The sequence below is a fragment of the Camelus ferus genome, chromosome 1, assembly GCF_009834535.1.
Source record: "Camelus ferus isolate YT-003-E chromosome 1, BCGSAC_Cfer_1.0, whole genome shotgun sequence".
NCBI classification, from domain to species: domain Eukaryota; kingdom Metazoa; phylum Chordata; class Mammalia; order Artiodactyla; family Camelidae; genus Camelus; species Camelus ferus.
This window is the reverse complement of record NC_045696.1, coordinates 56,492,781-56,630,093: the sequence shown is the minus strand read 5'-3', so window position 1 is coordinate 56,630,093 and position 137,313 is coordinate 56,492,781. Positions and strand designations below refer to the sequence as shown.

The following is a 137,313-nucleotide window of genomic DNA, read 5'->3' as shown; positions in this document are numbered from 1 at the left end:
GCCATTATCTTATATCCCAAGTCCTTACTTTCCCAGATTTGGTGGAGAAGGAGAAGGATTCCAAGACTGTTGTAAGCAGGACCACTCCCAATAAATGAAACCATCTCATACCTAGGGACTGACTCAGTTGAGCTCCATTGGCCAGAAGAATCTGAGTTCCAGCCAAAGGTGGTTTTGGTCTCTTCCCTTGTAGCTACCAATGACTCCACCATGAGAAGACTCTGAGGGTGATAGGGTATCAGAGACAGCAGGCAGCCTGGGGTTACATATTCATCCAACACCCTCACCGACAGATGAGTATGGTGATGATGTAAGTGTCCAAAGCCACCCAGCAGTTTGTGAAAGAATCTGGACTAGAACCCGAAAGTGCTGACCCAGCACCATGCTAGCTCTCCTCCTACCTTACCCGAGCCTGGTCCTTTCAGATGCCGAAAGTCTCCACCCAGGGGCAACTCTGAGCAACCAAGCAAGGAAGGTCTGAATTTGCAAAACTTCTTTGTGGAAGCAACTGCTCTTTAGGAGACCTCTTTATGTTATAGCCAGTGCGGGAACTCTGCCGCCCCCCAAATTGTGGTTCTAAAAGCTTTTCTGGCTGCCAAGCCTGTCCCCTGTGGCCAGACACAGTGCCTGACCGCATCCTAGTGCTCTCATCCACTAATCAGACAACCTGGTGCCTCCTGGTGACACCCTCATCCTGGTCTCATCCTAGTGGTCTCATCCACTAATCAGACAGCCTTGGTACCTCCCGGTTGGGAGTTGGGGGGGTGGTGACACCCTGTCAGGTGCAAGGTGGAAGCAGAGTGCCTTGCACAGACACTTCATAATGTTCTACAAGTAAATGACAAGTTTCTAACTCTTATGCACTCCCTTAACTCACCACTTCGAAAAGCAACCAGCAAACTTGCATTCAACCTGCAGAGCAAATCAACTCAAATAAACAGATTTTTATTGAGCTACAGTTGGAAAGGCAGTGTACCAGATGCTGAGCTCTATACAAAAACCGGCCCAAGTGCCTGCTTTCAGAGGACTCACAGTCCAACTGGGGGAGAACAGGTGAAATTATACTTGAATTATGTCACAAGGCAGCCATACAAGAAGTGCCATGAAGCAACAAATGACCATTTGCAAAATTATTGGAATAGATCATTTGTGTATTGGTGCACAGAAGAAGAGAACACTGTGAACTAAACAGTCTGGGGAAGTTTGTGGAAAAGGGAAAATCTGATCAGGACTTTAAAGGACGGGAAGAATTTAGAATGGAGAGAAGTTCCAGAAATTGGTAACTGTGAGAAAAGCTACAAAAATAGAAAAATGCAAGCGTGCTGAGGGTAGTGAGTAATAATAGTCATAATAGTAGATGGTGCTTATCATGTATCAGACCCTAATTTAAGCAGCTAACATTTATTAATTCTCTTGATTCTCATGCAATTTAAATTATTTCTATTATTATGCCACTTTTACAGTTGAAGAAACTGAGCCATAGAGAGGTTTCAGTAATTCACCTGAGGACACAAACTAACAGTGCCTGAGCTGGGGTTTGAGCCCAGAGGCTATACATCCAGCCACTGCTTTATACCGCTGCTCTCACCATGGCTAGAGGAGTTGATTTGTTGAAAAGGTGTATTGAGGGCAAATCACGGAGGATCTCGACTTGATTTTGTGGACACTAGGGAACCATTAAATGTTTCTGAGCAGGAAAGTAGATCTAGGACTTAGGTTTTCACGTTGAGATACACACAGGAAGAAAAGCCTGAGGACACATTCATACAAAAAAAGCCCAGAGAAATACATCAGCACATACATACAGATGTCCTTCCTTTTCACAGAGTTACTTCTGGTGGCCTCTCAGATCTTAAACTACCAGATGATCAAATCCTTGGTCAGTGGCACTGAGGGAACAACAAAAAGTTAAGCAGCCCTCAAATCTACCTAGGCACATGCTCAAAGGCTAGGGACAGAGATGGGCGTGGAGGAAATAGGAGGCTCAGGGGAGAGTGGGAAAGAGTGGAGGGACACAAGATGTCAGAGAGCAAGAGAGAGGTCAGCAAAATAAGTTGGGACCTCAGGTGTGTAATTCAGCAATATCTTCAGCATGATTGAATCAAGGCTTTTGGAAGAAGAAAGCATATTGTCAGCTATCTCCTTGAATATTTTATAACGGCAGATAATTTCTTTAGTCTCTTCCCTCATATTTACAGGCTGAAATGGAAAATATTTTCATGCACAGAATGTTTTTATTTCTCTCTCTCTTTTTAAGACTCAGTTTTGCTAATACATTCCATCAAGGATTATAAAGCTGAACTTGTTCTCATGACCATCTACTATAATGCACGTGGGACAGATGAAGTAATAGGACCTCTGTAAGGGTGGTAATTGAAATAAGAGCATCTTTTTTCTTTTTTTCTAGGAACAGTATGCACAAAGGAGCCTGCTCAATCCAATGAAGTCAAAACATGAGGTAATTTGAGTCCTGAGCAGAGATTAGATAATTGTCTTGGGTCGGACTTTGGGAACAGTCACAGGAGATGAGGCATCATCCTGTCGAGTTGGTCTTTGGGGGAATATCTGGTTTGTGTGAGTGTTGTTCGGCTCCTGAGTCACAAAGCACGGGTTGTAGGGCTGGCCTTAGTCTGGGCTCCAGGCAAAATTATGTACTCACCCTTGTAAATTGTGGTATTCAGTACAAGCATTGTAGCGGTTTATGGCCAGGCCTTCGTGACCCCACTTTTGGAAACAGAGTGCAAATCTGAGTTCCAAGCAGCTGTTTTATATCCACCCACAGGAAAGCAGCAGATAGATGATGTGGGGGTGGGGTGAGGAATGGTGTGTGAATGTCCAAATCTTGTTCTCTTAAACATGTATTTTTGTTTGAAGAATGAGTTGATTCATTTGTACTTAAATGAAAGCAAAAAAATATATAAGAAAGTCAAACGTTGTGCAGACTTACCCTCCTCAGTCCCGTGTGGCATTGGTAAACAGGGGCTGTTCTCTCCTCCTGCCTTTGCTTTCTTCTCAGCTGCAGCTATTTGAGAAGACTTAAGCCCACGCCTGATGTTAGGTCATTTCTGGTGAGGGCTGTGTGTAAGGGGTTTGGAAATGTCACATTCCCAGACCCTCATTCTAGGAACCGAGTCACTACTTTCAGGCTCCTGAGTTGACCTAAATTCTTCCCTTTCAGCCAGATCTGGGACATCTGGCTCCAAGAACAAACCTGGGTGGCCCCAGAGCCACAGTTCTTCCTATGTTGGCCCTTCCTGGTTTGATGGCCCAAGTCCCAGAGGTGAACTGTTACCCTGGTTTCACCTCCTAAGTTCTGACTTATTGTCTTGCCTGGTACTAGGTACTCGCTAGCACTAGGTACTCTCCCCAGCTCTCATCCATCCTTGTCCCTTCTTTCTACCAGCTGGGGTTTTCTATGATGTCAGGTCATGGAATGACTGTCCCATGGGACCCTCACATTAGTTTCTGTTCACTTAGGTGAGTGTCTCTCAACAGGAGTGGTATTGGAAACTCCAATAGGGCATTTTTGACTGTCACAGTTCTTAGTAGGGGTACTAGTGGCCTTTAGTGAGAGGGAACCAAGGATGCTAGCTATCTGATCGTACGCAGCACAGGCGCCACACCAAGAGGTGCCGTGTGTCCTTTGTAAACTTCAAAAGTCACACTGGACATATGTGTGGGAAAATCTGCTTATAATTATCTGGCTGTGGAACTCCATCCCATTTTACTTGGAAATACAAGTTAATTTTGCATATTTTAATATACACTGATTCTCCTGTAAATACCCCTTAAACATTTTTAAAGGAAGAGAAGATTGTACTGCGTTTGTTCAGAACTTTACCAACAGTAGTCACAATTTCAGAAAAGTACTTCACTGCCAGTAACTTCGCTGTCATTAGTTGAATTGTCAGCACGTGTGTCTCCATCTACATTTGTCTCTGTCACGTTCACTCTGATCTCAAAGCAACTGTTCATTCTACCTTCTAGTTAGTCACCCCTAAACATTAATATACTCCAATACGTATGATTTAGTTATAAATTATTCCTCTACTACCAGTAATTTTTCTTTATTTTTTAAGTTAGGACACTATATTGACTTTTAGAAATATTTATGTAGGAGGTTTATTATTTGTGAATTTCTTTTCAGAATAGTGAATGAGACCTAACAAAACATTCATTTAAGAATAGATCATTGAGTCAAAACATTATCTAACATAAATCACAGCAATGTTTTCCTAGGTCAGTCTACCAAGGCAATAGAAATAAAGGCAAAAAATAAATGGGACCTAATTTAACTTATAAGCTGTTGCACAGAAAAGAAAACCATAAACAAAACGAAAAGACAATATACAGAATGGGAGAAAATATTTGCAAATGACACAAGGGACAAGCGCTTAATTTCCAGACTATACAAACAGCTCATACAACTCAATAACAAAAAACAACCCAATCAAAAATGGGCAGAAGACATAAATACACATTTCTCTAATGAAGAGATACAGACGGCCAAGAGACATGAAAAAATGCTCAATGTCACTAATTATCAGAGAAATGCAAATCAAAGCTACAATGAAGTGTTACCTCATACTGATCAGAATGGCCATCATTACAAAGCCCACAAATGATAAATATGGAGAAGGTGTGGAGAAAAGGGAACCCTTCTACACTGTTGGTGGGAATGTAATTTGGTGCAGCTACTATGGAAAACAGTACAGAGGTGCCTTAAAAAACTAAAATAGAGTTATCATATGATACAGTAATCTCAGTCCTGGGCGTATATCCAGAGAAAACTCTAATTTGAGAAGATACACTTACATGTGGAATCTAAAAAAAAAAAATGACACAAATGAACTTATTTGCAAAACATAAGCAGACTCACAGACACAGAAAACAAACTTATGGTTACCGGGGAGGGAAGGAGGAGGAGGGATAAATTAGGAGTTTGGGATTTGCAGATACAAACTACTCTGTATAAAATAGATAAACAGCAAGGTCCTTCTGTAGCACAGGGAACTATATTCAGTATCTTGTAATAGGACCTATAATGAAAAAGAATGTGTGTGTGTGTGTGTGTGTGTGTACAACTGAATCACTATGCTATATTCCAGAAACTAATACAACATTGTAAATCAACAATACTTCAGTTTTAAAAAATACATAAAGAAGCAACAACAACAACAAAAAGAATAGGTCACTGGATCTGATGGGGCTAAGAATCCTTGACCTAAATGGATATTGTGGTACTGCCTATGGAAGGCAGAAAAGGACTGAAGATGAGGTTGGTACATTCCTTGGAGAAGGTAGTAGCTGCCTACCAGGAGGTCTCATGGGTGGTATCTCCTTGAGCAACTGACTGCTTTCCAAATTCCAGTATTTATCCTCATCAGGTTCTCAGAAGTTTTCAGAATCCAGGGTCACGTGAATCACTCAGATCCATGAGGCTACTCATGGTCAATGTACAAATTTACAGTGAGAGGCATTTCTCCCCAGGGACCACAAAGCTTATGTCCACTGTCCAAAGCAGCCATTCCCAGGATCAGAATGAACACAGATGCTGAGCAAAGGCACACATGGTGCTGAAGAGACATCAGAAGGGGCACTCCTGCCCCACAGCAATTGCAAAAGGCAGGGTCCGTCCTCTGCACAGGGCTTGGGTATGTACTGCCAGGTTAAGATGCCTTCGGTTTCCTGTAGCCCAAGGTGACCACTTCCCCTTCTGCCCAGACCCTCACTCACCTTCACACAGTCTACCCCCAGGCAATATTCATTTCAAATCAATTGAGTAAATATCTTCTGCAAAATGACATTCACATTCTGGGCCTGCCTTCCTCTGATTACACCCGAATTGCTTGCCTTGATTTGAGTTTTGCGAGGTCCGCACATTTCAGGCAGTCTCTTGCTTTACTCCCACAGGTGACTAATCACATCCATTGTCTGTGAATTTTACTAGTTCAACTTAGAATGTGACCTTATGTCCCTGATCTTCAAATTCATAGAGAGGGAGACTTCCCACTGTTGCTTCCATATCCTGCCAAAACTTATGTCAAAAATGAAGACTAAGACTGTCTCAGCCTCTTTCCCTGCTCTGCCCTAGTCCCTATAGCTAGAACAATTTGCCTGATTCTTATCTTAATTTGATAAAGAATATTCCTGCCTCACTCCAGCTCCCCATTGACTCCCCTCCACCCACCCTGGGTGGCAAAAGTTTCAGCACAGATCAAGCTAGAGATTACCTAAATTGTGACAATAACTGATTATGGTTCAGAAGAGATAACAGGGGCATCAGGGTATTTGGTTTTTGGGGGTTTTGTTTGTTGTTTATTATTTTTGAATATACAGTGACTTCCACTCACATAGATTGGTTAGAGATGGAGTGATTAACTGATAATCTAGTTAATTAAGAGAGAGTATATATAACATAAGTGGACAATGATTTTTCAAAGAATTATTCATGAAATACAGTAAATTCAAAATGTATATTAATTATAGTTGAGTTGTTTTTTTCATGGTTCAGAAGAGAAGAGTTCAGGGAAGTATGCTTGACCCCTGGCACCTTTCATTATTACATTATAGGCTGAAATAATGTTTCCTCAAGCTTTTCATCTCAATCACTCAAAGCCTCTCAGTCCTCATCAGTGTTCACTGTGCTCTTTGACTTCCCAGAATTGAAACTTTCACTATTATTTCTGCATCAGTAAGAAGCAGTCACTTTAACCTCCTTGTAGCTTCAGCTCACTCTTGTATCACTTCCATTAGCTTTTCTGATTGAGTATGAAGAAGCTTCCCTCACCAAATTAAGAAATCATGTTAGTATATTTCTGTAAGACTTTATTTTGTGTGCTGGGGGTAGGGGTGGGATTAGGTTGATTTATATATTTATTTAATGCAGATACTGGGAATTAAACCCAGAACCTCATGCATGCTAAGCACTCACTCCACCACTGAGCTATAACCTTCCCCTGTAATGCTTTAATTTAATGCCATCCATTCTTCTTCATTAGAAGAAGATATAGTAAATATAGCACAAGTTCATAGCTTTCTCCAAGAACATTTAAATATTGAATGAACACTAAAGTGAAATTTAAGTGTGATATTTTAAATTGTACATCATTTACTCATTTATTTAATTATTCAGTACATGAACATTTATTAAACATCCATCATGTGGCAGACACTGGCTTTGGAGATACTAAGATAGCAAGTCATGGTCCCAGTTCTCAAGGAGCTCATAGTTTAAAAGAGGAGAGACATATATAAAAATACAACTTCACCTCAGTGTAATGGGTACTACTGTGGAGGTTTGCTGATGCTCACTTGTGGCACAAAGGAACTAAATGATCAACTCTGCCTAAAGAAGAGGGCTACCGATGGTTCACAGAGGAAGATGCTTATAATGAATTTTGAAGGAGAGGTAGAAATTTCCCCACCAGATACAACAAACAGGGACATTTCAGAGAGATGGAAGAGGATGTGCTAATGTAAAGGGGCAAGTAACAGTAATTGCTACTTTTTCCCAATAGCTGGGAACTAGAAGCAGTTTGATGGTACTGATGCCTAAGATAAGACCTTACAGGAGATGGGGCTGGAAGGGCTAAATCCGAAATGGTACTGAATTCCTTGATAAAGGGTTTGGATTTCATTCAGTTGGAAGTGGGCAATAATTGGGTGCTAAATGGGGAAGTGACATGATCATATCTGTAGGAAAGACCATGATAGATTCCATGTGGATGAATATTTGGTAAGACCAGAGGTAACGAGTGAAGTAGAAATAGTTGGCTGACCACTGAAGATTCCTGATGCTGGAAAGCATTTGCTCCATGAGGGTCAACATTTCCTAGATCTCTCCAAGTGGAGCCATGTGACTAGTTCTGACTAAACCAATGTGAGTAAAAGTGTGTTGGGCATTCTGAGCTTAGGTGGTTAAGTAGACCTACCTCATGCTGCCTTCCCTTCCATAGCAGCTCTGGAGGCCTCATGTTGAAGATGGTTGTGTCACAAGATGGAAGGAACCTGGATTCCTGAGTCAGAGAATAGGTTCCCAGGAGAGCCAAGAACACCTATATTGAATTTTGCATAAGTAAAATAATAATTTGTGTGTGTGTTAGGCCTTAGAGATCTAAATATTGTTAAAACTGTTAGATTACCCTGACAAATGCAGGAGGAGTGTTAGGAGATGTTTACAATATTTGAGATAAGACAGAGGCTTTCTATATTACATCCTGAGATATAGGAACCCTCGAAGAAGATAAGTGTAAGATGGAAGAAAGAGGGATAATTATTTATGGATAGTATTGAGAAGTCAGAAGGAGATGGGATCCAGAGCATAGGAAACATTAGCTCCCTCAACAGAAGGAGGAAAGAAGGGATGTCTCTTTATTTAAAACAGAAGGGAAGACACATCTATAGGTGTGTAGTAAGAAGCTACCTAGTAGCTACATTTTCTCTTAGACATAGGAGGTGAAGACATCTGCTGAGTGAGAGGACAGCAGTAAAGGTCCAAGTCAAATGTTTATTAATATTCATTTCTGTGAAGAACAGGAGAGAACTATGCAGAGATATTTAACAAGTGAAAGGCTGCCAGCACATGATAGCATATAGTTGGATGAGTTTTCTCCAGCCCAGCTCATCATTCTGGGAATAGATAGCGGAAAGATGGATTTTAGGATTGATCTAAGATTAAAGGATTGAAGAGTAGGTGCAGTGGAAGAACAAAAGAATGGTGGAATTGGCTCAATAAGTTACAATAGGCTTAACTACTGTAATCAGGGACCCAACAATAATTCAGTGGCTCTGACAAGACAGAATTTTTTCAATTCTGGTACTGTGGAGTATTCCACACATTCTACAATGAATGCAGCTAAAAACCTGGACAGAATGTCTGGAGCAGCTTTTTGAGGACTCTGAAAGTTAAATAGTAGTTGGTGATTGGTGAAGAGTACTAAAATTTGAAGTACCATCAAACTTGTGGTGAGTTTGTCATCTTTTTCCTCCAATAAGGAGCACAAAACCTGAATGTGGGCATCTGCACAGAGGGAGCTCCAGAAGAAGTCCTATAGCTCTGGCTCAAAGAGCAGGAAGGATCTCCCAATGCTGAAAGAGTAGAGGAACACTCCCCATTTTTTTTTCTTTTCTCCATTCTCTCACACCCTAACTCCTAAGAAATCCCATGATGGCAGTGGGATGGGCATCAACTGTAGTGACAGTTGGGGCTGCAGGATGCTAAAATGCCAAGGAAGAGGAACTTTTCTCTCTGATCAGAGGAGCTGTGTTTAGCTGTGTGGGACAGACTCTTGTTGCTTTTTGTCTTCTCTCTGTCTTCCCGCTGGTTGGTCCTGGACATCAATATAATTGCAAAATGTACACAACATAGTGAATAAACATAGCTCCAACATTCTGGTTGTAACCAGAAAGTACTGAAGAGATTACCACAGAAAGGAGATTGGGAAAGCAGCCCTGTAAACTTGCTTATGAATTCCTGGGCCCACTTCCAAGTGTCCATGCCCATGCCCATGCCCATGCCCATGCTGACCCTAAACAGCATGCAAGTTTAAGAACTGAACTACAGGATAGATCACTGCCAAGGTTCCAAACTAAGCACTGGTTGGTGCACATGCAAGACAGATCTGAATAGCACTGAGAGGGTTTTGAAATCAGCCATCACACTGAAACCACAGAAAACTGGCTTGGAATTTGTACCTGAACCTAACTGGGTCAATTATATGTTAATATACAACAAATACCCAGAATCCCATAATATCATATTCAAAGTGCCCAGGATAAAATATAAAAGTAATCAGTATGTGAAGAACCAGGAAAATCTCAACTTTGCATGGTAAAAAGACAATTAATAGGTGGCAATGCCAAGATGACATGCATGTGAGGAATTATCTGGTAAAGATTGCAAGTAGCTATTATAGAAGTGCTCAAAAAAGTAAGGGCATGCACTCTTGAAATATAAAAAGCTAGAAAGTCTCAGCAAAGAAATTGAAGATATAAAGAATAAACAAAAGGAAATTTTAGAATTAATAAAACACAAAACTGAAAGAAAAAACTTATTGAATTGGCTCAACAGCAGAATAGAGATGGCAGAGGACAGTGTAAGTGAACTTGAAGACAAATCAAAAGGATTTACCCAAAGTGAACAACAGAGAGAAGAAATATTTTTTAAAATTATTTATTCATTTATTACTTTTTAATAATAGAGTTTCAGAGACCTGTGGAATGATACCAAAAGATGTAGCATTGATGTCATCAGAGTCCCAGAGAGGATAAAAATGCATTGTAGAAAACGTATTTGAAGAAATGATGACTAAAAAATTCCTAAATTTTGTGAGACATAAATCTACAGACTCAAGAAGCTCAGCAAACCTCAACAGGGTAAACTCAAATAAATCCATGCCCAGACACAGGTTAAGCAAATTTATGAATTAATGACAAAGAAAACCACTTGAAAGTGACCAGAGGAAAATGACATATTATTTGTAGGTGAACAACAATTCAAATGATTGTGGAATTCTTATTGGATACTATAGAGGACAGAAGGAAGAGGAACAATGTTCCTAAAGTGCAGAAAGTAAAAACACTGTCAAGCCAGAATTCTAGATCTAGAAAAAAAAAAAAAATCCTTCAGGAAGGAAGGTGAAATAAAGGCATTCTCAATAAAGGAAAACTATGAGCCAGCAGACCTGTCCTAAAATAATTGCTAAAGAAAGCCTTTTGAGGAAAAATGATACCGGAAGAAGGAAACTTAGAATATCAGAAATGAAGAGAGAGCAACAAAAATAAGAAATATATAGGTAAGTATAAGAGTATTCTTCTCCTCTTGAAGTCTTTAAAATACTTTTCTGAAGCATAAATTAGAAAATATCTAGAAGTGAACAAAAATGAAAATACAACACACCCAAATTTGTGGATGCAATTAAAGAACTGCTTAGAGAGAGGGATTTATAGGATTAAATACTTATATTGGCAAAGAAGAACATCCTCAAATCAATAATCTAAACTTCCACCTTGGGAAACTTTAAAAAAGATGAGCAAAATCAAACCCAAACAGAAGGAGGAAAAAAATAAAGACAAAAATCAATGAAATTGAAAACAGAAAACTATCACTGAAACAAAAACTCAATAAAACTGATAAATCTTTAGCCAGAGAGAAAAAGAGAAAGGGAGAAAGGGAGAGGAGGGGAAGTGAGGGTGGCAGGTAAGGATTGCTAATATCAGGAATGGAAGAGAGATATGACTCAGATCCTAGACACTAAAAGAATATTAAGGGAATACAATGGAAATATTAAGAATATTAAAGGAATAATATGAAGAACAACTCTACACACAGAAATTCAGCAACTTTGATTAAATGGACTAATTTCTTGAAAATTACAAACTATGAAATGTACCAAAGATTAAATAGATAATAAAGAGACTGAATTCATAGTATGCCTCATTTGTCATAGATTAATTTTGACCATAAGTTAATGGGTTTATTTCTGGACTTTCTATCCTGTTCCATTGATCTGTGTGTCTGTTTGGGGGCCAGTACCATGCTGTTTTGATTACTGTAGCTTTGTAGTATAGTTTGAAGTCAGGTAGCATGATTCCCTCAGCTCCATTCTTCTTTCTCAAGATTGTTTTGGCTATTTGGAGTCTTTTCTGTTTCCATACAAATTTTAATATTTTTTTGTTCCAATTCTGTGAAAAACGTCATTGGCAATTTGATAGGGATTGCATTGAATCTGTATATTGCCTTGGGTAGTATGCCATTTTAATAATATTGAATCTTCCAATTCAAGAACATCATATATCTTTCCATCTGTTTGTGTCATCTTCAGTTTCTTTCATCAGTTTCTTATAATTTTCAGAGTACGGGTCCTTTGCCTCCTTAGGTAGGTTTATTCCTAGGTAGGCTGATGTGATGGTAAATGAGATTATTTCCTTAATTTATTTTTCTATTTAGTTTTAGTGTATAGAAATGCAACTGATTTCTGTATATTAATTCTGTATCTTGCAACTATACCGAATTCATTGATGAGCTCTAGTAGTTTTCTGGTAGCATCTTTAGGATTCTCTATGTATAGTATCATCTCATCTGCAAACAGTGACAGTTTTACTTCTTCTTTTCTAATTTGAATTCCTCTTATTGTTTTTTCTTTTCTGATTGCTGTGGCTAGGACTTCTAAAACTACGTTGAATAAAAGTGGCAAGAGTGGGCATCCTTGTCTTGTTCCTGATCTTAGAGGAGATGCTTTCAACTTTTCCCTGTTAAGTATGATGTCAACTGTGGGTTTGTCTTATATGGCCTTTATTATGTTGAGGTATGTTCCATCTATGCCCAATTTCTGGAGTTTTTATCATAAATGGATGTTGGCTTTTATCAAAAGCTAATTTCCAAAGTATACAAACAAGATAATACAGCTTAATATCAAGAAAATAACCCAATCCAAAAATTGACAGATCTAAATAGATGTCGTCCAAAGAAGACATCAAGATGGCCAATGGGCACATGAAAAGATGCTCAGTAGCACTAATTATTAGAGAAATCCAAATCAAAACTCCAGTTAGGTATCACCTTACACCAGTCAGAATGGCCATCATCAAAAAGTCTACAAATAATAAATGCTGGTGAGGGGGTGGAGAAAAAGGAAGCCTCATAGACTGTTGCTGGGAATATAAATTGGTGCAGCCACTATGGAGGACAGTTTGGAGGTTCCTTAAAAAACTAAAAATAGACTTACCATATACTCCAGCAATCCCACTCCTGGGCATATATCCAGAGAAAATTATAATTCAAAAAGACACATGCACCCCAATGATCATAGCAGCATTATTTAGAATAGACGAGACATGGAAACAACCCAAACGTCCATCAACAGATGACTGGATAAAGAAGATGTGGTGTATATATATATATACAATTGAATGCTACTAAACCATAGAAAAGAATGAATTATTGCATTTGCCACAACATGGATGGAACTAGAGATGATCCCATTAAATGAAGTAAGTCAGACAGAGAAAGACAAATATCATATGATATCACTTACATGTAAAATCTAAAAAAAAAATACAAATTCTATTTACAAACCAAAAACAGACTCACAGACATAGAAAACAAACTATGGTTACCAAAGGGGAAAGGGTAGGAGGGATAACCTAGAGGTTGGGGATTAACAGACACACATTACTATATACAAAATAGATAAACAACACTAGGTCCTATTCAGTTTCTTGTAATAACATATAATAGAAAAGAATTGGAAAAGAAAAAACATATATGCATGATCTGCGTAACAGAATCACTTTGCTGTACACCTGAAACTAACATTGTAAATCAACTATTCCTCAATAAAAATTTTTTTTAAATGTTACCCATTTCTGTCTTCCTTTCTTTTGTTAAGTGCTATAATTATCTAATAATAGAATAACTATATTCGGGTAGGATGATGATTCCAAAATGCCATGTCATCTCAAGCACAAAAATATGATGAAACCAATTTTTAAAAAATTATTGCCCATCCATGCATGACTTTAGACTTTTAAGAGCGATACCTTTGAAAATGTTAGGACTATTACATTTGCTGATCACCAAAGGTTTTATTTGTGCCTGTAGCGTTAATGTGCAAAAATACTCATTGCATCTGTCTTGTTTAATAGTCTGCTTCTCTTTCCCCTTTGTTCTCCTGAAGTCATGGGTAATGAATTCAGTCAGAAAACAGGAGTAAGTTAGCAAAGCCAAAGCAGACCAGTTTCATTAGCTCAATGAAAATAGTTCAGGGGCAAGAACTTCATCAGCTATTATGTGTCTTGATCAGAGTTCTGTCATTGCTAGTCTTAAAAAAAATAACTTTACTGTAGCTTCACATTCAGCTTTTTTTTTTTCTGGACATGTATCGGGCTTCTAATATATCCTTAAATAGCAAGTAATGAATGTAAAGCTATAGAACTTTGTATAAATACCAGGTTCTGTTGTTATTTTTCACCAAATTCTGAATATCACCATTCAGAAACCATATATGGTTCAGTGAGGTGCTTCTGCTTATAAAAATTCTAGTTTTTCTTAGGGAGCTGTAGCCAGAGGTAGAGACACTCTCTAAACATTGAACCAGGAGCTATTCAGCTAGAACACTGTGTAGGATATGCAGCATGTGTCTATCATTCAACAACTTCATTTGAATCAGAACCAACAACAAAACAACAACAATAGCCTTGATGTCTTATAAGCTGATGGAGCTAAAATGTGCTGTACCTGTATGGCACACTGGAACTGGGAGATTAAAGAAGGTGTGACCAGGGTGTAGGGCCCTCAAAGAAGGGAGTGATTATCAAAACCCAGAGGAAGCATCCTGTGTGGAGAGGAGCTAAGACTTTTGGTCAATGGAGCAGGAGAGAGCTAAGAAGCGGAGCATATAAACCTTGCCCCTACTCTCCTTCCTCTTTCTCATCTCCTAACATTACTCCCTATTGACCAAACACAAGTGGAAACCAGCAAGCAAATTGGTGCAGCCTCTGTAGCAGAGTAAGATGGAGAAGTGTATAGAGGGGATCTGCAGGGGCACAGGGAAGCTGTCGGGCACAGGGGGCTGCTTCAACTGTCTAAGTAAGAGACCACCTACTGAATTTGAATCTCAGCTATGCCCCGAACTTTGTGCTGTGTGACTTTTTGGAAGATGCTTAACTGCTCTGAGCCACAGTGTCCTGTTCTGTTAAAGTGAGAGGGAATATACTTACCTCACAGAGTTATTGTGAAGATAAGGTTAATGTGTGTAACATGAAGTGCAGCGCCTGGCACATAGTAAGTGCTAGATCAATGATGTTACTTTCCCTTCTCCACTGAATTTATTCTCTGCTTGCCTCTTTTAAGCCAAGCCTAGAGATCTACTTTGTTTTTAACATTTGCGTGCTTTAGAAAAATCCTATTTGAAAAGGCCCTGGGGAAGTGTCAGGATCATTGCTATGTCAGATATATTACCATAATAATTGCCTTGGGTCAGAATATTGTTTAAGCAGAAAAACATTTATTTTTAATTCTTCAGAAGTGCTGTGCACACTACAAGGGACTAATTTGGCCCTTAGCAAATAATCCAACATGAATTACCACCTGTTTACCAGAAGCAGCAGTTTATTTCCTAGGATTGCTAGACACTGACATCAGCTGTACCCTATTTGTTTGTGTCAAGTAATGAGATGCTTTGCATGCAGAACACTTTCATTGCATCACCTTTGGGGGAAGCTCAGAAGATTTGCTGTAAGCCAGTTTGCTCATTTCAAGGATTAGAAGAGCATTTTTTATTGTAAATTAAACACAAATTTGCCAGGTCATTTCCAAGTTCTGATGGAAAGTCTATAATGTATTCCTATAATCATCTAATGTTTTTAATCCATGATCCCTCAGGCTGGAATATTTCTGCTATTCCATTTACCCAGAGAAACTCCAAAACAATGATGGTTGCCCTGCTGGCTAGGCTTCCAGAGGAGTCTGGACCATGCCCAGGCTGCAGGCTTTCCCGGTGGGGTGCTCTGATTACGGGGGAAAAAACTGAGGGTATTGAATGCAGTATTGAGAAAGCCCCACAAAATGATTATAATGCTGACATGTGTATCCACTTCCCACTTTACTAAGCAACTTCACAGCCATTATGCCAATCGAGGTGAGTAGAATAATTACCTCCTTACTCTTTACATATGAGAAAACTGACTCTCAGGGATGATAAGTAGCTTCCCCAAGATCTTCCAATAATTTGGGTTGGCCCGAGGATTAGAATATAGAGCTTCCGATTCTAAAGCACTTGTTCAGGGATGAAAAAAGACTCTCAGGGATGTTAAGTAGCTTCCCCAAGATCTTCCAATAATTTGGGTTGGCCCGAGGATTAGAATATAGAGCTTCCGATTCTAAAGCACTTGTTCAGGGATGAAAAAAGTTACATCCCAGAGTCACTTGCCTGCTCTCTGTAAAAGAATAAAAGACCACCAGAGCTTCAACAGTAAAAAAGAAAGCAGAATAGAGTTTATTTCTTTGCCTGACAAGAAAACACTCATCATTTAAAAAAAAAAAACCAGTGACTAGTTTGCTGAGAGGGGAAAGTTAGAATTTTCTAAGTGCTGTAGAAAGGTAGAAGAGATTCAAGGTGGTTATGCTAAGTAAACATTGAAAACTAATTCTCTGGAAAGAATGGAGCCAGACTCTAGGTCTTACATGATTGATTATAACAAGCCCCAGAAGTTGATATCCCTTTTTCAGCTTCAACTGATTACAGTAGTTAAGTACAATATCCAGTTTTGACATCTTCTCAAACTCAAAATTCTCAAATATTCATCAGAATTACACAAAGAGCTTGCTGACACACAGATTGCTGGGCCTAACCTGACCCTAGATGGCATAACACCTGTGTTTCTAACCAGTTCCCGAATGATGTTTTGTGGCTGGTCCAGGATCCATGCTTTGAGAACCACTATCCCTGACACATGATGCTATAAAGGGGGAGTTCTAATTTTGTACCTCTTTGATATCAACTGCCTCTTTAGGATTCAACTACGGGATGACATCCTCACACCCAGGAGGGACAGAAGTATCACCTGATAATAACCTTCATATTCCACTTAGGGAAGACCTGCATTTTTTTCCATCAGTAGTTTTCAGAGAAGGGAACTATTTTCATGGGGGACGAGGGAATAAAGACACTGCTCGTGGAATCTGAAGTCAACACAACTTCATACTGAAGATTTTCTGCTCACTCACCTTCCTGGTGGGGAATCAGTACTGAATTATTTGATTTGCCTTTTATAAAGATAGCATTACATGCATTGATTCAACCTCATTACATTTAGGGCTTGCTTTTATTACCTTACCCTCCCTGATCAATAATCACATTTTCCATCCTCATAACCTTTTCCCATCCAATTTTTGGTCACTGTACAATCTGATTTATTTCTGCTGTGACTCAGCTTTACAGTTCTCCAAGCTTACAATTCTCTGTTTACACCTTCATTGTTCCTTTGTCAGGCACGTATCCTAAGTAAATGATATTTGTGTGCCTGTTTCTCTTCCAGTGGACTGGTGTCTGTGGAGAGAAGGAGCTTAGCAGGAGGCTTTGTTTTCCTCATACCACCAGTCCAAGCTCTACATGTAATAGATGCTCAATAAATTTTGGTTTGAATTTGTTGGCAGTTTTAAATCAGGTATGCTTTAGCTGATTTTTTTTTATTCACATAAGTAAAATTTTATACCTTTTGGCATATAGTTCTGAGTCAAAACAAACAAAAAGCCGTGTAACCAACACCACAATTAAAATAGAGAACAGTTCTATCACCCTAAAAACTCCCTCATACATGCTGGCCCTTTGTAGTCAAAAACTCCCCTTTCCTATAGTCCCTGGCGACTCCTGGTCAGTCCCCTGTCCCTACCGTTTTGCCCCTTCCTGATGGTCATATGAAGGGAATCGTGCAGTACCTAGCCTTTGAATATGGCTTGTGTCACTTAGGAAAGTGCATCTGAGAGTCATCCATCTTGGCGAGACTGTATCACTAGTTCAGTCTTTGCTGCTGAGTAGTGTTCCACTCTGTGGATGTTCCACAGTTTGTTTACCCATTCACTAGCTCAAGGACTTTGGGTTGTTTCCAGTCTTTGGCAATTATGAATAAAGCTGTTGTAAATATTTGCACACAGGTTTTAGGGAGGAACATAAATTTTCATTTCTCTTGGATAAATACCTGAGTGGAATTGTGGGGTAATGTGATAGATCTATGTTTAACTTTATAAGAAACTGCCAGAGCTTCTTATAAAGTAGCTTTATCACTTTGTATTCCCATCAGCAATATGTCACCCTGTTGCTCTGCATCCTCAGTGGCTCTAGGACTTGTCTGTTTTTTTTAAGCATGCTAATAGATATATAGTATTTTTTCAGCATGGTATCAATCTGCATTTCTCTAACAAATAATGATATTGAGCATTTTTCCATGTGCTTGTTTGCCATCCATGTATTATTTTTAATGAAATATTTGTTCAAATCTTCTGCCCATTTTTGAGTTGTTTGCTTCCTTACTGTTGAGTTTTGAGAGATCCTTATATATTTTGGATAAAAATCCTTTGTCGGATATGGGATGTGCAAGTATCTCACCCAGTCTATAACATATCTTCATTCTCTTAACAGTCTGTGTAAAGTTAAATTTTTATCAAGGTCTATTTACTAATTTTTTTCCTTTAGGAATCATGTTTTTGCAAGTCTAAGAACTCTTTGCCTGAGTTAATCCCATAAAGATTTTCTCCTGTTTTCTTTTAAAAATGTTAATAGTTTTACATTTTATATTTAGGCCCATGACCCATTTTAAGTTAATTTTTGTATGAAGTTTGGAGTATGCTTTGAGGGTCACTTTCATGCATGTGGGCATCCATTTTTCCTGCACCTTTTGTTGAAAAGACTGTCCTTCCATTGACTTGTATTTGCATTTTTGTCAAAACCCAATTGACCATATTTGTGTGGGTCTATTTCTAGATTCTCGATTCTGTTTCACTAATCTATATACCTATCTTTTTACTAGTACCACACAGTTTTGATTACTGTACCTTTTGAGGAAGTCTTGAAACCAGGTAGTCTGACTCTTTCAACCTTGTCCTTTCCCCAAATTGTTTTTGTTGCCAAGTCAGGCCCCATTAAGGGTCCTTCTGCACAGTGTTGCTCATGCCAATAGAACAAGACTGAGTTCATTTCAGAAGCAAAGAAAAGCTTTATTCCTTGATCAGAGAATGAAGAGGTGGAGTCTCATGCTCTACAGCCCACGCTCTCGGGGAAAGGCCAGCCGTGGTCGAGGCTGCTGGGTAGGAATCGCGTCAGTGTGGAGGGGGCGGAGCTCTCGCGGGTCCAGCACAGCCGTGCCGCTCACGCCCCAGATCGCAGTGCCGGGCGCAGCGTCACCGCACACGGTCCGCCGCCGCCATCTTGAACTGCAGTGCCGCGGGCACACAGCCGGAGCTGAGGTGTCTGCGCAGCCATTTTGTAGAGTGAACTCCAGTCTGAAGCACTGGGTGCGAGGCTTCTGTATGCAGCGTCCTGCGAGCAGGTGGAACTAGACTGAGCACAAAGGAAAAGAAAAAGGTTAGACTTGACTTTATTACCCAGATTCTATTTTTATTCCCAGGGAATTGTTAATGGGCTTTTCCGGTGACAGATCCCTCCTCTGTCTGTTGTCCTGTTCTTCATTCCTGAGGGGTGCTGAGAGGTGCAAGTCCGTCTTCTATAACTGCTTTCTGCTGCGTCTGGGCATTGTCACACCTCAGGTGGAGGAGCAAGACTTCTCCCCAGCTGCCTTTAGACAGGTTTGATGGTCACCAGGCCTCAGCCCAGACTGTTTGTATCTATGAGCCACGGCCGTTTGTCTAACATTTTGGAGAGAGAAGATATCAGGCAATTTAAAACAGGCCGAATATTAGCAAGAAGATAATGATCACGTGTTAAATTTTTCCTAAAAATGCAGTTCTTTTGCCTGTAGACAGAAGCATGCCCTGATGTTGAGGCTCACTGCTGTGGCCTGAATGTCCCTGGTCACATTTTATTGTTTTTTGGAAGAGAAGCTTCAGGTCAGGGAGAGGTTCACATGAGTTGTCAAGGGGGTCCATTGCCCCAGGTTGTCTCTCTGGAGTTTCAAGCTTGGGGACCTCTACACTCAAGTGTGATGTACCCACAGAGTGATCCCTGCAACTTCAGGGCAGGTGGTTAGGATTACCAAGTGGGGTCAGTTCCCCTTAGGAGTGAGTTGGTCTTATGGGCTGCCAGTTTTCTGGGTTTTAGGTTCACCCAGTCTCCTGACAGGAAGGGATGCAGGGCCAGATCAGTGCACTGGTTACCATATTCTGTGACAGCCTTCGTGGTTTCTTCTACCTGGAGGGCACTTGAGTTGTTCCATTCAAGGGGGCTAAGGTGTCCCTTCTCTTGGGTTTAGGAACGAGTCTACCATACATGAGTTCAAATGCACTTAACTCTAACTTATCTCTTGGGGCTAACCACATTTGGAGCAGGGCAATCAGAAGCAACTTAATCCAATTTTCTTGGGTTTCCTGACATAGCTTGGCTAAGGCTTATTTCAAGATCTGATTGGATCTTTCTACTTTCCCTGATGATTGGGGTCTCCAGACTGGGTGCAAGGTCTGTTTTATGTCAGGGCACTTGTTCTCCCCTTCATCACTTGAGACACAAATGCTGGACTAGAATCACTTTGTTAGGAATCCTGGGAGCCCCAAACCAGGGGGTTATTTCTGTTAGTAGCCTTAGCCACTTCAGCTGCCATTTCAGTTCCAGTGGAGAAAACTTCTCCTCATCCTGCAAAACGTGTCCACTAGCACCAAGAGATACCTGAAGTTATCCGATGCTCCCGGCATGATGATGAGATCAGTCTGCCAGTCTTCCCCAGGATATGTTGCTCTGCTCTGAATGGGCCTAATCTGGAGGCCTCTGGAGAGTTTGGTGTTGGGGCTGTTCATTGTGCAGATGGGGCATGTCTCAACTATCCCACTGATTGTACTTTTCATGCCAGGAGTTGCCATGACCTCAGCTAACCAATTACATAGTGCTTCCCTCCTGTGGTGAGTCTCTTGATGAGCCTCCCTGATAGCTTGACAAGGTGCAATTTGGGGAGAGAAGTATTGCCCATGTTCAGTAACTAGCCACCCATGGCCTCTTAGATCTCTACTGAAGCCCCATTTTCAGGCTTTGTCTAATTCTTCCTTTGTGTAGATTGGGGAATAGTTGGATGGATCTGCCCTTTGAGATATGAGGGGTAGTTGCCAAGTTGCTGGTTCCAGGGCCGCCCTTTTGGCAGTTGCGTCCCCCTTGTTGTTTCCTTTTTATTACTTCTGCACCTCCCTTTTTGGTGACCCCTACAATGAATCACTGCCATCTTTTTTGGAAGCTGTACAGCTTCTAAGAGCTTCAGTATGCATAAGCCATTGTGTGTGTAGGGTGCCATACTCATACTAGGAATCTGCATAAACATTTAAGATCTTCCCTGTCCTGAGGTCTAAGGCTTGGGTGAGGGCTATCAGCTCAGCCTTTGGTGCTGAAGTCCCTGGGGGTACGCTTCGTGCCTCTGTGACTTGGGTCTGAGAGGTCACTGTGTATCCTGAATCCCACTAACCTTTTCCCCTCCCTTATAAAACTGCTTCCATTTGTGAATCATTCCTCTTTGGTGTTTGGGAGAGGCTCACTTCCTAGGTCGAAGTGACTGGAATAGATCATGTCTATGGTTTCTATACAGTCATGCTCCAAGAGCTCTGTTTCTGAGGGTAGCAGTGTGGCAGGATTTAGCAAGTGACAGATTTTTATGGTAACCACTGGGTTGTCTAAAAGCATAGCCTGGACTTGAATCGACCTTCCAGGGGAATAGGCATTCAGTTCCCTTGGAACTTACTAAAGCTGGAACCTGGAGTGGAGTCAATATAGTGACTAGCTGACCAAACGTTAACTTTTCAGCCTCCTTTGGAGGGTTGTGGTAGCTGCTACTGCTTATAAGCAAGGAAGATGTCCCTTGGTGGTTTGATCTAAATGTTTAGAGAAATAAGCAAGCACTGGAGTAAGAGGTCCCAGTTTCTGAGCTAATACTCCAAGGGCAATTCCCCTTCTCTCATGAATGGAAAGGTCAGAGGGTTTAGCTAAATCTGGGAGGGCTGGGGCAGGGGCTTGAAGTAATTGCTTTTTCAGTTCTTGAAACACCCCTTCACATTCTGAATTCCATTCAAAAGGATCATCATCTTTTCCTTTTGACGTTTCATATAGAGGCCTAACTATTAGACCATAGTTAGGGATCCAGATATGGCAAATTCCAGCCACGCCTAGGAAGCCCCTAAGTTGTCTTCAAGTTTTAGGGGGAGCAAGGCTGCAAATGGCTTCTTTCCTTTCCTGGGGTAGGCTTTTCTGGCCTTCTGTGAGAATGAAGCCTAGGTAGGTCACCCTAGTTTGTGACCCATTGATGGGCCAACTTTCCCCAACCCCCAGCCCATATTGGGGCCAGGCTGTATTACATAGATGATTAAATATTTCTGCAGAATGCACCCTAACAGGCCAGTCTTCTGTATGGTGAATGTTTGGTTCCCCTACCTTAGATGTTCTGTTTTGGATTTGTTTCCAACTACCAAAGGGGGCATTTGGAGTGATTTGTTGGCATACACATGACCCAAGATTTGACCCAAATAAGATTTCTGGTTCAGGAAATTTGGAACCAGTACCAAACTGATAATGGAGTCCTCAAAAGACCAAAATAGGAGGTGTCCGAATGGTGTGGACTCTGATATAACTGGGGGGTCTCCCTTAAATTCGTAATGGCCTGTGCTTGAGATAGTTAAGTCCCTTCTCAGTCAGAATGTCCCACAGGAGGTTAGATGGGACAGCCTCCAAGCCAGAGCAGCTTAGCCAAGTTAGTTCTTGCCCTACTTGGTCCATTAGGAAATGGCACAGCTGTCTGAGGTGGGGGTCTTCTCTTTACTCCTTTTGGATGAAAAGGAGGAGTTTTAGGAGTTTTAGGACTTCTTGCTGGGTGAGAGCTAAAAGTAAGAGGGATTCCCACGGGGTACTCACCAGATCTCTAGGGAAGGGAGCCCAGGGAACCTCAGCCAATAAAGAATCACCCAAGATTTGCTTCACAAGCAAAAGTGGGGCAGAGGTCAGGCTGTGGGTGTTTCCTGGTCTTGCAAGAGACTTACAGGGCTCCTCAGCCCATTTCAGAGAAACTAGTGTTGACTGGAAGGGTCAAGTCACCAGTCACATACCTACCTTGGGAACCTTTCTCACTTGGGCATTCCTGGTGCCTTTCCCTGAACTCGAATGGAGCAGTCGTCATTCCGTTTTGTCACGTGGTCCTTATTACCTGGGTCTTTTCCTGGCCTGGCCTCTTGGCTCACAGGCTGGCTACTTTTCTTTACCAAATGAAAGTGGCTATGGAGAATGCTACTGTTGACCTCCAACAAGAAGGGCAAAAAGCCCCGGTGTAGCAATGTGCAGATACGCGTGCATTTCAGTCTCTGATCCCCAGTGATGCCACAGAATGATCCCCTCAAGGGGGCACAGATGACGAGGGGCTACACAGAGCTCACCATTCCTGGGTATCAGGTTGCTGGGCAGAGGTGCTCTGAATTTGGCCAAAGGCTGCCACTGTTCTGCCCTGCTAGAGTGAACTCAAAGATCAGAGGTGCTCATCCTCACACAAACCTCCCAAAGCCTCCACCATTCTCCCGTTGGAGCCATGGTGAGCCTGGAGCCTAGTGGATAGGTGCAGGCAAAAAGGCCACAGCCGTACCACCAGGGGTGCCGAAATTTGTCACGGACCCTTTTGAGTCAGACCCCAGCAAGTGTCCTCCTGCCCATGTCCCTGGAGCCAATAGGCAGCCTGCCACCGCCATCTTGAATTATGGCCTTTCCTTACATGGCCCACCAAGTTGAGGTGTCAGCGCAGCCATTTCACACTGGGAACGCTGGTCTGAAATGCTAGGTGTGAGGCCTCTGAATGCAGCACCTTATGGGCAAGTAAAACTACGGTAAGCACAAAGGAAAAAAAAGGTTAGACTTATTTTATCTTATTACTGAGATTTGGTTTTGATTTCCCAGGAATTGTTAAAGGGCTTTGCTGGTGACATTTTTACTATTTTAATTCCTTTGCTTTTCCACATAAATTTTAGAACCAGATTGTGAATAACCACAAAAATGTCTACCCTCAGTTGATTCTAAACTTACACTATTTACTGTGGCTAGCCTATAGTTCTCAAACTCCGGTGTGCTTAAGAATTATAAAATGCACATGCCTGGGCCCAACTCTGAATATTCTCATTCAGCAGTTGTGCCTTTTTTAACACTGTTCCTAAGGTGATCTAACGTAAGTGGTCATGGACCATGATTTGAGACACATGATCCAAGCTTCCCTGGAACCTAGGAAATGCTCCACAGGCTTCGAAGAATCTTATAAATATTATATCCACAAACTTGGTGAAAGGACAGGACATTGGGTTCTTAGTTAAACCTAGCATCTGATAACATATATTATACAGTAATATGGCCAATCAATATTGCCCAGTCAGTGCTGGAACACAAACCAGCACCTCATAGATTTCTAACTGCCCTGCTTTAGAAGGTGAGAAAAATGATGTGGATTTCCTCACCCAGTGAGTAGCTCCTTTGTGATATTTATCCCATGGACCAAGTCCATTAACATTTTCTTATACTCAGGGAAGAATTCTTAAACTATTCTCAAACAAGGCAAAATTGGACTGGAGAGACTTACAAGGTATGTGAGAGACATAGGGAGAAACATTAATAAAGTGAATAGATTCTCTAAAGAAAAATTAACGATCATAAGTATTAATTTCGTTTTACATTAAAATATGAATTGACCAGCTTGCTCAGAGAATTGGACACTCTTGTTCATTTATGTTTCTGGGTAATGGGAGATGAAAGGTGTCAGCTGAGGGAGGCTGATGTGGGGTTCTAGGAGGTGAGCGGCCCAAACGAAAAAATGCACGAGGAGTTGCCATACTGCTGGACAGACTTCAGCCGGAGACACCATGGGGTTAACAACACTTTATTGCCACAGGGAGGTGCCTCTATGATGCACTTGTCCTACTTTTATCTGTTTTCTGTCAGCACATGCGCGGTCTGAGTTTCTTTGTTCATTAGGCTTACAGAATATCTCTAGCACATGCGTACTTCTATTTTCTTTGTTCTAAATCTTATATAATTGACGCATGCGTGGAGCAATTATTTACTGCATACTACAAACATGCTCTGATCGTGGCCTTGGGTCCCACGGCCTTAACTCATCTCAACAGCAGCTCACAAAAGGTTAACTGGAAAAACCTTCCAGTAGAAAAGTCTTTCTAAAATGAGTTAGTGTTCTTTCCACATTCATGTATTACTAAGCATTCACTGCTTTGCTTGTTTCTTAAGGGTAAGGAACAACAATTTACAAAAGACCAAAGTGAATGTGAGAGGCTTCTCACAGGTCCCTTAACCGAGAGACTCACTGGCAAACAGGTGGGAAGAGTTCTGGCAAACAGGTGGGAAGAAATAAATTATTGTAGAATGTCACTGGGGAAGGGAAATCTTTTCCAGGTGTTAATTGCTTTACTAATAGGCCAAGGCTGCTTAGAAAGGGAGAGGGGAAAGTAACAACTTAGAGGAAAACCAAACTTCAGATTTAAAAGAGCATTCTCAGAAGCTGCAAATCCCTAGCCCTTGTGAAGAGGCCTAGCATATAGCAATATTCGTTCCCACTGGGAGAAACAAATTGGAGATCCCACCCAGCACAGGACCCTTCTTTGTCTTAAATTGTATGAAGTAACCACCTATTCTTGAGTCTTCCTATAAGCTTTCTTGGGGCACCAGAGGGAGGCTTGATGACTCTTTTACTGGGCAGTGTAGTCTAGGGGTTCCTAGGTGGGCTTGGACCAGACTGTTTTGATCTACACCCTGGCTTCACCACTTGCTGGCTATATGACCTTGGAAAAGTCACTGTACTTCTCTTTCTCTGTTTCACTATCTGCAAAACGGTACCTATCCCCCATTACTAGGGGGAAAACACTACCTACCTCATAGAGTTTATTGTTGTAAAGCAAATGGGTTCATGTATAATTATAAGATGATCAGAATAGTCCCTGGATAGTAATCACTACTTAAGTGTTAGCCACTACTATGAAGAAAATTATTTTATTTATGAGGAAGGATTTAAGACGGAGAAAGCATGCTTTCTGAGGAGGAGGTTGTAGGACTTGGAGTGTGGGTGCTGTTTCTCTTTTTGCCTGAATTGCTAGCCATATCTTTGTTGTGTATATACAAGGTGGTCATTGTCTTAGATGTATTTAGATCTGCAGCTCAGCTGTGCTCTGCAACTCCCTGCCCAGTTATGCTTCTTCCTTACATTCATGTCACAGGTATCAGATCTACTTCACAGTCTGAAATCTCTCCCTGCCCTAGCCTGCTTCCACTCTCTTATCCTGACTCTTGAACTCTTGACTCTATCCCATCATGCTTCCCAGAGGACCCAAACTGACACACAGGGCTCATTGGCCCCCAAGAACACCTCTGAGGACAGAGCCTACTGGGCCTTCCCTCGAGAGGCAGGCCCTCACATTGAATCCCCTCAGCAAGAGACCCTCAGACAGTGGACCTTGAGCTGCTGGTTAGGAAGGGTTACAGGCAGAGGGACTCCAGGCACCAGCACTATCTTAGCTCTTCCACTTGAAAATTGTGCCTTTGGAGGATTAAGATTACTGGAAATGAAAAATTATCTCGGAAGATGGTGTCAATATTTTTCTTCTTAACTCTGATTTATAATACCAAGATGACAGATTCCTGGCAAAGCAAGGAATGCACGTTAGAAAGATTAGGAAAATGTTTCAGAGACAAAGCTTACTAACCAAAGGGCTCCATATGAAGTTTGAAAGGAAGTTTGAAAAAGGCTCGGAAGAAACTTCCAAATCACGTAAATGGAAGTTAATATGAATGGCAGCGAAAGGAGATTCACAGTGGGAGAAAGAGAAGCCCAGTGATTCTAAGAAAATAACAGAGAACCAGACTGGGGATAATATTTAAGCTCAATTGTCCATGTATCAGTGCATAAAATAATACAGTATAACTGAAACTTTAAGACAAGCAATTTGCCCAGGTTGCATTTCTCAGGAAACAGACCATGAGATGGAGATTAGCTTTCACGAAGTTTACTGGGGCATGCTCCCAGGATCAATACCTGTGAACTGGAAGGGAAGAAGCAGAACTGAGCAGAGGGAGAAGTGGAGTCTCAGTGCTGTCTCAAAGGAATGTCCCGGCCAACCATGCTGAGGATGACCCTGCAGAGCTGTGCTGAACTGAAGCAAGAGGGCCCGGCCTTTTATCCCCACATCATTGGATGCAGGCCACCCTGGAACGGGCATGTCCTTGGGAGATAAGGCAGCTCTCTTCAGCTGAGACAGTCCCCCGAAGAGACTGATGACCACTGAATGACCAGTGAAGACCAGCTTCAGTGTCATTCCTAGTAGCTTGAGTAATAATTCTTTTATTCCTGAAGGGGAATGGGTGGTACACAGATAAATATAACTTACTAAGTCTTCCTCAGACTTGGGGAAATGAAACTGGCTTAAGCAATGAAATGGTATATGTTTTTCAATGTAAACATCTGATAAAAATGGATATATAGTACCACCGTGTGTCAAAACTGCAAAACATGGAATCCACTAGTACAGCATATGGCATACGGAGAGGATTAAATAAGAGGGAGAGAGTACTGTTATCTGTGGGAGAATGCTAAGAATGCCAGGCTAAATGGGAGAGCTGTAGGATGCTTTCCTAAATCAAATGGTAAAAATGTCACAGAGGCAAGATGTAACATTGATGTGTTACTTCAACTACTTAGCCATCTGTTCAAAATCTCTACAACAGTCTTAGAATTTAATACATTCTTGACTTGCCTCCCTGATCATTTCATCTTTCAAAACATACAAGGAGGGATAAAGGGAACTGCTATACTAGACTCACTCTGACCAGCAAGGAGGGATTCGTTGGTGATGTTTATATGATAGAAATCTTTCAGCAAACATGTGAAATAAAACACAGTCCTTGTCTTCCTGGAGAAGAAAGGAATCAATCATGTCATTCTAGAATGTGTAATAGAAAAAAAAACCTTTTGTCATAATAGATATGCAATTGAGGTTTTAAGAAAGCAAACTTCAGCAAGTTCACAGAAATATAAATATACCAAAAGGCCAGAGGCAATAAAAAGGTATACACTTTTTTATTATGAAACTCAGAAAAAAATAGCTTTGAACTATAATAATTGCCTGCAGAAGCCAATGTGACCCAACATGGAGTTCTCTGGTGAGTCTATATGTTGAAATGATACATACAAAAAAATGAGAGAAAGGTCACAAACCAAGATGAATAAGAAAGTTACAAAAATTCTGTAAGGAAGTGACAGAAGGCAAAAATCCAGAGTTAGCTGAGGAGTGCTAAATGGTGAGGACCACAGAAAGGGCTTTAAAAACACACATGCAGTTAGAAGCAAGATGAAGAGATGGATATGCTGACTTAGAGAAGATTCTGTTAAATGATAACAGAGAAAAGGCAGAGCTACTCAATTGCTCCTTTCTTATCCAATAAGGAACATGATCTTCAAACTGAGAAAGGTATAGCAGATATCACAGAGAATAAATTGAAGCCCAGTCTAAATGAGGAGAGAGTCAGAGAGATCTGGTACACAGGCTTTGCAGTCTGAACAAAAGACTGTAGGTCTCAGACCTAGTGCCTCTCGTCTCGGGGAAATAGAAAATAGGACAGGTGCCAGAAACCTAAGCGAGGCAAAAATACAGATCTTCTAAAAGGAGAAAAAAAAAATGGATTATGGAATCTATAGCATGAGTGAGCTTAGCATTGCTTTCTGCAGTATTCTAGAATGCATGTTACATAAACATTTGTGAGCTAACCAGTAAGACAGACTGAGCTAATCTCATATTATTTTCTGGTAGGGCTAAAAGATAGATAGAATGTAAGAATACCAGGCACAATTAATCTTTTTTTTTTCAGCACGATATTTTGCAAAGATGCTCATAATATTCATTTGAATAAGATAGAGGGATGTTGCCCAGTTGGTACTCTGGTTAGAGGGATCCACTGCTGACCAGACAGTTGCATTCGCAACTGTTAGTGGATCCGTACCCATTGCAGAGGAAGGGCTCTAAGGCTGTAACATGTAGCTCTGTTCATGTTCTTGTCATATTCAACACTTTTTTTTGAGGTGCATATGAAGACACTGTAAGACAGAATAGAGAGAATATTATGAAAAGAATAAGAATAAGCAAATAATAAAAAAGATGTTCAAACTCATTAGTAATTGGAGCAATTCAGATAAGTAAAACCTAAAACAATTAGTACTAATCAGTATTTTTGGAAGTGTGGGGAAATGCTCCCCTTGTACACATTGGCAGGGATATATACACTGGTAGGCCTTTTTGCAAATTTTGGCATTTGTTGTCAAGAATTTAGAAGCATACACCTTTTCAGTTCCACTTCCAGGCGTCTAGCCTAGAGAGATTCCCACACATGTACCCAAAGAGTCATGTACAAGATACTTATTAAAGTAATTTTTTTAGTAACAAAACTGAAAAATAATGTCTGTCGCAGCGGGAAAGTTAAATAAGGTACACTTGTCCCTACAATGGAACATTGTGCATCAGATAAAAAGATGAGTAGTATATGCAAATGCTGGCATAGAAAGGGCTCTAAAATATATTATAAAGTGAAAAGGGCAAATGTCAGAGAAACAAGTACAAAATGATACCCCCCAAATAAACTATTTCCAGGAGTAAAGAAGTACATGGGGAAAAGTCTTGAAGAAAACATCCCAAGCCAAAATGGGTGAATACCTCTGGCGAGGGACATGGGGTTAGAGGAAGAAGGGCCAAGGGGGATGTTGACTTAGTCTAAGATGTTTGGTTTTGTGCAATGTTAATGTTACTTAATGTGCTGCCTGTAAAATTAAACAATAAATGAAAAACGACTCCTTTTAAAAATATATTCTAAAGATAGAAAAGGCAGCAAGACATGTATCCTTGTCATAGCTCTGCAGTTGCTAGTAAGTCACCTTGCTGCTCTGAGCTTCAGTGGCCCCTGTAAGAAAGGGAGTGAGCACTGCACTGAGACGTTGATGATAAAGTGAGATATAAACAACAAGTTTTCACAAACTGCACAGTGCACTGATATTTCTGATAATTAAGATATATCCAAGTTGAAGTTTCAGGTGCAGGGTTGGGAAGGAAAACTAAAATATTAACTGATTGAAATAGGATCTAAATTATTTTAATAAACTGGAACAATGGGCCTCAAACAACCAGAATAATGGAATAGGGATGACTATAAATTTTTATTTTTAAGTTCAAAACATGAATTGCAGACATACAGGGTAAGAAACCTGGTGTTAGAATCATTATTGTGGAACCATTGTAGAAGCAGTTGTATGATGTAGATGCTAAAAATAATTTTAAGTCATATTAGGAGAAGCCTGGGGAAGAGAGATGTGGTCACAGTTGCCACCTAGGTCATCCACCAAGATTGACTGGTCTAAGCTTGATGACCAATTAGAAACACTGAAATAGGTATCATACGGGAACATACTAGATTTCTCTGAACTTCTCTCCATCAAATGCCATACCATTTAGCATTCAGTATGATTTCAATAATTTTCACTGTTGTTTCCATTATATTGTAAGCTCTTTAAGGGTAAACTCCATAGATTCTCCATTCCCCACAAAACTTGGAGGAAAGTTGAGCATATAAAAGACATCTAGTAAATATTGAACATGATAAAAATTTTTTAAAGACTGAGGATAGTGCAGTTCGTGCATCCATCATTCTGAAGATCACATACGTGGTTCTAAGAGTGGACGCAGGGGAGTGCCTGAACTTACACTGCCAGTTGATTCTTTTGTTACCTTCATGTGACCTTGTTTTCTTGGGATGTTCTGTTTTTTTAAGCAGAGTATAGTGGAAATTTTGGTGGCTTCATTACTGTATCTTATTACTAAAGGTTTTATGTGCAGAGGATTTTATGTTACAGGTGACAGAAATGGCTAAGACATCTGTTAGAATGTGGGAGCAAGTTAGCCATCAACCAGAAACAACCGGGGAAAACAGCTATTTAAGCAAGGAAGCCCTTTGTAGAGTTTTATGAGAATTCAGACATGTACAGTTTTTCTCTCTATTAAAAAAAATCCACTCAGGGTACTAATTTTAGCTTTCTCAGGGTTGTGATACTCTTGAAGGAGGAAATATGTCCACTGGAATATGTGTAAAGGTGGGAGCAGTATTTATCACTTTGTGTTGTTTCAGTGAATCCTTCTGTCCTAACATCTATCTGCAGTTTGCCTCAGAATAAGCTGATGCACTTTTTAAAAAGATATATATGACCTGGTCTCCCTCCTCCTGGTCTGAAATGGAGCCCCAAATTCATGATTTCTAGTGTTTTTATGATGCATGGCCAGGAGTGAAAAAAAACTTGGCTATAGCTATAGAAAATAAATTTTGAAAATCTTAATGATATGTTTCTCCTACTGTCGTGTTTTAAAATATTGTCTTTATCTAATTCAATTAATCAGTGATTTGGGTTTGAGAAAAAAAACAAAAGGAAACAAACACTCAGTAATTTTATTGGTGAGATGAGAAAATAAGGTGAGGCCTGTGTCGCAGTGGGGATGGATGCATTTGTTATTTGGGATCCTGGCAGGGAACTGATAGAACATGCAAATAGGATAATTGGGGAGAGTTTGAAGAAGGTATTTACAAGATGTGGAAAGGGGTAAGGGAAGTCACAAGGGATGGGTAAGTGCCCCAGCCAGCAGTGATGGGAGCCACTGGGCCTGGAGGGGCAGGAGAAAGGAGTGGTGGCCAGAACTCCAGTTGTAGGAGAGAGTCACCCAACAGGGACCTTCAGGAGTGAAACAGGGGCCTTCTGGTCACAACCCAGCCAGAAGAGAACTGGCGTACGAAATGCCCAAACCTTGCCCTTCTGCTACTGTCCCATCTTCTGCCAACTCCTCTCACTAGCCAAACCCAACTGGAGACAGAGGGCAAGGAAGCTGGTTGACACAGTCCATATAAGTCAGCCTCCAGCGGCACAGTGCAGGGTAGAGAAGGATGGAAAGTGGATTTAGAGGGGTAAATGGAGAATAACTAGCACAATGGATGGTCCCCATGCATCTCCGTGGGCACTTCAGCTTCTTTGTTTGCCAATTTTAATTTATTAAATGTAGAAAACATTGGCAACCTTTCTAGTTGCTTGGTACCTGAACACTGTTGCTATATTTGGGGAAGTTTCCACATTCAGAGCCCTGGATCTCCAAGATAGAAAACAGAAAACTTGCATCCCCAGCCCCTCACTTACAGCTAGCAGGTAAGAGCCAGAATACATCAGGTATACATTTCCAAAGCACAGCAGATGCCTGCTTGAAGAAAGAAGCTTTGCACAGAATCCATTTTGCTGCTAAAGACTGGTGAGCTGGGTGATTGGCTGTCAGGATCAGGAGGGTTGTAACTGAGCTCCCGTGACTGGATCAGTACCAACACACCGCACAATTCCAGCAGGTGTCATTCACAGCGGGTGTGTTCTGGACACAGACAGCTTTGGTGCTGGTGGCAACTGTAGTTTCAGTAGAGCCAAGTTCCTGTAAGCATCTAGTCCGCTATGGCATCCAGGGCTTGGTATTTGCAACTGTAGTGGTTTTCTCAGCCGACTCATCCTAAAATTTGGGGCATTGTTTCTGAAAGCTTATCCTCAGGCCTGATTCTAGCCTTCCCGACACTTTAGTGAGCTACACAAACTCTTGTAAATTACTTTTCTGCTTAATCAACCAGAGTCAGGTTCTGACGCTTATAACTGCGAGCCTTAAGATATATAATACTTCTATTATCATTTCTATTCTTATTTTTTATTCTTTTATATTTTTCTAAATTGGGTACTAATAGGACCATGTGTAAGAGAGAATAAGGAGCATCCCAGCTAAGTTTGCTTTCTATGTGGAGCAAGAAATGCTAGTATAAACATATTTGCATTTCAGAAACACAGTCGATTGAAACTGAGACCTGAAGAAACCTGGATGTGATTTGTTCTGTGAAATGCCTCCACTTTGTCAATAATTAAGCATCGCGGTAAAACTCATTTATCAAATATGCTAGTTGTATCACTTCTGATATGTGCTACGGACAACATTGTTGGAGAAATATAAACCTAGGAGAACCCAACTATTCAAGCTCTAGCTTTGCTACCAGAATACCATGTAACCTTGAACAAAAGCTTTCTCTAAGTCTCCTTTTCCAGGTCCAGAAGTGAGAGGTCTACAATATATAATCTTTGGTGTTCCTTTGATCTCTAAAATCCTATGATTAAATATCTTTCTTAAGATCTTAAGGGAATATACTTAACTTTTTCTGGATTTTAGATCCTGAGGGACCACAGAATTTACAAATCAGTTCAGGTACTGAGCTCTTGATCTAGTAAGAATAGTTTAATCCTTGACAGAAAATCTTGCCCTATTATTTTTAGAATCAGCAAGTCATTCTAACTTTGCTAAATTCCCATTCATTCCTTAAACATTACAAGCCATGCCTATGAACTAATTAATGGTCACTTTGTCACAGAAAAGTGAAAGCATGGCAAGGGAGATTTTTAAAAACAGCTGCTGGACTTCTGATACGTAGAGAGAGACCAAAGGGAAAGGGCTAATGGCGTGGGCACACTTCTCTACTCATCAGAAGTCCAGCAGCTGTTTTTAAAAATCTGGGTCAGGGACAGGAAGTTCACGCTTTGACCTTGTTGGTCTTCCCCCAAATAACATGGCAAAGGTAAACTATAAAAAAGAAAATAAAAATTATATTTCAGAGTTCAAAGGGAGAGAAAAAAAAGATTGATCTCTCCATGGATGAGAAAAAACAACAAATGCCGAAGAGTGAGTTGGTAAAGCCATGAACCTGCCGGTCTCCACATCCAAAATTAGGTGGAGATGGCTGTGTAACTGGAAGTCTACTCCACTTGAGACAAGGGACCTGGATTAGGATCATTGCCTTAGTCAGAATCTGCCTAAGCTAAGAGTTAGGAGCGTCTGTGTAGCTAGGGAGATAAGAGGACACAGATCCAGTCTTGAAAGCAGGAAAAGAACCAAGCCACATACTGGCCTGGTGACCTGAGGTATCTCTGACATCACTGTGGCCAAGAGCCCTGAACTGCCTTTAGAGCATCTGGTTCTGAAATGGAATTCCAGGGGGTCATGTAAAGAGACAATCATAAAACCAGTGATTTAAAGAAGTAGACACAGGGAAGGAAGAGAGGAAAGAAGCAGACTGAAAACAAATAACAACAAAAGCATTTCAACTCAAAATAAGCTTGCAAATCAAAGTTCCAAGATCTGAGAAAACTAACCCTTAAAAAAATAGTCAATAAAATGTGAAATCAGAACATAAATTCATCCAGAAAGAAATTAGTTGTGATGAATAGTGTAACAAATTGGTTAAAACAAAGAAGCTCAAAGAGATAAATAAGAGAATGACAGTTATAAAAAGAACCAGCCATTATGGAACAAAAACAGGCATAAATGAAGCAAAAAAGATAGCTATGCAAAATAACCAAATAGAACTACTCTTCAAATAGCCCTTGAAATTTTATAATTATTTAATAGAATGAGCTCTAGACTCAATAAAGTACTGGTCACTGAAAGCTCAAATTGAGGAATTCACCCCAAATTTAACAGAGACAAAGAATTTAAATGTATAAAAGAGTGGTTACATGAATATAGTATGAGTCCCAGAAAAAAAGAATGAACAGAATGACAGAGAAGCAACATAATTTACTTCACATAAAAGTAATAGCTGAGAGGACAAAAGAAATATTTAGAGATGTGTTTTGTGTTGCTTTGATCCCATTTGTGGGATCCAAAGCCACTTCTTAGAGGATATATAAACATGTTAAAAAATTTTTAAAAAGTAATGGCTGAGAATTCTCCAGAGCAAAAAAAAAAGACATAAATCCTCAGATTAAAAGTTCACTCTTAGTAACAAAAGGATAAATAAAAATAAATCCCCACCTAGGAATGTTGTCATGAAACTTAGAACATAAAGAATTAAAGGAAATCATAAATGTGCCAGAAAGAAAACATAGATTATTAAAAAAAAAAACCCACAGATTATCAGACTTCTCAGCAGCAACATTAAATGCTACAAAACAATAGAAAAAGCAGTCTTCAAAAATGCTGAATGAACAAAACTTTCAATTTAGACTGTTATATCCAGCCAAACCACAATTTGAGTGATGAAGAAAATAAAGATATTTTCAGACACACAAAACTAAAACTATTTATAATCCATAGACCTCCACTGAAAGAACCTTTGCTTTGCCAGTCAGGCTTCCTGCCCGCAGCTTCCTCAGCCATTCTCCACTCCCAGACCACTCCTACCTCGCTCTGCTCCCTGCCTCTTCTATGCTTGGTGCCCTGATGGTGCCCACGCCATTAACCCTTTCCCTCTGGTCTCCCTCTACTCTCCCTCCCTTCACTCTCCCCATCCTTTGACCTGGTTCTCCTTATCCCCACGCTTCAGGCACCAACCAACTGCATTCTCCTACATCTCACCTTCGTAAGCCCACTAGCCACACGTCTGTTGCCTGGCTTTTCTGCTGTCTCCTTCTCTAGAGCATACAACCCGGGCAACCTAAGACTAGAAGCATAAGAAAGGCTGCCCCATTATCCCTTTATGCAGCTGGGTTAGTGCAGGAGGTAGGTTGGCGGTAAGAAATATGAGTGCCAGGGAGGAAAGGAAGAGATCCAAACGATGAGAAGAAACATGTAACAGGAAGGAACACTGAGAATGCCAACCATTACTGTAAGCCACTATCCTAAAATATCTTTCCACTGTTTGTGTGTGTGTGTGTGTGTGTGAGAGAGAGAGAGAGAGAGAAAGAGAGAGAGAGACAGAGACAGAGGCAGAAGGAGACGTGACTGAGATTATGTAGTTTTTAAATACATGTCTCAAATCAGGAGCAGCTAATCCAATAGCACTTTAGTTTCTTGACCGTCTTGGATAATAGGGTTTGATGGAGTTTCCCATCTTAACATGAGTCATTATCATTTGTGCTGTGAAACTGCCAGGACAGTGATCCTCCCACACAGGAGTGTATTGACCTAAGGCCTGATCTTTCCCCAGTGCAGTCTTACTGGTCAAAGCCTCAGTTCTCCATCTTCAAACAAGCAGCTTGATCTGTGCTCAGCACGCAGGTACACTCTGGCTGAGCATGTACGCCTTCTTTTTAGTTTCTGGGGTTTGCATGTTGCTTTGAGGGTAGAGTTTGTCCATGGAGGTTTCTGCAGTAATAAAGAACTGTTTTATTTCAGGCCTGGTGGCCTCTTGACCAATTTAATGGCCTATTAACACCACCTAACATCTTTTAAAGAGACTTCACAGAAACAAAATTATGACCATTTCTGTTGACTTTGGCACGAATTTAATTTCCCCAAAGCATTGCATAAATAAAGAGCAGAAAACTTCCAAATATGATAAGAAGTGACAAGTATTATTTTTAATTGATGAGAAATATAAGAAGTAGATGTGCCTCTAAAAAGACAAGTAATTTGGGAGTTCTAGTTTAAAGATGAGATTAACATATGTACCATATCTCAGCAGATTTTGCAAATGAAATATCTTTTTATGGTGTTTATTTCTCTTTTATTACAAAGAAAATATAGAAAAGGCCAAAGGAAAAAAAAAATCAGGTTTTTCTGGCATTTCCCTAGAGAGGGCCATGATTCCATGATTAACTTTTGGAATCTTATTTTTTAATCTGCTTTTTTTTCTCTCAATACATATAATAATTAGCTTAATATATCATAAAATTTTCTTATGAAATTTAATACTACTACAACATAACATTATTTTATGATTATATAGTATTTCACTGTGTGAATGTATCATAATTAGTTTAAAGGAGGATTCTCTTTTTGGCTATTTGGCTGTTTCCAATTTCTCACAATGATAAATAATGTTGCAACAAACCTTCTACAAAAAATTTTTTTGCACCACTTGGATTATCTTTTTTCCTTCCTGAAGGCTGGAGTAAATAGCTTGACAACTTTTAAGTGCCAATTTTCTTCAAGCTCAGGCTCTCTCAAGAGTGTTGATGCTCTGCTGTCAATTACTAGACAGCTTGATTTTCGTAGGAAGATGGTCCATCATTCTTAATGGGCAGCATCATGATTAGTAAACTCTTCATTTCCATCATGAAACCTTAGATTTGTTTTTGCCAATTAAAAAAAAATCAAACCAATTAAAAAAATCCTGGACTGACTTGAATGCCAACTTTCTGAAGCAGCTGAAATTAATTTTGATGTGTTTAATATGAGTCTGGGAACTGTTCTCCAAGAATTGTTATTTTTAGAGTTTTAGTAGCTGTTCTTGTGCCTTCTCAATGCCAGTTCATTGTTAAGTGTATCAGATCTGTAATGTACATTTTAATTAACTCCATGATTGAACCAAATAGAATTCTGCAGAACTTAATTGAAATTTTGGAGATGCTCGATGGGCATCTTAACACATAGTTCAGTCCTATTTAACGTGAGTCAGAAAAAAAGGTGTCTTTGGCTCACCAATCTGCCGCCCTTACGTTAGCAGTCTCTCTTAAATCCCAGCAGGCAGAGAGTGAAGTCGCTTTGGATGAAAGCCTAAGAACACAGTGACTTCAGAACACAAAGTCTTCACCTAGCTTCACTTGGGGAGGAGTTAGCAATAGTCATCCTAACAAGAAGCAGAATTTAAGCTCCATGGACATTAGTAAAACTGTTTATGTTCAAATAGCCAAAAAGGTAGGGGAGAGTGGAGAGGGGGTAGAATTTTCTCCTATTTACCTGTTTCATTTGATTATTTCTCTTTTATTAGTGCTTTTTGATAACACAATATCTAAATACATAATCATGGGGTACAATAGTTCTCATAATTTTATCACCATTAAAAAAGAGGAAGAAAATGCAGATTTATCCCAGCTGACCTGATTACTGTAAAGTAAGCTTGATTGATTAAAATAGAATCTTTCTTTTCTGTGTATAAATAATATTCTGAGCATCTTGAGATCCCAAGTCACAGCAGCTAAAAATTAAGTTCATGGCTTATGGCAAAAGCAACATATCTTAAGATATGTCAGATTTTCTGGCTGAAAACAAATAACTAGGGAAAATGGGCATAATGAAAGCATAGAATTTCCAAGTTAATTCCTAATGTTCTTAGCAGTCCTGACCCTGGAAGAATTATACTCAAGTTTTAATAAAGGCCAATTCAAAAGCAGCAGTGTAGAACTCAGTGTTCATGGCAATCATCAAGGTGATTATAGAAACCAAGAAGGCTTGTTTTCTCATAAACCTCTATCATTCAATTTATAAAAATCAGATAGCACTGCCTGGCTCATTAATAGTTTACGTGAGTTCAGACTGTAACGATGCCAGAGAAAGAAAGAGAAGCCTTCAGAAGAGCTGAAAGAGGAACCCAGGGGAGAAACAGAGCATGTGCTGAGAGCTCAGGGGAACACAGGGCACAATTTTAACCACACCCTCCACCCCTACACCTGAGCCAGAGGAACATGTGGGGAGCACAGAGTGACTGCAAGAATAAAAGCTCCTTCATGTTCTCTCTTTATGATCAAAACGAAGGAAATGACGTGATCTTCCATCATCCTGTTGTGACTCAAGGTAGATTAGAGTTGGGAAATTAACAAAAATGCCTAGGGTCAATGTGCTGTGACTATGGGGAGGAAGAGCAGAATCAGGAACTAATAAGATGAGTCTAGGCTTATTGCCAAGCTGGCCAGGCTAGAAGGATGGGATTGGGTTCTCCCTGAGGAATATGAGCATGTAAGTCACCAGATGACAGGGTCTCATTCCCAGATTCAGTTCATAGGAAATAGGAACCACTGAGGAAGCTTCCATGGGGCCTTATATACCAACAAGAGTAAACAGCCCCAGCACTCTAGAGTTTACAAAGCACTTTCGTCGTCTTCTTCTCATTTCTATTCCATGGACTCCTCATATTTCCAACCACAGGTAAACTCTTAGGAGAAATGTTGCCTGAAATACTTTGTAATTCCCACATTATGAGGGAAAGATTCAGTAAAGTCTTATAAATGAAATCTTGAGAGAGCCAGGTTCTGAGGAGTAGCTAGCACACAGCAGTGTGTAGCACTCTGGACTTGCTGCCCTGGTGGGCTCACTCAACAGGCTCAGTTTTGTTCTGCTCCCCCAGGGTGTTCAGAGAGAGAATGTCCCACTACTTGAAGAGAACATGTGCAGGCTAGTCCTGCCCAGACTGTGGTAAAGAGATACCGGACGGGACTGGGAAGACTTTGCTGTCTGCAATCCTTCACTCCCTTCCTAAGTGGACACATGACATTTCCAGAGGCAGAGAACACTATTCATCCACTTTCCAATCAAGTGAGGCTGGCATCCCCCATCCTTGGTGAGGCAATCACCAAGACTGAACTCTTTCCTGCACTTCAGATTCCCAGTGCGTGATTTGGTCCTGGGAAAGAGGTTCCACATTGATTCAATAAATTTTACAAGCAGCCTCCACCTTCCAATATCTAGTCTTGCTTTCAATATCATAGCTCTGTGTATTGCTAACACAAATCTACACTATGGGGCACTAAATCCTGGAGAGCCATCTCAGCCAAAGCCAAAAGCTCTTCCATGTTACCATTCATGGCAAGGCTCTAGCATTTTACAGCCAGCTTTGGCCTTGCTCCCATTATGAAAGCCTGACCCCAAAGGGTCCTGGACCATGCATCCAGCAGTCCAGCTATGGGTCTGGCAGTCTGAGCTATTTCAAGCATTAATGCATTCATGGAGGCGTAGGGGAGTTCTTAACTTTAGAGGATGAAAGAAGCAGTCAGTGAAGGTATTTCACATCTCTTCCTGCTCAGGTTTAAGTAAGTCCCACAGCCCTGGGGGTAAATGGCTTCCCCATTTACCTAGCCAACTCCAGATGGCTCTGGAGTTCCCTAGGCCTTGGAGTTAGGTCTGCAAGTGAATCAGCAGAATGCTAACCTGAGTGTTTGTGGTAAGGGAGCAACAACCCCTGAAGGCCTGTGAAGCCACATGGGTGTTAAGCAGGGCTCAGAAGTCTCCCTCCTAGGTCCTCCTAAGCAGCTGGGTTATAGGTTGGAACTTCTCTGGGCTTTTCGCTGTTCTAGCTGCCACGTCAGTCATCCATGAGCATTCACAAAAGGAAGACCGAGTGAGGGTAATTCAGAGAGAAGCAGTGACAGAGAAGAAATAAGGCAAAGAGAGAGTTGGAGAATGAGCAGTTTAAGGGAATGCAGGAAAGAACAGGAGAAGGATTGAGGAAGAGCAGTCACTGTGGCTGCACCCACTCAGTGGCACTCAGCGTCTGGTACTATTTACATCCTACACTTTGACCGAACCTCTTAAAGATTTTTGCTTTAGCAGGTAGTTGTCCTTATTTGTGTTTCATAGATGGAGACATGAAGGGTGAGGACTGGAGTGTTCTTGCCCAAGAACACACAGTGAAGCGGTCAGAGATTTTCCCAGCTCCTCATTTGTCCTCTGGCCTCTGGAGACTAAAATGCCTATTGATTAAGCCTTAACTACTTTATGTCCTTTGAAACTTCTCCCTTCATTGGGTTCCAAGACTGCCATAGCTGTTCTGTATACTTTTTAATTAGAGAGTATTGTATCATTGTTTTTCCAGAATTGTACCAAAGATCAGAATAATGAAAATCAATTACAGCCTCTGAGAGATGGAAGCAGCTCTTGAGATCACCGAGTTGTCTCCTCACTTTCTAGATTAGGAGCCTGCATACAGTCCGGAGAGGTGAAGAGGTTCACCAAAATCACCTGGCCTCACAAGGAGAGCTGGAGCTGCAATCTGGATATCTTAATTTCTAGGAAGCTCTTACCAGACATAGATTAGTTTCTTATTTTATACCAAAGTATTTAGCATTCCAAATGGGTGAATGATAGCAGAGAACTCAGTGTGATCCAAAGCTCTGATTTCTGGTGTTTCTTCAAGGGTGTTTCTGGCTTTCAATCTGTTAACCATAAGGAATATTGAATTTAGCAAAGTACATCGAAGTTTTCTGTGCAACATGTTAAGAACAGCTGAAACCAATTAAATGCTAATCAATTTTACTCTGTCTGATGCAGAATGGAAAAAATGTTCCAGAGGTCTCTCCACCCAGAGATGTTCTTGGCAATGGGTTTCTGTGCCGTGGGCCCCCTCCCATCTCTCTTAGTCATATACACTCAGAAAGAGGAGACCTGGCCAACTCCCTTCAGAGCTGAGAGGAGAGCAGAACCCAGCTCAGGCTTTTCCCTTGAAATGAAAGTTCATCCTGGGAATAGAAGGCTGCAAACCTGGGACGATGCACATCACAACTATGAGAACAGAAGGGACTGAGGAAGGCAATGAAGTCCAACCACAATTTATCAATTCTCTGTGGCCACCTCCTGGAGTTTACCGAGGTCTCTCTTACCTAATCTCCTGACGCTATTTCCCCCCGGGCACCACCCTCCTCTTCTATGAGAGATAGGGAGCAAATGAAAGATGTCCATATCTGACCAATTGGGGTTTGAATTTGGGATCTGCAGTTATTAGATATAAGGCAAGTTATTTAACCTCCTCAGGCCTTAGTTATTTACTTATTGGTTAAAACAGAGTACTAATACCAACCTTTAAAAATTAAATGAGATAATGTTTAGAGTATCTGATACATAGTGGATGATCAACATGCCTTCTAATTAATTATTCACATACTCTTCTTCTCTATTCAAGCCATTTCAGTCACTTTTCTATTAGCCTAGTTCAGTGTGTCACAGTGTGTGTGTGTCTATCTGGTTATCTGTCTGACTGTCCTGCTCTAGCTGTATACATGAGATGAGATGAGAATATGTATATTAGGAAGCCACTAGCCCAAGGGCCCTGATCCATTGCTTGTGTGAATAGGGAACATATTTCTCTTAACTCTGCCCAGAAGTCTGTGTCCAAGGTAACTATCAGCTTCTATCCCCACGGCCTGAAACTCATGGCCTCTGGAAGATGCCCACCGCTCTCCAATTCACATCAGTCTGAATGTATGTATTTTTGAATCCGTTAACTTTCATGTACTATGTGCATAAAAGTATCTACATGGGTAGATAGACAAATGTATCAAATTATATCTTTATTAACTTTTTATTTAGATAACCTCACATCTTGATTAATTAATTATATTTATATTATTAATTTAAAATACTTTACTAACTTGGTGCTTTTACTCTTTTGTATTTGTGTAAAGGGTGGGAGTGGGAATGGAGAAAATGATATTCCTGAATCAAATCACCAAGTGTTTATTAAGACTTGAAAGAGACGTAGTGACTTCTGCTTCCAGAAAGGTGAGGAAATGTGCTCTTACCTATTGCTCCCACTAAGCACAAGTGAAAACTCTGGGCATAAAATATAAAACAAACATAAGAAGCCTCTGAAAGGTGGAGAAAAGACAGGATTTTAGGATCCAAGGAATCGAATGGTGATGAATTCCCTGGGTTTTCTCTTTGCCTCACACATCCCAAATGTGGAGGTGAAGAACATGCAACTCAGAAACACCAACAGAGGCAGACAAAAGAAACCCTCAACAAAAACCTGATCTCTCTAGCCAAAGGACCAGAAAATGAGCATTGTAAAAAGACAGAAAACTTTTAGACAAAACCCGCTCTACTCCAGTGAAGCACCAAAGGAGAAACCATGCTTCGACCTCTCCCACACCAGCAAAGTCCTAGTGAGGATCTTAGACATCCACTCGTGGGAGGCTGTAATGAGGCACCCCACACCCTCTGCTGGGGTGGTGCAAGAGTGTCAGTGGAGACCGCACGGGGAGCCTGGAGTTCTATCCCCATCAGCAGTGATGAGCCGTCCTTCAGCCTTCTTGCTGGGATGACATCAGAGGAAGCCTAGTGAAGAGTTAGAACTTCCACCAGCACCCTGTGGAAATCAGGCCACCTCTACCACAGTTCCAGTGCAGACCACTTAGAGAATCAGAATTCCCAACCCTCTCCCACAGTAATGAGAGGCTCTTCACCTTGGGTATCAATGGAAGCTGAGTGAGGAGCCTGGACTTCTACCTCCACTTGGCAGTAGCAAGGTGAATGTCTCCTTCTCCTGCCAGAGCAGTGTCCAAAAAAAGCCAGCTGAAATGAAAAGTTTAAATAAGACCTAGAGTCTCATAACCTAATATGAAAATGTCCAGATATCAATCAGAAACCACTCATCGTAACAAGAGCTAGGAATATCTCAAATTGAATGAAAAAAGACAATCAGCAGACGCCAACACTGAAATAACAGAGATATTAGAATTATCTGACAATGATTTTAAAGCAGCCATGATTAAAAAAAAAAAAAAGCCTCAACAAGCAATTAGAAACATGTTTGTAACAAATGAAAACCAGAAAGACTCTGCAAAGAAATAGATGACATAAAGAAGAATCAAATAGAATCCTGAGAACTAAAAATACAAAAACCAAAATAAAAATATCAGTAGATGGGCTCAACAGCAGAATAGAAGGGACAAAGAAAAGAAATAGTGAAGCAGAAGATAGAACAATGAAAATTACCCAAACTGCAGCACCTGTAGGGGTCAGCCTCAGGCAGTGACTGCTGATGGGTGGTGATACTTCCCCACCTAGTTAGTTGTTTGGCCTGTGGCATTCCAGCTCTGGAGCCTAAAGGCTGTTGGGTGGGGCCAAGTCTCAGTGCTAATGTCCAAAATGTCAGCCTCCTAGAAGGAGAATTCATTCAGATGAACACCCCTGAATGTCCACCACTGTGTCCACGCCCCCAGGCTGAGCCACAGCCACTCCACGCCTCCCCAGGAGACTCCCAAGCCCAGCAGGTAGGTCCGGTCCAGGCTCTTACGAAATTACTGCTTTTGTCCTTGGTTTCAGTGTGTGTGAGATCTTCTGTGTGACCCTTAAGCATGCAGTCTCTGATTCCCTCAGTCCCCTGGAACTCCAGTAATCAAGCCCCATTGGCTTTCAAAACCAACATTCTGGGTTCTCCTCTTCCCAGGGCCAGACTCCCGGGCTGGGGAGCCTGATATGGGACTCAGAACTTTGACTCCCGTGGGAGAATCTCTACAATATAATTATTCTCCAGTTTGTGGGTTGCCCACCAGGCATGTTTGGGACCTGATTATAACAAGAGTCTGTCCCTCCTACCGGTCTCGTTGTGGTTTCTTCTTCAAGTTTTTAGCTACAGATACTTTCTGGTAGTTTCGAGTCTTTTTTATCACTAGTTGTTCTGCAGTGAGTCATGGTATTGGTGTGTCTGTGAGAGGAGGTGAACTCCAGCTGCTCCTACTCTGCCTCTTCAAAGGCAGTCCCTGATGCGGTTCTAAATGTAGATATTTAAGACAATTATATTATAAATGGGGGAGGGTAAAGATACATAAAGTGGGGTAAGGCCTCTCCAACATTACTCAAACTGATAAAATGACGACACCAAAAGACGGATAACTTAAGTAGTATCATGTAATACTTAGAGCAACTACTAAAAAAGCTATTCAAAGACATACATTCAAAACACTACAGGTAAATCAAAATGGAATTATTAAAAATGTTAAGGTAACCCATAGGAAGGCAAAAAACAAACAAAACAGAAAACAGAAAATAAAAAATAAAATGGAAATAATAAAAAATGCTCAGGAGCTCACAAGTGCACAGGCCAGCACACAAATGCCAGGGTTGCTAAGCCGCCACTGCCACCCGCCTGTGGGCCCAGGCTTGCCACTGCCACACTCACAGGCCTGCTCCTGGCTGCAACCAAGCGCCATCCACCACTGGTGGGGTAGGGGAGGCATATTCTCCAAACTAAACTTGACTTCACAGGCCCATGGTCTCGCTCAACAAGGCTGGAAGCGTCCACTCACCTTTTACCTTCATGGCAATGTCCTTATAGGACCACCACCTGTTGAGTGACTGCAGGCCACCATCCCTAGACTACACCCAGGGAGCTGAGAACAGCCCAGTACCTCAGCAAATATGCAGAGCTGCTGACCATCACTACAGTTGGGAAAAGTGATCAGACCACCTACACTGAGGTATCATCCACACTAAAGGACTGGTTAGGGAGTGCTTGGCTGACACAGAACACAGTGCCAGACCCTAGCTACCATGTTAGTTTTGAAAGGTTTTTCCTTTTTTTTTTTTTTTTTTTTTTTTTAACAAGAAGTTACAATTGTCTCTTCTGTTCAGATGAAACATGTTTTCAAAATGGTAATGGTTTGGATTTTCCTCCCCTTTCCCTCTCATGGCTTACTAGGCTCTGAACCTATAGAAAAGATTTTACAGTTGGTTAGAATTTGCATTTTAAGTAGTTAGGAACTATTCAGGGTTTTTATTTTAAAGCATTGATTAAAAAGGTGCACATAAAAGTATCTACTCTTGTAGCAAACTATAGTTTGCCTCCAAGATACCAGTGTCCCACTTTAATCTTCTCTGTTGAATACATTTATGTAACCCAAATTGTTCCTTATTCTTTCTCATAAGCCAACACAACTCTAAGGATTTTGTTTTTAATGAATACTAACAGCCCACTTCATGTTTTTAAATTTTTATTTTACTGACAGCTATACAATACAGATTCTACATAATATAACTTTTATTTTGCTTAAGCATTTGCATGACTATTACTGTTTTGAAGTCAGTTTAAAAAACTCACAAGCTATAAATACAGAAAAAAGAGCACTCAACCCAATAACAATTTTCATACTAAGACTGCAGATTTTGGTTTTGTCTTTACTGTAAGTTGATCAAAATGTCCGGAAAAAAAGACTAAAACTGTATTCATCTTTGTGTGTATTTATTATTTGATGTAATAAAGCTTATTTTCATTAACAAAAAATTAAATGGAAGATTAAGGCCCTAACATATTAATAATTACATTAAATGCAAATGGTCTAAATACACCAATCAGAAGACAGAGATTGGCAGGTTAGATTTAAAAACATGACCCAATTTATATGCTGTCTATAAGAGACTCATTGCAAATATGATGATATAGGCCAGTTGAAAGTAAAGGTATGGAGAAAGATATACCATGCAAACATTAATCAAAGGAAATCAGGAATATTAGGAACAAATAAAGTAGACATCAGAGCAAAGAAACTTGCCAGAGACAGACACATTACAGAATAATAGCCAATTCATCAATCTTAAATATGTTTCCACCAAACAACAGCACTGCAAAAACCAACAGAACTGAAAGGAGAAATAGAGGAATTCTGGAAACCAAAGGAAAACAGTAAAAATGGACTTTGCACAGATGGGCCAGGCTGGGTCCAGTGAGAGACAGAGTCAGCTAGGTATGATGGGGCCTGAGGAGTCTGGAAGAGTTTGGTATGCAAGATGATTTCAAGAGGCATACCACTGAACTTTTTTTTTTTTCGCTTTATACTTAAGAATTTAATGTTATTAGGGGGGAAAAAATACACTGGGCACAGCAGGTAGAAACACAGTTACACAGACCACCTAGATTAACAGACTTTGCCATGAATTTTCCAGACCTTTGAGTACTAAACATTTCACCATGACATTTAGCAAGAATGACTGATCTTATTGTCTCTCCCACAGTGGTCTTGGTAGGCTATCGTTCCCACACTGAGATTGCCTCCAGACTGGGGGTGGGATGTCAAGGCATCCCAACCATATCACACCACGCACTCTGAACCCAGGAAGCATCTAAGCTTAGTGGCAACATGTCACCAAGTGGCCAGTCTTGAACCTGGACCACAGAGTATTTTCACATATTTAAATTAAGCAGCTCTTTTCTGAATGCATTTAAATTATATTTACTATTTGATTGTGATTGTTTTTTAACTTCATTTTTTTTAAGTGTAATTTTTGTTTTCACAGTGTGTATGTCAGTAGCGTGTTGAACAAGTATGACTGTGACACAAAGTCCAGCTTGATATTTTGTTTCCCAGGTCTCCTTTAAACTTGATCCAGTGGGAAAGCTTCTTTTTTTTTTTTTTTTTTTTTAACTAACACTGGATAATATTTCAGCAGGCCCAATGTCTTTTTTTCACTAACTCTTAGGAAAAAGACAGCCTTACAGTCTTTTATGTTCTAACTCAGTCTTAATTTGGTAATTTGAATGTCAAGTCCTGGATATTAGCCAACCAACCTCCTCTCCCTCCCCTGGGCAAGGCTTTTACTTGACAGCTGCCTGCCTTCCAGGAAGGGAGTGTGGTTGGCGTCTGCTCCCTCCACTCACTTCCCCCTTCACTTGTTAGCTGCTGTTTTACTTCTTCCCAAATTAGAAAAGAGGAGGTCAGGGAGAGGAGAGGTAAAGGAGATATGACAGTATTTTCTGGCTAGTGGCTAAGCGCTCTGTTGGCTAAGTAGGTCACACCTGAGTTCTCGCCTGTGCACTTCCACAAAGATTTCTATCACTCCCTCTGGCAGGGCACTTAACTCAAGTATTTCTAGTCCTTTCACAGCCCCTAAAACGCCAGCATTTCACTCCAACTTCTTCTTGCCGGAGTTCCTCCAGGTCACTTAATTGCAAGGACCCTAGGTAACCCAACTTCTCTTTCTCCCAAGTTGGCCACATCTGGTCCATGGGAAACAGTCACACTTTCCTTGTCCCCAAAACACTAAGAATGCAGCCCACTCCTAACATAACCACTTCTGCCTTTTCTTAGGTGGGATTTGGTTGCAATTGCTCTATATCCCCTAACTGCAGGGAACGCACTCCGTAGCACTCTGTGTGGTCCCAGGGAAGCTCGTCACTCTGGGTCTGAAGAGAAGGAAGTACTCCCTTCCCTGAGTCTCTGATATAGCACCAGATCCCTCCTAAGAGATCCTTCACAAATCCTCCTCTCCCTCCACACTCTGATTCATTTGAAATATCATTTATTTGGCTGAAGGGTACAAAAATTATGGAACCAATTATCCACAATTTCCTGGGTAAACTTGCATATGAGGTGGCACTCCCCACCAAAAAAACCTTTGCATTTGAGGAGTCCATCTTACACTAACTTTCTAATGCATTATATATTGTATATGGCATTGGAACCTCAGTCAAAAACTGTGGTTAGAAACCAATTCTAACATCCTGCTATATTTATTTGTATGATTATTTTCTACTTAAGGAAAGTGAGAGTTTGGTAGAGTATGGTAGAGAGAATTTATTTTTTTTAATAGTCAATAGATTTTATTCTAATAGCTCTAATTACAGTGCTTGTTTGTCAAAATGAAAACTGAAAACAAACATACAAAACAATTGATTACTAATCATGTATTGAAAGCAGTAAGAGGTTCCACGACACCAAATAAACCAGTTCTGAGGTTTTCCCACAAGATAAAATTTAACAGCTCCAGCTTTTTCAGTGTTTATCAAAATACAAAAGAAAAAAGTAGAGGTTCTCATTTTCAATGGCAAATCTGAAGGCTGAGGGAGTGAAAGCACATGTAGACGGGGCTCCGAGGGGCTGGGGCTCTAGGATGACCATCCATGCTCCTGCTGGTGAGACCCCAGAGTGCCCAGAGCAGGCTAGCAAAGGGGGCTGCAGGGCTCCCGCTCCAGCCAGAGTGCCCGTGCTGACCCAAGAGAAGGCTGAGAGAGCGGGGGCTGCAGCCTCCAGCCCATCTCCTGGGCAGCTGTGTGAACACAAACACAGGCACAAATGCTACGGGGGTGTGGGGTGGCCTGAGACAGAGCAGATCACAGGGACCCTATTGTGACCATGCACAATGGATCATGGCTGGTTCTGCCCCGTTTCACGTACCCAATGGGAAATAGACCACTAGTGGGCTGGGCTCAGGCCATTAGTGCTGAACCTACACTAGGCACATTTCTCTCTTCTGTGTGTTCAAGTGCTCTCTTTATCTTGTATCTGTAACTATTTTTTAAAAATGCCCTGAGTTTGGGTTAAAAACCAACCACCAAAATGGATCTCAACACAGATCTAAAGACCAGAGGCTGAGCATCAGGCCTGTCTGAAACAGCAACTCCTGGATGACCCAAGTGCCTAAAATCCCTTCTCAGTACTGAACAGTGGGTTCATTTTCTTTTTACAATAAAAAAAAGCTGAGTAATATTGTATAGGAGTACCAGAAACTGCCCCAGAAACAAAAACTATTTACATTAAAAACCCAGTTGCAGGCTGGGTCTGCACATCTACAGCATGGTGAAGCACACTGTGACCAACCATGGAGACAGCTTCTGGCCCTCACACCACAGGGGCATGTTTGCCAAGTGAGAGTAAAGCCAAGGTAGAAGGAGGGAGTGAGAGGGGAGGAGAGAGGAGTATAGTTCACTTCTGGTTCCAGAGCTGATTGGACAGCCAGTCTAGTCCCTCATAGAGCCCGTCCCCACTGGAGGCACAGGTGGCCTGAATGTGGCACAGAGAATGTAGGCCCAGCTTGTCCGTGATCTCGGCTGCATTCAAGGCCATTGGGGAGGTCCTGTTTGTTAGCAAACACAAGCAGAATGGCAACCCTGAGCTCATCTTCTGCCAGCACCGTCATGAGCTCCTTGCAGGCCTCGTTCACACATTCTCTGTCATTGCTGTCAAGCACAAAGCTGAGACCTGTGTGTTCTGAAAGTAGTGGAGCCACAGAGGCCAGATCTTGTCCTGGCCGCCCACGTGCCACACGGTGAAGCTGATGTTCCTGTATTCCACAGTCTTCATGTTGAAATCTATTGTGGGAATGGTGGTCACAATTTCACCCCGCTTCAGTTTGTACAGGATGGTGATCTTTCCTGCAGCATCTAGGCCTGCCATGAGAATGCACATTTCTTTCTTGCCAAAAAGGCCCCTGAAGAGGTTCATGAAGATATTGCCCATTGCTGTAGGTCGGTGGGAGCAACAATGTCCAGAGAAGCCCTCGGCGGCCACGGCACTGCTGCTGCTCAGAGGCAGGCATTGGTTTCGCTCCCTGAGAGTTTATTTTTTTAAATTAATGTGTTACAGAGTGAGTTGATTTTTTTAAAATATTAAGTAATAAAAATACAGGAGGTAACATAGATAAGGCTAAAACACAGAGACAGCATATGTGTAATAGTCATCAGATTATAAGTCTAAGATATTTTATAGAGATTAATATGGTAGAAGTGAGAAGAATACATTGGAGGAAGGAGAAAATGTAGTTTTCCCATGAATGAATGTATGAATGAATGAATGTAGTTTTCCCCTACACAGTCATGAAGAAGATTTAATAGCTGGTATGGGGCACATTTGGAAATAGAATGCCTTCTGAGAGTTAAAGTATAGCACAGACTGTAGTGGACTGTTGTGCCCTTTGTTTGCCGTATTCTGCGACTTCTGAGGAAACTGCACTATTCCTCCCAAATGAGTATAAAATAAAAGCACTGCGTTCAAAGGGACCTCATTCCCTAGCCACAGCTGATTGTTCCACGACAGGAAATTGACTTGATTGGCTATAATTGGCTAATTATACTCCTTCCTTAGGAATTTGGAATTAGGACCAAGAGATTACAACTCAGTTTGACTGTCCTTCAGAAATGGATTAACCATTAGTATGCTGACATATTATATTTCCGAGCTTGTAAAATGGGCAGCTCTCATCTCAGAGCCTGATGATATGTGTTACCCAAACTCATGGAAACTAATGAGCAAAAAACCAGAACTCTGACTTTTACATTTACATTGAGAAATATAATGATCCAATAAACTAGATATTTCGGTGTACAGATCAGCATATTCTGTCACTGTAGGTTAATCTACATAAGCAGCCAAATTATCAGAAAGATCCTTGAAATCAGAACAAGGGATGCTAGCTGAGTGAGCATAGTGGCTTGTGAAAATCTAGACCAAAATAACACAAGGCATCATCTCCTCCAAGGGGATATGCAACCTTGGGTCACATCCTGTGTTCTTTGTGGTTGGATGCCTTTTCCACCCGGTGCTGAAAAACACTCTTTGTCATTCCATTGCCAGCTAACATCATTTTTAATCGGCATTTTCTTTTTTAAATATCCCAAATATGGTAAGCTATATAATGGTCCCCTGAAAAACATCCACATCCTAATCCCTGAAATCTGTAAATGTTACCTTATATGGCAAAAGGGGTCTTTGCAGATGTGATTACATTAAATATCTTTAGGTGAAGAGTGTCTCGGATTTTCTGGCTGGGCCTAAATGCAATCAGGGTGTCTCTATAAAAGTAGGGAGATTTGATGCACAGACAAAAAATGGGAAGGCAACACGACCCCAGAGGCAGAGATTGAAGTGACTGATGTGGCCACAAGTCAAGGAACTGACAGCCACTAGAAGCTGGAAGATGTAGGACACAGATTCTCTCCTAGAGTGTCTGGAAGGAGTACAGCCCAGGAGTGAGCCTGGCCCTACTGACACCTTGATTTTAGTCCAGTGTTACTGATTTTGGACTTTTGACCTCCTGAACTGTAGGAAAATTAATTTCTGATTTTTAAACCAAGTTTGTGGTAACTTTTTGCAGCAGCCACAAGAATCTAACAAACCAGTGCTTACAGCTTCAGCTTGAGAGTCACCCTTGCTCCTACAAATGACTTTACATGACTAAATTCTGATTCATTATGTGTGTGAAGTAACAGAACTGACTTTAGCAACCTCAAGCAGAAAAGAGAATTTGTAATTAGGGTCCAGAGGAGTCTCATGGAGCCTGAAGGCAGAAGTGCAGCTGGACCTCAAGAACAGATGGAACCAGGCTACCTGAAACCCGCTTTTACAGTCTCTCATCTCTGCTCCTTTCTGAGCATCTCTCTCCTTCGTGGCCTCTCTTGCGGCAGTCAGGCTTTCTCTGTTACTCAGCCCACATCACAGTAATGGCTTCTTCCTCCAAAAGCTCTCAGCCGTAAATGTTGTTTCCTCAGCTGTTAAATGAAAAAGTTGGATAATATGCTTTGGAAGCTCCCTCTGGCTCTGAAATCTGATGGAATTCTATTAAGAGTCCCGCGTGGTGGGTGGAAGGGATCTTAGGAGTGGGAAGCTAACGGCAGTGGGTGTGAGGGAGCAGAAGTGCCACAGGGAAGGTAGCTGCAGGGTGAGGCTCAGAGGGCAGAGCTGGGATCTCTTAAGGCCCAGTGAAGTCATGGGCTTGGCCAGCTGGAGAAGAGAGTTTGACAAGTGGCACGGAGTGGGGGTTCACTGTGACACTGTAAGCAGGCACTATCCGCTTCATTCCTGACGGCTGACAGATTCTCTAGCTAGGTTGTTGCTGACCTCTAATCAGCATCAATTACTTATGGATTCCTTCCCCTCTTTTGGCAGGAAGACACTTTCTTTTTTTAACAGAAATGGGTCATACTGCCACATCCTATACATGTATTAACTCAGCACACTTCCTTCTGGCTCTGGAGGAATGTTCCGACTGGCCTTGGAATCACAGTGTGACAACTAGACACGTGTATGCCCATATCCTTCACCTGGATAATCCCACCTGTCACATGATACCTCCTCTGGGACCCTTTCCCGAAGTGTCATGTGGAGCACCCTTATGTGTATGTACCCACAGCACCCCTTACTTGTCATTAAGCTTATCACCCTGGCTTAGTCATTGATTTTCTTGTCTCCCTCCACCAACCTATGGTTCCAAACTGTGTCTCTTTCACCTACAGCTCCTGTGCCTAGCACAGAGCATTGAACATGGTAGAGACCCCACAAATGTTGAATGTTGAGAGGGTCAAGTGTCCATTTACCTGCCTTCATGATGCTGCTCTTCTGACAGAAACCGCTGGCCCCTTGCATGTTTCCTGCTTCCAAATTGTGATCCCTTTCATGTTATAATGAAGCATAATTTCATCATGAGCATAGTGAAAATGAGATGCTTACTACCCTAAACAGAGAAGAGTCGATGATTTCTTAGACTAGTTTGATTTTTTTTTTTTTTGTCTACCAAAATCTAAATGAGATTTTTTTTTTTAAACATGGCAAATGTCCTGGGAAATATAGGAAGGGAGGATAGAGAGGAAAACCAGCCCTTCCTGCTGCCAGCCTAGACCCTGAAGGGAAGCCCTCCAGGCATCCTCCCAGCATTGTAATGGCATGGCGTACACTCACCCACTCCGAGTTCCCCCTGTGGCTTTATTTCTCACGTTCCTATAGTTTGGAAAGCAGAGTGAATTCATTTTGAGACTTCAGCTTATGTGCAGCATTCTAATGATTAAATCCATCTAGAGAAACAGCACTCACTGCCTGACTGAGGTTACTGTTGTGTGGTTAGCTCAGCATATATTTTCCAAGTGTAAAAGGAAAGGGTTGATGTGTGGAACCTCAGAAGAAATATCTTACTTGGCACCTGCTCCAACTACTTCCTCAGAATCACCCCACCCCAGGCCATCTATCTTCTCTCAAGGGTTTCATTTCCTATCCAGGGCCCCAGAAGTTTAGAGGAGCTGTGAATCACCTCAGGGAGGGGCTCCCACTCAGGAAGGAGACACTTTTCTCACATGGAATTTGGCAAGGGAAAGAGACTCAGCTTTACAGAACTGAGAGTATGACTCTCTCCCACTTTTTTTTTTTTTTTAATTAAGCAGCATAGACATAATTACTTCTGTCAAGGCCACATTGCTACTTCTAAAACCAAACTGAGTGTCTGGGTTGCAGGAAGAGGATGGAGGGTAGATGAGGTCATGAGGCCATGAGGAAGAACCCCTCACTACACTTCACAGAGGCAAGCCTTTGCTGATGTGCACACATTACATGCTGCCCTTCCAATGTTTCTTGTTACTCTAAACCAGTGGTTCTCAACTGGGAATAATTTTGCTCTCTAGGCAACGTCTGACAAAGTCTGGGGACATTTTTAAAGGTTGTCACAACTTGGGAGGTGCTACTGGCATCAAGTGAGTAGAGTTTAGAGAAGCTGCTAAATCCCCTACAATGCACCAGGGCAGCCCCTGCAACAAAGAATTAACCAGCAGCAAAGAATTAACCAGCCACAAAAGTTGACAATGCCCCTCTCTAGAAACTTTGACTTCATGACCTCATTCCGGTCCATGGCATCAACCACCTTCCCTAACTACAGCCCTGAACAACCTCCTGAGCTTCCTACCTTACACAGCCACAAAGATTACCTTAGCAGGTATCTTTACCTGGAGGTCCCAAAGTCTCCTCAAACTCCACATGCCAAAACTCGTCTTTATTCTCATTCAACAAACATGAATACACTTGCTACATGATAGGCACTATACTCATGATGAAAACATGGGGCAAAGAAGATAGACTCTCTGCCACCTTAAAAATTCTGGTTTGTTGGAAATGTCTAAGCAGCCAAATAGGCAATTGTAATGATTGAGTGAGAAGTGATCATAAATCCAACAGAAGACTGGGTTTTAGAATTGGTGAGAGCTGACATCCAAATATAGATTGTATGCAAATTTCACTCTACTGTTGTAGGCTCAACTGTCAGCAAAAGGATAAGAGACACCAACTAGAGATGCTTAATAAGCACAAGTTCTTGAATCTCCTCCAGTCTTTCCTGACACACGTTTTCTGTTGGTGACAATGGCCAATCTAGGATGGCAGTTGGGAGGTGGGCCCCTGTCAGGATATAGGAACTCAGGCCTTTGGGCATGTTACCCTGAAACTGTAGTTTAATTACCTGCATCAGTTGTAATTTCTGTTTTGTTTTGTTTATTCTTTCCCCTTAACATCAAGATTCAATGTATAATTTCTCACTCTGCCACAAATGCCATGTTTTTGCCCATCCAGAGGCTATATAATAATAAATAGACTCTACTCATGGGCTGTGGCACTGTTTTTACATCAGTCACATTTAGCCTGAGGACATGGAGTATTGTTTAACTACCACAACATAGGCCTAGAAGGATTACGTGTGGCAGACTATTAAATGGTACTTTAAAAGGGAGAATCTAACTCAGGCTTGGAGGTTAAAGAAGGATTCCTGAAGAAGTATCTTTAAGATACGACCTGAAATACCAGGGAAAGTTATACAGATGAAAGTTATGGTGGTGCATGGGTTCCTAGAGACTTTCCCTTGTTTTCTTGGTATGACCTTAGCCAGGTGTGTGAATTCCCCCAGTTTCTCTGGATGCTGTGACTGAGATACCTACCCTTACTTTCATCCCTGGCCCTCAGTAGTCCCAGCTTTCTTCTGTTTGGGGCAGTCATCATTTTCCAATCTGTCAGTTTTCAATTATCTGGAGGTTCTGAGAGCCTAGAAGATGTGGACATTGTAACAGAACTTCAGTTTCCAATAAAATGAGAAAGTTGATTTAGACCCACACGGTGGGTGGTGGTGGTAGTAGTGGTAATTTCGCCCCTCAGGAGATATTTGACAATATCTGGAGACATTTTTAGTTGTCACAACTGGTGGGGGCAGAGGGGTGAGAGAGTATGCCAACGGCATCTATCAGGCAAACCAAACATCCTACAATGCAAAGCATAGTCTCCTAAAGCAACTAATTATCTCAGCCCAGCATTGCAGCAGTGCCAAGGTTGAGAAACACTGAATTAGACCATTCCCACTCAGAGTGTGTTCTGTAGACTAGCAGCCTTGATGTGACCTAGAAGCTCTTTAAAAATGCGGAATCTCAAGTACGAGGCTGAGAATCTGCGTTTTAATAGGATTCCCAGGTGATTCCTGCACATATTAAAGTTTAAGAAACACTGCAAAAATTCTTTCCAGCCTAAATTAGTCCATGTTCTCCAGAAAAACAGAACCAAATAGGATGTGTACATATATATAGAAAGAGATTTATTGTAAGGAATTGGTTCACATGATTATGGGAGCTGACAAGTCCCAAGATCTGCAGGGCAAGTCCAAAAGCTGGAGACCTGGACAGCCAATGGTGCAGCTCCAGTCTGAAGACCAGCAGCTCAAAACCCAGGAAGAAGATGTGTTAGTTCATGTCTGAATGCAGGAGAAAGCTGATGCCCCTGTTTGAAGGCTGTCAGGCAGCAGGAATTCTCTTATGCAAGGGAAGGTCAGCCTCTTTGGTCTATTCAAGCCTTCAACTAATTGGATGAGGCCCACCTACATTAGGGAGGGCAGTCTTCTTTAATCAGTCTACAGACTCAATTCCTAATCTCACCCAAAAACATCCTCACAGAAACACCCAGAATAATGCTTGACCAAATATTTGGGTACCCATGGCCCAGTCAAGTTGATAGATAAAATTTACCATCATACCACTCTAAAAATTCCCTTTGTTTTCAAAATACTATATAGTCAGTCTTCACTAAGTCCTCTCACTCTATCCCTCCATGGAAGAAACTATTCAAAATCTTGTTTAAACAATGCTCTTCTGTTTCAAACTACTGCATTTTGCATGACTATATTTAGCTGTGCTGCTCATAGGTAAGCATTACATTTTAAGCAACTCACAGCTTGTTAGTTTCCAGGAACAAGGATTTCTAAACAAAGTAGTGTGTGGAAAAGCACTTTCGCACTAGAGGCAGGGGTGTGGTTAGCTGCCAGAAACTTGGCTAAAACTTGTTTGGGAAACTGGGGTCTTTAATAGAGACACACCCAGATCACACCAAAGGGAGAAGAGAAATGAGTTACAGAGCAAAGGAAGGCTGGGAGGCGGCACTGGTGACAGACAAGTTAGATTGAAAGACTGCAGAGAGCTGTTGGTGGAGGTATGAATTTTCAGTGGTCAGTACGGCCCATCAGTCAAGGCTCCAAGTTGGTTGCAAGCAACCAAACTTCATCTTTCCGTCTAAACAGGATAAGGATAATGGAGTGAGCAGGGGGGAAGGGGAGCAATATGTTTATCTTCTCCTAGAAAATATAAGGAAGAGAGAAGAATTGGGATTTCTTTATATTATCTAATTTTACCTCTGAAGTAGGAATTACTATATCCGGTTTGTAGAAGATAAAAATTGAGGCTTTGAGATTAAGCTACTTTTCCAGGGACATGGAGCTAAAAGTGGGCTAACGAAAACTTACAACATAGTTTTCTCTAATTGCTGTTCATTACACTGAAGGCAACTGTTATGGGTTGAATTCTGTCCATCTCCCTCACCCCATATGTTGAAGTCCTAACTTCCAGTACCTCAAAATGTAACCTTATTTGGAGATAGGGTCTTTACAGAGGTAACCAAGTTAAAATGAGGTCATTAGGGTGGGCTCTAATCCAGTATGACTGGTGTCCTTGTAAGAAGGGGAAATTTGGAAACAGATGCAAATAGAGGGAAGATTGTGTGAAGAGACAGGGAGAAGATGGCCATTTAAAGCCGAGGATAGAGGCATGGAACAGATTCTTCCCTTACGGCCCTCAGAAGGAACCAACGCCGCCAACATCTTGACTTCAGACTTCCAGCTTCCAGATCTGTGTGACAAAAAAATGTCTGTTGTTGAAACCACCCAGTTCTTGGTGGTTAACAACAGCAACCCTAGCAAACTAATATGATGACTCTATAGTAAGGATTTAATCAAGAACACAAAAACCACTCAGTTATATTTTACTGAAAGAATTTTTTAAAAACTGATTAAGCAGGTACTGGAGACTGAAAGGCAGGGGAGGAGCACTGAGGTAACAGAGAATTCAGAAAGCAGCCACCATCCCTAGGACAAGGGAAAAGAGAAGAGGTCAGGGTTGTCAGAATCTAGACTCTTGGAGGAGTGGCCCTGCTGAGCTGGGGCCCAGATGTGCAGGCTGCCTGTCAGTGCTGGTGCCTCTGGAGCTCAGAGAAGGGACCCACTAAGTCAGAACTCATCTCTGAAGAAGTGGAGCCAGTGTCTGGGGCTTGTATCTCCAAAGGGACGCTGAGGTTGATTCAAAAGTGTGGGAAAAAATGGAAACAAAAACCCATTGTCACAACAGGGTGAAGAACCTTTCCTGGGGTGACACTGATGGGAAGAGAAAGCGAATTTCCAAGAATCTCCTCCAGCCTTCTAGTCTCCCCTATTGTCAATAGTATCGCCTGTTGTCAGAGTGTCACAGGGAGCCAGCTAGTCAAGGAGAAATGTGGCTTGATGACATCTGCCTTATTATAAAGGTCTAGATGGTTTTCCTTCAAGAGAACCCTGCTCATCATCTCTCCTTTGGTCCCATTACTAGTCAGTCACCTTAGAACTTGGCGAAACTTATCTGCACCATCTGGTATACCAGCACTTTCTAAATTCCCTCAGGAATTCCCTTGCCCCAGGCCTTGCTCTCCTGTCATATGTTTTTATAATCTCACTCTCTCCAAGAGCTACTTCCTCTTTACCAAAAATATATCCAAGTCTTTTTCCATCTGAAAAAAAGGGTTCCCCAAGTCCAACTCCCTTTTCGTACTCTCATCCACATATATCTTCACTTCTTCACTTTTCAGTCACACCTCCACTCATGCACTCTGTCATCTGTCACTATCACTCACTTAAATGCCTTCTGTTAAGCTCAGCAATGACCAAATAATCAAATTTATTGTATACTTCTCTTACCTGACCTCTTGGTAGATCTTATAATGGTTTTGTCTTGGTTTAAAATTAATACACAGTCCTTCTAGACATTTTAGGAAATACAGAAAAGAATGAAATATAGTATAAAATAAAGTTATGAGGGGGTTCTGAGAAGCCATGGGGCATATATTAAAGAACTGGGGTCCTTGGAGGGAATACTAAAAAAGGAGAATAGGAATTTAAAACAGTTCAGAAGACACAAAGTATTCACACTGAAATCTCAACTATTGACAGTCTTTGGAGAATAGTTCCGGATAATCCAGCATTCTGAATACCTAATGCTCATCCCTTTAACCAACAAGACATTTGAATCTTATTACATAAGGCTAAAAAATCTATTTTAAAAATAACATACCCCCCCTTCTTCGGTGGAAAATAGCATACACAGATTAATCTTTTATCAATGGTTTAAGGTCATCATGTGGTAAGTAGAAGTAATAATAGAACTATATTTGTTACCTGCCTGTTATGTGCCAGGCCTGTGCTAGATGTTTTGCACCTGTAACCTGAATGTAATCTCATCTAATTTGCACACCTCATCTGCATGTTATAAATGAGCAAACTGAGGCTCAGAGAAGTGAAGGAGATTATAAACTTCAGCCCATCTTCTAAGTGGCAGAGCCTAGATTTGGACTTGAAGCCTGATGTTCTTTCTATTACCCCAAAGCTGCTGCCTCTTTGAGGGGGTACGGGGAGCACTAGGTTCAATTGTGTGTCTTCTGAGAGACCTTGTAAAACCCCTTGGACTGCTCTGTGACTAAATTATGAAGCCTCAAGCAGACTTTTTTCAGTAGAATGCTGACAACAAAGAATTTGGATCTTGGCCTTCTTGTGTTTCAAAATAATCCTCATTATACTTTGCTAGGGCTGCCATAACAGGGTACCATAGCCTGGATGGCTTAAGCCACAGGATGTTATTTTCTCGCAGTTCTGGAAGCTGGAAATCCAAGATCAAGGTGTTGGCAAGTTTGGTTTCTTTTGAAGCCTCTCTCCCTTGCTTTCAGGTGGCTGCCTTCTCTCCATGTCCTTACGTGGCCTTTTCTGTGTGTGTGCACATCACTGGCTCTTCCTGTGTGTCCTAACCTCTTCTTATAAGGACATCAGTCAGATTGGATTAGGGCCTACCCTAATAAGCCTCATTTTAACCTAATCATCTCTCTAAAGGCCCTTTCTCCAAAGACAGTTACATCTAAGATACTAGAGGTTGGGGCTTCAACATATGAGTTTGGGGGGAGACATAATTCAGACCATAATAGTCTTTGCCAAAGAAGAAAAGAGTTTTGAGATCTAAAAGCTTCAGTTTTAGTTATCAAAAGCTAATGCCCAAAAAGACTCAGGGCATAAAAATCATGTCATACTATTAGTATTATGTCATATTATTAAATTATGAATCCCATATTTCATACTTGGATTAGATTCCTCTGAATTTCCACTGAGCTCTAAGACACTGATCAATTACAGTTCTGGTTACAGAAACAAAAGAGAAATTTAAGACATGTTATCTTTACACTGATGTCCCTAGACAGCACTGATGTTTTAAATGTTTATACCTGATTTTTGTTGTACTTCTGACTCCTCTGTTGCTATCATGCTATCAGCAATTTTTATTACTGTTTGCGGTATACAACCAGATCCTCCTGTCACTTACCAACCCGTCTAGCCTAGATACTTGATAACTTGAGTGTGTTTGAATATGTAACAAAACAAATAAGCTTTATTGGAGGGTTTCAGGGGCTTGCCTATGAATGAACTCTTTGGTATATGGCTTCTATGAAACCTGTCTTGGTGACTCAGAGACTGTTTGTTACTTCCTATCCCCAGCTGTGTTTAGATTGGTGAAGCCCAACCCAAGTTGCAAGTAGATGACATGTCATTATATAGCAGAATCTTGGTGAGGGTAAATCTTTTACCTTTTCACAGAGGAAAACCTTGACATTGGCCAGGGGAATGCTGGGGTCTATTTAAATCTCCCAGTTCATGAATACTGCATTGGCATTTAGGGTGGATAATATGACCCGCCATCTTCTCCTGCCCGCCCCCACACTTCCTACTATTCCTTGACCAATCTGCATTTGATCTAGACCTGAAGTTGTCATTGTCTTAGGGTAGATTTGGTACAACAAAATGCAAATAATAAAGAAGTCAGTTCTTAGTTCTAGGATTTCAAAATAGGCTTTGCAAGAAAAAATGTTTTGAGATCCAAAAGCTTGGCTTTTAGCTATCAAAAGCTAATACCCCCCAAAATTCAGGGCATAAAATCATACCAAATTATATATTATTAAATTGTGAGTCCCATGTTCTAAAAGAAAAATAAAGAAGCCTCTCTTTGTTAGTTCTGGTTATTTTGTAATTAAAGAAAACAAAATAAGTTATTTCTGTGTAGGTACTCTAATAGGAATAAAACACATTTTAAAAGAAAATGCACCATAAACAGTAGATTGAGAAGACTTCCAGGAGGACCTATGATCCAGTCCCCCATTCCAGGGTTGCACAAGAGGCAAGAGAGAGGAAGTCAACCAGTAACTTTAGAAAAGCCCTGTGTCCTACCACAAGCTAAGTCAGGGATAAATGTGAACAGAATGCTCAGAATCTGTTGGGGAAATCTGAACCCAGGGAGTGATAAGATTCTACTTTTGTGGGCAGGGGAGCAGTTGCAGGGTCTGGCCCTAGAGAAGGTGTGGGCTTAGAGGCCAAAAGCTGACTCAGAGAGTCCCCATGCACCAAGGCAGCAGGTCTGGACCCCAAGAGCAGGTGGGCCAGGAGGACCAGAGGGTGAGGGGTCTCTTTGCAGATGCCAGGAGTGTGTCAGTGGTGATGACCCAGGGTTATAGCCCATCCTCACCAACACGCTTCCCCAGGGGAAAAGAGGAAAAATACTGAACCCAGGGGGCAAACTCAGACTCTGCTACCAGGTAGAAGGAAGGCTGCAGATAGGACTTAAGTTCAGCATCAAAAAGGGACAAATGTTAAACCCCCACCCGCTAGTCCACACCTGAGTTTGTGGTCTGAAAAGTATGTTCCCACTACACATGTGATTTATCCTTACAAAAGCTGTTAAGTACAATTGCAAGTTATGCTTCCAGTGAATACTTCTATTCCATGTCGACCCCATTGAGATGCAGATACTAGCAGTCTGTGAGGCACACTCTCTCCAGCTGAGTCACTCATCCCAATTGAAGGTCAGAGGAAGAGGCTCATACACACCTCACGGCACCTGTTACCACAGACCGGCCGGGGGCTTTATCAGAGCCCATTTGTTCACAAGGACCACAACCACTTTAGTTATCTTGAGCAAAAAATTAAATAACATAAAATAAGAATTTATTGGAAGGATACCAGGATACCTCATGGACCTCAGAAACAGAAAGAGGTAGACCTTGCACCAGAACCAGGCCTCTAGAACCAGAAGCAAGGGACCAGGACTGCAGCCTGTGCTTCCCATTTCCCAGGGATCTCAGGCTCTCTCCTCTCTGTGTGTTTCTGCAGTTCTGCTGCTCTTGTCTCTCCCTGAAGTACAGCTTTCTCTTCTGTGTGTGCTTGGCCCCTCCACCCAAGATTTACGTGCAGTTTCTCTTCTCAAAGCCTGGAAGAGACGGCTAAAGGCCCTGGAGCCTGTTCTAACTCAAGGAGTTCTGTTTTGCTTTAATCTTTTAATTTTTTTTAATTAAAAAAAATTTTTTTGAAGTGCAGTCAGTTACAATGTGTCAATTTCTGGTATACAGCACAATTTGATTTAATCTTTTTAAAAGGGCTTTTTATTTTCCATTAAAATCTTTTCCAACTTTTAAACTTTTAAACTAAAGAAAAACTGAAATAGTACAGTGAACATTTGTTTACCCTTTAGTTAGATTTATTAATTGTTATAACTGTGATGTTTGCGTTCTTTTTCTGTATAATGTATATATACATAATATACTTTTTCCTGAACCATTTGAAAATAAATTGTATATATCATAAGATGTGATCCCTAATTTCTTCTTCATGTAGCTCCAGAAAACAGGAACAATCCAGGAGAGAAAACTGGGTTGATCCAAACACCAAACTGGCTCTCCCTGGGTCAGGTGTCCCATTAGCTGTGGTGAGGAATCACAGGGCACAAAGCCAGCTCTGGGGGTTCATCTCTTTGTGGGGGGCAATTCTCAGAGAAGAGCATGATGGATGGGTACTCAAAATGATTCTACTGCATCCTGACTACTTCTTAACCTTTCCAGTTTAAAGTGACATATATATTACATATAAAACTTATACTATGTCATGGACCCTTGAGATTATCTGTGAATAGCTAAAACCACAAAAGTGAAGTCCACAAATGCCGAAGTTCTACTACATTTTACAAATGGCCCAAATCTACTCCTGTTAAGTGTCTATAAAACATTCTGCTCTTGACCACTTCCAGTGACGGAATTCTGATAATGGAAGGTTCTGGAATAAAGTAATCATATGCAGGATTCACTACCTATGAAAAAATAAAATAGTTAAATAAATGGCTAGTAATTGAGCACTCACTTTGTGCTGGGCACTATGCTAAATGTTTTACATATATTATCCAATTCCATCCTCACAAAAACCCTGTGTGGTATTACAATTACACACATTTTTAACAGAAGAAACTAAAGAGCAAAGAGCTTAGGTAACTGGCCCAAGCAACTGGTAAGTTGCAGGTCTCCTTACGCTGGAATCTGTAATCTTGACACTACCCTGTATTCAAAAACTTAACTGTGCCCTGAATACTTAAGGATGCAATTAATTTTCCCCTACCCCTACAGAGACAGAAAACTTGAGCCTATTTTTAATAACAAAGGATGGAAATGACCCCAGTACTAAAACTGAATACTCTCGGATAACCCTTATCATTTTTACTGCAGGAAGCTCACTGGGAAACAATCATCACAGAGTAAATATTCTTGTGCCATTTAGCACTATCTCTGAACAGCCCCAAATACTCCAAGTTCAACTGGTAGGTCACATGCTAGATAAAGAGAGGTTAGCCTTTCCTTGAGAAGGGGATGGTGTTGGAATGAAACCATCCTTTCTAATCACAGTCCTGCCTCAGCCCACAGCATGTCAATGGGAGTCTCTGAAGTGCTTGGCCAGATGTCAGACACTGTGTTCCCCACACTAGCTGCGTGCTTTGAGGGGCCTTTCACAAGAACATCCTGGGCTAGGCATGTCCATGGAGTATACTTCTAATCACCCTCATCCTTGCAGAGTCCCAAAATGCTGACTCAAGAAATATTTAATCCACAGACAAGTGGATACATACACTGTATTCCTGCCTCTAAGCCTGACTTGGATGCAGAGGTTGAAGGATATCTCCCACTGAGCCTCCCAGAATGCTTCAGCTCATTCTTGGTCTGGTTCAGGGCTTCTGGGGCTCAAATCCTCAGGGGCTAGTCTCAGCTTCACAGCCCCTTCTGGCAGCCTTATCAAGAGCTTCAGGCCATTCTGGGTTGGTTCTGCCCAGGACATCAGAGCTATGCCATAGGAGATCACCGTCTCTTTCCTGACACCCATCTCATAGGAGAGGAAATAGTCCCAACATACTGAGTTTTTCCCAATAAATCCTTATGACTCAACCACACAGATAAATTTTAAAGCTTATCTTAAGCTTACTTATGTTTTCTGTTTTTGAAGGAGTGGAATGTGTTCTGAAACTTCCTTTTTGCAGTGTAAGGTACTACTTCCTGTTATTGACCTAAATTGTATTCTTTCAAGTTTTCTTGGGTGTTCTCCAGTACAACTCTTCTCATTTTAGTTGCCAAATCCCTTTGTAAAGGGAATGTTTACCCCTGTGTCTGCTAGACTCTTTCAGGCTGCTTGGAAAAGACATACCCCTATTAGTGAAGGAATTCATTGCAAGGATACATGAGAATGTGAGCCAGGAGACATCCTCTCCATCGTGACCGTAGACTTCCAAGACTGAGGAGCACACCAGGCTTTTCAAAGACCTAGAACAACAACTCAACATTGCTCTCACTCAGTATGAGCTCTAGTCACCCACTTTCTCTTTCTCTATCTAGCATTTATTCTTCCGAAGACCGTGGATGGGATCAGTTTGTCACACCCCAGGATGGTGCTCCCCTATTCATCAGACTCTGTGGCTTTGTACCTCTTAGCTTTTGACTCAAGGAGAAATCTGGTGTTTCATCGTTTATGGCCAGGATAGCAGGATAAACACATGACATATAAATTCAATTTGAAAGAAAAGTAGGGGCATGAGAGACATTTGAGGCTGCATGGTGTATCTCCCAGTTTATATTTAACAAGTTCTGTTTTATATCCTCAAGTTTTCCTTAATGCAGGAAATGATATAGCCACTGGCAAATTGTGCAGATTAAAGGGTCTGAGACTGCTATCCTTAGAAAGTCCCAATCGCAAGGCTGGCTTCTGGCTGGCATCAGGAAACTTGGATTTCAGGAGGGCCCCACAATTCCCAGAAATGAGAGTGGTTCATTGTGCAAACAGTATGGTTATGCTAAGCACTTGCTTTCCTCTAAGAGTCTGGAATTCTGGTACATACTAGGCACAGTGTGCCTATATGACCAGCTCCCAATAAAAACCCTGGTCGCTGAGTCTTAATGAGCTTCCCTGGGAGACAACTTTTCACACATGTTGTCCCAGTTTGTGGCTGGAAGAACTCGGTACATGACTCCAATGGCAACAGACTCTCGGAAGCCCGTACCTGGTTTCCTCTGGTCTTTACCCCGTGTGCCTTTTCCCTTTGCTGATTTTGCTTTGTATCCTTCCATGATACTACATCATAGCTGTGAACACAACTATGTGCCCAGTCCTGTTAGTCCTCCCAGTGAATCATGGAACTGGGAGTGGTCTTGGGGATCCCCAACATATGGTCAATCTGGTCCATCGATTTCCAGTCGTATTAAAGTAGCATCATTTCCTCACATTTAAAACAAAAACTGTAAGTCTCTTCCTTACAGAGATATTACATCCTCCTCCCCCAAACATCCATTACAGCTATTTAAGACAATAACTTGAAAGAGCCATCTTTCTTTGAAAGAAGCCATAAGTGGCTAAAACTTTAATGAAGGCAAAGAGGAAACATCACGGGGGCAGACCCAGCTGGAGGGGGCTTCCAGGCAGCAGCTCTGGGAGGCTCACTCTGAGTGATGTTCAGCATGTTAATAATAACATTTCTCTTCACTGTGAAAAGCCAGTAAAAATGAGCATTTTCTGCCACATTCACATATTCTACATGAGCCAAATTCTTCTACTACATGACCTTCATGTGCAGGTCAGTTACTTTAACCAGCTGCATTTATTCACTTTCATTTTTAGGTTTTGCTGGTACACTGAAAATAATACCTAAGGGTCTGAAAAAAGCCCTGTCATTGCTCAAAAGTGCCTGATTTATTCCTGGGGAGTAGCTGGGGCCCTGGAAGAATCTCAGTCCATGAAGTTTTATGATAAATATCAGTGATTACGCTGATAATAGAGTGTTCTACCAAAATTAGGCAGGGGAAGGCATTGCTTTTCAGTGGGGAAAAAAAAAATCATAAACTGCTTTCTTCAAAGCCCATGGCTAGTGCGTTAGCATCCTGCTTCTTCTCCCAAGGGTGGGAGTTAGGAGAGAAGAAGAGAGAAGGAAGAAGGTGGGAGGGGTATTGAGAGAGGGAGACTAAAGAGGGAAAAGAGAAGGAAATGAAGCCACCAGAGAATGAGGAAGGGCTCTCTTCAGCCTTGGGCTCTGGCCGTGAGAAAACCCTACTCTCAGGGATCCTCTCAGGAGAGCCCCAACCTACCCATAACCAATTAACTTCATGGCACCCCTGAGGCCACCCTCTCATCCAGCCTAGGCCAGTCCCACTCGGACTAGAAACTATAGGAGAGTGGGCCTATCACTTTGATCAAAGATGCAGCTTTTCCAATCTCCACATAAATTCCAAAGGCAGTTGTTTACTCCTACATCTGGATTACAGGAGGGAATATCCAGTGTCCCATGGCCCTGGGACAAGTCTGTTGTTTCTCGGCCCACAACCCTACATGTCCTCATGGTGTCCCAAGCTGGGAAGGAGCCCAGGAGTCCGGCAGACTGCCATGCAGTGGGTATTTGTTGTTTGAGTCTGCTCAGTGTCCCTTCTTGGGAAAAACCTCCTCCCCATACCATGTGTTTTGGGAAGCTATCAGTCAGAGTGTGCTGCCTGCTATAGGGATGGTATCATGACCCAAACACAGCCAAGCACGGGTCCACCCCCTTGGCAATATGCTTTGTCCATGCACATGGTGGGGGGAGGGGGGATGAGACAAACAGGACCAATCAGAATCCCTCCCTGGGTTGGATATATGGACCTTGGGAAAATAAACACTCTTTTCTTGCCATGGTACCAAAGCTGGGAGGATGCAACTTGGGGACTTGCACTAGCCATCTTCTCAGCTATACGGAGAAACTAAAGCTGCAGAAAAAGCTGAGAGTCTGAAGACAGAGAGAGAGAGAGAGAGCAAGTCCTTACAGCATTGAGTACTGTATTCATTACCTGGGGCTACTGTAAAAAAATTACCACAACCTTGGTGGCTTATAACAACAGAAATTTATTCTCTCCCAATTCAGGAAACCAGAAGACTGATAGCTAGGTGTTGGCTAGGAAGTGCTCCCTCTGTAGGCTCTAGAGGAGAATCTGTTCCTTGCCTCTTCCAGCTGGAATCACTCCTTGGTGTTCCTTGACCTTGGCCACACCACTCCAATCTCTGCCTCCATCCTCACATCCCCTTCTCTGTGTCTCTCTTCTCCTCCTTTGTCTCTGTCGAATATCCCTCTGCTTCTCTCTTATAAGAATGCATGTGATTGCATTTAGGCCCACCTGGAAAATCTAGGATAAGCTCCTCCTCTCAAAATCTTCAACTTAATATATCTTTGCCATATAAGTAATATTCACTCTTTTGCATAAAAGGTAACATTTGCAGATTCCAGAGATTAGAAAGTAAATATATCTTGGCAGGAGTTGGAGGAGCATTTTTTAGCCTACTGTAAGTCCCATTCAAGTCCCTGAGACCTTACTTCCTGCAGCCCTTCCTTCAACCCCATATATCCTCACCAGCCAATAAATTCCTTCTTGGCTTAGGCTAGTATAGGTTGAGTTTAATCACTTGTATTAAACATGTCTTAAATAATTCCCCATGTCTGCAGCAGGCTGGGATATGGAAAAGGCAGCATAGTGCAGCGGACAGAACATCTGCTCTTCTGCAAGTGTTCAAGAAAATCATTTCCTTTTCTCAGCTTTGATGTTTCACAACTCTTACAAAGATTAGGCTTAAAGGACTGTTGCATTTGTTTATGGTAACTATTTTATTGTTTTAAACACTCTGTAATTATATTTATGGCCTGATGATCAGTTGGGACTTTTTTCAATTGTGATCAAAAAACTCAACCTAAGAGGCTTGAACAAAACCAAGCAGACAACAAAGCTAAAAAGTCTGGAGCTAATCAAGTACAGCTCAGTTTGAGGCTCTGATGATATCATTGGGATCCATCTCTTGGCTCTGTCTCTTTAAGGCTGGCAGTGTTTTAGGTCTCAGGAAGTGGCCCCTTGCAGCTTCAAACCCACATTATCTTGTACTCTGGCCGGTAGAAGAGAACATATGTTACCCTGATGGGTAGAACAAAAATCTTAAAATTGGATTTCATTGGTCCTATTGGTCTGACTTCTGTCTGATGCCTGTGGCTGAACTGTGGCCAGGGGAATGAAAGGCAGTGATTTGCTTGCCCTAGAGATCACTGCTTTACCTCTAGAGTGGAGTGGGACACAATGATGAAGAGTGGAAGAGGAATGGTACTCTAGAGGGAAACACCATACAGTTACTTGAAGTGAGGTGAAAGTATGCTGGCTGCAAAAGGAATAGATGTGTACTGAATATCAGAGGATTTCGTGATATAACTTCCTTTATTTATTCAAATGAATAGTACTGCCAAACTCATGATAAGCAGATTGATTGTCATAAATCATACTTTTGTGAATATAATATGATCATTTATACTACTAATTTACAGACTTTTCAGAAACTAACTTGGAGGATATTGTGTGGATGTAGCACCTTTAGGCAGAGCAGAGTAGGCATATATATAAATTATGTGTTGCTCTGTGTATGTAAATAAACACATAAATATGTAATAAATATTTCTCCAAGTTGCTGATTAAAGCATCTTGTCACAGGTACTCTCAATGATTAAATAAAATGTCACAATGAATTTGATTAATGTAATTAACAATAATAAATATTGTACTCAATTCTAGAAGTGTTCTTTTGGCCTAAGTGTGAGATTTAGTTTTCTGTAGCAGTGGTCTTCAAACTTTATGATAACATACCTCCACCAATAACAGTGGACTAATATATACATTATAACATACACAAAATATAAAATGAGATGAGTTAAAGATAAAATAATCAACATTTTACTTATTAATTGTCAAAACCTTTTGTGCTCTCACTGGAAAAATAATAAATTTAGGGAGAGTGATGCTTTTATTTCATTCAGAAGATATTTGCTTAACATTTTGTGACAGGGAATGTTAAAGATCTGATCCTAAGTCCAGTTTACTTTGGTATTTGGTTTCATGATTGTGAAAGGTGAAAAAGATAACTCATTTTTATAGGTAGGATTGTGTCCCCAAAACTCATATGTTGAAACCCTAACCCCCAGTGTGGCTGGATTTGTAAATAGGGCCTTTAAGGAGGTAATAAGATTTAAAAAGTTCAGAAGGGTAGAGTCCTCATCCAATAGGACTGCCCCTATAAGAAGAGGAAGACACCAAGGATGCAATCATACAGAAAGAAGATGAGGACACAGTGAGGAGGTGGCCATCTGCAAGCAAAGAAGAGAGACCTCACCAGAAACCAATCCTGCCAGTATCTTGATCTTGCACTTCCAGCATCTAGAACTATGAGAAAATGAATTGCTGTTGGATAAGCCACCCAGTTTGAAGTATTCTGAGTACAGCCCTAGGAGACTAATACACTCCAAATATACATAGATCCAGATGGAAGATGTGCATCAATGGCCCACTCACAAAATTATGACACTCATTTTTCAGTCCTGTAAACAAATCATGCAAAAGTTTTTGTCGAAATTTAGCTGGTAAATTTCCATCTGTTCTAGAAATAATTTGTTCTTCAAATTAATTGAAAGTTGTTACATTTTTAAACTTTCCACAAACTATTAGTTGGAAGAGTTTTAAACAGATTAGAAAATTTTGTTAAAGTTTTTGTCTAAGTTTACAACTTAAAATCTAACTAAAGAATCAAAACCAACAACTACATGAACAAGTGTTTAGACATTGTATAACATTATGCAATAAAATGCCAAGTTGTAAGTCTACATCATCAACTATTAACCTTGGAAAAGTACCCAAATTTTTCTGAGCTTCAGTTTCCTTCCTTGGAAAGTGGAAGCAATTTTAAAAAATACCTTTCAGTTTGTTGTGATAATTAAGTAAAATAAGACATGGCTCCTGTAGTTAGTACCTGGCGCATAATACCAACTGCAATTCAGATGCAAAGATCAATGAAATAATAATGGCTATCATTTATGCAGGTCTGCTACATGCCTGGCACTTTCTATAAGACACTATATTTAAATTTTGCAACCCCCTGCAAAGCATTATTGCTGTCATTTGTCAGATGCAGAAACCTAGGTTCAGAGAGCTTAAGTAATTTGACAAAGTCGCACAGCTAGTAAATGGTGGCAACAAGACTGAAAGCCAGGTTTGTTTGACCTCGAACCTCATGTGCTTTCCACTATGCCAAGTTATTGCCAGAAAAGGTGCTAGAAAAAGCAATGAAATTTTACTTGGGTCCTGGAAAAAAGGACAGAATTTGAACAGACAAAAGGAGGAAGGAGGAAAGGAGACCATGACTAATTCTGAGAAGGTACAGTGTATGTGTCAGGGATGAAAAGTATTGTGAGTTATTAGAGGACAGAAACAAAACCTGTACAACATAGGGCCCTTCAGTCCTAGCACAGAGACTGGGATGCGATAGCTGGTGGGGGGATGTCTATTCCCTAATTCTCTTATGTCCATAACAAGGAAGTAGGAGTGCATTGTCTGACTGGTAAGCTTGAGGGAGGATCTAGGGATGTGTCCCTCTAACCCCTCAAGTTTGGGGATCTGGCCTGCCCCAGGAAGCATGTGTCTTCTGCTTTTCCAGAAACTGTAAAACTTCAGTCAGTTTTATACAAGCAGATTTTCCAACTCTGCTTGTGACTGAGGGGGCATGTTCAATTCTGGGGTGAAGTACAAGCAGGTCCTTGTCCCTGCAGATCTAGAGCCACGGCCACCATTCTAGCTTTTACCAGGGACAAAGCTGATGTTTTGCTCTCCACCAGTCTGACTCCTGCAGCTATCTCAATGGATTCTGAACTTGCACGGCAATGAGGGTGTTATTGGAAGCCCCCTAAGACTGCAACAGTAGGCACTCAAGAAACCATGGTAAATGAGTGAATATGACAAGTTCAGAGGACAATGAGAAGATGGCCTGATCTGAGGAGAGGTTGTATGAGTAGTTTAAGTAAGGTTAGATGGATAACTTACAAGAAAAGCGTTTGAATTTGATGTGGGAAGAGAGTGCTGAAAGTTTCAGAGCAGGGGAAGAACATGAGGAGGACAGTGTTTAAATCAGGTGGTGAGAATCTGGCAATGGGCTGCAGGGGAGACTGGGGGAGGAGAGCCTGGAGCTGAAGGGCAACCATAGATGGTTTCTAGAATTCCTGAGGGAAGATGAAGGTCTGGCTTAGGGAAGTGGAAATGTGAATGAGGGTGAAAGGCTGAACAACAGATCTCAAAGAGAAAACCGCCAGGATATGGTAACAACTGGGGTCTCAGAAGTGGAGATACCTTCTTGTTGGAGGTTTCCAGTGGAGATCCATTTCCACTCTGAATGACACAGAGGAGCAGGCACAGGACCTGGTGGGAAGCTGGGCTCAGCCTTGGGCATGTTAAATCTGAGGTGTCCAGTGGATTTGTTCTTGACACCAGGGACACGGGATGCACAGTAGGGAAAAAGCCACAGTTGGGAGCAGTCTGGGGAGTCAACACCGTGAAAGAGGCAGCACACATTTAAAGTGCTCTGGAAAGAAGTTGGTGGAGATGTGACGTGTGAACAGGGAGAGTACCTGGTACATGGGTACCAGGAAGTGGGGTAGGGACACAGGCGAAGGGTCAGCGGAGGAGGGCAGGGGGATACCGGTCGCTCCTGGACTGAAGGGAAGGACGGGATGAGGCTGCCGGCAAACGCTGGAATCAGGCTCTTCTCAGCAGAGGAGGACGGCCTCCACCTTTCCTGCCCCCCTGTCCCCCGAAAATCCACAGTTGAACCCAACAGCTTTCCTCATGCTGACCGGTGTTCCGGGCCCTGCGCCCCCTTCCTCGCGCCCTGGCGACAGTGACGCCCTGGACCTCATACTGTACGGGTCCCTCTACCTCCGGCCTTCTCTCTATCAGCTGTAGGGGGCGGCTCCGGCTCCCCAGGCCGCAGGGCCTCTTCCCCTAGTGTCCTGCTCCAGTCTGGACCGGGGGTGCCCCCGCAGGACCGTCCCACCTGGCCACCGCCGCAGCCCACGCCCGCAGCCCGCCGGAGCTGCCGCAAGCCAGCGGCCCCTCCCGGGGGTGGGATTTCGGTCTCCCCCAACCCCCACCAACAGACACACACACACACACACACACACACACACACACACACACACACACACACACACACACACACACACTCCGCCTTTGTTGCAGTGTCCCCCAGGACAGCCCCCTCTCTGGCTCGGCATCCACGTCCTGGGGGCCGGAGGGGTGCTCAGCTAGGGGCCAGGCAGAAAAAGGGGTTCTGGCGGCGCCAGGACGCTCGCGGGTAGCGAGAGTCTGGGAGGAGGGAGCGGAGCTCCGAGCCGCGGGGACGGTGCTGCAGAAGGGGGAGGAGAATGGGGAGGAGCTGGGGGGCAGGCAATCGGGGAAGGAGGGGTCTTAAGGGGCGGCGAGCCCAGGTCGGATTTCCTCTGAGGCTGGCGATCCGCGAAGCTCCCACCTTCCCTTAGAGCTCGCTGCAGCCGCGTTGCCCCACGCCCTCCGGAGACCGGGACCGGACCATGGTGAGAGCGGAGTGCGGCGCGGAGCCGAGTGCACTGGCCCGACCCCTCTGGGCGGCCGAGGGTGGCCGGGCGGAGGGGGCGAGCCTCCGGGACCTGAAGAAGTTTCCGGGGTCGGCGCGGGGCCCGGTGCCTTCAATCTTGCTCTTCTCTCTTCCGCAGATGTGGACACGCTGGCTCGCGCTCGCGCTGGTGGCGGTCGCCTGGGTCCACGCCGAGGTAGGTGAGCCTCTGAGGAGGTCCGAACTCAGGCTCCGGGGCCACTGGGGTCTGTGCGTCGCGCGGGTGGTACGTGCGTCCTGGGGATGCTCTCCCCGGGTGGGACTGGGAGTTTCCATCGCTGGGTGAGGGGGGCGCTCCGTGCAGAAATGCTACTTACGAAACTTAAACCTTAAAATCGGGAAAAGTAGTTTGGGCCGTAAGCGGGAGCCTCACCGCGACTAATATGGAGGGAGGGGGGTGGGGGACGAGCTGGGCCGATTGGGACGCAGGCGGCGACAAGAGCAGGAGCTGAGTTCAAAAAGGCTCCTGAGTTCTTTCCTTCACTTAAGAGGAAATTGAGAATAGTTGGAGACTTTTTCCTTCCGAGTCGGTCGAGGGGGAGGGCAGTCTCAAGAGATTCTTCTTTCGGGGAGGAATATATTTTTCTCTTTTATAAAGTGAGATTATGATTCCCTGATTTTTTCCCTTTCTTTGTAAAGTGCCCTCGGATTTTGTGTTATTATCAGAGCCATATAACGGCCTTTAAAACATCTCAGTTTTTTCTTAAACTAGTGTTGCGCAAGTATGAGCGATCCATTGCTCTGCTCTTTTGAGGGCTCTGCGTTTCCAGTCAAAGTATTTCAGCGCTTTTTTGGTAATGTTTTCTTTTCAACTCCAGTGACCTTCCTGAGACACTACAAACAAACCAACAAACCCTTTACACACAAGCCCCTCCATTAACTCAAAGGTTTATGGACAGAAAATAAACAATTCTAAATTCCCTGAGCTCTAGTCTCCAGAAAAGTGAGGTCAGAAACCAAACATTTGATAATTATGGCAGGAAATGTGGAAGGAATTAAAAAGCATGAGGGAGAAGAAATGGAATGTACATTACAAAAGAAATAGCTCCCTAGTGGGTGGTTATTCTCCCTCTTTGAATTTTTTTCTTCATATTACAGTTTAGCCCCACCCTTAGCATCACAGCTTGACGCTGCCCAGAAAAGTCATAAAAGCCTGCAAGGCCTTCACGATTAAAAAAAAATACACTTTATACTGAACTTTCATTTAATTCACTACTACATTGTTGGTTGAACTGGAAACAAAATCTGTTTTTACTCGCAATGAAATAAAAAATAGCTAATATTTTTTGAGTATCTACTTTGTATTGTAATAAAACTCCATTTGAATGATGCGAAAACTGAGTCAGAAAGGTCACATAGTCTATCCTATGTTGTTAAATGGTAGGAGTGGGATTTGAACACAGGTCTGGCTCTTAACCAGGCTCTTCACCACTGCCTCATACTAGGACTTCATAGTGGCTGTGTACTTACATAGCAGACATTGGTTGGGCTGCATGCATCATTTCTTTTAAAGCTTCCCAAACCTTGTAGGGTCAGTTTTATTAGCCACATTTTATAGAGGAAGAAACAGGTCTAGGAAGATTAGGTAACCTGCCTAGTGCCCAAGGTCACACATCTAGTTATTTCTGAAGAAGGATCTGAACCCAGCTCCCTCCGCTGGTGGAGCTCATCTCCAACTCCAGGGCTTGTATTTGAGGGAGGATCCCTCTTCACTGGCTGATTTTGTCCTGGCTAAGAAATACCCTTCCATCCCTGCTGTGGGCCTCAAAAGGAAGCTGCAGTCCACTGATGAATGAGGTGAATCCCTGGGTGGTTTTACTGCAGGCTTAAGAATTGCCAGCTAGCTGGTGTGTGAAATCGCTCTGTGAACTAGACCACAAATGTGAGGGGTGAGGTGGCTGTTGGTTCACTCTCGCCACAAGGCTATGTGGCCTGAGGTCTGGGATCTGTTCTCCCAAGCTGTTTGCAGTGCACTCCCTGCCCCCAGTGCATTGCAGGGAAAAGCTTAGCCCTCATAGGAAGTTCCTCCATCAGCAATTTCCTGCTTGAGGTGGAAGAGCAGAGAGCACTGACAGAATTCCCAGGCAAAACCCATGGGGAAAGAGGCAAAATCAAGAAGTGCTGAGGCATGAAAACCGAGGGAGTTGGTGCAGAAAGAAGGCTATAAACTCAGGGTATGTGAAGGGAAGTTTTCATTTTATGACTCCAGATTATCATTTAGTCAATCCAATTTCTGGGTGCCTGGCCCTGGTAACATTTTGTAAACTTTTAATCCATGTTTTAATAATAATAAAATTTTAATTATTAGTGAAAGGGTAAATTAGCCCTAAAATTTGAGTATTACTTTAAAGCATTTTATTGTGTAGTTAATGGTGCTTGCAGTAGAAATTTTTTTCCTTGTTACCTATAACAACATATAGCAAACAAAGGCAAACAATGATACTGTCTTTATTAATTGGACTTCACTTTAGTAGACGTTAGAACTAAAATTATACAAATATGGTTGAGCTTTCAAAATGAAATTTAAAAAACAGTTTTCTTGGTACTTTTTTGGTTTCATAGAAGCACAAGGATTCAATTCAGCGTATTTTATTATTACTATTTTTTAATAGATTTTATTCTTTTAGAGCAGTTTCAGGTTCACAACAGAATTGAGCAGAAAATACAGAGTGTTCACACATAGCCCTCCCCACCCACACATATATACTCCCCTACCCTCAATATCCCTCATCAGTGTGGCATATTTGGTATAATCAATGAACCAACATGGGCACATTTTTATCACCCAAAGTCCATAGTTTACATTAGGGTTCACTCTTGATGTTGTACATTCTATGGGTTTTGACAAATGCACAATGACATGTAGCCACCACTATAGTATCATACAGAGTAATTTCATTGCCTTAAAAATCCCTTGTGCTCCATCTATTCATTCCTCCCTCCCTCTAATTCAGCATATTTTAAAAGAATGTGATTGCACAACAAATTATGTTGATCTCTGAAGAAGGCAAGCCTTTGGAATACTAGACCTTCAGAATCAGAGGTGTCCCAAGCTTGAGAAAAGGTGGTTGTTGTCATTATTAATGCCAGTTTGTTTGGTTAGATTCTGTTGGTTAGATTCGAGAAACTATTAAATCATATTAAGGAAAGTGTTATATTTTGAAAGTTCTCCATGGTCTCTTACTTACTTGGCACCTCAGAGTTGCTTTTTTGATTGCTTCCTATCTTTCTTTCTTTTGGTCTTAATACTTCAGGCAGCTCCTTCAAAACTCTGCCCCATCCACCTGAGCTCACACCCATGTTCACTTTAGAGTCTCTGCTTGAAAGGGGGAGTTGGCACATGTCTCTTAATGAGCATATATTAACATCTGGTATGGATGAGAAATGGGGCGGGTGGCGGGTGGCAACAGCAGAGCAAGCCACCTCTTCTCAGATTGTATTGGAAGGAGGCTTTGTGGGCCTGCTCGGTCTCCCTCACCCATCCCCCTCCCATTGAGAATTACTGCTGTTCACTGAGAGGTGTGGATAATGGAGGCTGGGAGAGGTTGAGAACCCAGGCTTTAGTGCATGTGCCTTTGAGTCTCAGTAGGTGAGTCTGAGTCTACACTAACACTGCAGGCTGGAGGGGACCCTGTAGCCCAACTGCCTGCTTCCAAAAGACAGCCTTGGCAAGTGCCCAAGCACACCCACTCTCCCTTGGCAGTTGTCTCTGCTGGCACTCTGATTTCCAACATTCCAAGTCTATAAATTCATCATGATAAGTTACACGTACAGGAGACTGATTCACAAATCAGAGCACTCATTCCAGTAAGGGAATACTTAACCCACAAACTGTGAGTGCCTCATTTAAGATAATAGTAGCAAAAACTATAACGATTATACAAATGGGCAAGAAGATTATTAAGGCATTGTCCTTCTGAAGCCAGATTTCTTAACCTCATTTATACCCTATTATCAACGTACAGTTAATCAACCACTAGGGTATTATTGGCCGATGTGGGATCTCCTCTGTATTCTTTAGAATTATTCTAATAGTGAATTCAGGCAGGCCTAGAGTGCGATTTTCCCCCACATTTCCCCTTGGTTTTCCCCACATCCTCTGACTGCTTCTTGAAGCTACAACATAACTGAAATTTTAATATCCATCTTATACATTAACCACTAAAATAACCTGTTTGTTTATCCTTTGGCAAATAAACTCCTTGCTGTGATTCTGGAGACCATTATTAGAAATTGGGGTGTTAAAACATAGCAGAGACTCTGCTGAATAGCCAAAACAGATGGACAAGCACCCTGCAAATTGAGGTCCTGGATATTGAAAATGTCTTTAGAAGGGGGCATGTCACAATTCCCATAGAAGTCTCTGAATCTGGTAATGGAAAGCAGGAGTCCGTCCCCAGGCTCAGAGGAATAAGTTTGGAAGGAGCTGTGAGATGGGGGCATGGGCTGCTATGGATGTAATGTACCAAAGAAGAAAGTAAAGTCTTCAAAGTCAGTGAGACAGGAAGAATCATGTTTCCAGGAGAACAGAGAAAGTAAAGAATGAGCTGTAAATGCCAGTGGTCACACATAGAGGATTGAAAATGTCACGGTATCTTTTTCCTACTCCTCTTCAAATAATTGGACATAGTAAGAAATTTCTAGTAGCCACAAATAGTATTAGCTTAAGGATACCAGATATCATAGAATTGAAAAATGACTTACACTTAGATGCGTTCATTTCATAAACTAGGTGACTGATGTCCTGCAGGTCAAATGCATGCCTTCTCTAAGGTGCTCTGTTTTCTGTCGCCTGTGACTTTGGCATGGGGTGTTTTCTCCAGGAATGAGTTAATAACAGCATGGGCCTTCCCTTCATGGTGCCCATCAGACAGTATTCCCTGCTTCAGGCTGAGCATGCCCTACACACAGGGCAGAGTCATGGATGAAGTGCAAGACATGGTCTCTGCCCTCAGGTTGCTTACAATCTAACAGTGGGCCGTTAGATTTAAACTGTGGCAGCTATAATGTATAATATTATAGCTATATAATGAACATGTATTATTATTGCTTTTTTTTTTACATTAACATAGGACTTCCCTTGATTTTTAAAGTTCTTTTACATTAGTACAAAACACAAATCTTTAATGTATAGCCTGGTGAGCCTTTACATTTGGATATACCCGTGTAGCCACCACCCAGTCAAGACAGAGGAAGTTGGTGCAGTAAGAAGGCTATGAACTCAGGGTGTGTGTGGAAACAGTTACAATTGAAAAAGTGAGGAACAGATATAACCAAAGTTACATTTCATCACTTGAAGATCACTATCATTTAACTAGTCCAATCTCTTGATGTCTGGCCCTAACATTTGGCAAGCTTTTAATTCATGCTTTAACAATAGTGAACTGTTAATAATTAATGAAAAGATAAATGAACCCTCACTGTATGAGACTTGAAATTTGGATATTATTTTAAGCATTTTAACTTGTAGTTAACAGTGCTTGCAGTAGAAAATTGTTTCCCTTGTTAGCTACAAAAACATAACAAACATAATTTAATTCAGTCTTTATTGACATGAATTCATTTTAGCAAACTTTGGATCAGCTTTGGGGAAGATGACTTTACTGTTTCACAGATGGATATTACAGGACTCAATGTAATCCACATTGAGAAACTAAATCAAGGAAAGAAACTCGAATAATTCTATTTGACCACTTTGCCCTCGTCATTATTATTTTTAAGGGAACTCTACATAAGATGTCTGTCATGTTATTTATGAAAGCTAAAAACAAAACCTATATATCTAACAATGAAAGAGTTAAAGTTAGCAGCAATATATGCCACTAAAAATATGCTTACAAAAAATTTAAAGCTCTGGCAAATGATTATGATTCAATTTAAAAAGCAGAACCTTCCACCACCACTCTAATGCCCTATCCCCATAACTGTAAAAATTTATAAAGAAGTATGACAAAATGTCTTAAAATCCATCATGAGGATTCTTGTGACACCTCACCTTTTTCAAGAGGATCTATCCTAATAGATGCTATTTTATCTAAATAAAAAGTGTTATTTTCTGATAGAATGTGGAATTAAAAAGCTTAGAGAATGTAGAAAAAATGAGAGCAAAAAATAAAATTACCCATAATTCCACTACCTAAAGATAAACTAGCCCTTCTTCCCTCCTTTCAGAGAAATTATCAAAATCAATTAACAGATGTATGTTGTGTGCCTACTAGATACTGCAGGCAATGAAAATTAGTACCTCCCAACACTGAAATAAATTGCCTGCAGGAACAAACATGGCATGCACGTCACAACTACCCTCTCCCTTACCCATGATAGCATTGCTAATCAATCATAGAATTTCTTCCTTCTCATCCTGGAGGAGGTTAGAAAATCCTTCTCAGCAAGGTTCTAGGTAGCCACTGGCAACCAGTTAGTGTGTGTGAGGTAAAAAACATTTGCCTTTTCTGCTGGAAAAGTCAATCCAATTTGATCAAACGTTTGGTATATCTTTAGCCAAAATTAAGACAATTAGATGGCAGAGTTCGGGACTATGTGAAACAAAGACAATGTGGGGAAACAGGTGATAGAACTAGAGTAGGAAATGGATGAAAATATCAAGAAAACACTTGGTAACTGGCTCAAGCGTCCAAGTTCTCTAAGTTCTTCAGATGAATTCAAACACCTTAAAAAGTAAGCCAAACTCTCTAATGCTGGCCATCATAAAAGTATGAGAATTTTCTTGGCTCTTTTGATGGCGTGAAGAGTTACTCTTGCTGAGGCTCTAAGAGCTGCTGCTGTCATAGATAATCGCGTCTGCATCAGCAGCCATCTGGCAATAACCTGCTAATGGAAAGCTCTTTGGGTAGCTGGAATACAAAATGTCTCCTGTAAATCTGCATTTTCTGCTGTGGTTGGAGGATTTCCATGTAATCTCTTCATTGAGTTTTTATGTGCTCATTTGGAAGCCATCACCAATAAGGTATTCCCAGGATTGTCTGAATTTATGACCTTTAAAATGTTTCCTATATAATCCAGACACTTTGTGACCAACTAAGCTGTTGCCAAAACAAGTCATGTAACACATGGCAAAAGCATGACATGTTGCAGACCCAGGTTTATACATATATGTGGCATGGGATATTAGGTTGAATTGGCTTGAGGTAGGGAATATGTCCCTTTTTACTTTTTGTTGTTTTCAAGATTTAAAATCTTGTGTCTGAGGCAAAATTTGTCTTTTTCCCCACAGTCTGTCATTCTGTCCTTCAATGATAGTAAGTGAATATATCTTATTGATCTCTTACAGCAGTGCCAGGTGCTATGCCAGTCACTCTGCACTTACGCTGCTATTAAGAACAGTATGGAACCAAAAGGCAATACCGTACAGGTCCCTATTCTGAAGGAGCTGCTACCACTGTAGCATCTGTCCAGCTCAAATGGACCTGGCCATTAGGGGGCCAGATCTACAGCATTCACAAAAATTACCACCCTCTTCCTTGCCCACCCACTTCCTTGCCACTAGTGCAGAAGTCCCTGCGATGCACTGTGGGACAGATGTCTTCTCAGAATTTGAGAGGCTCCACTTGAGCTGCTGGGGTCATTTTCAGCCTGTTCACCTTGACCACTTGACCAGTCTGTCCAGTAGGTGGCAGCTGTTTGCGTGGAACCTCATCTGAAATTGTTCCAGTTCCAAGAATGCTGGCGTTTGTCTCTTACTCCCCACTTTCGTGTCACTCAAGCCTTCCCCTGAATCCCTTTCTCCAGTCTCTCTTGTTCTCACATCTGGGTGTTTCAAGTCTTATCTTTTACATGGACCCTGTTACAGAACCTTCTTATTATTAAGAAGAACATTATAAAATAATGAAAGAGTCCTTGACTTAGAAGTCCCACTCTGCCCCTTTCTGGTTGATGTTAACCTTTTTAAAGCCAATTAATGTCTCTGGCTTGCAGCCTCAGTTAAGGGCAAGGGCTTAGAGGTAGTGAACCAGGTTTGAATTCTCGCCTTGTCTAGCTGTGAACCCTTGAGCAAGTTACTTAACCTCCCTGAGCTCACTCTCCTCATTTGTAAAATGGGAATAATGGCCATCTCTCTTGCCTGACAGTCCAATTAGATAATGGAAAATGTTTCTTCTGCTCATGGCACAGTCAACACCAAACACCTGAAGAAATGAAGTGCCTCTTACCGGTGCCTACTGGGCACTGGCAAAGAATGTTTTTGACTCTGTAATGATCTCAACAAGAGAATTCTCAGTTTACACATTAACATTCTCTAGGCATTGTCTGTATTTGTACATCCTGTGTGCTGGCTCAGGTGGTTATCTGTTGACGAATTTATCTTTGAGAGGAAGTATAGCATAATGGTTTAGCGCCCAGGCCTTGAAGCTAGATTACCTGATTTTAAATACTAGCATGGCCCTTATTAGCCCTGTGATCTTGGGGAAGTTACTTAACCTCTCTGGTCTGTTTCCTCACCTATAAAATAGGCTTAGTATGGAATGTTTACCCTATAGGTTAGCCATGAGAATCAAATAAGCTATTCCATGTAAAGCAGTTAAAAGAGTGATTTGACACATGGAGTGCAGTAAATGTTAGCTGTTATTACATTCTTGCGGCATCTCTATTTATTGGAAGAGCTCCAAAAGCTATGGTGTGTGTGTGTGCGTGCATGTGTGCGTACGCACACTTGCATTGCTTATGGCTGGCAGAACTCCCCTTGCCTCTTTCACTCTCTCCAGGGATTAAAGATCACCTTTTAAAAGACAAGTAGAATATTTATTTCATTGGATACTTTGATGCCCAGAATTCATATCAGAACCCTTGCCTCTACTGAGCCAGTCTTGCCCTCCAGCATTTCCTCTGTGAAGCCACAACTCTATCATTCCTCCAGGAAAAGAATTAAGGACTCATTGAGACCTCCCGAGCGCAGCAGTGGACTGTGTAAGCCAGCAGAGTTTCTCCCTAAGGACTGAGTGAGCCAGGCAGAGAACTGGAAAGGGAAGAAGAGTGAGAAAAGGCAAAAAAGAGAGGTGGTAAAACTCCTCTGGAACTTCTCCAGATTCAGTTGTTCTCCTGTGTCGTCGTGCCCCCCCCCCCGCCCTTTTTACACATGGAAGTAGCCACCAGATATCTTGGATTTTTTGTGGGATAGTCATTTTCATATGTTCTTGCTATAGCCCCCATAGCACGGCCTGTTCCCGGGCCACGGATTCTAAATTTGGAGTTTAGAAAATAACCAGGTCGGGCAAAGGAATAGAACCCTTTGCTTTCACTGTCTGAAAAATAAATACTTTTTCTCAAAGACAGGGTAGGAAGTATTCCTGCAGCAGGCTGATTTATCTGCTTGGGAACCAAGGCAACGCTTCAGGTGTTTTGCACACAAACTTGAGTCCTCTGCTGGGCACTGCTGTGTCTGGCAGCCAGCCCTGACTGCAGCCTCATGTGGCCACCCATTCCCAGGCCCCAGAGCTGGGTCTCTTCATTGCTCCTCGTGTTGCTCTCTTCATCTTTCCCCTCTATCTTCTTGTCTCCCCTTTTCTTTCTCATCTCCCTCCTCCACCTTTACAGAGACGTCATCCTGGAGTGTTTGGGCTGCATTAGGAGCTCAAGTTCAAATTTCATGCAGTGAGAAAGCTGCACAAAGTCTTGATGCATTATTTTGCTTCACCCATCTGGGACAAAGCAACATTTCTCAAAGTAAACTCAAGGAGGGAAAGTAAAAAGTATCGCAAACTTGTTCTCTGCCAGGCACTGAGTTAGTGCTGGTGACTAGGACACAGATCTTGTCCCCAGGGGTCCAGTGGGAGAGGCAGGTAGGGTAAGGGCTCAGAATGATCTGGCATGGTAAGTGCTGGGACACGGCTGACAACCTAACCCAGCACTGGGGTTGTGGGAAGGCCTCTGAGAGAGAGTGCCCCCAAGCTGAGCCCCAGATATGAGTGGTGGTAGCCCGACAACAGAGGGGAGGAGAGGAAAAGGGCCTTGTCTTATCCAATTCTCACAACCTGACACTGCAGTTCCTCTAATCTTTATTTATCAGTTAAAAAAAAAAAATGGCTCAGAGGATCCAGTTAGTTACCCCCAAAAAGGTCACCTAGTAAATAGTAAAGCCAGGATGCAAACCCAAGACTTCAACTCTCAACTCAAAATGCCTTGTGTTCAAGACTGCTTAAGGTCCACTGAGTCTTATTTCTGAAAGTGACTTTGAAAACAAAGCAAAAACCCTTTCTCTAGGTAACATGGACTTAAAAACAACTGCACAGGCTCTGTTATTTAACTTCATGGTCTATCAGCTGCAAGTGCCTGGATCATTCTGGCTGTGTCGACACGGGCATGGCCTCAAACAGGTTCAGGTCCAGGTGCATCTTTGACTCACACTGAAGTGTAGTTGTTCCATCAGAGCACCTGCTGCATGATGGTCAGTAACTCAGGAGATGCTTTAAAGCAGTCTTTGTCCTTGACATGTATTCAAACTGTTCCACATCAAATAGGACCAAATTGCAAGAGAGCTCTAAGACTCCAGCTGAGAGTCTGGGTATGGTTGTTCAGATTGTCCACTGTACAAGAGTGGCTGGCCAAGGGGGCAAATTAGGCTGACTTCATCCTACACTCTGCTTACCAGTCTCTGTGCCCTGTCCTGGGGCTTGTCTGCCCTCCCAGAGGGGGGCCATCTTTTTCCTAACTAATGTGCAGAGCTCCCCAGACCCACCATTTTCTTTCAGAAATGGAAGATGACTTATTGGACTATAGTGGCCATTTCTCCTCTGTACATTTTGTAAATTGATATCATTCAGAGTCTTAGAAAGCTTTCATAACAGGCCTCCATCAAAAGGCAGTTCTGTATTATTATGGATTTTCCTCATGGATTACCTAAAATGATACAAATGGAAATTTTAAAAATCTGTTCTTTTGCAACCAAAAATGTGCCACTTTTGGCTCTTGCCCAACTCAGTCTAGTTTGGGAACTCTGATTCCCCAGGACTTGAGAAACACATTCCTAGCTTCCCCCTGATTGCTGGATTAGCACAACTTCCTTCAGCCCACAGCTGAATTCCAGCCCCAAGGAAGAAACATCTTAGACAGAGTGAACTCCCAGCCTGGAGCCTGTCAGAGGTTGTGTCATGTGTTTGCATTAGCTGAACAAAAAGCAAGCAGGCTTTCCGGCCTTGCTCCCCCTCCTCCCCACACCCCTCTCTGGAGAGGCCAGTTAAAGTCTAGACAGTGTCTGCTTGGCAATGAGCCTTTTCAGCACAATCTGCACAGTTCTGCAGCTCTGACTTTGGTTGCCTCTCCTCACTCGTCCCCTCTTCCTCGCCTCCGTTTTCTTAGTTAGCCTTAAACTGTCTCAGGGGACTGGCATGAGCCACACATAGAAGAAGCAGGTGAATGAATTTATAATACTGTTAGGATTCAGCTGTCTTGAGAGGTTCAGAGTTGAGAAAATACCAGTTGTGCTGGCTGAAGCTATGGCTGAGTTTACAGAGGTCCCTGAGGTGAGCTGGCTTCCAACAAGCCTCCGTTTATTGGCAAGAGATGGGCTGGAGCAAACCCAGGACAGGCAGTGCACCCAGGTAATGAGCCTCATGCTGTCCATGGTGGAGTGAACTTGGGCAAGTCACTGGACCCCTCATCTGCAAAATATGAGGGTTAGAGTAGGTGAGCTCTCAAACCCAGTTCTGAAATCCTATCCATATAAAAGGAGGCAGACATTTTAGGTTGGATTGTCAGAGTATCCTACTTATGGAGTCAGGATATTTGATTAACTCTTGTCTTAATTGATGGCCCAAGAAAGAGCAGTTTGAAAGAGAAGCTGACTCAGGAGCGGGAGAAGAGAATGAGTAAAAGCAGGAGGCATTTTGTGCCCCTTACTTGCTCCTGCGTGTATGGAGTGAAATATAAACAGTACATCATGTAGCACCCAAACACTCTTCCTGCCCAGGAATCCCAATTGCTATTTATTCTACAGAAAGAAATCACTTGATTTTCCACTTTAGAAAGCAGCTACTCCACAACACCGGGCAAAAAATAATAATAATAAAGAAGGATGCTGGGTCCTCTTGGGGTTGGGCAAGGAATCTTTAAAAAAAAAAAAAAGAAAACCAAAATTCCACAGTGTGCAGTTTGAACTTTTATTGAACCTACTGAAAAACGAAAACTTTGTTCTAACCTTTGTATAAATGTTCACATTTTCTTTTAAAAATAATGATGCAGTATTGAAACAGCTTACAGAAATAGTTGTCTGAAAATATTGCACGAACCCTAATGTTTTCCGGAACCCTTCTTGCCTTCTTACCATGTTGCCTGGCCCATGACCAGGATCCTGGGTTTCTTCAACAGGAATTGGTGAAGTTCTTGCCCTGGTCCCCATGCCTTCTCTCTAAATCAGTTCAGGGCTCTTGTTACAGCTGAGGGCACTGCTCTTTGGCCTTGACTTCAGTGTTTAAATCAAGTGTCTTGAGAGGATGAACACAGTAAGGAAGCAGAGGCCAATGCATGTGTTTCAGTCCTGCTTAAATGCTTGGTACCTGAACTGCACTCAAGCTCCCGAATCCCACTAGACAATCCCAGTATGCTAAATTGTGCTGACTGTTGGTCCTGAATGGGGGGCTAGCCCAATGTTGTCTGTGGCTTTCCTAACAAGGCCACTTGTACAGTGTCAGAACTGACTTCACATTGACTGTGCTCCAGGGTAGACTATATACACATACACACACATACATTTTACTACTTAATTGACTTAGGTCTCACTACTTGAAGAGTATGACTGTCTACCTAAAGCTCAAATACACTCGCCTCACAAAAACTAATGAAGAGAATCATGTATGTTATTAATCATATGTTAGTTTGATTGTTGTGTTTAATCTAGTTTGGTACTTTAACTTCTGTTATACTGTCTCAGTTTCTTTCTAGCCTAGGGATACAGATGAGTGCTTATTTTTGTGGTTGTAAAGTTTGCTTGTTAATAAACATTTACTTAATAAGTGTATGTCATTCATTCATTCATTCATTCATTCCCTATCTTACTCCAAAAATAAGAATTATTTTTTCTTCTCAAATTCCATGACTGGTATATCCTACTAGTTTCTGTCAGGGTTAGGCTAACTAAGCATATTTTCAGTGATGGAGAAGGACCCAAGTTTATGGCATATCATTTGCAACAGAGAAAAATAAAATGGATGACGCACTTAAAAAGAGTACTGGTGACTCACCAGGATGCCTGGATCACTCAAACTTTTGTGTGAAATTGACACGTGTGGAATTACTATTAGAGCAACTAAAGCTTTTGAAGCAGAATTCCAGATGCCCACACTGAGCCCAGACTCAGACATACAGGAGTTCCCTTCACTGTCAGGGTCCCTGTCGGGAGGACCCAGAGGTGGCTTCTGGGTGGCCCAGCCCAGCTCACAAAACCTGCTTTGGAATGGAGGCAGAATTCACAAATGCTCAGAACACTCAGCTTCACTTTTCCAAGGGCATTCTCATGCTTGGGTCTTCAACATATGCTATAACTACAATGCTAAGTTAATTGGGGCAGGCTGAGGTCTACATCAGAAGCAGGAAATTCACCTGGCTTCTCCTTAGAGCCCTAAGGATCTTTCAGGAATCTGTTCATTGTGCTTTGTTCCCCCCCACCCCCTCCTCTAGTCTTCTTTCTCTCCTTGGCATTTTCTATTTTCTTTCCTTTCTTATCCTGTGTGGCCTTGGCCTTGCCAACAGCCACATACAGAGAAACAGACTTCCTGGTTTAGCTATTTATTTTAAGGGTAAAGCCTTTCGCTTTATGCATTAATTGGTGTCAGTATCACGTTCAACAGAAGAGTAATTTTCTGCATGGCACCAAGGGCTGGCTAATGATCAAAGAAAACCCCAGCACAAGGATATCCACTTCAGGTGTGAGTTTGTTTGGGGTTTCTCAATTTCCTTTCCTGGGGGATGGGAAGAGAGGGGAAAATGGGATTGGGATGTGTTTTGAGCAGAGGCCAGACATTCAAGGCCAGACATTCTTTGCTAAAATGTTGGATGTAGTAAATTCAGTACTCACTGCAGATTTACTTCTTAATAAAATTTGCTAAGCTACTTGTGGGCCATATTGTTTAAAGGACAGTTACAAAGTGAACAGCTTTCTCTCTGAGAAATACAACTGAAAAAGTCTGTGTTTTCTTTTATTTTCTATGAAAGAACATGTATATTATAACCTGGCTGATAAGAAACTATAGGAGTTGGCTTTTTGTGTGTTTGTTACATGCCCTATCTAGGCAAGCTCTCTCTCTCTCTCTCTCTCTCTTTTTTTAACATAAAAATAAAATCCTGTAAGAATAACCAATGCTTGAGGATTGTTACCCTCGCTGTTAGTCAGTTGACAGCTTAGGTAATTGCATTTTCCCTCTAAATTCCCTTTACACATCTAATCAGAAGGCTCTTCATTTCCTGCTGAAGTTGCTTTATTGAATTGCTGTGTGGATTAGAGAGCAAACTAGGTTCCTCCCCAGTGGCTATATTTCAGTTGGTGATTGGGTTATTTTTCTAGGTAATGCTATCAATATTTTGCCTGTTGTAAATGGCATTCTCGTTCAGTGACCATAATTACTCAAGTTACAGTGGCCTAGAGTGTAAAGACTTCCTCATTCCCCAGTCATCTGTTAACTCCAGGGAAGTCTTCTGTCTACCCAGGTTGGTGAAGTGTGTGTGTGTGTCTGTGTGTGTCTGTGGCAGCTGAGGCAGCTGAGGACTATTAGGGCCCTAGATTAACAACTTGTGGATTCAGGTGTGACAGCAGCCATATTCAGAAAGTCTTGATATTCTCTTTGAGGCAGAGACAAAGGATTCTAAGCCCAAGGGTGTTCAAATCATGGGAACTGTCCTAAAACAGTTTCTTGTTTAGAAATGGGTAGAGAAAATAGGAAGAAGGAAAATGGTGATGGGGAGGACTATAGGAAGAGGGGGGAGGCAGTGGTGGGGGCAGGAAATGTTCACTGTTAGCTCTAGTGGGGTAAGTAAGTGAAGAATGTCTGGTCTTTATCTTACAAGCTTCATGAGGAAATACTGTGAGTGATCACTGCTGATATATTGGGTCAGAAAAATGGGTGACAGTTTTTGCTAAGTGAATGCATGGTCTGTAAGCAAGACTCATGGCAGCAAATGATAATGTACAAGCTATAAATTAAAATGGTACCTGTATATAATGTGTATAGCAAGGGAAATACTGACATAAAGTTCCTTACATAGGATAAGTGCTCAATAAATAGTAGCTGCTATTCTTCTTGTTGTTTTTGCTTAAATTCCAGGGGAGAGAAGAACTACCAGGAGAGACATACTGAGCCTAGACCCATGTTTGTCACACTGCACTGAGTGATGTTAATACACATGCTACCTAGAAGAGAACATAGGCAATACATTCTCTGATATAAATCATAACTATGTTCTCCTAGGTCAGTCTACCAAGGCAATAGAAATAAAAGCAAAAAATAAATAAATGGGACCTAATTAAACTAATAAATGTACTAGGTTTAATGGCTTTTTAGTTGCAAGACTTCAGAGCTTTACAATGTTCATGTGCATTATTTATTTTCCTCTCTGAGAGAAAATTATTATAAGCAATGTTTACCAGACATTTCACCACAGAAAGCCATTTCAAAGAAATACTATAAATATTTAAAGACTAGTATTCCATGGAACAGTTTGGAATGGGTCAACTCCAGACAGATTTCCGTAAGCAGATTCTATTTACATCTTGCTGAACTCACTTCCTAAACTGATTCCATTCCATGAAGAAAGCATGGGACTTGACTGGACCATTGGCATGGTCATGTCTATACTTATCTAGAACTGGCTGGGGGTTTTTTGTTATCAACTTGGAGTATCCAGGAGTCTTCTTTTTGATTTTTCATTTTCCCTATCCATACCCAGTCAGTCCATCAGAGCTCTGTTGGCTCTACTATCAGAATATATCACCTCTCCATTGACTGTCTGTCTCCATCACCACCACCCTAGTCCAAGCCACCATGATTTTGTGCTTGGACTATTGCAGTAGCATCCTAGCTGCTCTCCCCTCTAGCCTCTCTCCATCTACTTCTCTACACGACAGCCTGAGTATAATCTTCATAAAACACATACATGATCACATCATTCTCCTGTGTAAAACCCTCCAGCAGCCCTTGTTTCATTAAGAATAAAATACAGACTTTTTACCAGCACCTACAGGGCCCTACATGCACCAGCCCTGGCCTGCTTTTCCCAGCTTATCTCTCACTGCTCTCCCTGTTGGGCCCTGTGTCACAGCCACACTGGCCTCTTTCCTATTCCAGGAACATGATGAATTCCACCCTGCTTCAGAACCTTCGCACTTTTCTTCTCTCCGTCTGAACTGCTCCTTTCATTCTTCAGGCCTCAGCCCAAGAGAGCGTTTCCCAACCACTCGATCTAGGTGGTGCCCCCCTCTCCCAGATTTCTTTGTCAAACATACTCTGTATTCAACTTTCATCACAATCTGAAGTGATCGTGTTATTTTTGTTTATTCACTGTCCTCCCTCTTGAATGTGTACTCCTTCAGGACAGAGCCCTTCTCTTTCTCGTTCACCAGTGAATCCCCAGCACTTCAAACTGAGCTTAACATATAGTTGGTGCTCAGTGAATAATTTGCTGAATTAATCAACTGGCCAAATGGATTGACCAGTGCACCCAAATATTTCATCTGCAATATGAGAAGATGCATTGTACCCTGCCTGTAGTCTTTGTACCTCAGTCATCTCTGTGCCAGATTCTGCAAGTAGAATGTGCACCTGCGAAGGTGGTTGATAGCACATGCCCACCAACACTTTGCTTAACCCTAGACTTGGTAGACATGCTGGGCTTGCTTAGTCTGGCACGTGGATTTTCTCAGCTCCAGATGAAGTTGGAATTTACACAGACACTAGCTGAATAATAAATATTTTTATTCTTTCTTTCCGTGATCAACAATTCTGATTTCACTGGGCATCATTCCCAGAGTAAGTGAAAGTCCCAAAGAATGTAGAATAAAGCATTAAATTCTACTATTGGTGTGATTCTTTGCCCCAAAGCCTCTGACCACTTTGTCTTCTGACCTCATCATTTGCTGAGACCTGTACTTTTCAGGATCATTTCTGCTTTTGTTCTTTCTCCTTTTCATTTGAATGGTACCTGTGATGTCCCCAGTATGGGTAAAATAATGTCTCTGGATTTACAGATTAGCTCTCAGAGAAGTCTTCTATCCTGGGGAAGTTTCCACTAAAGACCCAGTGATCAGTAGTGGGTTCCCAGGAAACAGATCACCCCACTTCTCTGCAGTCCTACTCTCCAAACCCTCCTACAGTTGACCTGCAGACCAGGTTCCTGACTTCGTAGCATACTGCACCACTTTTTAGTGGAGTCAGTTCAATGTGTGGCATTTCTCTAGTGTCTAGTCAGTTACAAATGGAAGAGAACAGAGCTTTGAGAACTGTACTGCCACATAACACTTGGGAATGTTTTTACCACAAATGATAATCTGTAGCTACGAAGCTAGTGGGTTTGGGGGTGGAGTTTCTAATGCAGTCCTCGGGGAAAATAAAATGAACAGAAGAGGAGGTCTTTGTGCATTGTTGGTACAGGTTAAGGGTCTCACAGGATTTTAATCTCTGCAAAAATAGGGAGTTTTGCTACGATGGAGCAGGATACCTGGCAATCTCTCATTGGTGGGCCTCCTGTCAGCTGAGACCTGATTGGCCAGCACAAGTAGGCTTTACAGCTCCTTCCCCCCAGCTGTGACTTCCCGACTGCTCCAAGGAAAGAATGCAAGGCAGGAATGTCTCAAGAAGAATAGAATGTGCATGTTTTCATTGACTTTAATCTCAAGGCACTAAAAGCATGCACGCACGCACGCGACTGTGTGTGTGTGTGTGTGTGTGTGTGTGTGTGTGGGCGCGCGCGCGCATAATATTATTAAAAGCTGGCAGGAACAGAGTATTTTCAGTTGAGCTGAAAAATGAAAAAAATAGTTTTGAGAAATATCCACCTCATTGCCAAAGTTGTCCATGGACTTTTACGCACAAAAAAATTACATTTCAAAAATTAAGAGAAGGCTCCAAGTAGGTAGTTTAATTAGCCCCTTATCATTGTTTCATGAGATAAGCCATACAGAGTCCTAAAGACAGGAGGTGGCAAACATTTTATCTTCCTTATGGAGGAGACCAGAAGGGTGAAGTGACTTGTCCACAGGCATTGAAATCTGAGCCAGAATTAGGCTTAAGTACCCATGACACCTGCCCATTTTCAAAGCACCAAGTGTTTCAGTTTCCTGGTCGCAGATGCAGCCCAGCATGCTGCTTTCCCCCACGTGACCAGCCAGACCTGTTGACTTCAGTTACACACACCACTTCTAAAATATTCCAAGTTAAAGTCTTACTCTTTCTGCCTAAACTCCCCCTCCTTGATTCAGCTCTCAGTAATGTGTCGGAACTCAGAACTTACTGTTCAGAGCTGTGCGGTTCAGGAGGAAAAACCACTAGCCATAAGTGGCTCTTGAGCATTTGAAATGTGGCCAGTCCCATTAAGATGTGCTGTAAGTGTAAAACACATGCCAGGTTTCAAAGACTTAGTATGAGAAAAAGAATGTAAAAGATCTCAACAATAACATTGATTACATGCTGAAATGGTAATCTTTTGGCTATATTGCCTTGAGTAAAGCAAACTATTAAAATAATTGTATCTATTTCTTTTGACTTTTTAAAATATGGCTACTGGAAAATTTTAAATCGTCTGTAAGACTGATGTTATATTTCTATTGGACAGCACTAGACACTTGTCACTTCACTATATGTTGCACTTAGCCACACATGTCTTGAGTTAGCTCTTACTAGATTGTGTTGTCATGCTATTTAAAATTCCATGTATATATGTCCTATCTCCTCATCTAAACTGTCAGCAGCTTAGGGACACAGACAATGCTTTGTTTTTCCTTAAGTCCCCAGCATCTAGCATGATGTTTGGTATTTTGTTGCTTGATTGCCTCATATTTTGCTTACTTTCTCCAGAATAGATTTTGTCCATTTCTACTTTGGACAATGATAAGGAAATGCAGGTAAAGTTGTTTGGAGTTTAGTTTTTTTCAAAAGGATTGGTTTTATATAATTCTAATTTGTTCCAGAAAGATTAACATTCCTCTAAACTGGACTGTTAAAACCAAGGGAGCCTGCAGTGGGTGCTGGAACTTCCTGACGTGCCTGCCCAGCAGAGAGCAACAGTGTTAACTGGTGATTACAGGTTGTAATTGCCATCCCAAAGTCTTGAGGAAGCTCCACATTACACTCAGAGATTTGTGCCCCATTTTCCAGGACCTGACGGGGTATAGGTCCAGGTAAATAAGGCACATTGGCCCCAGTGGCTCCCAACCTTGAGCCAGGGTTGGGAGAAGAGGGCCACTACCAACCATGGTTGCCAAGTAACTGCCAGGAACCCTGACCACAGGGCTGTGATTCCCAGAGTCCCTGAAAAAATACCAGAGGATGCGCCCTGGGTGGGCCTTACCCTTTAAACATCCTACAATTTTGTAACTGAGCTTGTGGCTAAACCACATGCTCATAATTTCTAGGCTGGCTATATTATGCCTAAAATACAGTCATTTCTGCTGGTTCCCTGGGAGAGTCTGACCTTTCCCTGGGTTTTGTGACCACAGGATCCCTGAGCCGCTGTTAAGGAATGTGTAAGAATACACCTCTGGAAACCTCCCCTCTTCAGGGGAGATTTATTAAGTCTCAGTGCTGTGGAATGATCCCACTCCAATGACCACATTATTGCCATGAATTCTATGACAGCCATCTCCCTTTGGCAACAATGGATGAAGTGAGCAATTGTCTCTCTTTTTTTTTTAATAGACTTTATGCTTTTAGAGCAGTTTCAGGTTCACAACAGAATTGAGCAGAAAATACAGAGTTCACACATAGCCCTCCCCACCCACACATATATACTCCCCTACCCTCAATATCCCTCATCAGTGTGACATATTTGGTACAATCGATGAACCAACATGAGCACATTATTATCAACCAAAGTCCATAGTTTACATTAGGGTTCACTCTTGATGTTGTACATTCTAAGGGTTTAAAAAATGCATAATGACATGTAGCCATCATTATAGCATCATACAGAATAATTTCATTGCCCTAAAAAATCCCTTGTGCTCCATCTATTCATTCCTCCCTCCTTCCCTCTCCCAAAACCCCTGGAAATCACGATCTTTTTATTGTTTCTGTAGCTGTGCCTTTTCCAGAATGTCATTTGGTTGGAATCATACAGTTTGTAGCCTTTTCAGACTGGCTTCTTTCATTTAGTAATATGTCTTTTAAATTTCTTCCATGTCTTCCATGGCTTGATAGATCTGTTTTGGTTTTTTTTACTGCACATATACTTTTTAATTTACATATATGTACCATTCATTGTTTCTAAGAACGTTTAGAGCTTTAGCTTTTTAAACTTACACAGTTATCAAAGGAATAAAGCCAACCACAAAATAAGAATTAAATCAAAAAGATACATACACCCTGCTATTAACAGCAACATTATTATAATTGCCAAGATAAACAGTTGTCTCTTTAAAGAAGTAGTTAGAAGGATTTGTAATGACCAAGATTTTAAAGTAACAGTGGTCTCGTCTGCCCAGGTTCCTCAGCTTTGCAGCCCATGAATATCCTCATTTGGTTGTTGAATCAAGGGAGATGAAAGCTACAAGAGGCAGTTCATGTCCGAAGTGGTACTTGCTTTCGGTTTCTCATCTTTCCTAGGCTATGCCCTAGGAAAACTGAGTCCTGGGTTTCTGTGGGCTCATAGACACCAGGTTAGAATTTCCTCATTATAAAATGAAAATAAGCATTTTTCTACTTAGGCAGACTAGTGATTAAGGTGACCGTTTGTCACAGCTTATGCCTGTTGTCCAAGGCTATCTATTTAAAAGTTCCCCTTTGACTCTCAAAAGTGTCCCAGTTTGGTTGTCGGTGTCCTACTGCCAGCAGGTGCTCCCCCGCTCAAGCTCACATACCCCTGCTTGCTCAGCACTCATCCAGCATCCCCCTCACAGAGGAGCTGGGCTCCACAGTGATGTATAAATTAAGTCTTCAGCTTCCCTCAGTGATCCTCAGACTCAGATCCAGAAAGCTCCTGTGGCTAGGTAATAATATCACCTGTACAAACTCTTCTCCAAAAATTGACTTCCTTTGGATACTACCTGAATGGAGCCCTTCACTTGCATTTGGACTTGCTCTGGGTGTGTATCTGGGTCGTGGGAAGTGAGGATGAGGAACACTGGGTGGGGAGGGTCCTCAAGGGTCTGGAAATGAATAGGCTGGAGAACAAACCCTGCTTGTGGAATCTGAGGGTGATGACCACCACCACCTCTGGCATTTCCTTGGAAGACTGTATTCCTCGGACTCTAGGTTTTCCCCCCACTTTTCTCTCGATAGGTAGTTTCTGTGGCAACACAGTGTCTGAGAACTTCTAATTACATCTGTCTGCTTCTCCTAGAACCATGCTGAGCCACACATATGGGGACTTCATTTAGCCCAGAGTTTCTTGCTGGGTTTTAACCCCTTCTGCATTCCTTGGGCTGGAGAATAATTGCCAGGATGCTGAAAACTTGACAGATGCTTTGCAGCTAAACTACCCCAAAAGATTCCCAGGGCTTTGTCCATGTCTTTAAAGAAGAGACTCCTGTGGCTCTGCTGTGCTGGGTCTCTGGGTCGCTCTGTTCCATTTTGTTCCAGTCAACCCTGACTCCTGACTTCCTTGTTTTTGCTTCAACCTCTTGCCCCCTCCATTCTGTCAAATGGTCTCAGCTCTTATTTGGACATCACAGTTCCTTTCAAGGTACCTAAGCGCCAGGGGAAATGAACCACTTGGGCACAACTAAGTCTTTGCCCTTCCCTGGCAACTCACATTTCACTATAGTCCAGCCCACTGCAAGGTCAGCCTAGTGGATGAGCCAGAAAGGAGTGGCTGGAGACCTCTGGAACCTTCTGGGATAGAGGAAGGGTAGAACATCTTTTTTGTCATCTAGGGAGACCGATCATCTTGCCTCCCTTCTGCCTCATCGGGCAGTGTCAGGACGGGGTCCTGAGAAGAAGTAACACAAAATAGCTGCCTTGATAATACGCCCATTTTCACAATTTGACCTCTTCCCACTTGTTTCTCTTCATCTCTGCTTCTCCCTTTTATAAAGGCCACCAAATTGTCGGGCTGCTCTTTGATGGCCTCTGCTCTACACTCAGATGTCCCACCCAGTTTTGCCTTCCTCTGAGGTACCTCACATTCCCACGTTACCTCTTCCACTTTCCTTCCTGCCACCAAATTATTCCCTCAGCATGGCAGCTAGGTCATACATTAATTGTGGACAAAGGACATGACTGAAAGCCATTTTAGTCCCCCACTATTCTCCTGTCCACTTCATTAACACACACATACCCCAGTGTCTTTCTGTGGGTCTAAGACAATCTCTGATTAGTGAAATTCCAGGCTGAATACTTATGGCCTGGTGGAGAAGGGTAGGGTCTTTAGGCTTTTCCCCCAGAAAGACTGGTACTGGAAGGAGGCAGCTCCAGGAGAGGAGCTGGCACAGAGGGGCTGTCTTTCTGCCCCTGCTCCAAGGTGCTGGGGTTTAGTCACTCTTTCATACTTTCAACAAAAGTTGCCTGAATGTCACAGAGTACTGTGCCAGGACCTATGACAGAACTCTAAAACAGAGTCCTTGTCCTCTAGGAACTTACAGTTCAGCTGGGAAGACAAAAATCTGCACAATCAATTAAAAAATTATTTTTAATTAAAAAAAATTTAAGTGATCAGAAGGAGTTCCTACAGAGAGGAATGAAAGTTCAGAGAAGGAAGGAGGAATTCATACCAATCAAAAGGGAAAAGTCACTAAAGATGGAGGCGTGTAACTTGAGTTAAGCCTTGAAGGACAGGAAGGATTGTGACAATCCAGACAATAAACCAGACTTCCCAGATGGTGACATTATTTTTTTAGCTGGTCTTGTGGGACATTCTCTGCCCACCTGAAGGTTAAGGAAGTAGCTGACAGTACCTCACAGTGCTGATATCTTCAAAGGGTAATGAGTTCTCATGTCAAAATGCAGAACCTCCGGAGCCCCCATCCTCCTCATTTTAATCTGCTGAGATCACCTGCTCTACTTACAGACACCTTCTGAAGTGCCTGTGGCCGGAGGACCCGAGAAGTGAGGGTTCCTGGAGGTGAGGAGGCCAAGTAAACAATGTAGTCACCCAGGAGAGAGGAAGACTGAGCCACGTGCCAAAACCGGGTTAAATGTGGCCAAGTAGATGACAGTGTCAGGCATCGGTGCCAGGTCATGTGAACCACCTTGGAGAGTGGTGGCTTACGTTTCAGTTTTAGGGGATCCATGTTCAAACTGGGATGATGAAAAGGAGCGGCAGATTGGGGGGGGGGCGGTATTCTCCAGCTCAAGGAAGATACCCAAGTTCTCTACCTCAGTGGATTCTTTCCCTTGGAGGAATGTATTTCAGGGGCTATCTAAATTCAGAAGAGCCCAGGCCAAAAGGGGTGGAGAGGAGAACCCACAGCTCTTAGCCTGTATCCATATCTTTTTTGCCTTCCACCAAAGCAGGGGAATAAATCCTACATTCCACTCAGAAGTCCAAAGAATGTGAATTCTACTTGGTTCGGAGCTTGGGGAGCCTAGGGAGGTGGAGGGCTGGCTTGCTCAGGATGGAGTGCCGGGAATGTGTGGGGATGTTGGTCCAGATGTGGCCGGCACTGCAGGGGACATTTCTAAAACTGGCTCTCGGAATTCTCCCACAGCTGCCCTAGAGCTGTCTCCCCTCGTTAGTTGAGGGAATTGGGATTTAGGTGTGTGGGTTTTTTTTTTTTTTTTTTAACTTTTAATCAACCGTTTTCCTTGAACTACATGTGGAAATAATTAGAGCATGAATGCTGAGTAAATGTGAGTCCTGGCAGTCGCAGACATACTTCAGTGACAGGTTCTTGGCAGGAATGAAGAATTGTGAATCTCGTGTGAAGCTCCTTTAGCCATTCTCTCCCTTCTTTTCTTCCCCTTTTTTCTTATAAGGCAAACACAAATAGAAATAAAAACATTATTAATGGCATTTGAGGGGAGTAGAGGGTTCCAACCAGTTAACTAAGAGTGAAATCAGGCCACTCAGTTGGGGTCCCATTACTGCTCCCCTGATTTCCTCTGCTATGATCCAGGAGGGAATGAAAAAGCATTGGTTATGAAAATCCTTTGACTATGGAAGCCAATTTTTATTCCCCTACCAAAGCCCAGCAAAAACCCTGAAACACCCTCAAGAGGGTCTATACATAACCGGTATCTTTAGTTTGGGCATGTGGGTTTGTTTCCTTGGGAGATTAAAGTTTGATATTCAGAAACATCAGAAATGGTAAATTTCTATGCTTACTAGTTAAGAGAATTCTAACAAATTAAGGGAATTTGAGATCATCAAGAACCTTTTCGTTTTATAGGTGGAGAAACTGAGGCCCAGAGAGGTCAAGCACCTTGCCCTGTCACACAGTGTGTTAAAGGCAGAGATATGTCCAGGGCCTGTCTCCAGGATTCTGCATCAGTTCTCTTTACATGGGAACCTCACTGCCTCTGCCTGGTCTGCCCGCTGGGTTACTGGTTCACATTTTAGCAGAGATTTAAAAGCTCTTTTTTTTTTGGAGGGTGGGGTCTGTTTCTTCCCAACATTTGCCAAAGCATTTCTCATACAGTGCCATTCATCATCCATTCCTTGGAACTCTCTAGACTTCTTGGTTTTGCTCCCAGTTTTCTGAATACGCCTGCTCTGCTTTTTTGGCTGCTTTGCCATCAGAGTCCTCATAGGGTTGTACAGGCTGTTCACTGCACAAGGAGGTGAGGGGGGCACTAAAATCCAGCCTGCACTCTGCTTGCCAAGCCCTGTAACCCGGCCTGGTCTTGCATCTGCCCAGAGAAGAAGACGCGTTTTCAGATTTGCACAAGGACCCCTTGTGCAACCTGCTCTCCTTCCTGCTCCTCTGTGACCATCTTGTCCCTTTCTCTCAGTTGCCCTCAGCCCTCCATTCCCACCCTTCCCTCCTGAGCTCATTTGTCCTCATCATCTACACAGATGATGTCCAGGTGTGCATCTCTAGTCCTTTATTTTCAACTGTCAGTGGGATGTTTTACTGTCTCTTTAGACTTATGTCCATAACAGAGTCATCATCGCCTGCCCCTCTTTCATTCAGCCCCTTCCCATGGCTCCATCTCTGACAGACGCACCAGCAGCCTTCCAGACCCTCAAAGCCAAAGAAAGATCTTGGCAGCTCCCTGGATTCCCTCCTTCCTCTCCTCTGTCCAATGTGTTGCCAGATCTCCTTGTTCTTTAGAAGTTTCTCTTGGATTCCTTCCTTTCTCTGTATCCATGTCACCACTTTCCATGAGACTCTCATCACCCTAGACTCTTTCTAGCTGGTTTCCTTGTGACCCCAGTTCCTCCTCACCTATCTCTTCCCATGTTCCACAGCCAAACTGTTCTTAAAACCCTCCTGCTCAAAAACCTGCAAGTTTTCTGTCCAGGTCCTACCATTGTTCAGGGCTCAGCTCAAGTCCCATCTCGTCCAGGAAGCGCATCTCCTAGAGTCAGCCGCGTTTACTTCAGGACTACATTGGACTGTGTGTGTTAGTTTCACCTCCTGCACTAGGCTAGAAGTTCCTGTGAGGGCAGAGGCCACAACCCATATTCAAGAGTGTATGCCATGGGGCTTGTACCGTGTTGGTCACAGGCTGCTATCCTTCTTGTTTGTTGTTCTGGGCATTATGAAATATGCTTTCTGATGAGTTTAAACCCCTTGCCTTGGCCTTCACTGAAGAAGACTGGAGGACTATTCATACCCTCTACTTTGTCCTTTAAAGTGGACAAGTCTCAGGCAGATGGTGGGAAAACAGAAAATGAGTACCATGCTCAAGCCTAACAGACTAATTCAGAATGGAAAGCAGTCTGGCTTCAAAGTTTCCATTCAGGGTTCTGAAGAAACTGAAGGGTGAAATTGTGAAACTAGAAGACTTACAGCATTCTTTAGGAAGACTGACAGGCTATCTCAGGAATTCCCAGGGATCACTCTGAGGACTGTAGACAGAGAGTGGGGAGCTGATAGCCTCTGTCAGTCAGAGTGAAGTCTTCAGATGTGCCTGAGTCGGGGAGACAGCATGGCACGCCGGGTAGACACCCCAACTCACTGCTGTGGACCCATGACCTGAAGATATAAGAGCAGAAGTGCTTTCTCAGGGGCTGGAGGCAGAGCCCACTGGCTTGACTCTAACCTCAGTCACAGTACTTGGAGTCACAGTCTCCTCGCTGCCAGCAGGGATGAGTTCTCCGGCCTCATAGACCCTTCTGAGATTATTTTCAGTCCTATGTGAAGGGGTCTAATATATTTCTGACTCTACGTGCATACTAAATGCTGCTATTTACTTATGCTATGATTGCACAAGACCATTGCAGGAAGCTGAACCTACGATTACATAGAAACCAAGCATCCAGTCTGCAGTGCTGTATCTGGGTCACCTCAAGAAAGACCTAACGTGGAGAGGGAGGCATCTGAAAGATGGCAGATGAGCAACTGAGAAGGTGAAATGGCTTCCATATGAAGATGGCAGTGTAGATCCTTCAGTCTGACAAGGCAAACACCTAGAGAATATAACAGAATCTGTAAAATAATAAAGACAGTGATTAAGGTAAACAGCCATGTCTCATTTGAAATTTGGAAGTAGTCACTTCCCAGCACACAATACATTATCACATAATGAGTAGAAAAATGTGTTATCCCATACACTGTGGTAGAGGCTGAACACAGAGAAATTAATACAGTGAAAAATTAGATAATTCTTGAATGACAGGTCCTTAATAGTTTTTTTTAATCTTAAGGCCTATCCTCTTGGGGTGATGCAGCCTTTATGTTAATATCATAAAGCTCTGCCACACCTTCCCCCAAGCATCCTGGTGCCTTGTCACTGGCCACTGACACTGACACTAACCTGAATGAACCCCAGATGACACAATGTAAAAAACATTTATTGAGCATTTTTTTCAGGCAGGACAACGTGGTGGGTCTGTGGGAAGGCAAAGTGTGCAGGCACTTAGTCTACCTGAGATGAGCTATATGTGCATAAAATATTAAATAGGACTCTGAATAATAGACTAAAGGCCCCAAAGCCTGCTTGTTTTTAAAGAAAATGTATGTAAGATGGAGCGTTAGATTGACTGAGAAGCTAATTTAGCTTCAGTTTCAGACCTTTTACTTGCAAGTCCCCTTCCAAAGCCCTGTGCCCTATTTTGCAGTCATAGGTATATGTTCTTTTTCTTCAGGAGGGCCCCTCCAATTGTTTAAGCTTCAGGCCCCACAAAACCTGGATCTGGCCCTGGTGCCTAAACCTTGAGATGAAAGATTGGTCGTGAGCACACAAGAGGGAGGGACACTGTCCCTGCAAATGCAGTGCCTACTGCCAAGCACATCAGAGCAACTGTTAGAAGTCACGACTTCTTCCTTCTTTCCTAGAATATATAGGACACAGCAACACATTTTTTTCAAAGAAAGAGAATCAGAGAGAATCGAGCAAGGTCATGTGATGCTCCAGTTAGTGGCTTTGCCTCCTCCCTGATTTTCTCAGGCCTGTGCTACTGGGTTCCATTCCAGAACAGCCGCTTGGGAGCAGCCAGCCTCCCACCCTGCACTCCTCCCTGGTCTCCTCCTGCTCTCCCCAGTTCTGTGAATTCCTTTGTCCCCAACTCTATGGTGCTCTGCATATCTGAGGGGCCCTGGTGTTCCTGTGAAGTTTCCATGACTAATTCTGGTGAAGCAAGGAGAGCCTTTCTCACGTCAACAAAGCTGCTCTGTCACAGAATAGTGGAAAGTGGAGCCAAAATTCCACCTTGGCGTATGCAGGGCTGTTTTTTTTTCCAAAAAGAAAGTTGGGAAGGAGGAAAAGGATGGAGGGGACAGAGCCGACCCAGTTCCCATTAGTGAAATGATGGTATATTAAGCTGACAGTTTTATGGCTTTGCTTATAAGCTTCCTCCCCTGCCAAAGCACACTGTTCTTCCAGAAATTGTTTTACTTCAGAAGACTTTTTTTAAACATTCAAAGCATATTTTATGTTCAGACTTAATGCTGGTCAGCCCAGACACGCTATCACCTCTACTGGTGGTTTTGCAAATAACTTGCTTTTCCCTTTGCTTGCAAAGGATCTCTTTCAATTGCAAAAATACTTTCTGGTTTTTTTAGATCTTGGATCCAAGACAACACCTTTTTTAGCTTTGATTTATAAAGAGGCAAAGTGATTTACTGGAAAGAGGGCTGGAATTAAAGTCTGGAGACCTTGGGCCAGGACCCAGCTCTGTACCCATAAGGTCTTGAACCAGTCAATACAGCTATGAGCCTTCATTTCTTTCTCATTACAGGGTGTTAGATCTGGAGGGGCCTTAGAGGTAACCCCTGCCTGCCTATCCTAAAACGTTTTGAGAATAAAAATGATAGTAAAAATTACAGACTAATCAAAATTGCTGTACAAATGGAAAGTATCATTATCACTATGCAATGGCTCAGAGAGGAAGTTTTTCCCTGGTAAAAGTCAGCAGTGTTCCCGGTCATCTTTTACCAAGAGGAATTTGCATTGCGAAAATTAATCATGAGACCAAACCCCTGAGCGTGGCTTGCAACACATAATGAAAACAACATAAAAGCAAGTCAAGGATACAGAAGGATAAAGCTTCTCCATAGGGAGCAAGTATTTTGTCTATTTGTCTCAATATATCAGAGTGTCCACACTTCCAGAACACACTCCCTCTCCCCACTCAACCACACTCTCACAGGTACATTCATACTTACGGGTTCATATACTTGTAACCACATACTCCTAGAGAATATTCATATGCCAGTGTGGGTCTATGCATGGATAAAATTCTCATACAGCCTTGGGACCTAATTCCTAAAATTGTTATGGTGGTAAAGCAAACAGTTCTGTTTCAATTGCAAGAACTGCACTGCATCTGTGACCTCCCCCTGTGCCAGTCCTTGTAGCTGTAACACACCCCCCCCCCCAGCTCATTCCCTTGACTCTTCCCCAGAAGGCACTGTCGAGGCTCTGGGGTCAGGCTGACCTGTGTTCTAATCATGGCTCAGCTTTTGCTAGCTATGTGGCCTCTGCACATCACAGAGCTTTTCTGAATCTTAAATTCCTCCTTATCTGTTACATGGGACTAAAAATATGGAAAGCTACACAGACATGAGGACAGAGATATCTGTGAAGAGCCTCACTCAGTTGTAGGTGCTCTGATTAATATTAGCCCTAGGCCCTGGTCACCCCCTTCCCCACAAGATTGCTGCCTTACACCTGGCAGGTTTCTCTGCCTTCAGCCCCTCTCCATCCAGGCTGTCCTGCACTTTGAATCAGTATTTCCAAGCTGGAAGGGACCAGACACAATATTCCAAAGCATCACCTTCATCGTGTCACCTGCCCCATCCCAAACTTCCCAAGGTTTTCACTGCCCGTCAGATCCACGGAGAGCCTCCTGAATCACTTGGCAAGACCCATGCCCTCCTCCCTGGCCACCTGCCACTCCACCTCATCTTTCTCTTCCTCACCATGCCCCCCTCCACTCACACACCAGGCAGTCATTGCCCTGTCCCATGAGCATATTCATGTCATGTTTACCCCCTCATGCAATGTTCTCCATGGGGCTTGGAGAAGACTTTCAGTGACACAAAGAGGCCCCCCTCTGTAGAAAATTTTCTTCATTATTGATTTCTGTGTTACAGCATGCTGCAAACGGGCAGAATCGCACAGGGAGAGGAGGGGTGCTCTGAGGGCTTCAGGTTAGACATTTTTCCCCAAGTCAGCAAATCTCTGGTTCCTGGTGCCCTGATGCCTGCAGGGCACCTGCCCCTTCTACCACTCCACCCCACCTTCACCATATCTCACTGAGAGGACAGAGCTGGGAGGAGCTGCAGGAGCCAAAGATGTGCTTCTGCATTGCGGCTCTGGGCTTCACAAGACGAAGAGAGGGATTGCCACCTATTGACAGATGTGCCGCCTGCAAAGAGGAATGCTTGTGTATGTAGCATTTCTCTGTGGTCTTCAAACAGGATAACCCGGTTGTTAGGCACTTGGGTTTTTTTCCATTCAGTCAGTCCTGCTCTCAGTATTATCATTCCAGTGTAAGGAAGGATGGGTGGGGACTTGACAGCCCAAGTTGATAACGGCATCTCAGGGGGTAAATTGTCTGAAAATCAGTTGCCCACTGTAATAATGGCCACTTTCTGTTGTGAGGCAGACCCTCTGTTGCATGCAGTCCGTCTCATGTAACTCTCACGCAGACCATGCAGGGATCAGTGTTCCTATTTTACACACTAGAAAACTGAGGTTTAAAGTGAGTACCCTGCCCACATGGCAAGGAAGAAGCAGAGGTGGGAGGTGGGAGTCAAGTCTGTCTGTCATACTCTTAAGTACTTTCTCCCAACATTTGCTGATTATGCAAGTCAAATCCCTATCATAATTTCCTTAACCCTCAATCTTCTATATGTGAAAATAAGTCAAGTATAAAAGAATACTTTCCCCTTTGGTCAGGCAGAGTCCCAGCTATGCTGCTTTCTGCTAAGTAACCTCTTAGGCTCAGTTCCCTCGTCGGTAGAAACGAGAGATGGCTCTGATGTCTCGTTTCTGGTTGTCCTTGAGCTTAAGCGCATGTATAATGAAAACCACTTTGCAGGGTTCCACATATTTATAAACAGGAGCTTAATCATCTATTGTCTGAAGATCTGGGGAATCCTAGCCCCTCACTTTTAGCCGTCGGACCTTGGGCAGTTTACTTGACCTTCCCATCTTTGGTTTCCTCGTCTATAAAAAGGGGTTAATAATATGCATGTTTTTGCAGGGTTGTCCGAAGTAAGATGAAACTGTGTGTGTGAAAACACTTTGTAAATGTTAATAGTGCTGTTCAAACATTAGTCCCTATATTTTAAGTAAAGAGTATCTGTTCCTTCAAATGAATTTTTGAGAATTGTTTCTGAAAAGTGACTTGGGTTGAATTCGACCTATAAATAAAATCTTTTATTTTTAATACTCAGTAAAAACAAACGTTAACTGAAAAAGAAGTTCTGTAAATGCCACAGGTTATTCTGCAGGGAACCCTATAAACGTTAACATGAATAACACTTCACAGGCAGCTTGCTTATAGTTTATGACACAATTCCAAAGACATTATCTCATTTCTCCTTCACAAGGCAGGGCTGATATTTACTCATATTTTACAGATGAGGAAACCAAGGCTCAGAGAATTAAAGTGATTAATTACAGACACACAGCTAATAAGTAGTAAAGGTTTGTGGGTATCTGTCCATGGGGCTGTGTGTTGGTGTGTCTCTGAGGGTAGGCATTCTGAGCATGTTTTTTTAATGCATTAGTGTATCTTTTACTCATGTGATACATTCATGAGGGGTATATGTTTGCCTGTATCCCTCAGTTAGCATGTGTTTTCATGAAGGGAAGAGAAGAAGGTAGTCTTACCTGAGATTTTTTTTTTTACACTGGTCAGCAATAGCCTTTTTCTCTTCATTTTTAGAACAGCTTGCCATTCCCAGGGACAGTTTCCAAGAGAGCCCTGCCTGGAGAATATGCTCAATTTTTATCTCCACTCCTGGTTTAGGAAACAACAGCTCTCTAGTACCCCTGGCCTCTGGGAATTACTTCCTCTTTTATTTGCTGCCTGCCAGCTTTATTGAATTCCCCATAGCAACATCCAAAAAAGAATGGGTTTAGCAACAGCCTGTGAACCAATGAAATGTGAGCATGGCAAGGGTTTCTAGACCAATGGGAGCCCTGCATGAAGGGCAAGCTGGCTCAGAGAGAAAATAATAACCTGGAGTTTGCAAAGCAGCCTCCAGGTGGCAGCAGACCAGCTATATTGGACACAGACCCTCAGCTCAGCTCTCAACATCTACTTTGGTTTTTTGGGGTTTTTTTCGTTTTTGTTTTTGTTTTTGTTTTTGTTTTTGTTTTTGTTTTGCTTTCTTTGACCTATTCTTGGGTATAAAACATTTATCAACTATAAGAATTTTACAGTTACAAGCTCTGTGGGTGTGAGTTCTCTGCATGACGTGGTAGACATGGCCTGAAGGATAGAATCTAAGATAGCCAGCCCTATGACCCCATCCCAGCCCCAACCATCTCTGTTGGTTCTGTCACAGCAGTGACAGTGACAGTGCTACCCCAGTGGGCGGGAGCCTGGAGGCCATGGTGACTGCCTGCCCAGCCAGTTAGGAAAAGGGCTAGAGGAATCACATTCTCCTTCATTCAACCACCACTACTGCTGGCCAGAGTGGCAGATGAGGTGGGGCTGGCTTTCTGCCACCAATGAACGAGGGAAGGACTGTGTCACTGACAGATTAGTGCCCATAAACACCCACATTCTCAGTGGCATAGACTGGGACCATTCCCTGCCTTGCCAGTTCTGCCGCATACATCTGAACATGAATGTCTGACCGCAAGTGGTTTCAGAACAGTTCTGTCTGTCAGGTGCTTTGGCCCCCTTGGTCTTGGAGCCAAAGGCAGATATGGACAGGGGCTGAATAAGACCATGTCAAATAATAGCAGATTCATGTTTCCGATGGTTTAGCCATCTTTCTTTTGCCTTTTAAGATAATAGTGCCTTGAATACTACTTGGTGAGATTTTGTCCATTTCTGCCTGGCTCACCCTTCTCATCCTTTGAGATTCAGTCAAGGCATCCTACCTTTAGAAAGTCTCATTTGATTCTCATCCTCCAGCTCGACGGTGCTCCTGTCGTCACACTTCCATATTGCTTTCTAAACATCTCTTCACTGTGTTTCCTTGGAGAGTCTTGGAGCTCCTTGTGGACTGGGACTGTGTCTTTCTGTCTCCAGTCCTTAGCCAAGAGTTGACATTTAATGGGTGCTCAATAAACATTTTTAGAAGAAGGGAAGCATGCAGGAAAGAAGCTCTTGCTCTTGAAGAAACAAACTTAGGGACCACTAGGTAGTGGGCCTAAGCAGGAGCAGTGCTGGCCTACAGGGACAGCTTCTGGCTATTCAGGACCCTTCAGGACATAAGCCACATCTCCAGAACACCACCATTGGCTCATCCGGAGATGGGCTCATCTCAGTGACAAGGTTTCCTTTATGATTTTGTGTTTTAGGAAGAACTAAGGAGCAAATCCAAGATCTGTGCCAATGTGTTTTGTGGAGCCGGCCGGGAATGTGCAGTCACAGAGAAGGGAGAGCCCACCTGCTTGTGCATCGAGGTAAGTCCTGAAGTCACAAGCCAGAGGACAGTGGCCAAGGCCCCTATGGTTACCTTGCTGGAGCTACCAGTCAGCAGAGCAGAGCCAACGATTTCACCATCTTTATAAAAGCACACCTTGTCTATCTAAAAGAAGTAAAATTTTTATCTCAGGAATGAAAAATCAGATGTGAATGTAAGGATATTTTTCCTTTAAAGTTTTTTTTTCTTTAGATGAGACTGACAAGGGCTTGATTTCCAGAAAATATAAATAGCTCATATGACTTAATAAGAAAAAAAAAAACCCAATCCAAAAATGGGCAGAAGACCTAATTAAGGAATTCTCCAATGAAGACATACGCATGACCAATAGGCACATGAAAAAATGCTCAATATCACTAATTATCAGAGAAATGCAAATCAAAACTACAATGAGGTATCATCTCACACCAGTCAGTATGGCCATCATTCAAAAATCCACAAATGATATATGCTGGAGAGGCTGTGGAGAAAAGGGAACCCTCCTACACTGTTGGTGGGAATGCAGTTTGGTGCAGCCATCGTGGAAAACAGTATGGAGGTTCCTCAAAAGACTAAAAATAGACTTACCATATGACCTAGCAGTCCCACTCCTGGGCATATATCCAGAGGGAACCTTAATTCAAAAAGACACCTGCACCCCAGTGTTCATAGCAGCACTATTTACAATAGCCAAGACATGGAAACAACCTAAATGTCCATCGACAGATGACTGGATAAAGAAGTTGTGTTATATTTATACAACGGAATACTACTCAGCCATAAAAAATGATAAAATAATGCCATTTGCAGCAACATGGATGACCCTGGAGAATGTCATTCTAAGTGATATGAGCCAGAAAGAGAAGGAAAAATACCATATGGTATCACTCATATGTGGCATCTAAAAAAAAAAAAAGACAAGTGAACTTATATACAAAACAGAAACAGACTCACAGACATAGAATACAGACTTGTGGTTGCCACAGGGGAGCGGGGTGGGAAGGGATAAACTGGGAGTTCTAGATTTGCAGATACTGACTGATATATGTATAAAACAGATAAACAAGTTTATACTGTATAGCACAGGGAAATATATTCAATCTTGCAGTAGCTTATGGTGAAAAAGAATATGAAAATGAATATATGTATATTCATGTATGACTGAAGCACTGTGCTGTACACCAGAAATTGACACAAGATTGTAAACTGACTATACCTCAATGAAAAAAATTTTTTAATTTTTTTGCTTTATAAGATTTTTAAATTACAAAATTAACAATTGCTTTATAAAAGTCAAGTAGTACAGACATTTATACAAACATAAAGTTAATGATCTTCCCCATAAGCCTCAAATCCCATGAGTCTGAGATAATCAGTGTTAACAGTTTGGTATATGTATTTGTTCCACGTGTTTTCTTTTTTTCTATGCTACTATGAACATACAAGGTTTCCCCCTATTTTATGTAAAAATTGGATTGGGGTTGGAGTATAGCTCAGTCATGCACGAGGTCCTAGGTTCAATCCTCAGTATCTCAATTTTAAAAAATCATCTGTAAAAATGGGATTATATATACAGACAGACCTAGATAAATGCATCTTGGATTTTGTACTCATTAATATATTACGGGTAATCCTCTAGGTCAGCACATATAGTTCTAATTTATTTTTTAATAGTTCAATAATATTGATATAAAAGCACCAGATTTATGTAATCATTTTCCTATCAATGGGCCTTTAGGTTGTTTCATGGGTTGTTTACCACTACAAACAAAAATATCCTTGTGCAAATATTCTTACATGCTGCTGCCTTTATTTCTGCAGGACTGAGTCCCACTGGGGCTTGCTAGGTCAAAGGATATGCACATTTTAAAATACTAGATGGAATACAGATTTTTTCAGGTTTTTTTTTTTTTAATGAAATTTAAAAAGCAAAGTGAGTTTTTGAGAAATAATTCTTTTATAGGTTCTCCCTCTTGACAAATATAAATAGCCTGGGTATGTGCCCTTTCTTCCTCTTTCTGTGAAACCAACTCAAGACTAGAAATTCATCTGTATTTCTACAAATAAATATACCCAGCTTAGTCCCTAGGTGAAGGATCCTGGCCCATTGTCCCAAAAAGGAAGTCCCTCAACTCAGAAGCCTGCAAACCAGATCTGCTGGGGACTCTGGGAGTTCCTCATCAGAGGTTTGCCTGGCCACTATGTGGCCACTTAGTGGGTGGAAACCTGGCATCTAACCTCAGCTCGGCCACCTATCGTTGCGGGATTTTGAGCAAGTTAGTTGCTGCTGGATGCCATGTAGGCAGACCATGTTTGGCTTTTCTCAGGGCCCAGCACATACCAAGAACCCAGTGGTAAGTATTGGTTAAGTGAAGTTCATCTTTCTGGGATTTGGTTTTCTGGTTGGTAAACTGGAAAGGTTGGGCTGCCTTCCTGTTCCAGGGTTCTGTATTCTTTTACCACATCTACTGTTTGTTTTGTTTTGTTTTGTTTTTTTGCTTTAGTGCCTTTATTCGGTCTGAGCAGAACTTGCTTTCCCTTTCCCCCTTTCAAAAACCACGGAAGTCTAAAGAAACTGAGCTTGCCTGTGGCCATGGCACTTTAAATAGCCAAAGTAGAACCGAGTTGCCAAGTGAACTTTAGTCCAGTTCCATGTCCAGAATGATTCTCTGTAGTACTTCACAAAGACCCAGGCACAACAGGTGTTGTGAGGTTAGGAGGAAAACAAAATACTAAACAAAGCAGGAGAGCAAAGATTCTTACAGTTAGACTGTGGAATAATTGAAGCATTGGGGTGATGAGGGTGGGAGGCTGTGTGTTTGCCTTTCAGTCACTCCACATTCCCAGCTCTCACCTCTGGATGTTGTGTCATAGAATGTTGAAATTTTAATGGATCTTAGGTCATCCAAAAACATTGAGTGACTTTCTACAAAGTAATGAAGTGACAGAGAATTCGGATTCCTGACTTCTAATAAAATGCCCTTCCTGCTAATTTGATAGGGTGGGGGAAGGGAGGCTGTTTCTTTTTGCTGAATAAAAAAGATGACCCTGGGCCAGAATCAGCACAAAGGGCCCTGCAGGGCTGCAAGGTGATGTGGTGGTCCGTCCAACACTGAGTGGGGTAGGATCACTGATGCCAGGGCCAAGGCTCCCTATACCCTGGTGGGATAGAGGCTATCTCTGCTGGTAGGGACTCCCCTCACAAGATGGCTCCGTGTGTGTGTACGTGTGTGTGCACGCACACACACTCAGCCTTGACTGCACCAACATCCTCCGCGGTCTGTTTCAGCAATGCAAACCTCACAAGAGGCCTGTATGTGGCAGCAACGGCAAGACCTACCTCAATCACTGTGAGCTGCATCGAGATGCCTGCCTCACTGGATCCAAAATCCAGGTTGATTATGATGGACACTGCAAAGGTAAGGAGAGCTCTGACTACCACACTGCAGCTCCAGCTGGGGAGCCAGGGAACGGAGCAGTGTGGCCTGGTTTCCTGGAGTCCTTTCCACCCTGAGCACAGCGCCCAAAGCTGTGGAGACCACCCAGTTGCTTGGAGAGGCATCCCCTTGGTGCTCAAGAGCCTGCTAGGTTTGCCCTGGATTGCCCAGGTTTCTACCCTGCATTTCTTGCATCAGATCCCTAACGTGGCTTCCCAGCACTGTCTGGAGCTAGATAGTAGATAAGGGACCACATGAACAATCAATAATATGGGAGTATTTAAATGAATTCGCTACCTTTTTAGAAGGCAGATAAATTTCACGTTTCCTGTTCTTCTAAAATTTTAGGTATCTCTCATCCCTGATAGTACTATATTTCCTCTAATTTATACTGAAACCGTTGTTACTAGGGTAAGAAGGAAAGGGGTCCCAAGCTTGTTGCTAATTAAACACCAGCCTCCTGCCCAGCCTTGAACTTCCCTGGAGAAAAAAGAACTGTTTCCCTCATATCGGTCTCCACTCCATTTCCTTTTCCATAATGATTCCAGACAAATTCTCAAAGTACCGGCAGCCACCCCCCACCCCCAACCCTTCAAGCTAACAGTAGAAAGTGTGAGATCCGGAGGGCAATTCAGTAGCCTCAGAATGTCAAACAAAGCAGGAAAGAAAAGATCCCCATACTGGGGGCCTGGAGGAAGGAGAGGATACAAGGTTTCAAGACAAAATGATGAAAAGGCTGTAAGTGGCCCCCTTAACGTGGGCAGTTTTAATCCTAGCAATACACAGAAATTTTGTTTTCTTCACTTTGCATTATGCACTTTCTCCTTTTTCTTGCAGAGAAGAAATCTGTAAGTCCATCTGCCAGCCCAGGTGAGTGCCTGTTTTTTCTATAGTATACATCTTAGGGAGGAAATTCTTTTCATGTCAGAAATTCCTTGTTCCACAATCCTGGCCGAAGCTCACAAGATTTTCAGTGTGTCAGAACTTGTGACCCACAACTGTCGCTCCTCAACACAGCTCAGAAAAGCTGCAAAACCGCTTTTGTGTGTGTGTGTGTGTGTGTGTGTGTGCTTGTCACTGGAAGCAGCTGGTTGGGTCAGTATGTTGGCTGTGTTTTCCATTTTTGCTGAGTAGTGATTTAACTGCAAGGACAGGAAAGCCACTGAGCCCCTCCTTCAGCACTCTGTGAGACCTGCTGGACTCACAGAATCAGAAGGCACTGTTTTTGAAAGAGGGTAATAGGAAATTTTAGTAAGACTTCTTCCATAGTTTTCTATGAATACAACTTAAAAATTTCATCATGATTTATAGTTACAGACCCCTTTAGTATACACTTTTCCTTAGATCCTCACAATAACCTTGTGAAGTAGATCTTACTATAATTACCTTTAGATGAGGAAATTGAAGCTCAGAAAGGTTAAGTGAATTTCTCTGAGTCACACAGCTAGGAAGTGGCAGAGTGGGGGAAAGCACCCACAGTTTCATTCCCCTTGGCTTAGTGCCCTTTTCACATCCCAATATGTGTTGTCTTCCAGAAATTCCCTTTTGCCCAGGCTTTCCCTTCTCTGCTTCCCCATCCACTGGCTTCTCAGCCCCACCTGTTGTTACCACGTGGTTCACAACAGCTGTCCAGAACAGGGCTTCAACATGCCTTTCCTTGGCCTCATTTTCTGTTGTTTATAATAAAGGACAGTGCAGTTGGTATAAAGTTTTAAGTGGGAGAAAGTTTTGATAGACCCTGTTGGTGAGAGGGAAAAGCCATACAGGAAGAATCAGCAATCCAGTGGCATAAGGAATTGTAATGTTCTCATTTATTCATTTATTATTTCAGCTCATCTTTGAGCCAAGAGCTATTCTATTGATTGACTGATATTTTTTACCCCTCAGCTTCCTAACGTTAATGAAAATGTCCTTTACTTCTCTGCTCTACTTTTTTTTTCACCAAAGCAACATAATGTCTCTCTTTCAATATTCTCAATCTTTATGAATTTTTTAGAGACAAGAGCTTGAATCCTGGACTGTATACTTTCCAGTGTGTACCCTGGGTTGACTCTGTAATCTATGTTTCCTGGATTACTGTGAAAGTTCAATGAGATGACACATGCAGATTCCAGGCACTGAGCCTCCCACGTAGGGGTCCTGGGTGACAGTGGGGTCCTCTCTACTCAGCTGACCTCCCTCCCTTTTCCTGCAGTCGTTTGCTATCAGTCCAACCGCGATGAACTCCGGCGTCGCATCATCCAGTGGCTGGAAGCGGAGATCATTCCAGATGGCTGGTTCTCTAAAGGCAGCAACTACAGTGAGATCCTAGACAAGTACTTTAAGGTAATCCAGAGTTGGGGTCAAAGTTCATCCCCAGGGGCAGAGAGACTTCCTTTCCCATTGCCTGATCACATCTTCCCAGACCATGAGGAAACAGAAACCTGCATAGAGTTCCTGAGTGTTTGCTCACAGATTATTCCATGAAACTGTGACAGCTGCCTCCTGACCAGCTTGATCAGTGGGAGTCCAGGAGTCAGGCCTTGGGCTCTGACACACATGGGCTGCTCCCTTTGGGCAGTTAAAACCACAGAGGTCTTAGAAAGCCTGTATATGAAAAATACGGCGAGGCTCTATCCCCTCCCCAGGATGACAGAGCTTGTAGAGCTGGCTGCTGGTACACACCACCTTCTGCCTCATCCAGTTTGACTCTTCTCTAAGTCATTAACTTGACCATCCATGTCCTGCAGAGTTCCTCTTCATCTGAGGAGAGTCAATGGACTGATACTTCATGGGTGCAGGGTTCTACATGAACCATGATATTGCTGTTCCCATCATGTTTAGTTGAAGAGACAGATCGTTCCAACTGTGGGCAGGAGAAATGCTGCTTTCAAAAAGGAAAAGGAGGGAGGAAATTGTATTTCACAATGAGTAGGACTACCATGACATGGAGTTCTGTCAGAGAGCTTGAGACAGTTGCTGGAAAAAGCAACTAAGGGCCCTCTTCCAGGTGATTGGCAAGAACACAGGTGCACACATGTACATCACACTCAGAAATAAACATACCACACACGGAAACATGGACACGCACTCATATCACATACAAAGATGCGCACACCACACAGAGACACATCCTCTACACAGACACACACACTCAGATACCCACATTCCCACATAAACACAAAGCCCCCATCACCCACAGACACACACGTCTCTGGGAAGACGCCCTCCGGGCTCATCCCTAGACGTACATGCCCTCACATACCTCCAGGGCGTGTCCCAGAGCCTACCCAGCCCAGACTCAGGAGCAACCCCCACACATGAGGGGATTCTTGGCAGCTCTGTGGCCACCAAATGTGGTCAACACCAGCCTAGTCTGTGGATTCCTTCCTATCTGACGTTACGGACCCTACAGATAGAGAAATACTGGGTTGGATTGAAATAGGATATTTGGTCATTTAGGACTTTATTTGTGTTATTATCTTTAGGCAAACATTTCTCTCTGTGGCAGAAAGTAAATCTCTGGATTCCAAGTGTTTGAGAAGAGAAAGCACGGCCCTCTCACTCCGTCCCCTGTCTCAGCGGCTCCCACATTAGGGAGCCCTGGGGGCAGGAGTTGTTTCTTTGTCTACAGAAAACACATTATTGCTGAGCCAGGAGAGTCAGATAGGAGCAGAAAGTAACATAAAGAAAATGACTTTTCAGAAGCCAGGTGAGCAGCACCTGCAGGGTCTGTCGTGAGCAGTGACTGTCACGGTCATTACGGCACAGGAGCCATGGGGTCACGGACACTCTTTCCAGGAGGCCTCTCGGGACCTTGTAACCATTTGTAGTGGCCCCTTGATGGTACCTGCCTTGGGCATCTTTGGCAGCTGCTATTAATTTGATTCCCAAGGACCAGGGCCCCACACCTCCCTCCACAGATCTCCACCTCCTCTGTCAGTGACCATCTCTAACAGGCTCCCATCTGAAAACCGCAGGGCCCTTTGAGAAAGTAGCTTTTCTCTAGGGCATTCTCATCCCAACCAAGAAAGCTTGCTCGTGACCCACGAACTCAATGCTCACTCTCTCCGTGTCCTCCGAGAAAATAGGGTTTTCACTATCTACTTTTTTGATGATTATCAAAGAACCAAGTGGTGCAATCTTCAAAGGGAGGCTTCTCCCCACTAGGCAAACAGCTGCCTGTTGCTGAGAGATCTGTATCTCACAGAGACTGGTTTCTGAACCAGTGACTTGCCCTCCAGCCCAGCTGGCATTCCTTGCATCAGAATTAGTTGAAAAATAAATCGAATCAGAATTTGGATAAGACCAAAATCAGACTGTCATCTCAACTGGTGATTCAGTCACAGTTTCTTAGATGAAGGCGTAACAGGATGAAGAGGGGAAGACCCAGATAGCGAGCCTTTAATGGCCATGTTGCATGCACACCCTGAAGTCCTGGTGACCAGGGCTGAAACTGGAGCCAGGGTGAAAGCAGAAGGACTAGAGAACCTCTGAGACCTTTCCTTAAGAATTAGGACAAGAGTGATAAATAGATATGAAGCCAGGGCCTATGCAGTTGTTTCATGCCTGCTTGTCATACATACCATGGAAAGATTTACAACCTTAGGATGCAATACACGTGACACACAGAAGGAGAGTCAGTAGCTGTATCTTTCCCTTCTACCTGGAAACCTGGACAGACTTTTCCTCCAGAATCCCTTACACCATCTGGGAGCCACCTTGAAAGTAACTTGAGGGTGCTAATGATGTCCCAGGACAGCAGTAGGAGGCAGACTACACAAGAAGTTTGAAAAAAAAATTTCCATTGGAAATATTTAGTAGAGCAACAGTACCCAACTTGGAATTTGATCAGTGCCTTGAAATTGCCACCCTCTGCCTGGACTGAGGGCTTGAGCATCCTGAACGGTCCCAGATGGCTACAGTGTCGGTGTAGCATCTTGCCAAGAGGGGACAATGCTGAGTGCACTATACCCTTGCCTTGTGCTCATGGGATGTGATCTGGATCATAAGGACAGCCAGCACCCTCTACAGTGGGGCCCACCAGTCAGGGAGCAGGGGTGGGGAACTTTGCACCACCTCTGAGGGCAGGTTATCGATGCAGATAACCTGCAGGGGTCTTTGCCTTTGATTTCTCACTGATGAGGTCTACTAGGAGTACCAGTGTGAGAGGTGAGCACTGAGAATGGGCCAGGGAGGCTGGAAATCAAGCAGCAAGAAATGGTCTTTTGATTCCCCAAGTGAGCTCAGAGGGGCACCTGTGTCATTGTTCCCAAGCAGCTTGTTAGAAATACACACCCTGAGCTCTGTTACAGAGAGTCTGACTCACAACTTTGTTGTTCCATGATCATTAAGGTTTGAAAACGTGGTGTGGCAGAGTAAATTTGAGAATATCTGGAGAACAGTGTCAGGGAGAGCTCTCAGTGCCCCCAGGCTTCTTGGACAGCACAGGCCTAGGTTCAGGCTGCCCTCCTGAGCAGGGGCTGGGATTGAAAGGCCTTCAGTGGCCTCTGCCCAGGTACTTTCATTCTCTCATCTTGGCGTGCAGGTGCCTTCTCTGGGTGCCCCAGAGCTTCAAGCCTTTGTTGCTGTAACTCTGAGGCCAGTGCAGGGCTGGATAGGAATGTGTCTAGAACAAGATGAACCAGAGGGGGTCAAGCTGAATAGGAGAATGATGGAACTGGGGTTCTATGAAACATTCCTGAAAGATCTCTTCCTCCCCCTTCTAGAACTTTGATAATGGTGACTCTCGTTTGGACTCCAGCGAATTTCTGAAATTTGTGGAGCAGAATGAAACCGCCATCAACATTACCACCTATGCAGACCAGGAGAACAACAAGCTGCTTAGGTGAGTGGAGTGAGGGGGTCAGGGAGTGGTCCATGAGAGGAGGATGGATAAGAGAGGGGATTTGAACCCTTTCCTACCTGCAAAGGAGCCACCAGGGTCAGTATCAATGGGAAGTAAAAAGCAAAATAGGAATTCTGTCCTGGTCTCTTCTGTGAACATTATGAACTAATATATTGAGCACCACTGATATCTGATCAAGTAGTTACTGGTTTTGGCCAGAACTTGAAATGAATAGAAGAATGTAATTTTAAAATAAATCATCAAATCAGAGCAAAGTTGTTACTGAGTGTTATGGGTCATGTTTAATGGTTAATTTTCTGAAGGAATTTCTTTAGTGTTCTACTTAACTGTAGGTCTAAAATAGCTTTAGTTCTGATTTTTAAGATAATCAATGCTATTTCATGTAGAGAACCCTAATTGTTACGAATGTGAGCACATTCGTCTCCTTTTCTGGTATTTTTCCAGAGTAAATTTTAATAAAAATTAACCCTTGAGAAGCTTCTGGTATGGTCCCAGTATATTGGTAAGAATTAAAAACAGGAAAAGAACCTTTTGAGGTTCTTAACCCCCTTTTGTTCAAAAGAAGTGCAAATTGTGAAGCCCAGATTCTAGAAGGATTCTTCCTTAATAATAGCCCATGGCCTTAAAGCATATCTGCAAATCCTTCTTATTTTGATGACCAGAAATTAAATAATATTTTACAAGTTCAACATTTGATCCTTATAGCATCCCATTGAAGGAGGGCTCCCTGTCCCCATTTCACAGATGAGGGAACAGGTGCAGGCAGATTGAGTAACTAGCTCAAGGCTATTTGGGTAGCAAGTGGCTGAGCCAGGGCTCAAACCCAGGCCCGGGGGAGAAGGAGGGGGCTGGGGTTCTGGAAAACTTTTCTGAAAGAGCTCTTTGTAGAAGGGTGATAGTGGTGATGGTGGCTTGAACTCCATATTCTTTAAAATCACACATTCTTTTCATATCATCTGCTGCTGCCACTTCTGTTTGACCTTCCTAATTGGGTTGACATGACACTTACACCATGGGGAAAGGCAATTGCTAGTGGAAGGTGTGCAGGTAGTAAAATATTTGTCAATCCAAGTGGACAGAACCATTCAGGAAACTTTAATCATCTTGGGAAGAGCATTTGAACAGCTTGAGTGACCCAGCATTCAGTAAAACAAACTGAAGGTTTCATGCTTATAGGAGTCACGTTGCATAATGGTTATGGGAGATCAGTGTAGAAGCTTTCTTTTTAAATAGTCCCCTTCTTGGCCACCTATGGAGGCCCAGGTGTATGTAGTCCTGATGCTTAATTCCTTTCTTTGGGAGTGAAGCTGAGGTCTTGCTGACGCGCTTCTCCGGTGTTTTGTTTCAGAGGACTCTGTGTTGATGCTCTCATTGAACTGTCTGATGAGAATGCTGACTGGAAACTCAGCTTCCAAGAATTCCTCAAGTGCCTCAACCCCTCCTTCAACCCTCCAGAGAAGAGTATGCCTACCCTAAGAAATTGGGATTGTAGGGAGTGGAGGGGGGGCATTTTGAGGGGGCCAAGATAGAGGGGATTGGTAGAACTCTCCAGAGCTTACTAAGAAAATTCCCTTCCATGATTCTAGACTGAGCCCCAGCCTATCATCTCCATGCTGAGGTTCGGGTCCAAAAATCTTTGGGTTGGTGGTGGCATTTGCTCAGATATGGTGCCTCTGAGGGACAGGCAGTTCATGTCAGAAAGGGGAAAGGTGCACAGACAATAATAGCCAAGGCGTCTTATTCTGCCCTCACTCTAAACTGTTCCCCTAATTCTGGTCCCACAGAGTGTGCCCTGGAGGACGAAACATATGCCGATGGAGCTGAGACCGAAGTGGACTGTAACCGTTGCGTGTGTGCCTGCGGGAACTGGGTCTGCACAGCCATGACCTGTGATGGTGAGCTGTGCCTGGCACAGGAAGAAGGAACAGCAGGGAGAGAGCTTCCTTTGGATAATCACCAGGAGAGGAGTCAGGGAGGGGATGGTGGAGACTAGTACAGTGGCTGGGAGCAAGGAAACTGAGGAAGGAGCAAGAGACAGACTCAGACTTGAGGTGTCAGAGCTCCCGGAGAGGGGCAGTGAGGGCAAAACACTTAGGCCAGATGCATTACTTTCAAAAACCACTCCAGAGGCTTGGGAGCAAGAGAGGTTCAAGACCCAGGGCAAGATCAATGTTGATACGGGGTTAGAATAGTAGTAATGATAGTGTAAGTGAACACTCATTTTGTGAGAGCTGTGTACCAGGCACTCTTTTAAGCACTTTACATATTAACCCACTTAATCCTTATGACAGCTTGGGAAATCCTGTATGTCAAAGACTCAGGTGTTTGGAAGACAAAATGACCCTTCCTTGCCATCCATGCCCAGCAGTAAAAGAAGAAATGTTCATAGACCCTCTTTGAATTAACAATATTGGCTAATTCTTTTAAAAAAGAGAGAGAGAGAAAGTTGAGATAGACAGGGTGGATTGGGAGACAGAGATGTCAGGGAGAGTTGTTGGAGTTTGTTGAGGGCAGTGCACAAGCCAGCATCACCACCTCCACCCTTTTACGAAGAGCTCTTTCAGAAGAGTTTTCTAGAACCTCAGCTCCCTTCCTCTCCCCTTGGCCTGGATTTGAGCCCTGGCCCAATCACTTACTACCCAAGCACGTTACTTTGGAGGTGTCCATTGCACTGGGATATATTGAGAGAAATGTGGGTAATTCACCTATCCTTATGTAAGTTAAACAGGAGATGAAATTGAGAGCCTAAAAGGTAGACATTGGTGGGATCCCTGGCTGGCTTTCCTCAGCCACCACTGCTCTGAGCCTTGGTTCTTCTTGCAGGAAAGAATCAGAAGGGGGCTCAGACCCAGACAGAGGAAGAAATGACCAGATATATCCAGGAGCAACAAAAGCACCAGGTGAGTTGCAGCCTCCATGCTGGTTCAGGTCTCCCACCACCAGGCCCTCCCACCACTCAGACACTGCCTAATGCCCCAGGAGACCAAGGAGATCTTTGCTCTGTTCCATACATTAGGTTCTGAATGTTATACCTGTATAGCTGTATCATGCAAACCATGATACAGACAGCTCCCTGATGGAATCATTGTGGGGCCAGCAGGTCCCAGCCAGCGTAGGTTACAGCTTGGTAAATTGCCTTATGAGTTAGAATTAGCGAGGCGGTGATTTACAAATGAGTTGGAAGTAGTTTGCAAAGGAGCATGGTCTAAAGAAGTGTTCCTGTGTCATGTCATGACCAGCGCCCAGACCCAAAGACTATGAGCTTCTTGAGGGCAGGCTCTGTAACCTGCTCACCACTGCTGTCTTGCATTTAGCACAGGGCCTGGTGTATAACTGGTTCTCAATGAGCATGAAGTTAGTGGATTTGGACCACAGCAGGAAGAATTTAAGTTAAAGAGCCTGGGATCCTAGAGGTTCTGCTTCCTAGAGACTTGAGAAGATAAGAATTCTATTCAGGTTCTATGTCATTAAGTGGAAGGCCTTCTTGGGAAAAATGTTCTTAGCAGAATAGTGATCCACTGATATATTTTGCTGAGAGTCTAGAGAGAAAACATGGATATGCTGCACTGCTAGGCCTGTGTTTTTACCTCCTCTAAAAAAAGTAAATAAATGAGTAAACTTAACTACCTCCGTCCCCTTCTCAAAAAAAAAAAAGAAAAACTTCAGAGAAGAACAATTAAGATGAAATATTTGACTTGAAAATCAAGAATTATTAATACTAATAATAATTGCTCATATTTATTGATAGTTTTCACATGCGTTTTGTCATTTTTGTCACTGATAGTGTAGAAACCTCATGTCAGTTTTTTAAACAAAAGCAGAAGCTCCTAGCTTTTTTCCGTATTTCGGTAGCCTTGAGTCTCCAGATAAGTACAAACCCATAAAAGCAAAAAGAACTTAGTAAGAATTCCTTTCATCTAGGGTGGAGAAGTGATCAGAGTAGACAGTGGGGAGTGAATTATAATAGCTAACATTTTTTTAGCGTCCCTGTTTTGTGTGAGTTTCCTCGGAAGCAGACTCTAAGGCAAGGACTCAAGTACAAATAGTTTATTTGGGAAGCAGTCCCAGGAAACTCCAGAAGGGGAGTTGGGAAGTGAGCCCAGCAAGGGAAGGAAGCAATAAAGAGTGTGTATCCAGGCACTTACCACTGGGGCAAGTGCAGCTTAGTCCTGTTGCAGATCTCTGGGAACAGTAATCCTCCCAAGGGGGCAGGAGCTGGGCTGTGCCTACGCAATCTTCCATCAGCCATTGGCTGGGAGCTACCACCAGCAAACATGAATTCCCTGGCATTTCTGGCCTGCCAGCATGTGTGGGCAGAGCAGGCTCTGCCAGCCAGAGAAAGCCTCAGGCAAAGAGACGCAGGTGCCGGCAGTAAGAAGCCATGCCCGTGTACTGAAACGTTAAAGACAAGGGGCTATGGACGGGCACCGACAGTGTCTGCTAGATGTCGGGCACTGCTGTTGTTTTTTTATTCCCTATTTAATTTTTTTATTGAAATATAATTCACGTACTATAAAACTCACGCTTTTAAAGTAAACAATCCAATAGGTTTTAATATATTCACAAGATTGTCAACCATCCACACTGTCTAATTCCAGAGCATTTTCATCATCCCGGAAAGACAACCAATACCCACTGGAAGTCACTTACATTCTCTCCTCCCCAAGTCCCTGGCAACCACTAGTCTACTTTCTAATTCTATAGATTTGCCTATTCTGGACACATATAAATGGAATCATACAATATATGGCATTTTCTGTCTGACTTCTTTCATTTATCATAATGTTTTCAAGGTTTATCCTTGCAGCGTGAATCAGTGCTTCATTCCTTTGTGTGGCTAAATAACACTTCCTGGTGTGGATACACCACATTTTGTATATCCATTCATCAATTGATTTGTATTTAGGTTGTTTCCACCTTTTGGCTGTGATGAATAACACTGCTGTGAACATTCTTCTATGCATTTCTGGGTGGACATGTTTTCAGTTCTCTTAGGTATATACCCTGGAGTGGAATTGCTGGATCATATGGTAACTCTGTTTAATCTTTTGAGGAGCTGCCAGATTGTTTTCCAAAGTGGCTGTACCATTTTACATCCTCACCAGCAGTATTCTAGTTTCTCCACAAACTCACCAACATTTGTCATTGTCATGATTTTCTTTTTTTAGCCATCCTAATGGGAGTGAAGCGGCATCTCATTGTAGTATTGATTTGCATTTCCCTAATGACTAATGGTGTTGAGCATCTTGTCATGTGCTTTTTGGCTGTAAGTAAGAATGTCTTCTTTGGAGAAGTGTGCCACAGTTATGAGGTAGTACTTTACTACCCTCATTTTGTAGTTGAGGCCCAGAAGACTTCATAATATGGCCAAAATCCCCCAGAAAGTAGCTTGGCCATGATTCAAGCTCAGAGCCTATTGCTCTCAATGCTTCTCTGGACTTGGACTTAGAACATTTTGTAGCACTTCCATTTAGTAGCTTTTTCTTCATTTTTAAAATGAATATAATGTCTGACCTGATCGTTTCAAAGGAATCTAAATAGAGTTAGCTCTTAATTTAACAGCAGTCCCCTGTACAACTAAGTTGTGGGTAAGACTTGAGCCTTGCCCTCAAGTCATTCATCATCCGCCGAGGAGACAGGTAAACAGAACTAAAACTCAGCATAAGCATGTATCTGTCAACGCTATATAAAGTCCTGAGGACTAGATAAATGCCAGCACTTCTTAAAAATATTTCCTAATGCTTATTATTTTCTCTTTCTTCTCAAAGGAAACAGCTGAAAAGACCAAGAGAGTGAGCACCAAAGAAATCTAATGAGGAGGCATCTGGGAATGGTGTGCAGAGCCTGGCACCTTCTCTTCCACTTCAGCGCTGAGTCCAGTATACGCAAGTGTCTGCTACAATCGCCAAATCACCAGTATTTGCTTGTATAGCAACAAGTTTTATTTTGTCTATTTGTTTTGCAATAAAGGAAATGGGGTGGCTGGCTAGGAGGGGAAGGGCCAGAGCCTTCATTTCTAGGAGAGCTTTGAGAGAAACTGTAAAGGGTGCTCAGGGGCTGGAGACAAGTAAGGAAACTGCATCAGGGTTGGGAGAGAAGTGGACCCAGATCTGAACCACTTCTGAGTCTACCACAGCTATGAACATGCTGCAGGGAGTGCAGGCAGTGAGAGAGACCTCAGCAGGCTATCCTCACAGGAGGGTTTTGGGAAGCTCAGTGGAAAAGACTGCATTCTGCTTCCAGCCCTTCCTGCTGCCATCAGTGTATCAGACCTCCAGCATCTGTGCTTCTCCTCATGGCTCCCACCACTGGCTCTAGATACACGGCCATCCTGCTAGTTACCCAGTGTCCCTCAGACTTGATGAACTTTATGGAAGGATACACCCAAATGATGCAGATACTTGCAGACTTTGAGCCCCTTAGAGACCTAACCAAATTTTTAAAATACTTTTTACCAAAGGTGCTATTTTTCTGTAAACTTTTTTTGGCAAGTTGATTTCATTCTTCAATTATTATCATTATATTATTGTTGTTGTTTTTTAATATTTTATTTTCTTGACTAGAAATTAAGCTTTTGTAATTATTTTTCATTTGTCCTACCATTTCAGAGGTGGAAGAGTTTGGGGTTCTTCCTGGTGCAGGGACTGACTGCTAAAACCCAGACTCCTTCTACCCTGTCACATACTAGATGCAGCCCAGAGTTTGCGCCCTGGCTTCTAGTGGGTCAGCAGTCTGCCAGAGGAGCAGGGAGTGCCTCAGACAGAAGCCAGGAGAAGAAGTGTCTCCATACAAAGCTTTTAAGATCCAAAAAGCTAATTTGCTTTCATTTATTCTGATAGATTCATGCAAATCAGTATTCCAAAGGATGGAAGCAAGTGCAGCTAAGCAAGACTTAGATATCCCAGCCTATCAGTATGCTCAGCGATTTTCCACTAACCAGGAGAGTTGACTTTGGCCCTGTCTCTTCCTATTTCTGGGCCTCAGCTTCCTCAGTGAGCAGGTAGGAATGCATTAAACTTTTGATTTGATAAATTATAAATTCTGTGTTTCTGAGAAGTGGTCCAGAAGGATACAGGTTCTTGTGATTTTCCTTCTTCTCCTTAGGATAAATGAAACCTTGTTGTTATAACAAGAAGAGTCAGGCAGGCAAAAACAAGATGTCCAAATCTGACCTCAGTCTGAATGGCCCCACAGGTTGTGCTGTGATGTAGAGCCCTCGGGTAAGGCTTGCCCGGGAAGAGAGTGGGAAAAAGGACCATTCCACTTTGTCTTCACTTTTGCTTTTCATCTTGAACCTTCTTGGAAACAGCATGGTTTTCCCTTTAGAGATGAGGACAAAAGAAGGTTTCACATTTCAAGAAGGGGAAAAATGGAAATTTTATCTTAAAATTGTGATTGGGGTGAAGTCAGTTGTTCCTCTGTATTTTGGCCTCTGATACTTAACTCCACTTAATACCATGTTTAAGATGCATTTGGAATAACAAAATTAGAAACTTGACATAAGATCTCATTTTCAGAAAGCAGATTACAAATGACCAGAGGGAAATTATGTAAGCTATACTGCACAGACAGCTCAGAAAGTTATGCTGAAAATGGAATTCCTTCTAAACAAGTTTCCTTGTTCTCCTTTGAAAGGAGAACATTCCACTGTGTTTCCAATTCTGAGCTTTTATACATCATCCCACTTAAAAGTTCTCTTTGAATCCCACTTGTGTGGTCTGAAATGCACCTCCCTGTCAAAGTGCCTTGGAGAACTCCCAACAGCACGCTTTGATCAAGCTTTGCCAGGCCTTGGGCACTATGAAAGAGAGGTCCGGAGTAGCAGTCTGTTTAGAACAAGAAGGCAGAGTGTCTCCTCACCAGTTAAATTTAGGTCAGTAGTTGCCATCCACGACAACCCTACCCTGCAACATGGAATTCCCAAGAGCAAATCTGCATTCCTCCTGTAAATAGGGAAGCTACTGTCTGCACCACAGAATCACATTATCTGGCGATCATTCATGGGAAGCTGCTAAATAGCCTTAGTTTGGGAGTCTTGCATGGAGCTTTGCATGGAGCAAATAAACAGGATTAAATCGGGTTCAGTTCCTCCAGCTCTCTGAAAGCACAGGGATTAGACTGCAAGCTTCCTCGGGCTTTCTCTGTGTGTATATGGCTTTATAAACATATTACAGCATCTGTTAAGATTCAGTGTCCATGGAAACCTACTCACATGCCATGACTCTGAACTCCATCACTGTTGGAAAGCAGGGCTCCTCTACCTACTCATAAGCCCATGTGGACCAGTTTGAATGTCTTTCCTTTATACTTAATGTTTTTAAATAGTCAAATTTCAAGAAGCAATTTGGACAGGTTTCTGTTGCCTGTGTGTTTGTGAAATGTATTTGTATTTAGTAGGCTTCCATATTGCATTTAACTTGTTTTTGTAACTCCTGATTCTTTTTTTTTTTTTTTGGATACTATTGATAAATAAAGAAATTAAAATAATAGTCATTTTTTTCCTTCCCCCCAGTTAAGGCCAAATAAGTTTCTGAAAACATTAACCATTTACCTCATAAAAGTGGATTTGAGTTTCAGGAGTCTTAAACGAGACCTGAAGAGTTTCTCCTAATAAAATCTTGGGGCTGCAGCTGGGCGGGAAGTTTTACTCAAGGACTGATAGAACAAGTTTATTTAAAAGAATCATTGATGTGGGTCTGGAGTAGGAAATGATGAAAAGTCAGGGAGCATTCCTGTACTGGGAAGAGGTTAAATTAAATGACTCCCAAAGCCTCCATGAATTCTGTGAGACTGGAATGGCTTTGAGTGAGACAGGCTGCAGGTTAACCTGTATGAGAAGCCAAACAAACCTGGGAAGGTGGCACAGGGAGCATGCCAAGGTCTGGTTGGATAACCTTAGTGGCTTTTATCTGAAAACACATGTATCTCACAGTGATAAACATTTCCAAATGGACTGAGTGTTGGCTGGTTAAGACCTGTTCAGCTTCATCTTGGAGACACAAGACCAGTATCTGGTTTCTATCTCCCTGTCCAAGTGATTTTTATAGGTATCACACACTCCCCACCCCCAATAGTTCTGTTTTCCAAAAGAGCTCATTACAGTTGATGAGGTTTAAGCTTTCTTGACTTTAGTCATAATGTGTAGAAGTCTTGCCTCTCTAAAATTATAGCCAGGTCACCTTGATTGAATTTGGGGTATTACTCAAATGCTAATCAGATATTAAGATGCCATCTCTGATTGTGTTATTGCTACATATTACTGATATCATTAATCACAGGTCGATTCTTTAAACTTTCGTGCTCAGAAGGGAATCTTAAATCCAATTTGAAGGGCACCTTGTCTACAACCATTTTTAAGTACTGACTGGCTTCTCCCAACTTTCTTCCATGCTCTGGAAGCGTTTTTCCTGCTATTACAGTGTGTTTGTGTTCAAGAAGGGAAAATGAATTAAAATAGCCTAAAAGAAGCATAATTCAGAAGGTAAGTTTCCTATCATCAAAGTGTAACATTATGAGTTGTGTCAATTAGTACAAATTAATTTGACTAGCTTTAGTTTTGGAGCACCTGTGTCAAGTTCCCATCAGTCTTCTTGAATTATTTCTGAAATAAGGGGAAGGAAGTAGTAAAAAAATTTTGAATGAGTAGATAGATCTAAGCAAAAGCCCTCAGAGCCCTTTAGTACATCTAGCATGAATGGGGAACATGAAAAGAGTTGGTGCTAAGGGCTAATTCATGATGCAACAAGAAACATCCTATTGCCATCTGAATGAGAGATCTCCCTGTCAACAGAAATTGAGTTTTTAAATTAACACTTATTTCTTATTGAAAACTAATATATGCACATGGTAAAAGAAAAAAATTTGAATTGTATGAAAGAAAATACAGTGAAAAAATTAATCCCCTTAGAGAATGTGTTCATTTATAAATGTACTTTTGATTGCCAATTATCCTTCAAAGAAGTTGCATGCATTTACATTTGCACCAAAAATACATACACTGAGCATGTCTACTTTGCTACATTTTTGCAAGCACTGTGTCAAAACTTGGGCTTCTGAAGGAAGAGAAATGGTAATTCATTGCTTCGTTTTTAATTTATTTATTTTATTATTCCTTTTGTGAGATTGAACATGTTTCTATGAATTACTGGTCCTTGTCCTTTTCTTTCATTCCTTTTGCTCACTCTTCTATTGATTGTTGGCCTTTTTCCTATTGGCTTTTAACACTTCTTCACATACTGTTATTAGTTGTTTGTCATGAGGATGGCAAGACCTGGTAGTAGTAGATCCATTAGAAGGCTATTTCAGGAATGAGGTGAGAAATAATGGTGATTTGAATTAAGGTAATGGCAGTGGGGATAAATAGAAGGTTAAGGAGATAGCATTGATAAGGAGTTGGCTATTGACCAGCTATGGAGGTTAAGGAGGAGGTGATGGTCAAGAATGACTCCAAGGTTCCAGCTTGGACAATTGGTAGATAGTGGTGCCATTTCCTGAGGTTGGTAAGAGAACAGGAAAAGCCATTTGGCTGGGGGAGGGAGGAGGGAATGGGAAATAATAAATTCAGTTTCACATACATTGAATCTGAGTTTCCTTAAGACAACCAAATGAAGATACCTTGTGAGCAGCTGGATAGGAAATTTCTTGAAGAGACCTAGGCTGGAGATACAGCTATTGGAATAGACAGTATAGAGATAGTGTTCCTTTGTGTAGACAAGATGGCCATGGAGAATATATCAAGTGAGGAAAAAAATACATAGAGTTGAGAGGGTCCATCATAAAGACAGAGAACCCTTTTGAGAAACTCTGGGTATGTGTATTTCTCCTACTTCCTCATGGCATCACTAACAAAAAGTATACACAGTTGGAAAAATAGTACAATGGGTTGAATTCATATATGAGAGCATAGCATGTAGAGAATTCAGATGGGAAGTGTTATTATGTCTATAGAGAGGTCAAAACTGAGAAGGAACCACCATGCATGTATGGAATAGAGTAACACAACTTGCTGGAAAATGGGTGAAATGAATTTAGGTGAAAGGAGCAGGAAACGTACCCTGATGAGGACCACTGGAATGCACAGGTCTTATCTGACCTATGGTGGTCAAATAAGAAACTTAGAGAAACTTGATAATGTTAGGGCCTGTAAAAAGAATGCATTGCCAGGAAAATAAAAGACAAGACTGTTCATGGATAAGAATAAAATATTTAACCAGGAAACTTGTATAAAATTGTCAAGAAGACGAACATTTTTAAAAGGACATTTTTCCCTGTAAAAAAGAAGGGATTTTGCCCTTCTGGTGCCTAGCCTCATTTTTAATTATACAAGTTAAAAGAACTTGTCATTTTCCAAAGGGCAGTGACAACTCAAAACAAAATGCTTGCTCCAGAATTTTTCTGAGAGACTCCGTAGTTAAATCTGGTAGTCAGTAATATTTATAACTTCACATATTCTTCGTCTTTCATAAATGCCAATCATCCAAGAATTTTCACCTTTCAACTTCTTTCTAATTGGCTTGTATCATAACATCGTTCTTACTGCGATTGATACCTTAGAGAAACAATATAATGTAATGTTTAACAACCAGGTTTATATCCTGGCTCTGCCCCTGCCCTTTATACTTCTGGAAGTTATTTAACCTATGTCTCAGTTTCCTCTTTAAAGTGGCATAATAACAGTACCTACCTCTTTTTCTTTTTCTTTTTCTTTTTCTTTTTTTTTTTTTCTTTTTTGAGGATTCAATGAGCTAATGTATATAATTTTTTTGAATAGTCCCTGGCACATAGAAAGTGTGTAAGTGTCAAATATTACCAATTATTTTCACCTATTGTACATTCTAATAACTCTCACAGTGACCTTGTGAAAAAGTTATTTTACAGATAAGGAACATACAGCTCATAAAATTTAAGGAATTTACTTAAGACCACACAATTAGCAAAGAACAGAGTCAGGATTCAAACCTGGTCTGGGTCCTTCTCATACTCATTCTACATTGCCACAATGTTTCATTTTATTTTAAAAATTATATGAATATGAACCATTAATTTCTAATTAGTGTTCTCTAATTATGTAATTGCTGATCACATACAAGTAATTCATTAATTTTTTCATTCAGTTCTAATGACTGTCTGCCTGTCCTCTCATTTTGGTTTCTTTTAAGTAGATATGTGAGTGCAGTTCAGGCCAGGCCTCTGAAGTTCCCTGAAGCATGATCCCCAATCCAACTTGGTCTCCCCAGAGATGGATCCCCAGCCAGGAGTCATGCCAGCCAGTGTGGGACCCCAGCAACTCCAGCACACACCTCAAAGGTTTGGCCTGTTGAAAACTTACCTTAGGAATGCAGGTGTAAAATCTACGATTGCACAAATCTCCCTGATGTGCCTTCTTTGGGTGACATTCTATGTGGAGGTTTTAGAAGCAGACATAATCTTATCTCCAGTGGAATTATTTTATCATCTGAATCCAACAATTCAAAAAACATGGGTTTTAAGCCAATGAAAACCTCTGGTTCCTGGATGATTTTCTCTATTTTCTTTGCTCTGTCATGCCTTTTCCTCCTTTCATAGCCTAAGCTTAATTCCTACGAGAACCAGGAAAGGTATTACTCCTACCCCCTTTCAAAAGGAACAAAGAAGGAGAATCTGTACAAAAAGCACAGAGAAAGGATAGATTTGGAAGGTGAAGTTTAAGAATAATAAAGACTCTGAAATCAATTGGGCAAGTCAGAAAAGTTCAAGAGTTAGTCTCACCTTCTCTGACTTTGCAGGATTTCCATAGCCTTTGTCAAGTTATGCCAGAGAAGCCTTTTACAAATGTGCTCATTCCCATTCATAATCAGTTTTAGGAAGATACCTCTTTCTCAACTTGCTGTCAGCAAAGTGCCCATGTAACTTCAATACCAAAACCCAAAATATCTAGCTTAGAGAAAACCTGCTCTGCCCTCAAGTTTCCAAAAATCGTTTGTCACTGCAGCACCATGTCGATGAAATAGACAGAGTAGACAGTTCATCAGACTTTAAATCATCTTTCATTTTACAGTTAGATTTTTAAATTTTATTTAAACTTGACATGTGAGAAGCATAAGGTCAAATAAAATTAAATCTTATCAGTAAGAGAATTAAGGATAAAGAAGCAAGGCTTTATCAATATATAGACATAAGAGAGACAAAATGGGGAGCTTCTGTAGCTTTAGTCAACATTCAACACACTAGAGCTGTTCCCTCCTTTTTTTTTTTTCCGTTTATGACAGATAGGTGCCTCAGACAAAGATAATAAAATGCACAACAGAAAACTATGAGCTCCACTGGCTACAGGCAAGACAGTTTGGTTCTCTGGCAGATGTTACCCAGGTGTCCTAACAGGAGTCTTATGTACGGGGATGTGTTCTCCCTGTAAAAAAGAAAAAAACCAAGGCAGGCTAGAGTGCTTTGCTACAGACAAACCCTGCATTCAGCTACAGTGCATCCCTGAGAGTCACACAGGAGAGAGTGGTCAGGAAAAGTGAGTTCTCTCTGTTCCTCCTAAGAGCAGCGGCCCTCAAATCACTCGCTCACCACTAGCAGCTCTCCCTCGTGTACAAGGCAGAGTTCTGGTTTACTCAGTCAGTAACTCAGCTGTATTGTTTGGGGAACAATATTGTTTGGAGAAGCAAAAAGAGAAAAGGGAAGTGAATGGGCTATTTCCTACCAACTTTCAGAGAGAGTGGAGAAGCAGAAGCAAAAGAGGCCCAGGGCCTTGGAGTAGCACTGGTGCATCTGTTAGGTTTGTGGAGCTGAAGCACATGTAAGAGGAGCTGATGCCATCAGTCGGCAGATCCCACCACATTCCAGTGTACTCTGCAGGGAACTCATCCCAGGCCAAGGGGCAACTGCAGAGTCTGCTTATTAGCTTGTGAGCCCATGGGTGAGAAGGGGAGAGGATGCTCCTGATGTATCCTGAGAAAAGCAACAAAGATCATGCATTTCCATTTCAAGATTCCAAGTTATTTTCATCTCTGGGGCCATGATGATAAGATTCAGGAGTTAAGAGCTCACAACACCTATTCCAAGAGCCTACCGTGTATCAGGAGCCAGAAAGAAGGTAGAGGAACATGTTCCTGCTCGTGAGGGATTCACAGTCCTATGACAAGATATGTAATAATGAATTTCAGCAATGCAACAAGTTTGAAAATACCATGTGTTTGAGGTGCTATAAAGAGTGTTTTTCCAGGGCAGTCACATTGCCCTTTTCCAGGGGTGCCAGTCTCATTAGAGTCTATGTCAGCGGAGCACTCTTGAGTTGTATTGCACACAACTTGAGCAGTCTTGCTTCTCTTTCTCCAGCTTCCACACCATCACCCACAAAAGTCAAAAGGGAGTCCCAGAGTTCCACGTGCTCCACATAAATCCATGCCACCCTGGCCTCCACCTCCATCACGGAAAGTGAAGAGGGGACCTCAAAAACTCTGTGTGCTCCTGACAGCACCCTCACCCTCTTTCCCCTCAACATTCACAGCTTTGCCGGCAGGGTGTGCCTCGAGACCACCATATCCAATCTTATCATGTCTGTTTCCCACTTCGTGTTTAACACCACCAGAAGCCCAAGACCCTCAGTGTATTCTTCACCCCATGGACTCTGAGTGCCATATGGCTCTGTACCCTCCTTTATTGACCCCATTTCCAACCCATTCCCAGCTTCTGAAACCCTTCTACTGTGCTCTCTGGAACTTGCTATCAATCATCAGCAAACCCCATCTGTTCTCAACTTCTGTTCATTTCCCTCAGTTTCTGGCTGTAACTGAAGTTTGGCTCTCCAGTGAGGACACTTCTTGTCCTATATACATCCTTTTCAAGTGGTACTGGTTTTCTTTCCAGCATTCTCCATACACTTGAGTAAGTGAATTCCTTTATTCTCAGTATTCTCCCACATCATTTCCCCTTCACCCACTCTGTATATCTCTAGCTTAAAATCTCATCCCATTAGACTTTTTCATTCACCACCCTTCCATGTTACAGTCTTCTGCTGCTCCCCACCGCCACTCCTTGATTTTAGCCACTGGCTCTGTCAATCTGCCAGCATAACTCTGGTGTCACTATCTCATGTATGATGCATCCATTGACCACCTGTGGACCTGAACCTCATTTCCTCCAAGGCTCTTTTCTTCTATCTTATCGCAGCCACCCTCCCCATGGTTAGAACTTAGATTTTGTCATTAGCAAAAACCACAATGACTCCAGTACCTCAATTTCAAGCACCGAAACTCTCCAACCACTATCTCTAGCCTTCCAGATCACTCACCATCTCCAGTGCCCAAATCTAAAAATTCTTTGGCTGCCATCAGGAGCTAAAACCCAATGATCCTACCCCGTTTCACTATCCTTCTCCATGCTTCACATCCTTCATCCTCTAATATAGCTTAGATCCCATAATTAATTATTATCCTCACTTTCTAGTACACATCTGTCTTCCTTCATCACAGTTGTGTGGCAAAATCCCAACACATGGTTAACCTGACTCTTCTCCCATTCTGTGCCCACGCACAAGCAACTGGATGTGGCTGGAGAAAAACACGCAAACACGTTGAGTGTTCTCACTTTAAATTTATAGCCACAAACCTCAAAAGTCCCTTTAGTACTGCCCAGGAAGCCTCTTATGTCTCTTTAGTTATTCTCTTCTACTCTCCTAGGTGACTGTTTCATTCTTTCTCCTCAACCTTCAACACCACTCACAGCCTCACACTCAGCTGATGATTTGCCTCCTGTTTTGCTGAGAAAATTAGAAACAAGCAGAAGAGAACATCCACAAGCTCCCCTACTACACCCCTCACCTTTTCACATCTTGCCCATGTATTCTGTCTGCCCTTTTACATTATCTTACCTAAGGCAAGTTCTTCTACCCATGCATTAGACCATGTCCCCTCTGCCTACTGAGAGATGTTACTCAGTAATTCCTTCTCCTTTCCTGCGTCATCAACTTTACCCTCCCTCTTTGTTCATTATCAGCATTCAAACACACTTTTTCTCTCATCTAAAAAAAGAAAAATGAGGCCCTCTAACTTTCTCAGTTAATATACACTTCTCTGCTGCTTCCCTTTGAGGCAAACTGTCTTCTGTGTTACCTCTCCAGTGATCTATTCTCAGTCCCCAAAAGTTGCCCATGCTCCTTCTCTCAGATGATATATTCTCAGTCCTCTTCTTACTTGACCCATCAGCAGCTTTTGACACAGGTCAAAAATTCCTTCCTCCCTGAAACATTTTCTTCATTTGGCTTCCAGTCCATGGCACTTTCCAAGTTTCCCTTCTACCTTACTGTCCACTTTTTCTCATTTTCCTATGCTGGTTTCTCCTCATCTTCCTGACCTATAAATGTTGGAAGGTCCCAGGATTCAGTCCCTGGACCTCTACTCGTCTCTATGACTCCTTTGTTGAGTCCATCTAATCTCATGATTTGGTGAAATACCATCTATTTGTTGACAACTCCCAGGTTTATGTTTCAAGCCTGGACCCCTCTCCTAACCTCAAATTTCTTATCAACCACCTACTCAACATGACCCTTCAAATGTCTGAAATGGGCATCTCTAATGTAACACATCCCAAAACAAACTCCAGACTTCCTGATCAGAAAAAAAATGGTGACACTACTCTTCCAGTTACTCAGGGCAAAAACCTTAGTCATCATTGACTCCCCTCTTTCCCTCATGCCCATTATCTAATTAATCTGTCAGCAAATCCTCTCTGTGCTATCCAAATATATATACATAATTCATTCATTTCTCACCACTTCCACCACTACCCACTTGGACCAAGTCATCATCTTCTCTCACCTGGATTATGGATAACAATCTCCCTACTGGTCACCCTTCTCCCATGCCTGCCTCTCTTGGGTCTTTTCTCAAAATCAGCCAGAAAGATACTTTTAAAATATAAGTCAGATCATTTTACTCCTTTGTTCAAAATCTTCCAGTAGCTTTCTATCTCTTCATAGTATGGGCAAAAGCCAAAACCCTTACAATGGCCTATAAAGCACCTTACAATCCAGCCTTCTGTTATCTTTCTGATATTATCTCTTACGCCTTCCCATGCATTCTCTCCATTCCAACTGCTGGCCTCCTGGCTGTCCCTCAAATCCTCCAGCCCTCACCTACCTCATGGCCTGGCTCCCTCATCTCCTACAAAGCTTTTACTAAAATTTAACCTGTCAATAAGGCTTTCTCCGGACAGCCTATTTAAAATTGCAACCTTCCTCCTCCACCCCCCAAACACTCCCCTCTTCCCAATCTGCCCTCCCTGCTTTATTTTTCTCTAACTTCGCCTCTGATATACTTCATATTTACTTTACATTGAAATATAATGTACATACAGAAAAGAGCATGTTAAGTGTCCAGCTCGATTAATTTTCACAAACTGAATACAACCACGTAACCAGCATCCAGATCAAGAAACAGAATGTTACTAACTGGTCCAGATTCTCCCATGCTCTCCTCTAGCTACCATCCCCCTTTTATACCCCAAGGGTAACCATTATCCTGACTTCTGACAGCACAGACTAATTTTGCTTGCTTTTGTATTTCATATAAATGGATTCATACAGTGACATACCACATATTTTTATGACCTATTTATTTACTGCCTGTTTTACCCCACTACCAGCATGTAAGCTCCATGAGGGCAAGGGTTTGTTTCTTTCACTGCTGCATCCCAAAGCCTAAGAGGGTATCTGACACAGAATGTAGTCCACATATACGATAGATGAATGAAATATTGAACAAACAAATGAGAGGAGGAGAGTTAAGAAGGGCTTAAAGTCTGAACAAAATCTTGAAGGAGAAGCCGAGTCCATGAGGCAGTCCAAGAAAAGAAAGGCATTCCAAGCACAGGCAGAGTCTCTACAGAGCCTTGGCAGAATTGAAAAACTTACCAAATCTAGAAACCACAAGGAGTCAGTAAGCTGAGAGCAATGAGCAATAGCCATGTGCTGAAAAATAGAGATCTAGGAAACTGGGAAAACAGGCAGATGCCAGATCTGAGAGGGCCTTGTACAAGTAAGTCCATGAAAGGAGATGAATAAAAGTAAACTATAGGGGCCTTTTAGCTATTTCCGGGAACTTTTTTAACTGTTGAAATTTAGGGGGACATAAAACAACAAATTCCTTAAAGTCAGCTCATTAATAACTTATCCTAGTGTCTCAGAATAGAGTCTGTGGCCCACTGTGATAGTCAAAGAACTCTAACTGCTCCTGAGTATGTGGGAAAGGCTTAATAGTCCAGGGAATAAGTAACTCTTTCTATTCTTTCCTTTAAAGGAAAGGACAACTCAAAATAGGACATTTAAATCTCTGAGTCTGTCTAGTCTTGTTTTACAGGCAAGGGGCAAAAAGCCAGGAGCTCTGCTCTCCTCACCTGCTTTGAAAGGATGGTACCCCAGCCTCACAGTGGGGGACAGGCCAGAGATGCTCTGGGCATCTTCACCTCCCCTAAGGGCCAATCATCTGCATCAGTGGTTCGTGAACTCCAGAGTGAGATAAAATCATGGGGAGGCCTTATTAAAGCACAGATTGTTAGGCCTACCCTAACAATTTGTGTTTTAAGAGTTTTTGATCAGTAGATTATGAGTGGTGCCTGAAAATCTGCATTTCCAGCAAGCTCCCAGGTGGTGCCATTGTTGCTGGTCTTGGGCGCTGCTCTGAGAACCACTACCCTAACCCAACACTAGCCTCCTAAGCCAGGTTGGAAGGCCTTCTGCTGCACCCAGTTTCCCCCCATCACAAGTCCCCTCACTCTGCAGTGTTCACTCACTTAATCTGTGTCTTCTCCCTAACCTGTCCACTTCATGAGGGGAGGAGCTATGTGTATCTTGTTTAGGTTCATGGTGCAGTGCCTATGTCTGGTCCTGAGTAAGCATCCTACTGGTATTTGTTGAATTAATAGATGAATAACTCCAACTGGCTTCCCAAAGACAAAGAAAAATAGGTGAGGATGGGGCTCCAAAAATCATGGTTCTAGCCCCCTGTCTTCTACAGAGAAGCACAGAAAGCACAAAAGAGTGGCAGTTGTTTAGTTTCTTCTTTCTGTTCTTCCATGTCTGAGCTTCAGCTTCCCCATCGATTAAAGGGTGGCCAGAGGAAACAGGACGCCCAGTTTAATTTGCATTTCAGGTAAATAATGAATCATTTTTTGGCATATATATGTGGCAGTATTTGTTGTTTGTCTGAAATTCACATTTAACTAGGCATCCTATTTTTATTTACTAAATCTGCCAAACCTACTTATATATGGATAATACTATTTCTTACCTCATAGGGTTTCCACAAAGATTAATTAAGTAAAAAACAATCTGTAAACCCTTAAAACAGCAGCTAAAGCCAAATAAGAGCTCTTTTTAAGAATTTGCTGTTTTCTTTATTGTACCCATAAACACACACACACACACACACACACACACGTGCCCAGAGATTCAACACTCTTCTTCAGTCACCTAGTCCAGTTTTGACAAATTTTAAATGATATTTTGAAGTCTTCATGTTTTAATTTATAACTATTCCATTTTATTATATGCTCCACAAATCTCATCAACAGCAAATCAGCAGTTTCATAAAAGTCCTTTAAATATTTGAGGCCAAAATAACATAATCTCTTAATCTTTTCTTTGTAAGATTAGGTTTAATTATTTGATCTTTTATTATATGAACCTGTTTCTCTTCTCTAAAGCCTGTGTAGTTCCTCCCCATTTTTTTAAGTTAGAAAAATATGTGTTTATTATAATAAACTCATAGGAAGGAAAAAGATTATTCTTTCCTCTTGCAATATTGTCTGAATTTTCCATAATTGATACATATATACAATAAAATAAGCACCTGCTTTTTAAAAATTTGGAGTCTCCTTTTCTTGTTTTTGGCTTTTTATACTCAATTATGCCTGATCAGCTTATTTAAACAGATGTCGCGATTTTTATCTTAAATTTTGCCCATTATTAGTCAGCAATTTTATGACTCAGGAACAATGCGTAAAGGACACAGTCTATAGCCCTACCCTCTTCCAGACAAGCACACTTAATATATTGAAATAATAAAAATGGTAACAAGATCATTATTAATGATAGTAACACTTAACATTTATTGTTAGGGTACTATGTACCAGGAACTATTCTAGGAGCCTTTAGCTTTACTAAATCTTTTCATTCTCATAGTAATCCCATGAGAAAGATACCGTTATTATCAATTCTCAATCTTTTCTGCTCTAGTTGCTGGACGATTGCTCCATGAGCACCTCTTGCTAAGGTCAGGAAAGAGCTGCAAGGCACTAAATGAGATAAACATTTTCTGTCTTTGTCTAGCTTGCCAGTAAGTGTTGCGTTCTCTCCCTGCTCCATACCTCTGTCCCTCTCTATTGTCTTCCCTCCCTTCCTTTCTCTCTCTTCCTCATTTTTTCCCCTTCTCTTTATCTTTCTTGCAGTAGGGTGGATTTGAGTCATTATACCCTTCAACAATATAACAGTAGCAAAATTATTATTAAAGTTGATTTTACTTCTCTAATATGTCTCATATCAGTTTTTTTCCTCTCCAAATTCATTTAACCTCAGGGCTTCTACATTTTATTTTATATATTTTTTAACATGTACCTTTAAATAAATGGAAAGACATCACATATTCATGGATCTTAAAAGACTTAATATTGTTAGATGGCAATGCTATCCAAATTGATCTACAGATTCAACACCATCTCTATCAAAAACCCAGCTTTCTTTGTAACAGAAGTTGACACGCTGATCAGAAAATTTATATGGAAATGCAAGAAAATGCAAAGAGAGATATAGAATAGCCGAAACAATTTTGAAAAAGAAGAACAAAGCTGGAGAACTCACACTTAAAAAAAAAGCTTATTAAAATGGGATGAAATTAGGATGCAATAACAGAATGAAATTTAGGAAATAAAAAAATATGTAGAAATTAAACAACACAATTCTGAATAACCGATGGGTCAAAGAAGAAATCTCAAAGGAAATTAGAGAATACTTTGAGATGAATAAAAAATAAAAACATAACATATCAGTTCTTATGGGATGCAGCTAAATCAGTGCTGAGAGAGAAATTTACTGCTGTAAATGCCTATATTAAAAAAAGAAGAAAGATCTCAAATCAATAACCTAACTTTCTACCTTAAGTTACTAGAAAAACAAAATCAGACCAAACTCAAAGCAAGCAGAAGGAAAGAAATAATAAAGACTAGAGTGGAAGTAAATGAATTAGAGAATAGAAAAACAATAGAGGGAATAAAACTGAAATGTGAAGAATTAACACCAATCCTTCAGAAACCCTTCCAAAAAACAGAAGATAAGGGAACACATTTCAACTTACTTTATGAGGCCAGTATTACCCTGATACCAAAACCAGACAAAGAAATCACAAGAAGAGAAAACTACAGACCAATAGCTCTTAGGACTATAGATGCAAAAATCCTCAACAAAATGCCTATAAATGGTATCCAGCAACATATAAAAAGGGTTGTATACCATAACCGAGCATGATCTATCCCAGAAATACAAGATCAGTTTAATATACTAAAATCAATCAGTGTAATATACCATATTGTAGAATAAGGGACAAAGACCACATGAGCACCTCAACAGATACAGAAAAAGCATTTGACAAGGAATGAGTATTCAAAATATATAAAGAACACTTCCAACTCAATAATAAAAGATAAATAACCCATTTTTAAATGGGCAAAATTGAATATATATTTCTCCAAAGAAATCACCAATAAGCACATGAAAAAGATGCTCAACATCATTAGCCACCAAGGAAATGCAAATCAAACCCACAATAAGATACCACCCACACCCACTAGGATGACTGAAAAAAAATACAGGTAAAAGTGAGTGCTGACAACCATGCTGAGAAATTAGAACCCTCATAGACTGCTGGTGGAAATGTAAAGTGGTGCAGCCACTTTGGAAAACAGTCTGGCAATTCCTCAAGGGGTTACAAAATAGTTACCGTATGATCCAGCAATTTCACTTCCAGTATTTACCAAGATAAGTGAAAACATAGATTCACACAAAATTTTGCACAAATATTCATAGCAGCATCATTCACTATAGTCAAAAAGTGGAAACAATCCAATTTCTATTAACTGGTGAATGGACAAATAAAATGTGGTCTATCCACACAATGGAATATCATGCAGCATTAAAAATAAATGAAGTGCTGAGATACGTTGCAACATGTTGCACCTTGAAAACAATATCCTGAGTGAAAGAAACCAGTTACCACACCTTGTATGATTCCATTTATATGAAAGGTCCAAATAGGCAATCCATACAGTCAGAAATTAGATTAATGTTTTCCTGGGACTGAGGGACACAGTGGGAGGAATGGAGAGTGAGTGCTGTTGGGTATGAAGCTTTCTTCTTAGGGTAATAAAAATATTCTAAAATTAGATGGTGGTGATGGTTGCACAGTTCTGTGAATATACTAAAACAATTGAAAGTACACTTCAAAACAGATGGATTTTATGGTATGTGAAGCATATCTCATGAAAATGTTTTTAAAGTATAGCTTTTTTGGACTATAAAAATAATATCTGTTCATTGTAGAATGTTGCATAAGACAGAAGTACAAAGAAGAAAATAAAAGTTGCCTATAATCCCATCATGCAGAGGTAGCCAGTAATTGTTGTTAACTAT

At 42.1% G+C, this 137,313-nt stretch overlaps 1 protein-coding gene and 1 pseudogene across 1 annotated transcript; one reads left to right on the top strand and one right to left on the bottom strand.

Moving 5' to 3' along the window:
• Positions 1-48,755: 48,755 nt before the first annotated feature.
• LOC102506086 lies at positions 48,756-49,371 on the bottom strand (annotated as a pseudogene).
• A 22,497-nt stretch (positions 49,372-71,868) lies between these two features.
• Positions 71,869-123,142, top strand: FSTL1 (follistatin like 1). The gene is made up of 11 exons (XM_032480048.1): positions 71,869-72,020; positions 72,180-72,236; positions 105,265-105,369; positions 108,658-108,787; positions 109,643-109,675; positions 111,000-111,130; positions 114,514-114,632; positions 116,002-116,114; positions 116,438-116,548; positions 117,477-117,553; positions 120,422-123,142. The coding sequence occupies exons 1-11, from the start codon at positions 72,018-72,020 to the stop codon at positions 120,464-120,466; spliced, it is 924 nt and encodes a 307-aa protein (XP_032335939.1). The 5' UTR covers positions 71,869-72,017; the 3' UTR covers positions 120,467-123,142.
• Positions 123,143-137,313: the final 14,171 nt, after the last annotated feature.

Excerpts from the sequence above, each read along its gene's own strand:
- FSTL1 (XM_032480048.1), top strand. Across the intron at positions 108,788-109,642 it reads TTATGATGGACACTGCAAAG|AGAAGAAATCTGTAAGTCCA; the intron begins GTAAGGAGAGCT and ends TTTTTCTTGCAG. Across the intron at positions 114,633-116,001 it reads GAGAACAACAAGCTGCTTAG|AGGACTCTGTGTTGATGCTC; the intron begins GTGAGTGGAGTG and ends GTTTTGTTTCAG.